The sequence below is a fragment of the Chiloscyllium plagiosum genome, unplaced genomic scaffold (assembly GCF_037043375.1).
Source record: "Chiloscyllium plagiosum isolate Xiang-an unplaced genomic scaffold, Cpla_swu_hap1 HiC_scaffold_3, whole genome shotgun sequence".
Taxonomy (NCBI): domain Eukaryota; kingdom Metazoa; phylum Chordata; class Chondrichthyes; order Orectolobiformes; family Hemiscylliidae; genus Chiloscyllium; species Chiloscyllium plagiosum.
The window spans coordinates 142,604,732-142,748,910 of NW_028270141.1; the positions used below are offsets into that span (position 1 = coordinate 142,604,732).

Here is a 144,179-nt window from a genome sequence, read left to right on the forward strand (position 1 = left end):
TAGTTTTTGAAAGTCACAGGTAGACAGGGTGCATCAGAAAGCATTTAGCATGGACACCTTCATTCATTGTTTTGACCATTGACTACAGGAGTTGGGACATCATGTTGATGTGGTACAGGGTGATGGTGAGGCTACTTCTGGAGTAATGTGGACAGTTCTGGTTGTCCTGCGATAGGAAGGATATTATTAAATTGGAAAAGGTTGAGAAAAGATTTACCATGATGTTGCTGGGAGTGGGAAAAGATCTGCCACCCTGCCTACCCATAATAGGCGCACACAGAACACAGGAAAGCATACTTGGCCAAACTATACCAGAAACACCCAGAATGCCTCAGCAATGTCCAAACAGGTTGACAAGTGAAATCAGACAGCACTTGCAGACAAGGAAATACACTTCCCAAAACACACTAACAATACCCAGTCAACACAGCTGTCCCAAAGCCCCGAGGGCAGTCTCATAACACAGCAATACCAAAGCCACACAAAGAACAGGTCAGACGGAGAAGCGCTACCAAGGGCTTCACTCCCAGGACAGGACAATGGAAGCACCTTACTGTTTCAAAAGAGACATTCTCACCTACCTGCAAAGAGAACTGGAATCTCCTGATCCCATTGATGCTGTCAGGATGTTGCATTGTATCGACAATCAGGACATTCCTCCGATAACTGTTTTTCAATTATCACCATTGTAAATGAATTACTCCATTTCCAAATACATTGTATCTCGCCCCATTTTAATTAACCTTATTATACAAGATTCCTATAAAACCTAGCTTCATCCTCAGCTCGAGGAAGAGAATTCTCGGCTACCTGGACAGACTGTCTGTGCTGTTCCAGCTTAGTCAATTTCTATTCCGCGATATCACTGTAGTAATAACCTGTTTGTCGATTTCACTTTGAACTGTGCTTTGTGATCTCTAATTTATTAGGCTAATTTCTCCGACACTGGATCTGGAGGTTTTGAGCTATAAAGTGAGGCAGGATAGGCTTAGAATGTTTTCACTGGTGTGGAAGAGGTTGAGGGGTGACCATGTGGAGTTTTATTAAAATAATGAGGGGCATAGATAATTTGACTTCAAAACTAGGGGATATATTTTTAAAGTGAGAGGAGAAATATTTAAAAGTAACCTGAGGGACAACTTTTTCACACAGAGGGTGGTTCATATGTGGAATAAGCTGCAGGAGGAAGACACATTGAAGACTGAAGCAAAATATTTTTTCACCTATCCCTTGAAGTTTCCTCACTGCAGAAGTTTCATCAATCGGAAATTATAGGGGTAATGTATATTTTAGCTCATCTTTATATTTCTAGAAAAGTTAATTCACTGTCCTTTTTTTCATTTTTCATCAGAATTGTTTCTGGGGTACCCTCAACTCTCAAGTTGTCAGTTACAACTTTAAAAACCCATTCTTTCATTTTAATTCTATCATTAACATCGGTAACAAATCATTGATGAATCTTTTTTTGCTGAATTTTTATTTCTTGAGTCTGTTTTTAACTATCTTTTTAAATGTTTAACAATTTAGTACTTTTTAGTTTATTTAACAAATTTATTTGAGTCAACTCTCCACTCACACCAATGTAATTGTCTTTGATTTCATTCAAGATTCTTGTTTGAAGTTAATATGGAATTCAATTGCATGATGATGTTTGTTCACTAAAGATTGTGAAATTTTGAATTGAACGTGCCTGATTGCTCAATAGATCTGAAACAGTTTTATCTCTCGGTGCTTCCACAATATAATTCCAGGAAGTTATCATATTGTCTTTTATAGACTTACCTCTCTGTCCACATCGTCAATTTATTTTGTCCAATCTCTGTGAAGACAACAGTTGTCCCTCACAATTATTATATATCTTTGTTGCAAGTCCAATTATTATTGGGGTGGTACGGTGACTCAGTGGTTAGCACTACTGCCTTACAGCGCCCAGGACCCAGGTTTGATTCCAGCCTTGGGAGACTGTCTGTGTGGAGTTTGCACGTTCTCTTCCTGACTGCATGGGTTTCCTTTGAGTGCTCTGGTTTCCTCCCACATCCAAAAATGTGCAGGTCACGTGAATTGGTCATTCTAAATTCCCCTAGGGTTAGGTGCATTAGTCAGAGGGAAATGGGTCTGGGTGGGTTAGTCTTCAGAGGGTTAGTGTGGACCTGTTGGGCCGAAGGGCCTGTTTCCACACTGTAGGGAATCTAGTCTAATCAATTTTGCACCAAACTGTAAGGTTATGATTAAAAGTACATGAGTATACAAAGTAAAGGTATGTAAAGTATTTCCACTAGCATTTGTTCTTCCTAATCTCCATCTATACTGATGGAAATTCTGAACCAGGTTTCTTCCTCATCACTGCTGCTTGTCATCCCTTAATTTCAGGGATGACAAGCCTGCCCCTCCTCCTTTACTATTCTGTTGACCTTTTTGAAACCTTTGAGGAGAAAGTGAGGTCTGCAGATGCTGGAGATCAGAGCTGAAAATGTGTTGCTGGAAAAGCGCAGCAGGTCAGGGAGCATCCAGGAAACAGGAGAATCGACGTTTCGGGCATAATCCCTTCTTTCTGAAGAAGGGCTTATGCCCGAAACGTTGATTCTCCTGTTCCTGGATGCTGCCTGACCTGCTGCGCTTTTCCAGCAACACATTTTCAGCTTTTTGAAACCTTGTAAACCCTAGAATCTTTATTTCCAACATTGGAGACTTTGTGAGAATACCTCTGGATACTAAATCTATTTTCCTTTTCTTTTTTTATGTCATTATTTCATCTAACGTATTACAAATGTTCTGTACATTCAACTAAAGAGTCTTCAATTTATTTACTGATAATCTTTACATTGACCTTACTCTCCGATACACTATTCCCATGAAACTCTCTGTCTCTTCCTATGTCACTTGGCTTACCTTTTCCCGGGTCACCCCTCTGCCCTATTGCCTTGACTTTTGTCCCTGATATTAGAAAACCTTACTTTATACCATGTAGCTCTGGGCTGGATAAGTTCGCCATGTCCAAAGACAAATCAGAGATCATGATTGGAATGAGAAAGTGAGCTTGGTATATGCACTGATAATCATCTGAGTGAAGATGGAGATTCCACAACAGGTTTATCACTGTTTTTCAGTGCTGTCCCTATCTCCCTTGATATTATTTAGAAATCTATTGCTTAATGTCTTCAACATAATCAATGGCCAAGCTCCCAGGGGTAAGGTTTTCCAAACTTCACTGCCCTCTTAGTGAAGAGATTCTCCTCATCTCAGTCCGAAATGGCTGATTCCCTTATTCTGAGACTGTGTTCTCCAATTCCCGAGACTCCAAGCCAACAGAAACACCCTTTCTACATCTACCTTAGCTGGCCCGTTAAGAGTTTTGAAAGTGTCAATGAGATCATCTCAGTCTTATAAATCTCCTGGTCCTGACCAGGTATATCTAGAACATTGCAAGAGACTGGAGAGGAAATTCAGGGGTCCCGGCTGATATTTTGCATCATCATTAGCAACAGATGAGGTCCCGAAAGGCTGGAAGGTTGCTAATCTTGTGCCCTTTTTCAAAAGGAAAAAGCTGCAAAGAAAAACTTGGGAACTATAGACCAGCAAGCCTAACATCTGTGGTAGGTCAATCACTTGAGAAGACTCTGAGAGATTAGATACATATGCATTTTGAAAGACAGGCATCGTTTGTACATGGGTGATCATGCCTCACAAATTTGTTAGAGTTCTTTGATGAAGTGACTAGAAAGGTTGATGAGAACAGGGCAGTAAATGTATGGATTGTAGTAAGGATTTTGATAAGGTTCCACATGGTAGGCTGCTCTGGAAGGTTATATCGCATGGAATCCTGGGACAGCTGGCAAATTGGAGAAACAATTGGCTTGATGGTAGGAAGCAGAGGGTAATATTGGAAAGATGCTTGTCGGGCTGGAGGCCTGTGACTAGTGGAGTGCCTCAGGAGTCGACGCTGGGCCCATTACTGTTTGTTATCTATATCAATGATTTAAATGAGAATGTACAAGGTATGATTAATAAGTTTGCAGATAACACTAAAATAGGCAGTATGGACAATGAGGAAGGTTATCCGAAATACAGCAAGACCGTGATCAACTGGGAAAGTGGGCCGAGAAATGGCAAATGGAGTTTAATATAGATAAGTAAGAGGCCTTGCATTTTGGAACGTCAAAGGAGTTTCTTTGTGAATGGTAGGGCCTTAAGGAGTGTAGTGGAACAGAGGGACCTTGGAATTCAGGTGCAAAGTCACAGGTAGACAGAACAGTGAACAAGGTGAAAGTGAGGACTGCAGATGCTGGAGATCAGAGACAAGATTAGAGCGGTGCTGGAAAAGCACAGCAGGTCAAGCAGCATTGAAACTTTATTGCTGGAACAGCACAGCAGGTCAGGCAGCATCCAGGGAACAGGAGATTCGACGTTTCGGGCACAGGCCCTTCTTCAGGAAACAGGGCCTGTGCCCGAAACGTCGAATCTCCTGTTCCCTGGACGCTGCCTGACCTGCTGTGCTGTTCCAGCAATAAAGTTTCAACTTTGATCTCCAGCATCTGCAGACCTCACTTTCTCCAGGTCAAGCAGCATCCAAGGAACAGGAAAATTGACGTTCGGGCAAAGGTTCTTCATCAGCAATGATGAGAGCAGTGAAGACTGCTTTTGGCACACTGGCCTTCATCAGTAAGGGTACTGAGTATAGAAGCTGGGAAGTGACATTGCAGTTGTACAAGATGTTGGTGAGGCTGCACTTGGAGTATTGTGTTTTGATCACCTCCCAATAGGAAGGATGTCATTAAACTGGAAAGAGTGCAGAAGAAGGTTACAAGGATGTTGCCAGGACTCAACAAAAGTTATAGGCAGAGGTTGGACAAGCTAGGACTTTTTTCTTTAGAGCGTAGGAGACTGAGGGAGGATCTTACAGAAGGATATAAGATCATCAGAGGCATGGATAGGCTGAATGCACTCAGTTTTTTTTCCAAGGGTTAGAGAATCGAGGAGTAGAGGACATTTATTTAAGGTTAGAGGGGAAGAATAAAAGGGAACCTGAGGGGCAAAGTTTTTACACAGAGGGTGGTATGCGTATGAAATGAACTGCCAGCAGAAGCAGTTGAGGTGGGTACATTAACAACATTTAAAAGGCATTTGGACAAATGCATAGGTAGGAAAGGTTTAGAAGGATAATAGCCAAGTGTGGAGAAATGGGGTGAGCATGCCTTTACACTTCCCCCCCCCCCCCCCCCCCCCCCTCATCCTGACGTGAAGACACCCTCATCACATGACCACCACCCCATCATCCAAGCCAACTAGCCCCAACCCTATGATTAACCTCACCCCAACACCACTTCAGTAACTCTTGATCGCCTAACTGCTAATCCTTAATGTCCTTCAAGCGAGCCACCACCTGCCACTTTACCTGTGTTTGTCACATTTGTACTCGTTCTATAGCTTTTTGCAAAGGCTTTGGGATAACTCTTCACCTTATTGGGATGTTGGTGCTTGTGCTGTAAAGGTGGGCACTGCTTCTACAAAGACTCTCTGTGCTGCTTTCTGATTCTTATACTGGGTGAGTTCTGCAGGATCCTCCATCTGAAGACTGGTTGAAAAATTGGGGTGTTCAGTAACTATAGCCAAATTCTTTGGGGGTTTGGAGCAATATGAGCAATGGTAAGATGTGTGGCTGAATCAGGAGAGAAGTCTGGTAAGATTCTTTTCAATGTTGGGATCATCTCATTGCAGCTTTACAGTTTTCACAAGCAGCGTGACAAATTCTCGCTGGGCAATGGTGAGTCCCAGTCGATGGCGATTATTGTTTGGTTATGTCCTGGTTAACGGTTTAATTCATCTCACTAATATTCCAGTTGTGCTCGTATCAAACTTAGCAAACAAATAGCCATTAGGAAAACCATCCGGAATAGTCCTGGACATCTTTGCTAATTTTGAATCTGCTGGAACCATACTAGGATCTAGGGGCATTTGGAAAATTATAGCTTTTTGCAGCATTGTTCAGAAACTAAATGCTAGCCATAGGGTTCGTAGCATTATTTCATTTTGTCTCTTTAAATTCTTCAATGCTTGTCTCTACAGATCTTAATTTCTTGAAGTATTAACACAAATTAATGGGATTTAATGGCAGTTAGATTTAAAGTTCAAAACAACATGTAAATTGCCTTGAAACTTTTCCAGGTGATCACGAATCAGAGAGAATTGCAGATAAATTTAAAATACCATCCGATAAAATCCATAAGTAGTAAAATACCTGGATTTGTTTTCTACAAATGATCAGGGAAAGATGAACTGACTTTACATTTTGTGTAAGAGCACTTGAACAATTTACAGATTTAAAAATGGGAGCTACCTATTTCTCTGCATCTCTCATGAGTTCAACATCAAAAGCTGTAAAATACCATGTAAATATTACTGAGAAGCCGAGAGATGGGTTGTGGGTGTCTCAGTGCAAAGTCGTCAAGTGAACTCCCTCAAATCCAGAATCATGGTCAATGCCCCTGAAATCTGGACCACGAAAAACTCACTGAAGGAAAGCCAGCACCCAGAGGCAAATCTGAAGCCAAATTCTATTTTTCCGTCTTGACATATAAGGGCCTACATTTCAGAGAAATAGGTAGCTCCCATTTTTAAATCTGTAAATTGTTCAAGTGCTCTTCAGTCCCCCAACAAACAATCTTCATTGTGCATTGCGTTCATGTTGTTTATTTCTTCCTGGGACATGAAAATTAGTGACAGACTGACATTTATTAGCCATTTTTTCCTTCCCTTTAGACAATGGTGGCAAGTTGTAATATTGAACCACTGCGGTCTGTGATATGAGTATTTGTAGCGAGACAGGAGGGTGACCTCTTCTGGATAAGACCATTTGTTAGACCGCAGCAAGATGATTGGGTACAGTCAGTGGGTGGCATATTATCAGAGAAGTATTGGACAGGGTGCAGAAGTAATTTACAAGAATGGTTTCAGGAATGAGACACTTCACTTATGAGGTTAGATTGAAGAATTTAGGACTGTTTGCTTTGGAGAGAAGAAGGCTGTGAGGAGATGTGATGGATTTTTCAAAATCATGATCGAGCTGGATAGAGTAGGTCGGATGAAGTTGTTCCTGATGATAAAAGGAACAGAAATAAGAAGGCAGAGATTTAGAGTCAGTGGCAATCACCTGCTGATACATATGATTGTCCACTTTGGACATTCCATGTCACTGGTCAGGTTTGTGTGAGTCCTTGTGAGGCTGATGAGGCTGATCCTAGACACGTATCTCCAACCACTTTGGGCAGATGTTTCTGGGAGGAGGTGGAAGTGGTCCTTGGCCTTGAGATCATTGGCATTCCTTTCTCTGGTACCTTTTCTCTGCTTCCTCTTGCCGACAAGCCTTCTCAAAGAATTGTGTGTTTTCATACAGGAGTCTCCTCCAAGTCAGTTTCTTCTGAACAAAGGTCTCCCATGTATTGATGTTTATGTTATATTTCTTGAGGGAAGTGTCAGGGAGTCTTTGAAATGCTGCCTTTGTCCTTCTCTTCTTCACCCAGCTGAAGGAAGGCACTTGGAAAAGATTTGCTTTGACAGTCGGAACACAGACATCCAAAACACGTGGTTAGCCCAGGAGAGGTGGTTATGGATGGTCATGGCCTCGATGTTGCTGATATTAGCTACTTCAAGGATGCTGATGTTAATATGTCTGTCCTCCCAGATAATGTGGACAATCTGTCTCAAACAGTGTTAATCATATTTCTCAAGGATGTTGAGGTGCCATCTATATGTAGTCCAGGTTTCAGAGCTTGGAAAAGGTGTCAGAAGGATGACTGCCTTGTACTTAAGGGTCTTAGTATCACTGATATCAAAATCATCAACGGCTTTCATCCCAAGGTGACAAAGATGATTCTCTCAGATTGGATGTGATATTGAATCTCTGCATTGATATCAGCCTAAAAGTGGTGGTTTCCCAGGTAAGGGAAATGTTCCAAGTTTGGGAGGATTTCTCTATTGATCTTAACAGAGGGATGAGCAGGAACCTGATCTGGGGATGGCCTGGTAAAAGATTTGAATTTTCTTGAAATTGAACTAATTCTTCAGAATGTTTCTGCAAAGACATCCAGCGGGGCATGGAGATTCTCTTCCAAGAAAGCAGATTGTCATCAGCACACTGTGGGTGCCATTTTCTTCTTGGGATTTCAACCAGTTGAGGTTGAAAGGTTTTCTGTCCATCCTGTGGACAATGTCCACAGCAATGGGAAGCTGTGAAGTATTCACTCCATCAACGGCTGATGTGTTCTCTGTCTCTCTAAAGATTTCCGTCCTTACTGCACATGAGTTTGAGTCCATATGTTGTCTTGGTGGCACTAGATACACCTGAGTTTTCTGTTTGTCAACAATGAGTTATAGTTCTTTAGCTTTCTCAGCCTACCACTGATTTTTGGTCTCTCTCTTTCTTCTTTATAACTCCGCCTTTGCTGTTGATGAGTTCCCCTCCGTGTCTTGCTGGTGGTATTGTTTTGCCAGGTATAGAACATAGAATATTACAGCACAGTACAGGCCCTTCAGCCCTCGATGCTGTACCGAGCTGTCATACCAATCTAAAGCCCATCTAACCTACACTATTCCATGTACGTCCACATTCTTGTCCAATGACGACTTAAATGTACTTAACGTTGGCGAATCTGCTACCGTTGCAGGCAAAGCATTCCATACCCTTACTACTCTCTGAGTAAAGAACCTACCTCTGACATCTGTCCTATATCTATCACCCCTCAATTTAAAGCTATGCCCCCCCTTGCTCACCGTCACCATACTTGGAAAAAGGCTCTCCCTGTCCACCCAATCTAACCCTCTGATTATCTTATATGTCTCTATTAAGTCACCTCTTAACCTTCTTCTCTCCAACGAAAACATCAAGTCCCTCAGCCTTTCCTCATAAGGCCTTCCCTCCACACCAGGCAACATCCTAATAAATCTCCTCTGCACCCTTTCCAAAGCTTTTCAATCCTTCTTATAATCCTCCTATCTGGCTCGTTGGTCTCAGGGTATGATTCTCACTTAGGGTCTTCTACTACGCAGACTTGTGAGAGGGCCCGTGTTCAATTCCTGGCTGAGCCCGGATAGTATAGTGGTTAGTATTCCTGCTTGTCATGCGGGAGACTGGGGTTCAATTCCCTGCTGGGAAAAACTGATGTATTTTGAGAAAAAGGATTCTGTGTAAACCAAGATGGAGGATGGGAAAATTTTCTGGCTGGAAGAGCTGCTCCTTTTTTTTTTGAGATATTTTAGGTGTTGGAGGCGATTTCCTCGAATTCCAGGAGCAGCAATTACTGTTTTATATGCTGTTGCATTGTTTTGGAACTTTGGAAAAAAAAAGTCAAAACAACAGCAGTTTAAAAGGGAGAAGAGCAGACAAAGGAAGCACATGGTGAGGACAGTACAGGAGAGAGAGAGAGAGAGAGAACCTGCACAGTTACTGCCTTTGCTGTTTGAATTTGTGTATTGCTGGACATCGGAGTGCATCTGGGAAAATTAATAAACAGTGAAATTCACAACTAATCTTGGAGGAACTGTTGGGTGAAGTTCACAGCACAGAATCAGATAAGTTAATTGTTGCTTTAAGTTTGTCCAAGAGAAAGGCTGCAGTAGTGAGTATAGTGGATTCTTTCTTGATTATATGTTTTTAGAGATAAGTCTCTTGATGAAACTTAAAATATAAGCCATAGCTATTAATTTAACCTGGGGCAGTGTTTGTAGATGAAGAAGACGGTGTTAATTTCCGGGTCTGTAGATTGTGAAGGAGCAAAAATGGCCTTTGCAGTGATATGTACTTCTTTTAAGATGTGGGAGTTTAAAGAGAGTCTAAGGGTTACTGTGGATTATATCTGCCATAAATGCTGTTGGATGTGAATCTTATCAGATCGAGTGGATTGGTTGGAGAGACAGATAGAAGCGATGAGGAATTTGCAACAGCAATAGTATGTGATGGATGGCAGTTATAGGAAGGGGGTTAAGTCTCAGACACAGTCCCATAGATGGGTTAACTCCAGGAAGGGTAAGAGAGGTAGGCACCTAGGACAGGAATCTTTTGTGGATATACCCATTTCAAACAAGTATGCTGTTTTGGAAAATGTAGGGGGTAATTAATTCTCAGGGGAACATAGCACGAACAGCCAAGTTTCTGGTATTGAGACTGGCTCGAATTTTTAAAGTGTGTACAAGACAATTTTCTGATTTAGTATGTGGATGTACCTACTAGAGAAGGTGCAAAACTTGACCTACTCTTGGGAAATAAGGCAAGGGAGCTGACTGAGGTGTCCGTCGGGGAGCACTTTGGGGCTAGCAACCATAATTCTATTTGTTTTAAAATAGTGATGGAAAAGGATAGACCAGATTTAAAAGTCGAAGTTCTAAATTGGAGAAAGGCAAGAACTTTTGAAAGCTGATTGGAGGCAGATGTTCGCAGGTAAAGGGACGTCTGGAAAATGGTAAGCCTTCAGAAATAACGAGAATCCAGAGAAAGTGTATTCCAGTCAGGGTGAAGGGGAAGGCTGGTAGGTATAGAGAATGCTGGATGACTAAAGAAATTGAGGGTTTGGTTAAGAAAAAGAAGGAAGCATATGTCAAGTATAGACAGGATAGATCGAGTGAATCCTTAGAAGAGTATAAAGAAAGTAGGAATATACTTAAGAGGGAAATCAGGAGGGCAAAACGGGGACATGAGATAGCTTTGGCAAATAGAATTAAGGAGAATCCAAAGGGTTTTTACAAATATATTAAGGTCAAAAGGGTAACTAGGGAGAGAATAGGGCCCTTCAAAGATCAGCAAGGCGGCCTTTGTGTGGAGCCACAGAAAATGGGGGGGATACTAAATGAATATTTTGCATCAGTATTTACTGTGGAAAAGGATATGGAAGATATAGACTGTAGGGAAATCGATGGTGACATCTTGCAAAATGTCCATATTACAGAGGAGGAAATGCTGGATGTCTTGTAAAAGTTAAAGGTGGATAAATCCCCAGGACCTGATCAGGTGTACCTGAGAACTCTGTGGAAAGCTAGACAAGTGATTGCTGGGCCTCTTGCTGAGATATTTGCATCATCGATAGTCACAGGTGAGGTGCCGGAAGACTGGAGATTGGAAAACGTGGTCCAACTGTTTAAGAAGGGTTGTAAGGACAAGCCAGGGAACTATAGACCGGTGAGCCTGACCTCCGTGGTGGGCAAGTTGTTGGAGGGAATCCTGAGGGACAGGATGTACATTTATTTGGAAATTCAAGGACTGATTAGGGATAATCAACATGGTTTTGTGCATAGGAAATCATGTCTCACAAACTTGGTATGCTTTCCTTTATTGGTCAGAGTATTGAGTACAGGAGTTGGGAGGTCATGTTGCGGCTGTACAGGACATTGGTTAGGCCACTGTTGGAATATTGCGTGCAATTCTGGTCTCCTTCCTATCGGAATGATGTTGTGAAACTTGAAAGGGTTCAGAAAAGATTTACAAAGATGTTGCCAGGGTTGGAGGATCTGAGCTACAGGGAGAGGCTGAACAGGCTGGAGTTGTTTTCCCTGGAGTGTCAGAGGCTGAGGGGTGATCTTATAGAGGTTTACAAAATTATGAAGGGCATGGATAGGATAAATAGACAAAGTTTTTTCCCTGGTGTCGGGGAGTCCTGAACTAGAGGGCATAGGTTTAGGGTGAGAGGGGAATGATATAAAAGAGACCTAAGGGGCAACTTTTTCACGCAAAGGGTGGTACATGTATGGAATGAGCTGCCAGAGATGTAGTGGAGGCTGGTACAATTGCAACATTTAAGAGGCATTTGGATGGGTATATGAATAGGAAGGGTTTGGAGGGATATGGGCCGGCTGCTGGCAGGTGGGACTAGATTGGGTTGGGATATCTGGTCGGCATGGACGGGTTGGACCGAAGGATCTGTTTCCATGTTGTACATCTCTATGACTCTATAACTCTATGACTAATGCGGTAACTAGAAATGTACAGAATACTCCAAGTGCAGCCGCACCAGAGTTTTGTACAGCTGTAGCATAACCTCATGGTTCTGGAACTCGATCCCTCTATTAATAAAAGCTAAAACACTGCAACCCTGTCAACCTGGGTATATGTGGACACCGAGATCACTCTGCTCATCTACACTACCAAGAATCTTACCATTAGCCCAGTACTTTGCATTCTGGTTACTCCGACCAAAGTGAATCACCTCACACTTGTCCTCATTAAACTCCATTTGCCACCTCTCAGCTCTGCAGCTTACCTTTTACATTACATTACATTAGATTACATTACATTACATTACAGTGTGGAAACAGGCCCTTCGGCCCAACAAGTCCACACCGACCCGCCGAAGCGCAACCCACCCATACCCCTACATTTACTCCTGACCTAACACTATGGGCAACTTAGCATGGCCAGTTCACCTGAACTGCACATCTTTGGACTGTGGGAGGAAACCGGAGCACCCGGAGGAAACCCACGCAGACACGGGGAGAACGTGCAAACTCCACACAGTCAGTCGCCTGAGGCGGGAATTGAACCCGGGTCTCAGGCGCTGTGAGGCAGCAGTGCTAACCACTGTGCCACCGTGCCGCCCACAATGTCTCTCTGTCTCTCTGTCTATGTCTCTCTGTAACCTACAACATCCTTTGTCACTATCCACAACTCCACCGACCTTCATGTCATCTGCAAATTTACTAACCCACCCTTGTACGCACTCATCCAGGTCATTTATAAAAATGATGAACAGCAATGGACCCAACACCGACCCTTGCGGTACACCACTAGTAACTGGATTCCAGGATGAACATTTCCCATCAACCACCACCCTCTGTCTTCTTTCAGCAAGCCAAACTGCTATATCTCCCACAATCCCATTCCTCCGCATTTTGTACAATAGCCTACTGTGGGGAACCTTATCAAATGCCTTGCTGAAATCCATATACACCACATCAACTGGTTTACTCTCATCTACCTGTTTGGTCACCTTCTCAAAGAACTCAATAAGGTTTTTGTTGTTGAGGGGGTTGTTAGGGCCGACTGCCTGGTGGTAGAAACTGAATAAAGATTCATACACCTTGTGTCTCTCTCCTGCACACACACAACATTGGTGCTGGGGAAAAAATAAGCACTACTGTGGTTAGGCGGTAATGTGGGGGTTGATTTTAAAAAAAAAAGGAAAAAAAAAGGAATGTTGCTTATTTTCCCCACCATCCATGGTGTGGTAATAAGAAAATAAAAATAAAATAAATAAACAGGAGTGTCAGAGGTTCTGTTCACTCTGAGAGCTGCCACTGAGGTGCAAAAAAAAAACAGGTGTGTCATAAACAGGTCCAGGCAGCGGGTTGTGGAGGGGGTCGTTCGGGCCGACTGCCTGTCCCTCTTCCGCGGTTACGTTAGAGCCCGGGTGTCTCTGGAGAAGGAGTACGTGGTGTCCAACACCCTGGGGTTGTTCAGGGGGAGGTGGGCGCCGCAGGGAGTGGAGTGCATTTTTTCCCCCTCCAACTCTATTTTGATTTAATCCCTGCCCACCCCTTCACTGTTTGATCACACAGCATTGCCCTTTGCTGTGAAGGGCACTGCTTGTCACGGGCTACTTGGGTGTTTCTTTGCTTCCTGGTGGTGGAAACCGAGTAAAGATTCGTGCACCTTATGTCTTTCACTGTGTCTCACACCTGCACACACACAACATGGGTGCTGAGGAAAAAATAAGCACTACTGCAGTTAGGCGGTAGTGTGGAGGTAAAGAAAACAAAAAGAAAAAAATATATCAGTTGTCCTGTTTATGCTGAGAGTTGGCTGTGAGGAACCTGGATCAGTGTCAAGGACACTCTATATATAAATAAAGATTGACTAAATGACAGGATATCGGCCTCTGTGGAATTCAGTGGCAATGAGAGAAAAGCTTCTCCTTAAGAAATTTGTTTGCCACAGTTATCTTTCTGTCTCCAATGACAGAGCTGCCCTGTGGTCTAGTAAGACTATGACTATCACCTTTACATCACCAACACACTGTTCCATCAAAAAGACAAGTTCAAGACTTTCTGGAAGTATGTACCTGTCAGCAGGGAGGAAGCTGTAGAGCACGGGAGCGGTGTTTTAAGAAGGAAGTGGAATGTCTGATCAAGAGGAAGAAGAAGGCTTATGTTAGGATGAGATGTGAAGGCTCAGTTAGGGCGTTTGAGGATTACAAGGTAGCCAGGAAAGACCTATAGAGAGTTCAGAAGAGCCAGGAGAAGACATGAGAAGTTGTTGGCAGGTAGGATCAGGGTAAACCCTCAGGCTTTCTTTTTTTTTTTCTTTTTCTTTTTTATTCCCTATTTATATTTTTTTTCCCTTTAACCCCCACACTACCACCTAACTGCGGTAGTGCTTATTATTTTTTTTCCCCAGCACCCATGGTGTGTGTGTGTAGGTGTGAGACACAGTGGAAGACACAAAGTGCACCAATCTTTATTCAATTTCCACCACCAGGAAGATAGGAAAACACCCGGGTGGCCAGTGACCAACACTGCCCTTCACATCAAAGGGCAATGCTGTGTGATCAAAACAGTGAGGGGGAGGGTAGGGACTAAATCAAAATAGAATTGGAGGGAGAAATGATGCACTCCACTCCCTGCGGCGCCCACCTCTCCCTGAACAACTCCAGGGTGTTGGTCGACACCGCGTGCTCCTTCTCCAAGGACACCCGGGCTCTAACATAACCGCGGAAGAGGGGCAGGCAGTCGGCTCTAACGACCCCCTCCACGGCCCACTGCCTGGACCTGTTTATGGCCAGTTTGACCAGGCCTAAGAGCAGACCCACGAGGAGGTCTTCAGACCTGCCCTCCCTCCTCCGTACCGGGTGCCTGAAGATCAGGAGCGTAGGACTGAAGTGCAACCAAAAGCAGACCAATATACACGTGGTCCACGGACTCCACAGCGCCACAGAACAAGCAGTTGGGCTGGGAGTCCATGAACCACCGCAATCTGCAGTTGCAGGGGACTGCTGCTTGCAGCACCCTCCACCACAGATCCCCGAGAGAAAGGGGGAGGACTCCTGCGTAGAGAGCCCTCCATTGGGGATCCCCACCTCCCGGTGGCAAATAGGCACACCAAGGCCTGTCCAAATGGTGGATGAGGGAGAAGAGGTGGACGGTGTGCAGCAGCAGTCGATACAGGGCCCGCCTTTTTACATCCTTAAAAAGGGACAAAATTAAAATTCCGGAGGCTGCTCAGGTTGTGGGGCACAGGCTCCCATGGAAAGTACTGGACCTTGGGGCCAATGTGAAATTCCGTCCGGGCTGGGGTGAGCGCGGACGGGATCCCACCGCATACCTGAGCATCCTCCAGATGGTGCACTACGTCGGGTCCGAGCACCGTCATTTTAAGGCGCGGATGGCGGTGGCCACGTACAGGACGTCTACCGCTGCCCTGCTCGCTATGTCCTGCGGCAGCGTCCAGCCCAGGCCCCCAGCACGTCCCCGACCCTGGGCACCCTCGCTTCCACACCCTCCCCTCCGACAGCAACTTGAACCTGCGAGTATGGAGGTGCGGATTCCTGAGCAACGGCTCCCCGACGACAGCCACTACTCCTGCCGGAAGGTAGGCGCGACGCAATTCGACCATGTTCAAGACAGTGATCAGGTCCTGGTAAAAGACAGGCAGCGTCTTGAGGGTGACCTAAAAACCGTCACGGTTGACGAATAAGAGCGGTGTGTCGTAGTTGAGGTAACACACCTGGCAGAAAAAATACGTCGTCAGGGCACACCACCTAGGAGGAGGCTCGACGTAAAGGTATCGCTGCAAGGTCTGAAAGCGGAACATTGCAATCTGGGTGTGGACGCACACCAGCGACTGACCGCCCTCCTCAATAGGGAGACTCAGAACCTGCGCGGCGACCCAGTGCATCTTTTTGTCCCAGAAGAAGTCGACCAACGTTCTCTGGATGTCAGCAACAAAGCCAGAAGGAGGGACCAAAGTGACCAGCCGCTACCACAGCATGGCGGCTACCAGCTGGTTTATGACCAGCACTCGACTCCTGTAACTTAGCACTCGGAGCAGTACTGTCCAACGGCCGAGGCGAGCCGAGACTTTGGCCTCTAGCTCCTGCCAGTTGGCCGGCCAGGATTCCTCAGCCGGGCTGTCACTCCTGTTTATTTATTTTAAATGTTTAAAATTTTATTAAACAAATTACAGAACAGTTTACAAAAAACATTTATTGCTGTACACAAGAGACAGCAATTTTACAAGGGAGAGGAGCAGCAAAGCTCAGCCCCCAAACCTACCGTTCAACCATTTTACAGGGAGATGAGGACAAACCTCAAATCCCAGTTCCACATATGACAAGACAGTGACAATGACATTGTACATGAGACAATACTATTACATACAAAAGTGCACACAATACAGACCCAGCAAGCCCCCATCCCTCCCACCTTCTGACCACTAAGGCAGCCCCGCCCCTACCCACCTTCCAGTTCTCAGTCCACCCCATGCTCCTTCCAGTTCTCGTCCGCCTTGACACACCTTTCGACCACCTCTACGACAGCCTGCACTGGTGCCTGCCCAGAGTGACAGCGATCAGGATGGCCTACCCACCTTCCGGCTTCACTAACCACCCTCAGCACCCCACCTCTAGAGCAGCCCATCCCGATTACCCCTTCTCAGGACAACACAGTGCTCAGAACAGCCTACCCACCATCTGGCTGTCGGGGCGACTGGCATCAGGGTGGCCTACCCACCCTCCAGCTTTGGGGTGACAGCTTTCAGGACGACCCATGAGCCTCCCGGCTCACAGTAAGGCCTGGCAGACCCAGGGACACGCAAGACAGTGCGGGTGATAGACCCAGGAAACACCACAATACAGTTAGTTACCCAAAAAAACAACTCCTTTCTGGTACACAGACCAAATCTATACAGTCTTCAAGATATGGAATCCATTTCCAGGAAGAGTGTACTCCAGTATACAATGTGCAATGTCAGAATTAGAGGCCGCTCCAAACTGCAGAGTCCGTTGTTAAAAACAGTCCACAACCAAGGGCAGAGTCCACTCCTGGAGGCAGCAAATGCACACCCCATAGCACCCAGATATTCAGTCTCAATGGAGTCCTGGTCCAGCCTTGGAGAGCCAGGCCCACTCACAGGAACACAGTACATAGTACAGTTGCAGTTAACTCACAGGGATTTGGTCCACTCCTGAAGGAAAGGTCTTCACCCAAACTCCAGGATACAGCAACTGCTCACCTCCCAGCACACACACCGGTGTTCAATCTTCAGAGGCCCAGTCCCAGGGCTAGGCGTCCCCACAGGAACAGCTCCTCTGGTAAAATGTATGTCTTCCACAGGGGCTCAGTCCAAACACCAATAAAAAGTGAAGACACATACAAAAAACAAAGAAAACTACAGTCCAAGGGCTAAGCCCTACCATAAAATTAACATTGTCCCTTTCTCAAAAGTAAAAAGGAGAGAAAAGAGTAACACACAGGCTGTAACCAGCCAGTGAAACAACAATCCCCTAATGAGAACTGAGTTACACCTGAAACACATTATGTGTATCAGGAGTTTAACAATCAGTCCTCACGAAAAGGAATGCCAGTTAACAAACTGGCTAAATAATTCAGTCAGTTCAGAAATCATGTTTTTTCCCCCTCCCAAAAAAGAAAGCAGAAACTAACAATAACATACTGACTATAACACCAGCTAGCTAGCTTGCACAGAGTTAGTCCCCTGACACAAATGGAGTGTTCTTGAGACTTATCCAGCTCTCTCAGAGTAAGCAGAACCTCTGGCATACCTGTTTTTTTTCTTTTTTTTTTCTTTCCCCCACACTACCACCTAAGTGTGGTTGTGCTTATTTTTTCCCCAGCACCCATGGTGTGTGTGTGTGTGTGCGTGCAGGTGTGAGACACAGTGAAAGACACAAAGTGCACGAATCTTTATTCAAATTCCACCACCAGGAAGATAGGAAAACACCCGGGTGGCCAGTGACAAACACTGCCCTTCACATCAAAGGGCAGTGCTGTGTGATCAAAACAGTGAAGGGGAGGGTATGGACTAAATCAAAATAGAGTTGGAGGGAGAAATAATGCACTCCACTCCCTGCGGCGCCACACCTGTTTTTTGTCTCTTCCCCTTCACAAAGCCAGGCTGACACTGCCTGATTATATGATGTCATGCTCATAACATGTTTGTTACCTCCTTTCTAACAGATGCTAATATTTTCCCAATAACACATGTTAATCAAGCTGTTCTACAGTTACCAGTTTTATCTCTCCTTCCCTTTATTAATAAAGGCGTTGTACTGGCAATTTTCTAACTGGGACTTATCCAGATTCTAAGGATTCTTGGAAAATTACAACCAGTGTGTTCCTATCTCTATGGTTACATCCTTTAATGTTTGAGGGTTATCCCATCAGGTCCAGGTGACTTATTGGTCTTTTGCACCATTATTTTCTCTTGCACTATTTCTTCATTTGCCCCTTGATTTGAGGTAATTTTGAAATGCTATTCACTTGTATTACTATGAAGACTGATGCAAAGTATTTGTCCATCTCCTCTGCTATTTCCTGGTTTCCCATTATTTCCCTCTGCCTCCTTCTCCAAGGTGCCTGTGTTGACTTTGGGATCTCCCTTTTTAAATATTTTAAGAAGCACATGCTGTTCATCTTGATATTACTTGCAAGATTATCCTCAAAGGTTATCTTTTTCTTTAATATTTTTACTTGTATTTTGTTGGATTTTAATCTTACCCAATCCTCTGGCTCAACAGTCATCATTGCCAAATTGTATGTTTTTCTTTTGATTTGATACTGTCCCAACTTATCTGGTTAACCATGGGCAGTTTATCCCATTCCTAGGATCTTTCTTCCTCACATAACAATGCCCATTATAATTGCAGAATAACCTGCATACTTCTGTCTGTAATTCTCCTCACAATAAACTGTATCACATTCCATTAACTTTCATAGTATTCTTGCTGTATCTGCATTCTAAATCTTTGGCATCCATGCACTAGCACACCTAGTTCTCCCTGGACCTCAGAGCTCTGTAATCTCTCATAATTTAGGCAATATGTTCTTTTTTATTTTTCCTACTAAAATAGACAATGTCACATTTTCTCACATCCCAGGCCTTGTTCAGATTTTGCTCACTCACATAATCAATGGCGGTGGAGTAGGACGCTTCAGCCAGAGCTCGCCATTCCATCCGTCCCAATTATTTTTCTTTCTTTTTTCCTTCTTTTATATTTTTTCTTCCTCTTCTCTCTTCCCCACCTCCCAACTCCCAGCCTCAGAACTTCCAGTCTCCAATATCCCGACCTCAGAACGCATAGCCTCCAACCTCCTGACCTCTGACCTGGCTGCCTCAGAACTCTCGGCCTTGGAACTCCTAGCCTCAGTACAGACCCGATGAAGCGGTCTCTTGGCCCAGGGTGGTGATGTCCCAGCGGTCCAGCATGGTGGTCTTCCGACGGTACTGGCAGTTTCTCAGCCTGGCACAGTCTCAGTGTGGACTTCCGGTCTCGTGGAGATACCAGAGCGATCTCCCGACCTTGTGAGTCCTGAGGTGACGCCAGACACGGTCTGGATCAAGGCCCAGTGCAGACTGGAAGTTAGGTGTCAACACGGACTGGGTCGGAGGACTTTCTCTGTACTTTTTTTTTCTCCATTTTGTAATTTATTCCAAAATCCACAATGTTGATGTTCTTACTTCTCTTGATTAGAGTGGTGCTGGAAAAGCAGGATTTTCCTGCTTCTCGGATGCTGCCTGAACTGCTCTGCTTTTCCAGCACCACTCTAATCTAGACTCTGGTTTCCAGCATCTGCAGTCATTGTTTTTACCTCGTTCTTACTTCTCTGTTTTTCCATGAGCTCTATCTGAAATAGCTGAACCTAGGGACCTTTGTATCTAAGATTGTGCCATAAGTGACAACTTGTTCACTTTTCACTCTATTCATTTGAATACATGGGACATGCTCATTCATTCATTCATGTCCTCTTCACAACTTACTTTTTCACTTGCCTTGGTGTCATCAGCAAATCTAATCACCAGACCTTTGGTTCCTCATTTATGCCATTTGTAAAAGTTGTAAAATGTTAATGCCCTGCATTGATGCCTTTGGCACACAAACGTTTACTTTTCACCAACGTGAGAAAGGACCATTTATGCCTAGTCCATTTCCTGTCACTTAGTCAACCTTTCATACATGCTAGCACATGTCCATGCAAGAATATGGATCCACTCTCCCTTCAGCCACATCTGTTATAATCTTTGAATGAAGCTGAACAGGTCCTGGGAAGTCACTGGCTTTTATTTAATAAGTTAAAAATCACACAACACCAGGTTATAGTCCAACAGGTTTAATTGGAAGCACTAGCTTTCGGAGAGCTGCTCCTTCATCAGTACGCAATTGTCAGACACAGAATTTATCGCAAATGTTTACAGTGTGATGTAACTGAAATTATTGAAAAATACCTTGATTGTTAAGTCTCTCATCTGTTAGAATGACCATGTTGGTTTCACTGCTTTCATATGTAAATTTAATGAGGTTCTCTTGTAATGTTTGTTACTTATGTTAATTATTTGAAGTTCCACACTTTCATGGTCACGCTGTTTGTCCTGTGCCCCATCCCAATGATTTGTCTCAACTGGGCAGTCCTGTGGCATCCCCGAAGTCTTCATACTCTCTGTGCCTTCAAATATGTTGGAAAAACAAAACGGTGAATGTGGTTCCCTATTATTTTCGATCTGCTTTTTGTGCCTTTACTGTGAGGTCTCTCGCGTTCCCCCTTTATAATTCTCCAGTCTTTGCTGCCAAAGGATCAGGAGGTTACTTTTACAGGTTAAATAACATGTGTTAGCCTTGATGTATGTATGTTGTGACTTTGTGTCTACTTTACATTAAGAAGCATCTGAGTCATCACTTGGCCTCTCTTCTGAGTAAAATTTACATGATGCTTTTCATCTTTGCTGAATGTTGTCACAAGATCTAAAGTGACTTCATCGACACCTGGATAAACCAAAATTGGGAGATTTTGTGATATCATACTCAAAACGTACCTACAATTCACTGATACTATTGTCTGCACCAGTTACAAGGGACTGCATTTTACCAGAAATCATTCAAGTCTCAAGTTGCATAGGTTTCTGTCCTTATGCCCCAAAAGAGTTCTCTCACAATATTTTCCACAACTTGCCCTATTAGTTATGCCTTGCAATACCTTCCCTTTTGTCAGAGGTCGAATTTTATGTCAGGACCTCTGAGAATTTCCAGCACTGGGGTCATGTTGCAGGAAAGAATTATGATCTGGAAGTGCTGGTGTTGGACTGGAGTGTACAAAGTTAAAAATCACACAATACCAGGATGTAGTCCAATAGGTTTAATTGGAAGAACTAGCTTTCAGAGCGCTGCTCCTTCATCAGTTGATTGTGGAGAATAAGATCATGAGACAAAGAAAATATAGCAAAACTTTATAGTATGATGTAACTGAAATTATATATTGAAAAAGACCTGGATTGTTTGTTAAGTTTCCCATCTTTTCGAATGATCATGTTGGTTTCAGTTCTTTCATATGTAAATTGCAAAAGTTTTTTTAAAAGTTACATTCTCAAGTGAACTTTAACAATTGGTGCCATGTCGGCCCAGACAAAGCATTGAAGGTGTGAGCTGCCCTGTGTGATACTGTCTGTGCCACAATGGTCAGACTGATTCTCATCTAAAAAACAGTATACAGAATCTTACATGGATTCATGCAGCTTTTGAGCAAAGTAAAATGTAATTCTTCAAGTACAAATTCACCCCACAAACTTATATGTGTGTGGATGCATGTGTTTGTGTGTGTGTGGGGTAGGTTATGAGTGTCTGTGAGAGTGTGAGTGTAAAGGGGTATAAGTCTGTAAAAGAGTATATGTGAGAGTGTATGTGTGAGCGTATGAGAGAGGGTCTGCATGAGTGTGTGTGTGTGTACGTACGCGCGCGTGCACATGTGAGTATAGTGCAATGGGGTCACCAGTAGTGTGACCTGAACCCAAGGTCCCAGTTAAGGCCACCCTCATAGGTACCGAACTTTGCTATCAGCCTCTGCTCGGTTACGCTGCGTTGTTGCCTGTCCCGAAGTCCGCCTTGGAGGACAGTCACCCGAAGGTCCGAGGTGAATGTCCCAGACCAATGAAATGTTCTCCGACTAAGAGGGAACACTCCTGTCTGTTGATTGTTGTGCGGTGTCCATTCATCCGTTGCCGTAGGCTCTGCTTGGTCTCGCCAATGTACCATGCCTAAGAGCATCCTTACCTGCAGCATATGAGATAGACAATGTTGGCTAAGTCACATGAGTACCTGCCACGGACATGGTGGGAGGTGTCCCCACGTGTAATGGTGGTGTCCGTGTCGACATTCTGACACGTCTTGCAGCCCCTACCGTGACAAGGTTATATGGTGTTGTCCTGAAAGCCGGGCACGAACAATGATGTGTTACAGGTTTGGTGGTTGTTTAAAGGTGAGAAATGGAGGTGTGGGGAAGGTCTTGGCGAGCTGCTCATCCTCATTGATAATGCGTTGCAGGCTGCAAAGAACATGGCGTAGTTTTTCGGTTGCTGGGAAGTACTGGACAACGAAGGGTACCCTGTTAGTTGCAGTTCATGTCTGTCTCCTGAGGAGGACATTGCGGTTTATCGCTGTAGCATGTCGTAACTGGCGGTTGATGAGTTGAGCATCAAACCCTGCTCTTATGAGGGGATCCCAAGTGCTTCCAAGTGCCCGTCACGTTCCTTCTCATTTGAACAGATCCTGTGTATGCGTAGGGCTTGTCAATAGGGGATGGCTGTTTTAATGTTTTTCAGGTCGAAGCTGGAGAAATGTAGCATCGTGAGGTTATCTGTGGGTTTGCAGTAGAGTGAGGTGCTGAGGTGTCCATCTTGATGGAGGTGCATGTGTCCAAGAATGAGACAGATACTAAACAGTAGTCCATGGTGAGTTTGACGGTGGGATGATATCACTGTGTAGTTGTTTCAGTGACTCTTCGCCATGAGTCCAGAGGAAGTGAATGTCGTCAATGTACCTGATGTACAGTATTGGTTCGAGGTCCTGCGTAGAGAAGATGTCTTGTTTGAACCTGTGCATGAAAATGTTGGCATAAATTGTGGTGCAGATTTGGTCCCCATGGCTGTTCCGTGTCTGGATGTAGACTGGTTGTCAAAGGCGAAGACGTTGTGATTGAGGATAAAGTGGATAAATTGTAGGATGGTGCTTGGAGATTGGCAGTTGTTGGTGTTGAGTACTGAGGCTGTTGCCACGATGCCGTCAATGTGGGGGATGCTGGTATGGAGTGCGGAAACGTCCATTGTACGAGGAATGTTCCCAGTTTGACTGGTCCGTGGGTGCTGAGCTTCTGTCAGGAATCTGTGGTGTTGTGACAGAAGCTGGGGGTCCCCTGTAGAATAGGTCTTTTTCAATATATAATATCAGTAATGTCACACTGTAAACTTTTGCTATAAATTCTGTGTCTTCTGATCTTACACTCCACAACTACCTGATTAAGGAGCAGTGATCCGAAAGCTAGTGCTTCCAAATAAACCTGTTGGACTATAACCTGGTGTTGTGTGATTTTTAACGAGGAAGGAATTACACAGTGTAAACACAAGACATTCCTGCTTGACACTTGAGCAAATTATTATGAATGCAAATCCTGTGCATGTCCCCAGATGGACAACTGGAGCTTGGCTTCAGATTTGCTTTTGGAGTCTGGCTTTACTTCAGTGAGCTCTCGGTATTCCAGAATACATGGACATTTACAATGACAAAGGAGTTGTCTGAGATACTGACGTAGATTGACTACAGCACAATAAGAAACACGTGCAGTACTAATTTTCTCTCTTCTCAGTAATGTTTACATGACACTTTATATCTTTTCATGTTGTACTCATGAGAGATGAAGAAAAACATTATCACAAGACCTAAAGTGACTTCATTATTCCTTTACATAATCCAAATGCATGCATTTTATTAATTGAAATTTTTATATGTACCCAAATTGTATCCAAAATTCTCACTGACTCTTTATTCCCTGGAATATTAACACAATGAATATCTTGAAAAATAATTACTACCAAATCCTATTAATTTAAAGTTCAGTTAAATAATAGCAGAGAAAATGTACTGGGGAAATGTAAGTGACTGGAAAGGAACAAATGTTCTAGACCTAGTGGTCTTCATCTTCGAGGTTTAACCAAAACAGCTACTGAGGATGTGGAAGGACATGTTATGATTTTCCAAAATTCCTTAAATTCTACATTGGCCCTCGTGAAGTTGAAGTTTGCAGATTTGACACCACTATTCAAGAAAGGAGGGAGGAAGGAAGCAGATCAATTGGCTTGACATCAGCAATCAAGAAAATAATGGTATCATTTCTAAAAGACATATGAATGCAAAAAGAGAAATCCTGGAGTTATAGAGTCGTACAGCATGGTCCAACCCGTCCATGCCGACCATAATCCCAAATTTAACTGGTCCCACCTCCCCACGCTTGGGCCATATCCTTCCAAACCTTTCCTATTCATGTACTTATGCAAATATCTTTTTAGCATTGCAACTGTACGTGCACCCACCACTTTGTCTGGCAGTTCATTGCACACACGGACCACTTTCTGTGTAAAAACATTGTCCATCATTTCCTTTCTGAATCTTTCTCCTCTCACCTTAAAAATATATCCCCTAGTCTTGAAATCCCCCGTCCGAGGGAAAAGACATGGCCTTTCACCACATCTATGTCCCACATGATTTAAAAACTTCTATAAAGTCATTCCTGAACCTCAGCTTCACCCAATAACTCACACCCTCCATTCCCAACAACATCCTGGTAAAGCTCTTCGGAACCCTCTCCAGCTGGATAATATCGTTCCAATAACAGGGTGATCAGAAGTGGACACAATACTCCAGAGGAGGCTTCACCAATGTCCTATACAACTTCAACATGATGTCCCAACTCCTATACTCAAAGGATCTGAATAGTGAAGGCAAGCATACCTTCATAATCACTCTCTACTTAGAACCATAGAGTCATAGAGATGTACAGCACGGAAACAAACCCTTCAGTCGAACCCGTCCATGCCGACCAGATATCCCAATCTAGTCCCACCTGCCAGCACCCGGCCCATATCCCTCCAAACCCTTCCTATTCATATACCCATCCAAATGCCTCATAAATGTTGCAATTGTACCAGCTTCCACCACTTCCTCTGGCAGCTCATTCCATACACGTACCACTCTCTATGTGAAAAAGTTGCCCCATCGGTTTCTTTTATATCTTTCTCCTCTCACCCTAAACCTATGCCCTCTAGTTCTGGACTCACTGACCTCAGGGAAAAGACTTTGCGTATTTACATTATCCATGCCCCTCATAATTTTGTAAACCTCTATAAGGTCACCCTTCAGTCTCCTACGCTCCAGGGAAAACAGCCCCAGCCTGTTCAGCCTCTCCCGATAGCTCAAATCCTCCAACCCTGGCAACATCTTTGTAGATTTTTGCTGAACCCTTTCAAGTTTCACAACATCTTTCCGATAGGAAGGAGACCAGAACTGCACGCAATATTCCAACAGTGGCCTAACCAATGTCCTGTACAGCCGCAACATGACCTCCCGACTCCTGTACTCAATACTCTGGCCAATAAAAGAAAGCATACCAAACACCTTCTTCACTATCCTATCTATCAGCAACTCCACTTTCAAGGAGCTATGAACCTGCACTCCAAGGTCTCTTTGTTCAGCAACACTCCCTAGGACCATTAAGTGTATAAGTCCTGCTAAGATTTGCTTTCCCAAAATGCAACACCTTGCATTTATTTGAATTAAACTCCATCTGCCACTTCTCACCCCATTGGACAATCTGGTCAAGATCTGTAATCTGAGGTAACCCTCTTCGCTGTCCACTGCACCTCCTTACTAACTATACCTCTTATGCTCACATCCAAATCATTTATGTAAATGAAAAAAAGTAGAGGACCAGCACTGATCCTTATGGCACTCCACTGGTCACAGGCCTCCAGTCTGAAAAACAACCCTCCATCACCACCCACTGTCTTCTCCCTTTGAGCCAGTTCTGTATCCAAATGGCTAGTTCTCCCTGTATTCCATGAGATCTAACCTTGCTAATCAGTCTCCCATGGGGATCCTTGTTGAACGCCTTACTGAAGTCCATATAGATCACATTTACCTCTCTGCCCTCATTAATCCTTTTTGTTACTTCTTCAAAAAACTCAATCAGGTTTGTGAGACATGACTTCCCCACACAAAGCCATGTTGACTATCCCTAATCAGTCCTTGCCTTTCTAATACATGCACATCCTGTCCCTCAGGATTCCCTCCAACAACTTGCCCACCACCGACATCAGGCTCGCTGGTCTATAGTTCCCTGACTTGTCCTTACCACCCTTCTTAAACAGTGGCACCACGTTAGCCAACCTCCAGCCTTCCGGCAGCTCACCTGTGACTATTGATGATACAAATATCTCAGCAAGAGGCCCACCAATCACTTCTCTAGCTTCCCACAGAGTTCTCGGATACGCCTGATCAGGTCCTGGGGATTTATGCACCTTTATCTGTTTCAAGACATCCAGCATTGCTTCCTCTGTAATATGGACATTTTGCAAGGTATCATCATCTATTTCCCTACAGTCTATATTTTCCATATCCTTTTCCACAGTAAATACTGATGCAAAATACTCATTTAATATATCCCCCATTTTCTGCGGCTCCACACAAAGGCCACATTGCTGAGGGGTCCTATTCTCTCCCGAGTTACCCTTTTGTTGTTAATATATTTGTAAAAGCTCTTTGGAGCAAATTCAAGGAATTACATAACTGAAACCTCAAATCTCTGTACTATAACACCACCAAAGGTCCTACTTTTAATTGTAGAAGTCCTGCTAGTGTTTTTTAACCAAAATGTAATAACTTGCATTTATCTAAATTAAACTCCATCTGCACTCCTCAGCCCATTGACCCAATCGATCAAGATCTCTTTGTAATCTTACATAACCTTCTTCACTGTCCATTATGCCACCAATTTTGGTGGCATCCACAAACTTACGAACCATACCTGCTATATTTTCATCGAAACCATTCATATAAATGACAAACAAAAGTGGACCTAGCACCAAACCCTGCGGAGCACCACTGGTTACAAGTTTCCAATCTGAAAAACAACCCTCCATCACCACTTTCTATCTCCTGCCATTGAGCCAATTTTGTAACCAATTGGCAAGTTCACCCTGACTCCCATGTGGTCTCACTTTACTGATTAGTTTACCATGCAAAGCCTTGTCAACTGCTTTACTAAAGTCCTAGTAAACAACAAATTCCGTTCTGCCCTCATCAACCTTAGACAGTCATAGAGTCATAGAACCTTAAAGCATGGAGACAGGCCTTCGGCCCAAACTGGTCCATGCTGACCAGAATATCCATCCATTTCCCTGCACTTGGCCCATATCCTTCTCAACCTTTTCTATCCATGTGTTTGTCCAAAAGACTTTTGAATGTCGCCTCAACCACTTCCGCTGACAGCTCATTCCATATGCGTTCCACCCTCTGTGTAAAAACGTTCCTCGGGTTCCATTTATTCTTTCCCCCCCTAACCTTAAACTGATGTCCTCTCGTCCTCAATTCCACAACCTTGGAAAATAAGACTGAATGCATTCCCCCTATCCATGCCTCTCATGATCTTATACATTTCTGTAAGATCCCTCCTCAGTCTCCTAAGCTCCAAAGAAAAAAGTCCTAGCTTGTCCAGCCTCTTCCTACAACTCAGTCCCTTAAGTCTTGGCAACATTCTTGTAAATTTCTTCTACACTCTTTCCAGTTTAATAATATCCTTCCGATAGCAAGGTGACCAAAACTGAACACAATACTCCAAGTGTGGCCTCACCAACGTCCTGTACAACTGCAATATAACTTCCCAACATCTATACTCAATGCCCAGACTGATTAAGGCCAATGTGACTGATGGACCAATATTCTTGGTTACTCCTTCAAAAAAATTCAATCAAGTCCATGAGACACTATTTCCCTTGTACAAAACCATGCTGATTATCCCTCATCATTCTTTGTCTCTCCATGCACATATAAATCCTATCTTTCACAATCACTCCCAACAATTTACCCCCCACCAAAGTCAGAATCACAGGGCGATAGTTTCTCCTTACATCTCTTTTTAAACAGAAACACAACATTAGGCACTCTCTAGTCATCTAACACCTTACATGTCATTATAAATGATACAAATAGTTCTGAAATTTCCACCCTAACTTCCCACAATATCCTGGGATATACTAGATTGGATCCCAGAGATTTATCCACCTTTATATTTTCTCGGACTTCCAGCACTTCCTCTCATGTAATGTGAACTGATTACAAAACAGCAACATTTATTTCCCTGAATTCTCTAGCCACATTTCTTTCTCCACAGTAAAACCTGATGTGACACATTCATTTAATATCTCGCCCATCTCATGGGGTTCAACACAATTTTTATAATAAATGAGACCATTTAAGACACAGCTGAAGTGAAATCATTTTCCACAGAGGACCATGAGGCTTTGTAACCATCTTCTTCAAAAGCTGATGAAAACAGGGTCTGAGAATATTACTAAGGCTAAGGTAGGTCGATTCTTGGTGAGCAAAGGAGGATAAAATGTTATCAGGGATAGGCAGAAATATGCAGTTGAGTTTACAATAAAATCTACCGGGATCTTACAAAATGACGGAGCATGCTCGAGGAAGTGTCTGCTCCCCATGATTTTGTTGAATTCATACTTAATTTTATAAAAACATACAATGTGCCAAAGTTTAGTGGTAAGCCAACGGTTTGGGAGAGTTTGAAAAATCAACAAGAGAAAACCAAAAAAAAGGAGGAAATATACCTTCGGGATAAACTTGCATCTAATATCAAGACGTACAGCAAGAGCTTCTTAACACATTGTAAAAAGGAAGAGAAAATCCAAAATGAATATAAATGTCTCAGAGAATGAAGCTGAGGAAATGATGATGGGGATCCAAGGATTGGCAGAGGAGCTGAAGAAATCATTTGCATTCAACTTTACCACAGAAGAAAATACTGGCATTCCAGAAATATTAAACAGTCAAGGGGAAATGGTTGAAGGAGAATTGGAAATAAATAGAACTACTATGATAAGAGAAAAAGAGCTAATATATTTCAATGACTTGGATGGGAAATGTTCAAGTACGACAGCCAAGTAAATGGATGACATTAAAACAGCTGGGAAGTCAAGTGGTGAAGCTAATCCGAAGGGTCCGCACAGGGATACAGAAAGTCGAATCGAATGTGTAAAATTCTTGTTCGAAGCAATCTTATGTGGAAATGTCTGATTTTGTTTTGTCTTTGCCAACAAGAATAAAGGAGTTGAATATTATTTGAATGGAGAAAAACTGCAGAAAACTACAAAATAGAGGATTGAAGAGTCCTGAACCATGAATCACAAAAACGAAGCATCCAAGCTCAGTAGTTAACAGGGAAGAGAAACATAATGTTAGTCTTTCTGTCAAAGGGAATGGGGTTTAAAAGTGGCGATCATTAGACTGTCACGATTGTAATGATGTCAGCCAGGTGGACCTCATAGAATATGATTTCCCTCATTAGACCAGATTAACAGCCCCAGTCAGGGAATCCTGGCTGACAGATATAAACACGAGTGTCAGGCATCCTGTTCACTCTGAGAACTGGCTCTGAGGGAGCTGAATTAGTGTATGGACTCTCCACACATAAATAAAGGGTGACTTAGAGACAGGATACTGGCATCTATGAAGTTATTTTAGTGGTGAGAATAGAAAAGCACTCCTGAAGATATTCATTAACAATAGTTATCTAGTTTTGAGAAGATTTGTAGCTCAGGTTGAGGTTCTGGGTGTAAGTTTGCTCGCTGAGTTGGAAGGTTCGCTTTCTGACATTGTGTCACCATAGTAGGTAACATCTTCAATGAGTGTCCGAATGAAGCATTTGTGTTATGGCCCACTTTCTATTTGTGTGTTTAGGTTTCCTTGTGTTGGTGTTGTCATTTCCGGTGGTGATGTCATTTCCTGTTTTTTTCTCAGGGGATGTTAAATGAGATCCAAGTGTTTGTTGATAGAGTTCCAGTTGGAATGCCATGTATCTCGGAGTTCTCCTGCGTGTCTCTGTTTGGCTTGTCCTCGGATGGATGTGTTGTCCCAGTCGAAGTGGTATCCTTCCTCATCTGTATGTAAGAATACCAGTGAGAGTAGGTCATGTCTTTTTGTGCCTAGTTGATGTTCATGCACCTGGTGGCTAGTTTTCTGCCTGTTTGTCCATTGTAGTGTTTGTTACAGTTCTTGCAAGGTATTTTGAAAATGACATTAGCTTTGCTTATTATCTGTATAGGGTCTTTCAAATTCATGAGCTGTTGTTTTACTGTGTTGATGGATATGTGGAGTCCCATGATGCCAAGAGGACTGAGTAGTTTGGTAGTCATTTCCGAGATGTCTTTGATCTCGGGGGAGTGGCTCGGGATTCTGGACATGTTTTATCTGCTTGTTTGAGTTTGTTGCTGAGAAACAGCCGATGAACAAAATCCGCCAATTTGATGTTGCAAAATCTCCCAATTTTGGTTTATCCAGGTGCAGATGAAGGCACTTTAGATCTTGTGACAACATTCAGCAAAGATGAAAAGCATCATGTAAATTTTACTCAGAAGAGAGGCCAAGTGATGACTCAGATGCTTCTTAATGTAAAGTAGACACAAAGTCACAATATACATACATCAAGGCTAACACATGTTATTTAACCTGTAAAAGTAACCTGCTGATCCTTTGGCAGCAAAGACTGGAGAATTATAAAAGGGGGAACGCGAGAGACCTCACAGTAAAGGCACAAAAAGCAGATCGAAAATAATAGGGAACCACATTCACTGTTTTGTTTTTCCAACATATTTAAAGGCACAGAGAGTATGAAGACTTTGGGGATGTCACAGGACTGCCCAGTTGAGACAAATCATTAGGATGGGGCACAGAACAAGCAGGGTAACCATGAAAGTGTGGAACTTCAAATAGTGAACATAAGTAACAAACATTATGTGAGAATCTTAGTAAACAAAAAACAATGACTTCCCAGGACCTGTTCAGCTTCATTCAAAGATTATAACAGATGTGGCTGAAGGGATAGTGGAACCGTATTCTTGCATGGACACGTACTAGCATGTATGAAAGGTTGACTAAGTGACAGGAAATGGACTAGGCATAAATGGCCCATTTTAATTTGGTGAAAAGTAAAGGTTTGTGTGCCAAAGACATCAATGCAGGGGCTTTAACATTTTACAACTTTTACAAATAGCATAAATGAGGAACCAAAGGTTTGGTAATTAGATTTGCTGATGACACCAAGGCAAGTGGAAAAGTAAGTTGTGAAGAGGACATGAATGAATGAATGAGCATGTCCCATGTACTCAAATGAATACAGTGAAAAGTGAACAAGTTGCCATTTATGGCACAATCTTAGGTACAAAGGTCCCTCGGTTCAGCTATTTCAGATAGAGCTCATGGAAAAACAGAGAAGTAAGAACATCCAACATTGGGATTTTGGAATAAATTACAAAATGGAGAAAAACATGTCCAGAGAAACAGTCTTCCGACCCAGTCTGTGGTGACACCTAACCTCCAGTCTGCACTGGGCCTTGATCCAGACCGTGCCTGGCGTCACCTCAGGGCTCACAAGGTTGGGAGATCGCTCTGGTATCACCGCGAGACTGGAAGTTCACATCGAGACTGTGTCAGGTTGAAAAAGTGCCACGGACAGCAAGTGCTTCTTTAAATATTTAAAAAGGGAGATGTCAAAGTCAACACAGGCACCTTGGAGAAGGAGGCTGAGGGAAATAATGGGAAACCAGGAAATAGCAGAGGAGAAGAACAAATACTTTGCATCAGTCTTCATAGTAATACAAGTGAATAGCATTTCAAAATTACCTCAAATCAAGGGGCAAAAGGAGGAGAGGAAATACATACAATAACCATCACTGAAGAAATAGTGCAAGAGAAAATAATGGTGCGAAAGACCAATAAGTCACCTGGACCTGATGTGATGAACCCTTGAACATTAAAGGAAGTAACTCCAGAGATAGGAACACACTGGTTGTAATTTTCCAAGAATCCTTAGATTCTGAAGAAGTCCCAGACAGTTAGAAAATTGCCAGTACAACGCTTTTATTTATAAAGGGAAGGAGAGATAAAACTGGTAACTGTAGAAGAGATTGTTTCACATCTGTTATTGGGAAAATATTAGAATGGATGTAACAAACATGTTATGAGCATGACATCATATAATCAGGCAGTGTCAGCCTGACTTTGTGAAGGGGAAGAGACAAAAAAACTGCAGATGCTGGAATAGACAGGCAGGAGGCTGGAAGAACACAGCAGGCCAGGCAGCATCAGGAGGTGGAGAGGTTGACGTTTCGGGTGTAACCCTTCTTCAGGACCATTTGATACAGCCAACAAAGAGGCAGGCAGAGCTGGAGCCCGTCCGGGTGCCCATGGCCACTCGCTTGATTTGGAGGAAATGGGACGAGTTGAAGGAAAAGTTGTTGAGGGTGAGGACCAGTTCAGCCAGGCGGAGGAGGGTATTGGTGGAGTGGGATTGAATGGGTCTGTTCGAGAGGAAGGAGCGGAGGGTCGAGAGACCATCTTTGTGGGGTACGGACATGTATAAGGACTGCACACCCATCATGAAGATAAAGCTCTGGGGGCTGGGGAACTGGAAGTTGCTGAAGAGTAGGAAGTGCCTGAACTAAGGGACAGAGGATGGAGTCAAGGTAGGACGAGATGAGTTCAGTGGGGCAGGAAAATGCTGAGACGATGGGTCAGCCGGGGTAGTTGGGTTTGTGGATCTTGTGGAGCAGGTAGAACCGGGAAGTGTGGGTCTGGGGGACTATGAGTTTGGAGGCAGTGGAGAGGTGATCACCACAGACAATGAGGTCACAGACAGTGTGTTTGATTTTGGCATGATGGGTCGTGGGCAACGGGGAGATAGGAAGTGGTGTCGGAGAGTCGGCGTTTGGTCTCTGTGCCATAGAGGTCCTTTCTCCAGAGGACTACCTTTGTCAGCAGGTTTGATGGTGAACCAGGGGTTGGTGAGAGGCGAATGGAGTGCTGCACATTCGGAGGGGGTGAGGTTGGAGTAGGTGAGGCGAGTGGAGAAATTGAGGCAGTCCTGAAGAAGGGTTACACCCAAAATGTCGACTTCTCCACCTCCTGATGCTGCCTGGCCTGCTGTATTTTTCCAGCCTCCTGCCTGTCTATTTTGTGAAGGGGAAACCATTTTAAAAATTTAATTAGAGTTCGTTGAGAAGGTAACAAACAGATGAGATAAAAGTGAAGCTGTGAATATAACGTATCTGGTGTTACAGAAAATGTCTGATCAATGAACACACATTAGGCTCCCTGATAAGAAAGGAGTCTGTTGTGTTGGAGGAGAGTATATGAACATTCAAAGTTTGCGAGAAGATTTGTAGCTCGGGTGCTCGTTGTTGTGGTTCTGTTCGCCGAGCTGGGAATTTGTGTTGCAGACGTTTCGTCCCCTGTCTAGGTGACATCCTCAGTGCTTAAGAGCCTCCTGTGAAGCACTTCTGTGATCTTTCCTCCGGCATTTGTCGTGGTTTGAATTTGCCGCTTCCGGTTGTCAGTTCCAGCTAGCCACACCAACTAGCCACGAAACAACACAACCAGCTATCCTTAGTAGCCACACACGCAGATGACAAGCAACATGAATTCGACTGGGACAACACTACTATTATAGGACAAGCCAAACAGAGAACAGCCAGGGAATTCCTAGAGGCATGGCACTCATCCACAGATTCAATCAATAAGCACATCGACCTGGACCCAATATACCGACCACTGCAACGGAAAGCTGGAACTGACAACCGGAAGCGGCAGATTCAAACCACTACAAATGCCGGAGGAAAGATCACAGAAGCACTTCACAGGAGGCTCCCAAGCACTGAGGATATCACATAGACAGGGGACAAAACGTCTGCAACACAAATTCCCAGCTCGGCGAACAGAACCACAACAGTATACGAACATGGATAGAGTTATATGTCACCAATTGAAGACAGAGAGAAGGGATAATGGGAACATTTTCAGGATGGCAACCTGTCACTAATTGACTGCCACGGGGATAATCAGTGTTCCGGCCACAATTATTGACAATGTGCATCAATGACTTGGATGAGGAGAATGAATATACTGTAGCCAAGTTTGCGGATCACAGAAAAACAGGTGGGGAAGCAAGTGGTGAGGTAACACAACCAGTCTGCAGAGGGATATAGATAGGTTAAGCGAATGGGCAAAGCCTGGCAGATAAAATATAATTTAATAAAACATTGAGACTATGCACTTTAACAGGAAGAATCGAGGATCTGAATATTATTTAAATGGAGAAGGACAGCAGGATGCAACAGAACAGAGGGATTAAGTATTCATCATCTGTGAATCAGAAAATGCTCGCATCTAAGTTCAACAGGTAATAGGGGAGGCAAAAGGAAATTTGACACCGACATTTTTTATAGACCCATCAACTCCCACAGCTACCTGGATTACACCTCTTCCCACCCTACCTCCTGCAAAAATGCCATCCCGTATTCCCAATTCCTCCACCGTATCTGCTCCCAGGAGGACCAGTTCCACCACAGAACACACCAGATGGCCTCCTTCTTTTGAGACCACAATTTCCCTTCCCACGTGGTTAAAGATGCCCTTCAATGCATCTCGTCCACATCCCACACCTTCGCCTTCAGACCCCACCCCTCCAACCGTAACAAGCACAGAACGCCCCTGGTGCTCACCTTCCACCCTCCCAACCTCCGCATAAACCAAATCATCTGCCGACATTTCCGCCACCTCCAAACGGACCCCACCACCAGGGATATATTTCCCTCCCCACCCCTTTCTGCCTTCCGCAAAGACCGTTCCCTCCGTGACTACCTGGTCAGGTCCACGCCCCCCCTACAACCCACCCTCCCATCCTGGCACTTTCCCCTGCCACCGCAGGAATTGCAAAACCTGCGCCCACACCTCCTCCCTTACCTCCATCCAAGGCCCTAAAGGAGCCTTCCACATCCATCAAAGTTTTACCTGCATATCCACCAATATCATTTATTGTATCTGTTGCTCCCGATGCGGTCTCCTTTACATTGGGGAGACTGGATGCCTCCCCGCAGAGCGCTTTAGGGAACATTTCTGGGACACCAATCAACCACACCGCCATGTGGGCCAACATTTCAACTCCCCCTCCCACTCTGCCGAGGACATGGAGGTCCTGGGCCTCCTTCACTGCCGCTCCCTCACCACCCGACGCCTGGAGGAAGAACACCTCATCTTCCACCTCGGAAGACTTCAACCCCAGGGCATCAATGTGGACTTCACTAGTTTCCTCATTTCCCCTTCCCCCACCTCAGTTCCAAACCTCTAGCTCAGCACCGTCCCCATGACCTGTCCTACCGGCCTATCTTCTTTTCCACCTATCCACTCCACCCTCCTCTCTGACCTATCATCTTCATCCCATCCACATCCATCATTATATTTTTTGTTACCTTCCCCCACCCTCCTCTCTGACCTATCACCTCCATCCCCTCCCCCATTCACCTATTATACTCTATGCTACTTTCTCCCCAACCCCACCCTCCTCTCATTTATCTCTCCACCCGTCAGGCACTCTGCCTGTATTCCTGATGAAGGGCTTTTCCCTGAAACGTCGGATTTTCCTGCTCCTTGGATGCTGCCTGAGCTGCAGTGCTTTTCCAGCGCCTCCCTACTCCAGAATCTGGTTTCCAGCATCTGCAGTCATTGTTTTGACATAGTCTGAGAAGCAAGCCTCTGCCACCAATCTCTGTCTCCTGCCATTAAGCCAATTATGTATCCAATTGGCAAGTTCACCCTGAATCACTTGGGATCTTTTTTATTAATTAGTCTACCATGTGAAACCTTGTTGAAGGCTTTGCTGAAGTCTAAGAAAACAATGTCTACTGCTCTGGATACTTCGTCAAGAAACTCAATCAAGTTTGTGAGATGTGATTCCCCTTACACAAAACCATGCTGATTAACCCTAATGATTCCTTGCCTCTCGAAATGCATATAAATCCTATGTATGAGAATGACCTCCAGCAACTTACCCGCCACTGAAGTCAGACTCACAGCTCTACAGCTGCCAGGCCTCTCCTTACATCTCTTTAAACAAAGGCACCACACAAGCCACTCTCCAGTCATCTGGCACTTCACCTGGACTTATAGATTAAACAAATATTTCTGAAAAGGGTCCAGAATTTCCTCCCTAACTTCCCACAACATCTTGGGATACACTCAAATGAATACCAGTGATTTATCCACCTTTGTATTTTCTAGGACCTCCAGCACAGCCTCTCATGTAATGTGAACTGTTTTCAAACCTCAATATTTATTTCCCTGAATCCTCTCGCCTCATTTCTTCTCCACAGTAAAAGGTGACCTGACATTGTCATTTAATATCTCTCCCATCTCATGAGGTTCAACACAAAGATGACCTCTTTGATGTTTCTTAAATAAGCCCATTTTAGACACAGCTGAAGTGGAATTATTTTCCACTGAGGGTCATGAGGCATTGTAAACGTCTTTGTCAAAAGTTGATAAAAGCAGTGACTTAGAAAATCATTAACGCCGAGGTAGATTGATTCTTGGAGAGCAAGGAAGGATAAGATGTTATCAGGGATAGGCTGAAATGTGCAGTTGAGGTTACAATGAAATCTGCCGAGATCTTACTAAATAATGGAGCACGCCCGAGGGGCTAAGAATCCTAGAGGATAAAATACTTATTGGATGGCCTTGCAGTTCGGATTGGGTGAGGTCAAACCATGAAGCATGCATCAGGGAGTGACTATTCCCCAAGTTTCCGTTTCATTAATAATTAATTATTTTCAAAAATTATAATATCGCAAAGATTAATGGTAAGCCAGAAGATTGTGATAATTTTAAAAACCAACAAGAGGAAATGGAAAAAAAATAAAGAGGGAGGAAAATAAACACTGAGCCCCTCAGATGCTGCCTGCCCTGCTGTGCTTTTCCAGCACCACACTCCCGACTCAGAGGGTAAGTTGCATGTCATATCATGATGGAGTGCAAAAGCTTCTTTAAGTGCATAAGAAATGGCCAGACAGTCCAAAGTGAATATAAATCCCTGAGAGGATGTGGCTGAGGAAACAATAATCGGCAACAAAGAATTGGCCAAGGTGGTTGGATAAACCATTTGCTTGATTCTTTACCATATAAAGCAATCATGGCATTGCAAATATGAAATCATTAAGGCAAAATGGGGGAGGGTGAATTGGAAATAAATACAACTATTACGAGAGAAAAAGAGCTGGTATATTTCATTGACTTTGATGAGGAAGGTGAAAGTGTTATAGCCAAGTAATTGGATGACACAAAGATGGATGGGAAGGCAAGTGGTGAGGCTGACCCAAAGTGTCTGCAGGGGGTTATAGACGAAGCAAGTGGGTAAAACACTTGGTCAGTGGAATCTGATGTGGAAAAATCTGACTTTATGCTCTTTGGCAAAAAGAATACACAAGTTGAATATTAGTTAAATGGAGAAAGACTGCAGAAAGGATGTGGCCAGGGTTGGAGGATCTGAGCTACAGGGAGAGGCTGAACAGGCTGGGCCTTTTTCCCTGGAGCGTCAGAGGCTGAGGGGTGACCTTATAGAGGTTATTAAAATCGTTAGGGGTGTGGATAGGATAAATAGATAGTCTTTTCCCTGGGTGGGGGAGTCCAGAACCAGAGGGCATAGGTTTAGGGTGAGAGGGGAAAGATATAAAAGAGACCTAAGGGGCAGCTTTTTCATGCAGAGGGTGGTACGTGTATGGAATGAGCTGCCAGAGGAAGTGGTGGATGCTGGTACAATTGCAACATTTAAGAGGCATTTGGGTGGGTATATGAATAGGAAGGGTTGGGAGGGATATGGGCCGGGTGCTGGCAGGTGGGACTAGATTGCGTTGGGATATCTGGTCGGCATGGACGGGTCGGATCGAAGGGTCTGTTTTCATGCTGTACATCTCCATGACTATTTCAAAAGTTGCCTTCTCATGAAAATAATGAGAATGATAACAATAAAGTTTGAATGATCATAGATATATTGTGTTGGTTCAAGTTCTGATGAATATTTTCAAACTAGCTTATTGAATATGGATTTGGAAGTTGAAGAATTTTTTAAAATGCTGGCAATTCTACTAAAGACAACATGAGGAAAACGTCCTTATTCAATGAATAATTAGAATTAGAATTTCTCCACTGATAGATAAAAAATACAGATCCAACGCAAAGTTCAGAAGCAAATTAGGTAAGTTATTGAAAGAGAAAAACATTGTGGGGTTAAGAGAATGAGCAGGGAAATAGAACTGTCAAGGCTGGATGTCCTCACTCTGTGTTGAACTGTTTCATTATTCTCATGAGGCTTGTTAAGAAATATGATGTGCATACCTGCAATGAAAGCATTTGTAAAATGTAAAAATGTAAATAATATATTTTTATAAATTGAAAAAGACCTAGTTCAAAGGCTTATCAATACTAAAGACATATAGAGTACAGGAGTTGGGAGGTCATGTTGTGGCTATATAGGACTTTGGTTAGGCCACTGTTGGAATGTTGCACGCAATTCTGGTCTCCTTCCTATCAGAAAGATGTTGTGAAAGTTGAAAGGAATCAGGAAGGATTTACAAGGATGTTACCAGGTTTGGAGGATTTAAGCTATAGGGAGAGGCTGAATAGGCTGAGGCTGTTTTCCCGGGAGTGTTGGAGGCTGAGGGGTGACCTTATAGAGGTTTATAAAATCATGAAGGACATGGATAGGATAAATAGACAAAGTCTTTCCCCTGGGGTCGGGGAATCCAGAACTACAGGGTTTAGCTCTAGGGTGAGAGGGGAAAGGTATAAAAGAGACCTAAGGGGCAACTTTTTCACGCAGAGGGTGGTACGTGTATGGAATGAGCTGCCAGAGGAAGTGGTGGAGGCTAGTACAATTGCGACATTTAAGAGGCATTTGGATGGGTACATGAATAGGAAGGGTTTGGCGGGATATGGGTTGGGTGCTGGCAGGTGGGAGTAGATTGGGTTGGGATATCTGGTCGGCATGGACAGGTTAGACCGAAAAGGCTGTTTCCATGCTGTATATCTCTATGACTCTATTTCAAAACTACTAAAGAAAGGGATTTAAGAGTCCTGAATCATGAAACACAAAAAATTGGCATCCAAGCTCTGTGGGCACGAGGGAAGAGAATTATCCTTGTGACCAAAAGTAATGGAATATAAAAGTAGGGAGCATTAGAATGTTATGATTGTAAAGCTATCAGCCAGGTGGACTTAATTGAATATGAGCTCTCTCTAATTAGGGCTGTTAGCATGGTCCAATCTGGGAGTCCTGGCTGACAGACATAAACGGGTATGCCAGAGGTTCTGCTCACTCTGAGAGAGCTGGATGAGTCTCAAGAACACTCCATTTGTGTCAGGGGACTAACTCTGTGCTAGCTAGCAAGCTGGTGTTATAGTCAGTATGTTACTGTTAGTTTCTGCTTCTCTTTTTTTGGAGGGGGAAACCTGATTCCTAAACTGGCTGAATTATTTAGCCAGTTTGTTAACTGGCATTCCTTTTAGTGAGGACTGATTGTTAAACTCCTGATGCACATAATGTGTTCTCATTAGGGGATTCACTGACTGGTTACAGCCTGTGTGTTACTCTTTTCTCTTTTACTTTTTGAGAAAAGGACAATGTTAATTTTGTGGTAGGGCTTAGCCCTTGGACTCTAGTTTCCTTCGTTTTTTTTGTATGTGTCTTCACTTTTTATTGGTGTTTGGACTGAACCCTTGTGAAAGACATACATTTTACCAGAGGAGCTGTTCCTGTGGGGAGGCCTAGCCCTGGGACTGGGCCTCTGAAGATTGAACATGTGTGTGTGCTGGGAGGTGAGCACTTGCTGTATCCTGGAGTTTGGGTGAAGACCTTTCCTTTAGGAGTGGACCAAACCCCTGTGAGTTAACTGCACCTGTACAATGTACTATGTTCCTGTGAGTGGGCCTGGTTTTCCAAGGCTGGGCCAGGACTCGTGGAGACTGAACACCTGTGTGCTGTGGGGTGTGCATTTGCTGCCTTCAGGAGTGGACTCTGCCCTTGGTTGTGGACTCTGTTTTTTAGCAATGGACTCTGCAGTTTGGAGTGGACTCTATTTCTGACAATGCACATTGTATACTGGAGTGGAGTCTTCCTGGAAATGGATTCTATATCTTGAAGACTGTGTATAGATTTGGACTGTGCACCAGTAAGGACTGTTTTTTAGTAATTATCTGTCTTGCGTGTCCCTGGGTTTGGCAGGCCTTACTGTGAGCTGGGAGGCTCATGGGTCATCTTGAAAGCTGTCACCCCGAGAGCTGGAGGGTGGGTAGGTCATCCTGAAGGTTGGTAGGCTGTCCTGAAAGCCAGAGGTTGGGTAGGCCACCCTGATGCCAGTCGCCCCGAGAGCCAGATGGTGGGGAGGCCGTTCTGAGCACTGTCGTACCGAGAAGGGGTAATCGGGACAGGCTGCCCTAGAGGTGGTCGAAAGGTGTGTCAGAGCAGCTGAGCCACCAAAAGGTGCGTAGGGGTGGGCTGAGATCCGGAAGGCTTGTGGGCTACCCTGCACGCTGTCGTCCCAGGGAAGGGGACGGGCTGTCCTAGAGGTGGCCAGAAGGTGTGCCAGGATAGCCCACTGGCCGGATGGTGCATCGGGGTGGGTGAGAGCCCAGTGGTACGGAGGGGCAGACAGAGAGTCGGAAGGCGGGTACCCGTCCTCAGTGCTGTCACCCCGGGCAGGTAGCGGCAGGCTGCCCCAGAGATGGTGGTTAGTGAAGGTGGTTAGTGAGGGTGGTTAGTGAAGCCGGAAGGTGGGTAGGCCGTCCTGACCGCTGTCACCCCGGGCGGGTACTGGGGCGGGCTGTCCTAGAGGTGGTCGAATGGTGTGTCAGGGCGGACCGAGAACTGGAAGAGGCATGGAATGGACCGAGAGCCAGAAGGTACGTAGGGGCGGGCTGCCTTTAGAGTGGTCGGAAGGTGGGAGGGGCGGGGGCGTGCTGGGTCTGTATTGTATGCACTGTTTATGTAACGGGATTAGCTTTTAATATACAAATGTCATTGTTGCTGTCTTGTCATATGAGAAACTGGGATTTGAGGTTTGTCCATCACATCTCCTCACAGCCGCCTTCTCTCCAAAACAAACCATCCTAACCTCTTTAATCTAGCCTCATAAGTGAAGTGTCTCATTCCTGGAACCATTTTTGTAAATCACTTCTGCACCCTGTTCAGCACTTCTCTGATAATGTGCCGCTCACCAACTAGAACATAGAACATGGAAAATGCTTCCGCACTGCAAATTTGATCACTTTGCTGGGATCACTTCCCAATACCAAGTCCAGGAATTATCATTTTCCCTCTTGAGTGCCTCAACTGAATCAGACGTTGCATTCCAGATCCTAACTACTTGCCATGTGGAAACATTTTTTCTCATATTCCATTTACTTTCTTTGCAAACACTTTCAAATCTGTGCCTCTCATTCGGAATCCTTTCATGAGTGGGAACTACAACCCTACTGTGTCCAGACCCCTCAGGATTCTTGTGGAAGCCATTTTCTTGATCGTGGCTTCCCTGCCGGTTAAGGAACCATTTTGCTGAAGTGTCCCTCATCCCGTAGAGCATTCGTCCTTGGCATGTAGCTGTGAGAGGCTTTCTCGCCATCGCTTCATTCCTCCCTCACCAGGAGGTAATACTAAAGTGTAGCTTCTCTGTACAAAGTATCACAGTTTGCCTGCTCAGTGTTTCCCTACTGTGATGTATTGCTAGAGCATGTAGCTTAGTTGCTCAAGCGTGCTGAGCCCCATCAATTGGTTTATGATATATTGCCAACATGTGTTGTTCCTCTGAATAAGGACACCTGTCCTACATTTGTTCTGCATTTCTGTAAACAGTACGTTGGGTAATGACTTTCAATCCTGTCCACTTGCGGAATGAGTAGCATCAATTGGGGTTGACCCCGAGAGCTGACCCCTGCTTCAGTATCTCCTCGAACCATCCTGACACCTTGTAATTAAAGGTTAGCCTGTGTCTCAGCCCTGTATAACCTTGTACCTTTCTGCCATACTTCGGAGTTCTACCGAGCCACTGTCAGGACAATCTTCTCCACATGATGCACCGTGTCATAAACTAGTCAATGCTCAAGGTCTGCCGCCAGAGATTTTTCTTCAGCAATTCTAAAACCTCCTGTCAAATCATACAGAAATACGAAATAGGAACAAAAGTCGATCGTTTGGCCCCTTGATCCTCCTCTAGTAAGATCATGGCTAAACTATCTGTATTTCAAATTCCATATTCTCATCATTCCTGATAATCTTTCATTCCTTTGACTAAATGTATAAATATTCAATGACCCGCACCTCCACCTTCTCAGGCAGTGAGTTCCAAAGTCATACAACCCTCTGACAGGAAAATATTCCAATCGGGTGACCCAATTTTACAGTAATGACGTCCTACTTCTGGACTGAACCACAAAAAGAAACATGTTTTCCATGTTCACCTTGTCAAGACCCTTCAGGAGTCTTGTACACTTAATCCAATTACCCCTCACTCTTCTAAACTCTAGTGGAGACAAGCCTATTTCAGGGACATTGACCATGATCCTGGATTTGAGGGAGCTACAGAGTTGAGTTGTGTACTTTGCAGTCAGACACCCACAACCCAGCTCTCGGCCTCTCAGTAATATTTACATAGTATTTTACATCTTTTGATGTTGAACTCATGAGAGATGCAGAAAAACAGTCACAAAATGCAAAGTCAGTTCATCTGACCGATTTGTATAAAACATGTCCATGTATTTTACTACTTGAAGATTTTATCAAATGATATTTAAAATTTACCTGCAATTCTTTCTGATTGGTTATCACCTGGAAAATTTTCAAAGCAATTTACATCTTGTTTTCAACTTTAAATCTAACTGCCACTAAATCCCAATAACTTGTGTTAATACTTTAAAAAATTAAGATCTGTAGAGACAAGCATTGAAGAATTTAAGGAGACAAAATGAAACAATGCTACAAACCCTATGGCTAGTGTTGCAAAGTGCTGTAATTTTCCAATTGCCCCTAGATCCTGGTATGGTACCAGCAGGTTCAAAATTAGCAAAGATGTCCTGATGGCTATTTGTTTGTCAAGTTTGGTAAGAGCACAGCTGGAATATTAGTGAGATGTGTTAAACCGTCAACCAGGACATTACCAAACAATAATCGCCATCAATTGGGACTCACCATTGCCCAGTGAGAATTTGCCACGCTGCTTGTGAAATGTGTAAATGGTGAAATGAGATGATCAAAACATTGAAGTAAATCTCACCAGACTTCTCTCCCGATTCAGCCACACATCTTACCATTGCCCACATTGCTCCAACCCCCCAAAGAATCTGGCTATAGTTACTGAACACTCCAATAATTCAACCAGTCTTCAGATGGAGGATCCTGCAGAACTCACCCAGTATAAGACTCCCCACAGAAAGCAGCACTGAGAATCTTTGTAGAAGCAGTACCCACCTTTTACAGCACAAGCACCAACATCGCAATAAGGTGAAGAGTTATCCCAAAGCCTTTGTGAAAAGCTAGAGAGAGAGTAAAAATGTAACAAACATGGGTAAAGTGGCAGGTGGTGGAGGTGTCAGTGTGGCAGATGGGTAAGGGAGTAGAGTGGCAGGTGGGGGAGTGAGCAGGGTGGTAGATAGGTCTGGGGGTAGAGTGGCAGACGGGTGGCTTAAAGGATAGTAAAGATTAGCAGATGAGGAGTTACTGGAATGGTGTGAGGGTGAGGTTGATCTTAGGTTTGGGACTAGTTGGTTTGGGTGATGGTGTCGTGGTCGTGTGATGAGGGTGTCTTCACATCAGGATAGGTCGGTGGGGGGTAAAGGCAGTTGCATAAGGTCACGGAGGGCCGAGGTGGGAGAGAGGTTAGGTCAGACCATTGGTGGTGGGGTCAGTGATTAGATTTGGTTGCATGAGCCGGTGAGGGAGGTGAATCATAGAGTCATAGAGTTCGAACAATCCAGAGACAGGTCTTTTGGTCCAAATTGGTTGATGCCATACAAAATGTCTAACCACGCTAATCCCATTTCCCTACACTTGGCCCATATATTTCCAAATTTTTCCTCTCCATGTATTTGTCCAAATGCCTTTTAAATATTGTTATTGTACCCACAGCAACCATTTCTGCTGGCAGCTCATGCCATATGCATACCACCCTCTGTGTAAAAAGGTTGCCCCTCAGGTTCCTTTTTATTCTTTCCCCTCTAACCTTAAACTGATGCCCTCGAGTGCTCGATTCCCCAACCCTTGGGACAAAAAACTGAGTGCATTCACCTTATCCATGCCTCCGATGATCTTATACCCTTCTGTGAGATCCTCCCTCAGTCTCCTATGTTCGAAATAAAAAAGTCCTAGCTTGTCCAACCTCTGCCTATAACTTTTGTTGTGTCCTGGTAACATTCTTGGATATTTCTTCTGCACTCTTTCCCGTTTAATAACATCCTTCCTATTGCAAGGTGACCAAAACTGAACACAGTGCTCCAAGTGTGGCCTCACCAACATCCTGTACAACTGCAACATCATTTCCCAATTTCTATACTCAGTGCCCTGACTAATTAAGGCCAACGAGGTAAAAACAATGACTGCAGATGCTGGAAACCAGATTCTGGATCAGTGGTGCTGGAAGAGCACAGCAATTCAGGCAGCAACAGAGGACAGGCAAAATCGACGTTTTGGGCAAAAGCCCTTCATCAGGAATAAAGGCAGAGAGCCTGAAGCATGGAGAGATAAGCTAGAGGAGGGTGGGGGTGGGAGAGAGTGGCATAGAGTACAATAGGTCAGTGGGGAAGGAGATGAAGGTGATAGGTCAGGGAGGAGAGGGTGGAGTGGATAGGTGGAAAAGGAGCTGGGCAGGTCGGACAAGTCCGGACAGGTCAGGGGATCGGGTTTCTGGAGGTTAGAAGCGAGGATGAGGTGGGGGAAGGGGAAATGAGGAAACTGTTAAAATCCACATTGATGCCCTGGGGTTGAAGTGTTCCGAGGCGGAAGATGAGGCGTTCTTCCTCCAGGCGTCTGGTGGTGAGGGAGCGGCGGTGGAGGAGGCCCAGCACCCTCATATCCTCGGCAGAGTGGGAGGGGGAGTTGAAATGTTGAGCCACTGGGCGATGTGGTTGATTGGTGCGGGTGTCTCGGAGATGTTCCCTAAAGCGCTCTGCTAGGAGGCGTCCAGTCTCCCCAATGTAGAGGAGACCGCATCGGGAGCAACGGATACAATAGATGATATTAGTGGATGTGCAGGTAAAACTTTGATGGATGTGGAAAGCTCCTTTGGGGCCTTGGATGGAGGTGAGGGAGGAGGTGTGGGCGCAGGTTTTACAGTTCCTGCGGTGGCAGGGGAAAGTGCCAGGATGGGAGGGTGGGTCGTAGGGGGGCGTGGACCTGACCAGGTAGTCACGGAGGGAACGGTCTTTGCGGAAGGCGGAGAGGGGTGGGGAGGGAAATATATCCCTGGTGGTGGGGTCTGTTTGGAGGTGGCGGAAATGTCGGCGGATGATTTGGTTTATGCGAAGGTTGGTAGGGTGGAAGGTGAGCACCAGGGGCGTTCTGTCCTTGTTGCGGTTGGAGGGGTTGGGTCTGAGGGCGGAGGTGCGGGATGTGGATGAGATGCGTTGGAGGGCATCTTTAACCACGTGGGAAGGGAAATTGCGGTCTCTAAAGAAGGAGGCCATCTGGTGTGTTCTATGGTGGAACCGCTCCTCCTGGGAGCAGATACGGCGGAGGCGGAGGAATTGGGAATACGGGATGGCATTTTTGCAAGAGGTAGGGTGGGAAGAGGTGTAATCCAGGTAGCTGTGGGAGTCGGTGGGTTTGTAGAAGATGTCAGTGTCAAGTCGGTCGTCACTGATGGAGATGGAGAGGTCCAGGAAGGGGAGGGAGGTGTCAGAGATGGTCCAGGTAAATTTAAGGTCAGGGTGGAATGTGTTGGTGAAGTTGATGAATTGCTCAACCTCCTCGCGGGAGCACGAGGTGGCGCCAATGCAGTCATCAATGTAGCGGAGGAAGAGGTGGGGAGTGGTGCCGGTGTAATTACGGAAGATCAACTGCTCTACGTAGCCAACAAAGAGACAGGCATAGCTGGGGCCCATACGTGTGCCCATGGCTACCCCTTTGGTCTGGAGGAAGTGGGAGGATTCAAAGGAGAAATTGTTAAGGGTGAGGACCAGTTCGGCCAAACGAATGAGAGTGTCGGTGGAGGGGTACTGTTGGGAACGTCTGGAGAGGAAAAAACGCAGGAACTGTAAAACCTGCGCCCACACCTCCTCCCTCACCTCCATCCAAGGCCCCAAAGGAGCTTTCCACATCCATCAAAGTTTTACCTGCACATCCACTAATATCATCTATTGTATCCGTTGCTCCCGATGCGGTCTCCTCTACATTGGGGAGACTGGACGCCTCCTAGCAGAGCGCTTTAGGGAACATCTCCGAGACACCCGCACCAATCAACCACATCGCCCAGTGGCTCAACATTTCAACTCCCCCTCCCACTCTGCCGAGGATATGGAGGTGCTGGGCCTCCTCCACCGCCGCTCCCTCACCACCAGACGCCTGGAGGAAGAACGCCTCATCTTCCGCCTCGGAACACTTCAACCCCAGGGCATCAATGTGGATTTTAACAGTTTCCTCATTTCCCCTTCCCCCACCTCATCCTAGCTTCTAACCTCCAGAAACTCGATCCCCTGACCTGTCCGGACTTGTCCGACCTGCCCAGCTCCTTTTCCACCTATCCACTCCACCCTCTCCTCCCTGACCTATCACCTTCATCTCCTTCCCCACTGACCTATTGTACTCTATGCCACTCTCTCCCACCCCCACCCTAATTAAGGCCAGTGTGCCAAAAGCCTTCTTCACTCCCCCATCTACTTGGGGTGTAGGTCTCCACGTTCAGGGAACTGTGCACCAGAACTCCAAGGTCTCTCTGTTCCACTACACTCCTTAAGGCCCTACCATTCACCAAGAAACTCCTGCTTTGATTTGTCGTTCCAAAATGCAAGACCTCACGCTTGTTATATTAAACTCCATTTGCTATTTCTCGGCCCACTTCCCCAGCTGATCAAAGTCCTGCTGCATTTTCTGAAAGCCTTCCTCTCTGTCCATAATACCACCTACTTCAATGTTATCTGCAAACTTACTAATCATGCCTTGCCCATTCTCATCCAAATCATCGCTCTCAATAACAAACAGTAATGGGCCCAACACCGACCCCTGAGGGACTCCACCAGTCACAGGCCTCCTGCATAACAAGCATCCTTCCACTCTTACCCTCTGCTTCCTACCATCAAGCCAATTGAGTATCCAATTTGCCAGCTCTCTCTGGATTCCATGCGATCTAACCTTCTAGAGCAGCCTACCATGTGGAACCGTATCAAAGGCCTTATTGAAGTCCATGTGGACTACATTTACCACTCTGTCCTTGTCAACTCTCCTGGTCACTTCATCAAAGAACTCTAACAAGAACTGAAACATGATCTCCCATGCACAAAGCCATGCTGACTACACTTAATCAAACTCTGTCTTTCCAAAAGCATGTATAACTTCTCTCTTAGAATTTTTTCAAGTAACTTACCTCCCACAGAGGTTAGGCTTACTGGTCAATAGTTTCCATGTTTTTCTTTGCTGTCTTTTTTGAATAAGGGCACACCATTTGCTACCTTCCAGCCTTCCCGAACCTCACCCGTGGCTAACGATGATGTAAAAATATGAGCCGGGGTCCCTGCAATTTCTTCTCTCCTCTGTGGTAGCGTTCTTGGGTATATCTGGCCAGGACCAGAGATTTATCCACCTTCATATATTCTAATACATCCAGCAATCCTCGACTCTGATATGGATTGTCTTCAAGGTATCACTATTAACTTCCCCAAGTTCTCACGTCACCATGTCTTTCTCCACAGTAAACACTGAGGAGAAATATTCATTGAGGACCTCGCCTATCTCCTGCAGTTCTACACATATGTGAGTGGTTGGTTCAGTCTGGGGAAAGTCAGATCAGGATGGGGTGTAGTCACATGGTGGGTTGTTCATTGGATCAGAAGGGCTAGTCTGGTGATGACAGGGTTAATCACCTGGTCAATGGTATAATTGGGTGATGCTGGACAACCAGATCCACACAGAATGGTTGAATAGTGGGTTGTAGTACTGTTGTGTAGCCAGGGAATTTGGTGACATCGAAGGTGGGGGCACTGTGGGAATCAAGTGGGTGAACTGTATAGTTAACCTGGAATTAGAAATGTTTTTATTATCCATGAATTATTTCTTGGGCAAACTCAGTGAGTCGGCACAGTGGTTAGCACTGCAGCCTCACAGAGTCAGGGATGCGGGTTTGATTCCTGCCTCGGGCAACTGTCTGTGTGGAGTTTGCACATTCACACCGTGTCTGCGTGGGTTTCCTCTAGGTGCTCTGGTTTCCTCTCACAATCCAAAGGCGTGCAGGTTCAGTAAATTGGCCATGCTCAATTGCCCATAGTGTTAGGTGCATTTGTCAGGGGTAAATATAGTCAAGGTTAGAGTGGTGCTGGAAAAGCACAACAGGTCAGGCAGCATCTGAGGAACAGGAAAATCAATGTTTCAGATAAAAGCCCTTCATCTGGAATCATTCCTGAAGGGCTTTTGCCCAAAACGTTGATTTTCCTGCTCCTCAGATGCTGCCTGACCTGTTGTGCTTTTCCAGCACCACTCTAATCTTGACTCTGATCTCCAGCATCTACAGTCTTCTCTTTTGCTGAGGGGTAAATATAGAGTGGGGGAATGGATTTGGGTGAGTTAATCTTCTGAGGGTCAATGTGGACTTGTGGGGCTGAAGGGCCTGTTTTCATACTGTAGGAATCTAATCAGATCTCTCCAATTCTCCACATCGAATTCAGGGTGAGAGACCCACCCGAAGACTTTAGGACACAAGATTGGATCAGGATTTCTGAGGGACACTGATTCATATCTTTTGGTGTATCCAGCCTCTGACTATCCACAGAAAGGACGAACTGGACCCATGATCCATCACAAGGTTGTAATAAAATAATATTTCCATATTTAGTCAGCTGTAGTGTTTCTGTATCTGTTTCCTTATCATGTGACATTCATGCCTGCAGCCAAGCCATATTCAAAACCATCACCCCAAAACAGTATAAAGCGATCCATAGTCTCTACTCAAACATCAGATCGACCTGAAGGTGCTGAGAGTCAGTCAGTGCGTTCAAGACCGATTTGAGCAGACACCAAGATGCTGAGACTCTTCTTAACTGTGTCTGTCCTCTTCGGGTATCTGGTTGCTGCGCAGGACGACGTACAAGAAGTGGACAATTTCTGTGAAGCATTGGACTGTCCTGAACCACAGGCTGCCATCTTGGAGAATGTAAGTACGATTCAAAGTTTATTGCATTCTGTCATTTTTGTACCAGTATAAATTATTTAATGACTGTTTTCAGATCGAAAGCCTGTAACCAATCGCCCACAACCACTCTACCCCTCAACTCTGAAAATTGACTGCACTGATATTCATCCTTAGGACAACAGATTGGGCACATAATCTCCAGAGTTTTCAAGACTGCGAGGTCTACTCATTGACATTTTAAAAACACTTAAATGACCAGCTAAGGTAGATGTAGAAAGGGTGTTTCTGTTGGCTTGGAGTCTCGGGAATTGGAGAACACAGTCTCAGAATAAGGGATCCAGCCATTTCGGACTGAGATGAGAATCGCTTGACGAAGAGGGCAGTGAAGTTTGGAAACCTTTACCCCTGGGAGCTTGGCCATTGATTATGTTTAAGACATCAATCAATAGATTTCTAAATAATATCAAGGGAGATAGGGATAGCATTGGAAAGCAGCGATGAGCCTGTTGTGGAATCTCCAGCTTCACTCAGATGATCATCAATCTTTAGACTATTTAGTTGTCGATGATCAACTGGTGAGAATATTCAAGGCTGGGGTAGATAAATCTTTGGGCTCAAAACACATCAGGAGGTATCATAACAAGGTGAGAAACTGGAAGATCAAGTGTAGTCAAAGATCAGCCAAAATCTTACTGCCTTGTTCCTGTTTCTAATATCAGACATTCTTTTGAAATTGGTTATTTTTTGTCTAAATTTCTCAACCAGAAACGAGGACCAAATTCAAGGCCATTGACATTTTCTTGATCTTGTGTACATCTGCAGTAACTGAGTGTGGAAGATTTTCAATAACATTCCATACATTTTATACCAAAGACCCAAGGGAGAAAATGGCCCATTGTGCAAAAAATGACCAAGATGAAAGAGTTGCATGGAAAACAAAATGAATTAAGAAGTGTTGAGACCAAGATCCCAACAACATCTCCCAATTCCCTTTAAAACTCAAAGCTTAAATGACACCTTAATGCTCCATCCAGACACCTGGGACAGTCCTCTGAACAAAGTTCTTTTTCAGAGACACTTTACACTCATAGAGATGTACAGCACGGAAACAGACCCTTTGGTCAAACTCATCCATGTCAACCAGTTATCCTAAACTAATCTAGTCCCATTTGCCAGTCCTTGGCCCATATCCCTCTAAACTTGTAGGTGGCTCAGTGGCTAGCATGGCTGCCTCACAGCACCAGGGACCCGGGTTCAATTCCAGCCTCGAGCGACTGTCTGTGTGGAGTTTGCACATTCTCCCTGTGTCTGTGTGGGTTTCCTCTGGGTGCTCTGGTTTCCTCCCACAATCCAAAGATGTGCAAGTCAGGTGAATTGGCCAAGCTGAATTGCCCATCGGGTTAGGTGCATTAGATAGAGTAGGGGAATGGGTCCGGGTGGGTTAGTCTTTGGAGGATCGGTGTGGACTTGTTGGGCCGAAGGGCCTATTTCCATACTGTAGAGATTCTAATTCTAAACCTTCCCTATTTCCATTCCCATCCAGATGCCTTTTAAAAGCTATAATTGTGCCGGCCTCCTCCATTCCTGTGGCAGCTCATTTTATACACCTACCACCTTCTGTGTGGAAAGGTTGCCCGTTAGGTCCCTTTACATCTTTCTCCTCTCACACTAAACCTATGCCCTCTATTTCTGGACTCCCCTACCCCAGGGAAAAGAGTTTGTCTACTTATCATATCCATGCCCCTCATGATTTTACAAACATCTATAAGGTCACCCCTAAGCCTCTGGTGCTCCAGGGACAACAGCCCCAGCAGAGTCAGCCTCTCCCTATTGCTCAAATCCTCCACCCCTGGCAACATCTTTGTAAATCTTTTTGGAACACGTTCAAATTTCACAACATTCTTCCGTTAGGAAAGAGACCAGAATTGCACGCAATATTCCAAATGTGTCTGAGCCAATGTCCTCTATAGCCTCAACATGACCTCCCAACTCCTATACTCAATGTTCTGACCAATAAACGAAAGCATAGCAAACTCCTTTTTCACTATTCTATCTACCCGCGACTTTACTTTCAAGGAGCTATGAACCTACACTCCAAGGTTTTTTTTCAGCAACACTCACTAGGACCGTACTATTAAGTATATAAATCCTGCTGTGATTTGTTTAATCAAAAGGTAGTGCCTCACATTTATCTAAATTAACTCCATCTGCCATGCCTCAGCCCATTGGCTCATTTGGTCAGGATCATGTTGTACTCCAAGGTAACTTCACTGCCCACTACACCTCCAATTTTGTTGTCATCTGCAAACTTACCAAGTACACCTACTTGTTCACATCCAAATCATTTATGTAAGTGACAAAAAGTAGAGGACCCAGCACCGATCCTTGTGGCACTCCACTGGTCACAGGCCTCCAGTCTGAAAGGCAACCCTCCACCACCACCCTCTGTCTTCTACCTTTGAGCCAGTTCTGTATCCAAATGGCTAGTTCTCCCTGAATTCCGTGAGATCTAACCTTGCTAACCAGTCTTCCATGAGGAACCTTGTCAAATGCCTTACTGAAGTTCATATAGATCATGGCCACCACTCTGCCCTCATCAATCTTGTTACTTCTTCAAAAAACTCAATCAAGTTCGTGAGACACGATTTCCCACACATCATATGTTAATAAATGTTATTTTCTTGTTTTAGGGTTATGAAGAAGCAGAATTTAAGCCTGTCCCCTGGGTTGAAACAGAAATAGACGGAATGGATATCAGTAATGCGGTGGAGGCCGGCCTCAAAAGATTTTTTGAATATTCACAGTTCCACAATGATGCAGGTAATTTTCCTGTTCCTTCACTGTAACACTGGAATTGAAAACAACCCTTTAATATTTGACCTGGCTTATTTGAAACTTTCTGTCTGTAGATACACACTGACCAAAGGATTCCAGCTTGCTGATCTTAGTGGTCGTTCCAGGATTCTGTCCATTGTGCCCTCCATTACTAACCTATTGGAATCTGTGGAAGCTGTCCATATATGGGTACAGTGGGAAACCAAGCACACTTTCTCATTCCAATCATGATCTCTGATTTGTCTTTGGACATGGCGACCTTATCCAGCCCAGAGCTAGGTGGGGTAAAGTAAGGTTTTCTAATCTCAGGGACAAAAGTCAAGGCAATAGGGCAGAGGGGTGACCTGGAAAAAGGTAAGCCAAGTGACATAGGAAGAGACAGAGAGTTTCGTGGGAATAGTGTATCGGTGAGTAAGGTCAATGGAAAGATTATCAGTAAATAAATTGAATGTACAAAGCATTTGTAATACTTCAAGTAAACTGGTTACATAAATAGATAAAAGGAAAATAGATCCAGTACCCAGAGATATTCTTACAAAGTCACCAATGTTTGGAAATAAATATTCCAGGATAGAAACATTTCAAGAAGACCAACAGAATAGAAAAGGTTCTGAAAAATGGAACTGTGAGGTCTAATTTTCCAAATCTCTCCAGACGCGAAAATACAGTAATGGAGTTATTGCCATATAGCACAGAAACATTCCCTTTAGTCCAACTCATCCATGCTGATCGTGTTTCCCAAAGTAAACTAGTTCCAGTTGCCCGTGTTTGGACCATATTCCTTGAAATCTTTCCTATTCATCAACTTGCCCAAATGTCTTTTAAATGTTGTAACTGTACCTGCATCTACCACTGCCTCTGGCAGTTTATTCCACATAAGAAACATCATTGACCTTCAGGTTCCTTTTAAATGTTTCTCCTCTCACATTATAACTGATGCCCTCAATTTTTGAACTCACACACCCCAGAGTTATTTGTTATTTGTCTTATCTATGCCCCTCATGATCTTGTAAGACTCTATAAAGTTACCACACAACCCCAGCCACACCAGTGAAAAAGGTCCCAGCCTATCCTGCCTCTCCTGATAACTCAAAGCCTCCAGACCCAGTAACATCCTGGCAAACCTTTTCTCAACCTTCTCCAATGTAATAGTATCTCTCCTTGTGCAGTGCAACAAAGACTGTATACATTATTCCAAAACTGACTTCACCAGTATCCTGTACAGTCACAACATGACGTCCCAATTCCTTTCCTCAATGATCTAGGTAATGAAAGCAAGAGGTTTTTGAGGGTAAAAGGGAATCAGTACCAATAGAATGCTTAAAGTTCTAAAATGTTTTGATAAGGTTGTTCATAAAATACTAATTTGACAGTAAGTATTGGAGGTAAAATATCGGCAAGAAAGAGTATTGGTTAATGAAGGAAAAAAGGAAGTAGAAATGAAAGTAGCATTTTCATGATGGCAAGCATAATTAATGGATGCTCTGGATATAAGTGCTGAGGCCCCAGATGTTAGAAGAAGGTGATCCCATTACAAGATCCAAGTTGCTGATGACACTTGAGAGGGTGAATTCTGAGAAACTGTCTGTCTTGGCTGGAGAATCTGGAGATGCAGGCCTGGATTTTTATCTGAAAATGGACAGTGAGAGTTGTCTCCCCTGCGCTTGGAGGAAATGACAAGGAAGACACTCAGAAGTCAGCTGTGGGCTGCTGCCAGGCCATGAACCTGGGAAAAAGTTTGGAGGCAGCCTTTTCATCCCAGTTCCAATAAAAACAGAAAAACCCTACAGTCTTTGTCCCAAACCCATTCCGTCATCCCCACACCAACCTTCCATCCTTCCACAAACAAACCTTACAGTTTCTTGTATGCCCAGGTCAATGTATGCCCCTCAAACTCCATAGACCCTCAAGTCCCCAATGCTAGGGAGCACCACTGCCTATTTACCCACGGTACACTGTACAGAAGCAATGAACCGCATATTGACAGCAGGATTTATGAAAATTTTTTTAGAAGTTTATTCTTTCATAACTTTCCACTACGTTAAAATAAATCTCTTTTTATGGCGGGATATAAATGTTGGCAATCATCAAAACCCATTGCAGCTTTAACTGCAGAAACCACAAACACTTAAACTCTTAAGCTCGATTAAATAAATATTGTGAAGGTGACAATACTACTCACAGTCACAGCTGTCAATCAGGTGGAGAAGTCAATGTTTCAGGTGTAACCCTTCTTCAGTCCTGATGCTGTCTGGCTTGCTGTGCTCTTTCAGCCTCCTGCTTGTTCATCTTGGATTCCTGCATTTGCTGTTTTTTTTGTCTCTAACTAGAGCTGTCAATCAAGCAGGGCTACAGGTATTTCAAGAGAATGATGGATGTGTAGGGTGTTAACCAGTCCATCATGCCTCCCCCATTTGTAACTTTTAAATCACGACAGGCAATGCCCCTAATTATCACCTTGTCAAACACTGCAACTGTGTTCCCTTTGTCTGCAGAAACAATTGTTCCTCTCGAGGCCCCTTGGGGAATCATTGGATACATAAAAGATGGCAAAATACAAGATAACTTCAAAGTGTTTGTTATATTAACTCCTCAAGTCACAAGTGCACCTCAGCCAAAAGATCCATTGGTTCAAATCGGAGCAAAAATTCATGATTGGTTCTATATCAGGTGAGTATGATGTGTAACAAAATGACTTAAAATGCTTTTTTTGTGTCTCCTGAAGCAAAGGGTTGATATTGTGACAGTGTCTCTACTGGTAGTCCATGTTCAGTGAACATTTTAAGTAATTCTTCTACAACCCTTCTCGTTGTGATATTGTGTAATGGGACTGCCTCAGGAAATCTAGTCAATATATCCATTATTGTTAATAAGTACTTATTCTCACTTTTTGTTTGAGGTAGGTGACTTACATAATCAATCAAGACTCTTGTGAAAGATTCCTCATATGCTGGAATAGGTATTAAAGGTACAGGTTTTATTACTGCCTGCGGTTTCCTATTAGCTGACATGTATGACATGCCTGGCAAAATTCAACTCCATCTTTGTGTAGTCCAGGCTAGTAAAAATCTTTGTATTTTAGCCTGTGTTTTCCTCATTCCGATATGACCTCCAAGTGCTAGCTCATGTGCCACTCCAACACCTCCTAAATTCTACTGGCAAAACAATCTGATGAACATCTGCCCATTTCTCATCTGCTTGAATGTGTGATCGTCTCCATTTCCTCATTAAGGCATCATTTTTCAGGTAATATTGCACAGGGATACATTCACTCTCCTTCCATGTATATGCCTTTTGATACAACTGCTTTAAATTCTCACCTTTCTGCTGTAACTCAATAAGCTTCGCAGATCGAAAGATACTTGCATTTTTAACAATTGGCTCCTGCTCTGTCCCACTTATCTGATCAAAAACAGTCTTGGATAATGCCTCCTTATCTGTGCCTTTTGATCTCTCCTGCTTCAGCTTGTGACTCTGTGATCTCATTAAGACACAATCTGGGAAGATTCCTGGATAAACATCCTGCATTGCTTCAGTTGCCTGCACCTCCACTGGCTTTTCAACTAGAGTAGAGCTGATATCGATGTATCAGCTCTATCATTTGCAATGATAAGTTGTATTCCTGGAGCTGAGAGTTTGACCTGTACTCCTACCACAAATTCTCCACTCTTCTCCAGACACTCAAGCCTCACTTTACATAGCTGAACACTTTTTGTCTCACCATCATTAGGCATCTGGATGGGTATATTAATAGGAAGGGTTCAGAGGGATATGGGCCAACTCCTGACAAATGGGATCAGATTAAGTTAGGATATCTGGTTGGCATGGACAAGTTGGACCAAAGGCTGTTTTCATGCTGTCCATCTCTATGACTGTGTAGTTTTCTTGATTTATATAATCTGTTTGCAAAAGCTAAACTTTTGCCATCAGTTTTTTTTGCCTGGATTATTTGAGAAGTTTAATTTTCTCACTGTGTTGATCTCTATGAGTATTGTACCAAAGTCTTTTACATTAAGTGCGTCACTTCTTTTACCCACGTGACTCAAAATCTGGTCAGACTGTGATTAATGGGCTGCTCACATCAGGTGCAGATGCTGATTAACACAAACCTTTTACTGAGTCGACACACGTCACAAAACCTTCACTTCCTACTTCGGAGAACATGGCAATACCTCCCCATTCAACTGAGCCCGTTTATCTGAAGGTGGGCTTCTCTTCTTTCTGTCATTCTCACAAATATCTCACTTGGTGGTGTTTGGAAGAATACTTTCACTCTCTTTGATCAGAGCCCCACCCAAACTACATCATTTCCCTGTGATATCTGATGTTCTATTCTATTACAGTTATTTCAAGTGGGAGCTGAATAGCCTGCTGTTGTTCTTCTTTTCAATGGCCTTATGCTCCAAAGTAAACTTACATTTACTTCACTCTGTTGCAGGGCTTTTGATGAAAAAGATGGCAGTAATCTTAGCAGCCAAACATACGGAGATCGTGTGCTTCAATTGAAGAAGGACTTGGAAGCTGACAGCAAATCCTTTGAGAGCAGTTTCTTTTACATCGGTTGGTTTAACAAACGTGGGCTAATGGAAGTTGCCTTTCAAAAGAAAAGTTAAAACTTTTCTAAACATTTCAGACATCAAACAGTGAGCTGTGCTTAATACTATTCTATGTTTCTAAGCTTTTTTGATCTCCCATCTGGTACACATTGGATTTCACTCTGTGCATGGGCCAGTATTTGCAGTATCGAACAGTTCCCCCAATCTCCTCTCCTCAGAGCCCTATGGTCCTCTTCATAAACACTGCCCTTCACCAGCAGTGAGAAAGTTTTGTCTCCAACTCACAGTGCCTCATTTTGGCATGAGCTTACTTCAGCTCTGTTCACTTCAACAGTCAGGTTTTTTTTGCCTTTTCTGATTCTGTTGGACATTCAGTTTTCAAATGTTTTTGGTCAATTACTTTCTGAAGCTCCTCTTGTATGTATTCAATTCAAAGTGTCAACACATAATCCTGGGTAGGTAGTTCTTTAGTTCTTCGCTCTCACTAGGAACTGCAGTCCTGTCATTTCCCAGTTAAAATAAATTGCAGAGAGCACAAAGGGAAGGAAGTGATGGTAAATATTTATAAAACAATGGCTTGGCTTCAAATGGAGGACTGGATTCATTTCTGATACCTGGATCTTAGGGAGAGGGGAAAGACTTTAGTGACTCCTCTGGTGATTTGATCTTAAAGTCTCACACACACATCGGATTAATCCCAATTGTTCACAGGTAGTAGACTCTGCGCTAACAGGGATTCATCTATTTACTAATTTCCCTTTTCTATAAAGTTGCTTTAAATAAATTAGTTACAAACTGAGGTCAAGAAGTTTCTGGTGATAGGATAAGTTCCAAAATGTTCTCTCTTCACACAGCAATGGATTATATTTGCTTACTCCAGTCATGCTCATCAGAATGTTTAAAGTTGATAACAGAACAGTGTATTGTTGCAGAGCACAAAGTACTGAAGTAATTACGTGTGAAATCATGACACTTTTCAGATGTGAGATTGGAGTTGGGTTCTCTACCTCTCTATTAGTTTCAGATCGAAATATTTACTTACAAGGGAATGCTTAAATTGTAACGATGCAGAGGATTTTTTAGCCCAGCTTGCAAATTTCAATCTATGTGTGCCTTCTGTACAGTGAAATTACAATTGGACAAATATGACTGGATCAACCATAGATGGTGCCCAGTCAGAGGGCAACATATTCACTGGAGGCACCTGCCAATGGGGCATTGAATCTGTTTGAGACTCCAATATGAAGCACTTTAAAATTGGTCCAAATCATTATCCAGAGACTGGAGATGAAATACAATTCTGACTTCCTCAAAAGTATCTTCGCATATTGAGCACAGACAAACTGAATCTGTGATTCTGAAAAGGTTTTATTCCTGTTTAAAATGACACATTCACAGGTTTCTTTTATGGAGTAAATAAGCCTTTATTTTCTCGCCTTTGCTTATCTGATATTTTTCTAACTGCTGGGAATGTATACTCACTGTGAAATAAAGGGTGATGCATGACAACACTTTGTTTGTGGGTGTGGACGTTGACTATAAGGCTGGCCACAGTGTTAATTTGGGGAAGGCCCATGCATACATACTCACAAGGTAGGAGTAGTGCAGGCCAATCAGATCCTTGAGTCGGATCCATCAGTTAATCAAATCATGCAGCGGATGGATCGTCACCATCTGGTGGAAGATCCAGTTACTGTCTTTGCTGTATAACAAAACAGTGAAGCAATAAGGAAAACAAGGCAATAAGGAAAACAAAACAATACCAACTTTGCCATACCATAGATGCCCAATCCCTCAATACCTCCAGTCCCCACCAGGATGGTTTGACAGCTCTTGGCTTTGTCCTAGACTAGAGGCCTGCACACTCCCTATCCACCACCACACTCCTCTGCCTGGCTGAATCTGTTCTCTCACTGAACAATTTCTCCTTTAATTCACCTCACTTCGGCCAAGTCAAAGGAGTGGCAATGGACACCTGCATGAGCCCCAGTTCTGCCTGTCTCTTTATGGAGTATGTGGAACAATCCTTGTTCCAGTCCTACACAGATACCCTCCCACAATTCTTTACTTCGACAACTGTTTGGGCGCTGCCTTTTGCTCCCATCCGGACCTTGAAGAAAATTGTGTATTTTGTCTCCAACTTCCACCCTTCTATAACTTTCACACTGTCCATTTCCAACACTTCCATTCCTTACCTTGACCTCTCCATCCCCATTTTGGTGAATAAACTGTCCACTGCCATCCACTGCAAAGCCACTGACTCCCATAGCTACCTTCACTGTAATTTGTCACATCCCACATCCTGCAAGAACTCCCATCATCACTCTCCCAGTTCCTTCACCGATATCGTATCTGTTGGATGATGCCACCTTCCAAAGCAGCGCTGCTGACATGGCTTCCTTCTTCCATAACTATGGTTTCCTGCCACTGTGGTTGACAGGGCCCTCAGCCACATCTGACCATGACCTGTGGTTCTGCCCTTTCCCCTCCCATCGCTCATAACAGCATGATCTCGTCTCCCTTGCCCTCACTTTTCATCTCACCAGCCACACTGCATTCAAAGGGCCATTCTACAACATTTCAGACAATACCAGCAGAAAGGCACCACCAAACACATCTTCCCCTCACTCCCACTGTCTGCATTTCACAGGGATCATTCCCTCCAGGACATCCTAGCCCATTCCTCAATCACCAACACCCCTCTCCTTTCCAGGGAACCTTCCCAGGTAACTGTAGAAGGTGCAATACCTGCCCCTTCCCCTCCTCCCTGCTCACCATCCAAGGGCCTAAATACTCTTTCCAGCTGAAGCGGCATTTCAGTACTCCAGAAAAGGCCTCACCAAGTCTCATACAACTTCAAAATGACTTCCCAATTCCGAGACTCAAAGGTCTGAGCAATGAAGGCAAGTGTGCCAAACACCTTCTTAACCATCCTATCCATAAATCATGCAAAGTTCAAAGAATATGCACCTGAACCCTTAGGTCTCTGTTCTACAAAGTTACCTTAGGCCCGACTTTTAATTGTTTCAGTCCTGCCCTTGTTTGTTTTACTAAAAGTGTAATACATCGCATTAAACCAAACTAAACTGCAACTGCTACTCTTCAGCCCATTGACCCAATTGATCAAGATCTGTGACAATAATACATCAAAGTCGAGCAGTGTGGTGCTGGAAAAGCACAGCAGGTCAGGCAGCATCCAAGGAGCAGGAGAATTGACGTTTCAGACATAAGCTCTTCATCAGGAATGAGGGAGGTGAGGTCATGGTTGAGGGGGCAGTAGGAGGACGTGTCCATGAGTTGGCACTTGGCTTCAGCGATGTGCCAAACTACCACTGCGCCCCCACCTTGTCTGCTGGTTTGATGGTGAGGTTGGGATTGGAGCGGAGGAAGTGGAGGGCTGCGTGTTGCGAGTGTGAGAGGTTGGAATGGGTGAGGGGGGTGGACAGTTTGCGGCAGTCAATGTCCTGGCAGCAGTTGGAAATGCAGAGTTCAAGGGCGGGTAACAGACCAGCATGGGGTGTCCAGGTGAATGGGGTCCTCGGAGGGTGGGCAGGAGTCTTGGTGGAAAAACTGAGCCCGGAGGCGGAGGAAGAAATCTTTGATGTCACATCGCGTGTCAAACCCATTGATCCGGGAGTGTGGGGGAATGAAGTTGAGGCCTTTGCTGAGGCCTGAATGTTCATCCTCAGGGAGGGGGAAATCGGGGGAATGGTAAATACATGGCAGGGCTGGGAGCTACAACCTGGTGTGGGGCTGGAGCTGGGAGTGGGGGGCGGAGACATTAACTGGAGTGGGTGTGGTTATGGGATCGTGGGTGACATCATCAACAGAAGTGACCCTCATCCTTGGGGTCAGGGGGAAGTGATGCCCTTAGTGTCATCCACGGGGACAGAAATGATGTAATGTATGACATAGGCAATGTCATTGTTGGTGTTCTGGTGAGTGACATCGGTGGGGGCAGAAGTGGCTGCTATGGAGGCAACTACGAGGCAGAAGTGACGTGCCAGGTGGGCCGTGCATTGGTTTCGGAGGCAGTGGATCTTGCAACGGTCGAATAAAGCTCCTCCCGGGGTGGCTCGAATTCACAGCCCCAGCATTGCTTGCGACACTATACTAACATATAAGTTCCCTGCACTCACCTATTGTGCCAGCAGAACCTTCATCAAGCTCATTGCTAATGAAGCGCTTATGCCTGAAACCTCGACTCTCCTGCTCCTCGGATGCTGCCTGACCCGCTGTGCTTTTCCAGCGCCCACACTCTCCGACTCTGATCTCCAGCATCTGCAGTCCTCACTTTCTCCAATTATAAATCAAACCAAGCTCACCAAGTCAGCTAAAAACCTAAAAACTGAGGATGCTGGAAATCAAGAACAAAACCAAACATTGCTGGAAAACCTCTGGCACCATCTGTTAGGAGAAAGTAGAGTTAACATTTTGGAACCAGCGACTATTCTTCAGAACTGACGGCAGCCTGGAAAAGGTTGGTATTCATGTTAAAGAAAGGATGGCAATTCCATTGGAGAGTAGTGTGGGGATGTGGGAAGGTGTTGGGAGTGGAGGAGGAGTAGACCAAAGTGTCTCAAAGTGAACAGTGCCAGTGGAACGCTGGGAAGGGAAGGGAAGGGAGGGGAGGGGAGGGGAGGGGAAGGGAAGGGAAGGGGAGGGGAGGGGAGGTGGGGCCACATGTATGGCGGTGGCATCCCGCTGAGGGAGAGAAAATGGCGGCTAATGATTCTATGGATATGGATCCTGGTTGGATTGTGGTGAGGACAAGAGGGACCCTATCACTGTTGTGGGAGGGAAGAGAGAGTGTGAGGGCCAAAATGTGGCAGGTTGGTCGGACACGGCTGAGGGCTCTGTCAACCGTGATGGTGGAGAATCGTCGGTTGAGGAAGATGGTGCAGGTTCTGAGCACCCATTTGTCAAAATTGACATAATCAGAACAGATACGACAGAGATGGAGGAACTGGGAGAATGAAATTGAGTCTTTACAGGAAGCAAGGTGTGAGGATGGTTAGTCATGGTAACTGTGGGCATTGGTGGGTTTGTGGTGGATATTGGTGGCCAAAACTGGAAACAGAGATATCGAGGAGGGGAAGGGGGGAGTCAGGAATAGACCAGGGAAGATGAGAGCAGGGTAAAAGTTGAAATTGCAACAAATAAACTTTTCCAATTCAAACTGAGAGAGGGAAGCAGCGCTGATGATGTCATCAATGAACACGAGAAAGAGTTGTGTGTGGGTGTCAGAGCAGGACTGGAACAAAGAATTTCCCATGTACACCACAAAGAGACAGACCTAACTAAGACTAATGTGGGTGCTCACGGACCCCCTGTTTGACCTGAATAAAGTGAGACGAGTTAAAGGGATGAGTTGTTCAGGGTGAGAACAGGCTTGGCCAGGCAGAGGAGGTTAGTGGTGGATGGGGATGATTCAGGCCATTTTCTCAGGAGGTGGAGAGCCTTGAGACCATCCTGATCGGGGATGGACGTGTAAAGGGATCACAGGTCCACGCTGAAGACGAGGTGGCTGGTGCCCACAAACTGGAAATTCTGAAACTGATGCAAGGCATCAGAAGAATCGGGGATGTAATTGGGAAGGGACCGGACAAGGTGGGAAGAAATCAGATCGAGGTTGGAAGAGATGTGTCAGAGGAGCAGGAGCAGGCAGTAAAATAGGTCTGCCTGGATGGTTGTGTTTGTGGATTTTGGGAAGGAGGAAGAAGCAGGGTCGAGGGATGATGAGCTTGGAGACACAGGGTGGAGATCACCAGGTGAAATGAGATCAGTGACCGTGATGGACACAATGGCCTGGCATTCAATGGTTAGATCATGGTCCTGGAAGAGGTAGGAGGAGGCATCTGAGAGTTGGCGCTCAGTCTCTGAGATGCAGAGATCAGTACGCCAGGCAACAACAGTACCACCCTTGTTGGCAGGCTTGATCAGAAAGTCAGGGTTAGAACTGGGAACCACAGAGGGCAGTCATTTCAGAGGGAGATAAGTTGAAATGGGAAGGGACACAGAGAAATTGAGGTCACCAATGTCACATTGACAGTTCTCAATGAACAGGGCTGGCACAGTGACTCAGGGGTGAGCTGCGTTCCAGTGCCAGGGACCTGGGTTCAATTCCACTCTTGTGTTCCTTAATGCCTGAAAGGAAAAGAAAAGGTTTCTTGTTAGAATGTCCGGTGAGCCGGAGGAGGAAGAGGAAAATGGGGGCTGTACAACTCTGAGCCAGCTTGAGGCACTGCTGATGGAGACAGAGTTCAGAGGGTGCAAAAGATGACGCTTTACCGCAGTTTCAGAATTTCCAGCTTGCAGGCTCCAGCCGCCTCCTCCTCAAACAAAAACAGAAATTGCTGGGAAAACTCGGCAGGTCTGGCAGCATCTGTGGAGAGAAAGCAGAATTAATGTTTCAGAGCTAGTGACCTTTCTTCAGAACTGATTGATGCTGGGAGAAGGTTGGAATACGTGCTGATGATGTCGTGGGAGGTGGGAGGAGGAGTAAATGAGAGGTGGAGATGGAGCCCAGAGAGAGAGAGAGCACAACAGTTGGACAGACACAGGAATGGGTAAAGGTCTGCCTGGCACAATGAATAGCAACCAATGGGAATTATTAAAACTAGAAATATCACAATCAATGCACATCAGACACAATCACCCCAGCCCTATACTCACACTGCAACATCCTCTGGCAAGTTCGCAAATGTGCAGTTTAGGTGGATAACAGCCATGTTATATAGCCCATGGTCTCCAGAGATGTGTGGGTTAGGTGAATTAGCCATGGGATATGTAGGATTACTGGGACAGGGTGTTGGGAACAGGCGGGTCTGGGTGGGATGCTGTTTGAATGGCCAGTATGGATTCGATGGGCCAAATGGCCTGCTTCCACACTCGGGATTCTGTGGCTATACGATTCTACGAACTGGATAACAAGGGCACCGATGTCAGACTCTTACTTATTGAGTTAAATATTGATTTAAATTAAGATAGGGTCTCCCTTGTCCTACCTGGACTACACCTCCTCCCATCCTGCCCCCTGTAAAAACGCCATCCCATTCTCCCAATTCCTTCGCCTCCGCCGCATCTGCTCCCAGGAGGACCAGTTCAAAATACGTACAACACAGATGGCCTCCTTCTTCAAGGACCGCAATTTCCCCCCCGACGTGGTCGACGGTGCCCTCCACCGCATCTCCTCCACTTCCCGCTCCTCCTCCCTTGAGCCCCGCCCCTCCAACCGCCACCAGGTCAGAACCCCTCTGGTCCTCACCTACCACCCCACCAATCTCCATGTACAGCGCATCATCCGCCGTCATTTCCGCCACCTCCAAACAGACCCCAGCACCAAGGATATATTTCCCTCCCCTCCCCTATCAGCATTCCGTAGAGACCACTCCCTCCACGACTCCCTTGTCAGATCCACACCCCCCACCGACCCAACCCCCACCCCCGGCACCTTCCCTTGCAACCGCAGGAGGTGCAACACTTGCGCCGACACCTCCCCCCTCACTTCTCTCCAAGGCCCCAAAGGAAACTTCCATATCCACCACAGATTCACCTGCACCTCCACCCACATCATCTACTGCATCCGCTGCAGCCGGTGTGGCCTCCTCTATATTGGGGAGACAGGCCGCCTACTTGCGGAGCGATTCAGAGAGCACCTCTGGGCCACCCGGACGAACCAACCCAACCACCCTGTAGCACAGCATTTCAACTCCCCCTCCCACTCCACCGAGGATATGCAGGTCATTGGACTCATCCACCGCCAAACCACAACAACGCGACGGTCGGAGGAGGAGCGTCTTATCTTCCGACTGGGAACCCTCCAACCACAGGGGATGAACTTGGACTTCACCAGTTTCTTCATCCCCCCTCCCCCCACCTTGTCTCAGCCGAATCCCTCCAGCCCGGCACCGCCTTCCTGACCTGCAGTCTTCTTCTTGACCTCTCCGCCTCCATCCTACTCTGACCTATCACCCTCACCTTGACCTCTTTCCACCTATCACATTTCCAAAGCCCTTCCTCCAAGTCCCTCCTCCCTACCTTTTATCTTCTCCTGCTGAACACTCTCTGCTCATTCCTGAAGAAGGGCCTGTGCCCGAAACGTCGAATCTCCTGTTCCCTGGATGCTGCCTGACCTGCTGTGCTGTTCCAGCAATAAAGTTTCTCCCTTGTCCTCACCTACCATTCCATTGGCATTGTCAACTCCCAGAGAAAATCCCTCATCTAGTTCACTAATGGTGAAGGAAACTGCCATCCTGACCTGGTCTGGAATATATGTGCCTCCAGATTCACATCAATGTAGGTGACACTTACCTGCTCTCTGGGCAATGAGAGATGGGTGACACGGTGGGTGGCACGGTGGCACAGTGGTTAGCACTGCTGCCTCACAGCGCCAGAGACCCGGGTTCAATTCCCGCCTCAGGCGACTGACTGTGTGGAGTTTGCACATTCTCCCCGTGTCTGCGTGGGTTTCCTCCGGGTGCTCCGGTTTCCTCCCACAGTCCAAAGATGTGCAGGTCAGGTGAATTGGCCATGCTAAATTGCCTGTAGTGTTAGGTAAGGGGTAAATGTAGGGGTATTGGTAGGTTGCGCTTCGGCGGGTCAGTGTGGACTTGTTGGGCTGAAGGGCCTGTTTCCACACTGTAAGTAATCTAAAAACAAATATTGGCCTAGCCAGTAACACCACACCCTGCGAAGGAAATTAAAAATAAATTTATATAATTCCACCAGAATACCTTTAATCAGAACATACTTCTGTTGCACAAAGAATATCAAGAGCTCTACATATACATGACAACTTGGAAGGATTTTATTGTAAACAGCAAAAGAAAGACTCAATTCTTTTTATCAGCAATATCCTGCGCAGACACTCAACCTCAGTGAGGTACCATCCTCACCCTCATTCTATCATTTTGAATCTGATGAGGTACTCATGAGGACACCTTTTTTTTTTCTTTTAGTCTATTTCCATGCACTCATCAGAAGGGATTCACCGTGACTCTCTCAGAGACACTCAGATCTGTTTGTGCACTGACATTCCTCTGACTTTGAATACTTTGAGCCTGTTAAAATAGACTTCCCTCCCCCACCAAAAATCTAAGCAACAGTGTTGCTGGCATGGGTCTTTTCGACTGAACTGAACCCCATTGTGGCCTCAGTTTACTTTAGAAATGCTCATAAAAACTCAACACCACCTGACTAAGCTAACCCATATAGAATAGGCCAAAAGGCAGCCAGCAGATAATAGTGGTCATAAGGTGTTTCTCACTCTGGGAGCAAGTACACAGTGCAGTGTCCCTACCCCTGAGCCATGTTCAAGTCTCACTTGCTCCAGAGGTATGTAATACTTTCTCTGAACAGGTTGAATTAGAAAATATATGCAGTGCTATTGCCGAGAGATCACAGTTACCCAATTGCACTTTTATGAAATGTTACAGTATACAGTAAAAGGCAGGACTCTTCAGAACATTAACGTACAGCGGGACCTTCAAGTAGAAATGCACAGCCCCCTGGAAGTGGCAATGCCAATGGATAAGGTGGTAAAGAAGGCGTATTACGTGCCTTCATCTTATCCGGCATTGGGCAAAAAGTTAGCAAGTCACGTTGCTAACGTGTTAATTGGGCCACATTTGGAGCATTGTGTGCAGTTCTGATCGCCAAACTATAGGAAGGATTGTGGAGACATTGTAGACAGTGTGAAAGGGGTTCAACAGGATGTTACCTGGATTGGAGTTTCTAAGTTATAGGGAGTGGTTGGGGAAATGTGGACTGTTTTCGCCAAAGCATCAGAGACTGATAGAAATACAGATAATGATGTGAGTCATAGATAGAGTGGATAAACAGATCCTTCTTCCCAGAGTGAAAATCTCAAATACTAGAGGGCACATATTTAAGGTGAGAGGGGAAAAGGAGATGTGTGAGGCGATGCCTGGAATGTGCTGCCAAGGGAGGTGGTAGAAGCAGATATGAGAGCGCGATGATAACACTAGGATGCAGGCCATCATATCCAGGCAAACTCATCAGTTTGTCAAATACTTTGCCCCATGTGGTAGATTGTCACAAGTTCTTTCCTCCCATTAGCTCCTTCCGTATCTGTTGTCCTATACTGTTACAGTGTCCTCTACTGTGAAGAGCAATGTGATGTAAATGATATGCAATTTCCACTGACCCATCCCAGTTCCCCAGTTGTGTCCTCCAAGGCTCCCACACTCAGGAGAAATATTTTCTCACCAACGGTCAAACCGAACTCTGATACTAAAATTGTCGAAGAGACAGTGGTAATGTTACTGGATGCCATCCAGAACCCCAGGCTTATGCTGAAGGGACATCAGTTTCAGTCACACCACAGCACATGGTGCCATTTGAATTCAGTAAAATCTGGAATAAAAAGCTGTTCCAATGCAACCAACAGGTCACTGTAGATTATTGTAAGAACATATCCAGTTCACAAATGTCCTTGAGGGAAGGAAATCTGTCACCCTTACCGACATGCGACTCCAGACCCACAGCAATGTCGCTGATTTTTAATCTCCCTCTGGGCAATGAAGGATGGGCAGTAAATGCTGGACCAGCAACGCCTCTTCCCCAGAACAAAAAAATCCCTCCAAATATTCCAGTATCTGCACCCTCACAAGGACCCACACACCTTTCCCAAAGTGTGGGTGATTATCACTTCACACAATACTTAACCTGTGACATCACCAGTGGTTTACAAAGCTTCAGCATGGCGACCCCCATTTGTACTCAATACCCCTAGTATTGAAGCTCAAAGTCCCCCATGCTTTCTTAATAGGTGCTGCCTCCTTCAGCGATCAATCTACCTCAGATCTCCCTGTTCCTGCATGGTCTTCAGAACTGTCCCATTCAGTCTACGATGATTCCCAACATCCCTTTTCCCAGAGTGCCTCACCTCACACTTCCCTGTCCTAAATTCCATCTGCCACATGTCTGCCCATTCTGTGAGGTTATTGATGACATTCCCGTAGCTGGGATTGCACTGAATGGTGGAGGGTTCTCAATGGCCTGAGTGACTGTCACCTGTTCATATTGTCCTGTTAGTCTACTCAGATCCAGATTGGCTTTGTCACGAGGAATGAGAATTAATGTTTGCATTCATAGTCTTGTTAAAGAACGTTTCATAATATATTTGATGAGTAACAATATAATGAACAAGTGCTTGCATTCTAGATTAGATTAGATTAGATTACATTACATTACAGTGTGGAAACAGGCCCTTCGGCCCAACAAGTCCACACCGACCCACCGAAGCGTAACCCACCCATACCCCTACATTTACCCCTTACCTAACACTACGGGCAATTTAGCACAGCCAATTCACCTGACCTGCACATCTTTGGACTGTGGGAGGAAACCGGAGCACCCAGAGGAAACCGGAGCACCCAGAGGAAACTGGAGCATCCAGAGGAAACCAGAGCACCCAGAGGAAACCGGAGCACCCAGAGGAAACCATGAAGGACTTGAAACAGGAAAACAAACAGTTTGAACAGAGATTTAAAATCTTGGCTTTTATCAAATGCTTTTTAGAAAGATGTGGAATAATTCTTTTTCTGGCAATGTTCTGTTACATTTCCCACATTTCTGAATAGTGAGATGTGCTTAATCAAAACCCATTTCCTCTGCCCCACATTGTACTAACCTGGGGTTCTGTGGATAATTCTGGTCTCTGTACTGAGAGAATAACATACCCTTATCCTTACCTTACACTGGGGTCATTGAAACTGAGTGGCAGGAAAGGCAACCAGGACTCCCAGAAACTGCAGTCAGGCAAGGAAACCTCATGCAGGAGGCCCTGAACTGTGCAATACTGTCTGTTGTTTCGGGTTAGAATGTAGAATCTGAGTGAGAAGAGAATAAAGAATTGCTTTTTTTGTGTTTTTATTGTATCACGACCTCCATGTTCAAAGGTGGCGGCAGAGAGGGCTTCCGAGTGCAGGGCTTGTACTCTCCATCAGTGTTCCTTTTCGAGTTTTTTTTCTCTTTTCCCTCTTCCTTCCTTCATGTTTTTTTCTCTTTTATTTTATTTTGCTGACCTCTTGGTGAGGAGCTCAGTCGTGGTGATGGCATCGTCGGTGATGAGTAGGCCCAAGCGGCACAGACTCGTGGTAGCGTCATTGGGGGTGAGTTCCAGTTTCTGGCATCTTCTGTCGGGGTGGTCCTCGCGCTGGCTCAACACCAAACTCAACTTATGCTCCTTTGGCGGCTCAGAAGGAGGAAGGAATTTCTGGGAGGCTGCTGCAGTGGAGTGGATCCAGTCATTCCCCGTGGCTGCTCCCTGTGGGGTGGGGGGAGTCCTTCGACTCGGCTGCTTTGGCAGTGGCTGAAGTTGAGGTGGGTACGGGTTTGCGATTCCAATGGCCTGGGTTTTCATTCAGCCTTGTGCAGCGACAGCATGGTTGGCCTGGTCCGGCCTGGGGCTCCTTCTGACGGCTGTTTCTATCGGTGTTGGCCTGGGTCTCCTTGTGGCTGCTTCACTCAGTTTGTGACTCTGTGTGACATTTTCTTTGACATCGTGGTGGGTCTGGACCGGGATTCCGAGGAACGGGATTCCTCAAACCCAGAGCCATGAAATGGATAAAGTGGACTATGACTTAAATTTGCTTTTCTGTAAATTTCTTTGTTATATTATGTTGGGAGGACTGCTTTTCTGAGCTTTATATCTGCTTATTGTTCTCATATTTTTATCCCTTAGACTTTGTACACAAGCATCTGTACCGAGGTACCTATGTACCTCAGATGGCACCATAAGTGGCGACCTGTAAATCTTTCACTGTTCTCAAGTGAGTATGTGACAATGAAACTAATTCAAAACTAATTAATTTACAGTGAACGTTATGACTGGTCATAAGACAGTTTATGTTCATGTGCCCACATTGAGAATTTGACTAATTCCACTAACATCCGATCTCAGAAATCCTGGGATCCTATTTATAAACACTGCCCTCCACTGTCAGTCAATCATTTTATCTCCAACCAACAAAACAGCATTTACAGTGGAATCTCAATTATCCGAAGGGCACGGGTAGGGAGTATTTCACTCCGTTAATCAAAGGCCAAACAATCGAATGCTGGATAATCAAGGTTCCTCTGAATTCTTCATGTAAAATTATTCAGCGATGTTAGCCCCAAAATTCTGATCGGGAGTCAGTCGTTGTCACCAACACAATTTCCCCCACTGCCCCAAACCTGACAATACCTCCTGACATGACATTGTCAGACCGGACAAACCCCCTCAACCTGACACCCACGACTCAGCTGGACCTGAAATTCCCCATCGCTGACATCTATCTCCAGCCGACCCTGGCTGACCTGATACCCCCTCCCCCTCAGACACTAAGCTCAGATTTTGTGTCCTTACCTGATGGATAACCACCTCACCTTACTCCCCCTCCCTCACCTACCTGCCACCTTCAGCCCAAACCATCAACCTCTTCCTCATAAGACAAATCCTCCACAGTTGGGGGAAACTCGGTGAAATATTTCTGAGTGGCTAGTCTATCCTTCCTTAGATAAGGGAAGCAAAACTGTTCACAGGCTTCTCATGTGGAGTAAAGACGCCTTTCTAACTGCTGGGAATATATTCTCACTGTGAAATAAAGAGGGTTATGCATCATAACACTTGGTCTCCTATTCAATTCTTACTCTGAGGGAGGTCCAGGACACTGATCACATTATGAGGTTAATATGCCATAAAAAACTTCCACCTTTCAGTGAAATAGCTATGTTGAAATAATGAAGAGTGTAACAACCCATGAGATCAAAGAGACAGAGAGCAAAACCTGCCAGGCCCAGAGGTGGGGACATCATGGGAGGGAAGGGTCACACTGTTCCAGAGTTCTGGGCCATGAAGCCCCATGCTCAATTCCTACCCTGCCACAATCAGAAACCCTCAAATGCTCAACCGAGAGCCATCGTTATCTCATCTTCGTGTGGAATGAGGAAGTTCAGTCTCCTGACTGATAAAGCAGCGGACCTTGCCCTTGTTTCTGATTCCCCAACCCCACCACTATCTCGCGCCCCCCCCCCATAGGATCCTGCAGAATACTTGAATGTCGAACAATTCAGGGTCTCCCTCGGACCCTGTAGACTCAAACTGTACCCTGTTTATTTCCGTTGCTGTGCTTGTATTTCTGGGTTTATGGTTGTTATAGCTGGGTCCTGTTTGATGATATTTTACTTCAGCAGGTTCAGGCTGCTCCAGGCAGGTCTTCCTGCTGCTGCTCCCCATAATACTCGGAAACTCAGGGGCTGAGTCTGACTGTCTTTTCAGCAAGTGACTGGGATACACAACAGAAAGAGGAGATTCCAGCTGGAGAGTAATTCAAGAAGAGATGCAACACTCAGAATGAACTCCGTGATGGTGAGGTGACAGCTCATATCCCCCTGACAGTGAAACCAGACAAAGTTCGCTCTGTTGGGAATCGTATGTTTAACAAGTTGTTTTAGTTTAGTCATGTTCAAATAAGCGAAATGTATTCATCAGTCAGTTAGATATGACAGTGTTCTGGTTAATTACAGTCAATGTAGCACATTTACTCCATGACTACCTGGTCAGGTCCACGCCCCCCTACAACCCACCCTCCCATCCTGGCACTTTCCCCTGCCACTGCAGGAACTGTAAAACCTGCGCCCACCCTTCCTCCCTCACCTCCATCCAAGACCCTAAAGGAGCCTTCCACACCCATCAAAGTTTTACCTGCACATCCACTAATATCATTTATTGTATCCGTTGCTCCCGATGCGGTCTCCTCTACATTGGGGAGACTGGATGCCTCCTAGCAGAGCGCTTTAGGGAACATCTCCGGGACACCCGCACCAGTCAACCACACTGCCCTGTGGCCCAACATTTCAACTCCCCCTCCCACTCTGCCGAGGACCTGGAGGTCCTGGGCCTCCTTCACCACCGCCCCCTCACCACAAGACACCTGGAGGAAGAACGCCTCATCTTCCACCTCGGAACACTTCAACCCCAGGGCATCAATGTGGACTTCAACAGTTTCCTCATTTCGCCTTCCCCAACCTCACCCCAGCTCCAAACTTCCAGCTCAGCACTGTCCCCATGACTTCTCCTACCTGCCTATCTCCTTTTCCACCTATCCACTCCACCCTCTCTCCCCCCCCGACCTATCATCTTCATCCCCTCCCCCACTCACCTATTGTACTCTATGCTACTTTCTCCGCACCCCCACCCTCCTCTCACTTATCTCTCCACCCTTCAGGCTCTCTGCCTGTATTCCTGATGAAGGGCTTTTTCCCGAAACGTCGATTTTACTGCTCCTCGGATGCTGCCTGAACTGCTGTGCTCTTCCAGCACCACTAATCCAGAATGTGACTGACTCAGCCCATTCACTAAGTTGTGAGAAAGGTGTATTGTTGGACCTGGTCCTTGGAAATGAGCCAATTGGATGAAGTGGCAGTGAGAGACAGGAGACAATGATTATTGTGGCACCAGGTCCAGGATGGTGGTGGAGAATGACATGCAACAATCCAGGGTGAGAAAAACGAATTGACAGAGAGCTGACTTCAAAGGGGCAAGAGCAGAGCTGGTCAGATTGACTGGGACAAGAGGTTGGTGGGAAAACCAGGAACTGAACCTTCCAAGAGGAGATGGTTTGGCTCCAACCAAGGTATGTTCCCTCAAATGGGAAAGGGTAGGACAAATAAATCCAGAGTCCCTTGTTATGGACTAGCCCAGACCATAACTTTGCAATGGTCTGTGGAAGTGAACAGATAAGTGTGCAGTGAACATTACCCAGAGTAAGTTAGCTCAGTTGACTACTAGATTTTAAAACAAACAAAGGTTTATTCACAAAGTTACACAATGAAACACAAAGAACAGAATAAGGAACCCCTACAGAACTCAGTCTGTCCAAATTAGACTTAATTATGCTGTTCCACATATACACAACAGTCCCAATAAGCAAACTCCCCTTAAACCCAGTATACATGGAACACATGTTTACAGGTTGAAGTTGAAGTACAGAGAGAGAGAGTGTTTCCGCACAGCTCACTGTTGAACTCCTCACAGTTCCAGACTGAAGCAAACTATTCAGCTCAGCTGGAGAGCTGACCACTCCCCTTTCTTCAGACAGGTCACTTCTAAGACATGACCATTTTGGCCTGAAGTCTCATCTGTTTACCTATAAACAAATGACCTCTCAAAATCCTTTTTGTCTCTGTTCCAAACCAGATTGATCGGAGCCCGGCCTGGTTTGTTACCCCTCCGAAAAAAATCAAGGACAGAGTCTCCTTGAGCCAGGCTTTTAGGGAAAAAAAGAGGCTAGCTTTGTGACAGCTTCGATCAGAAAGGAGGTAGAAATTGATAATGTAAAGAGATAAAAAAGTGTGCTTATGACAAGATGCAAAATAGACAGGCAGTAGGCTGGAAGAACACAGCAACCCAGGCAGCATCAGGAGGTGAAGTCAACATGTTGGGTGTAACCCTTCAGGACTGGGGGTGGATGTGGGGGGAGCTGCAGATAAAGGGAGTGGTGGGGGCAGAGTGGTAAAATGGGGATACATGAAAACAGGAAGAGAGTATGATCTGGCTGGTCAATGTGAGGAATTAATCCGGTAGGTAGCAGGGGGCAGTGGAAGGGATGGGGAAGGCCTGGGAAGGGAGTTGGGGAATGGCAAGTGGGGTTATTTGAAATTGGAGAACTCAGTGTTGAGTCCTCTGGGCTGTAGGTTGCCCAGGCGGAAGATGAGGTGTTGTTCCTCCAATTTGTGGTGTGGTTCATTGTGACAATGGAGGAGGCCAAGGATGGTCATGTCGGAAAGGGAGTGATTAAGGCGAAGTGAAATAGGAGGTTACTGGGAAGTCCAGCCAGCCCCTGCAGGCCCAGCTGCGATGCTCGGTGAATGTACCCTCAGTTTACATTCGGTCTCCACGATATGGAGAAGACCACACCGGGAGCACCTGATGTAGTAAACTAGGCTGGAGGAGAGGCAGGTGAACCTCTGTCTCACCTGGAAGGACTGTTTGGGGCCTTGGATGGACGTGAGGGGGATGGTGTACCGACAGTTTTGCATCTTTTCCGGTTGGAGGGGAAGGTATTAGGGGTGTGGGTGGGGGTGGGGAAGGGAGTTGTTGGGGAAAGTGGCGTAAAACAAGAATCTGCTCTCCCAGTCTTTCCAGTACAATGGCACACTCTGGTGTTGCACTGCTTCAGATAAAAATAACCACAGCTTGTATCTCAAGACCTTGACCTTATTAACATTGCACCCTTTTGTCAAAGGGAACAGTCCTTGCGGAAGGCAGAGAGGACCGGGGAGGGGAAGATGTTCTTGGTGATGGGGTCTAGTTGAAGCTGGCAGAAGTGTTTCAGGATGATGCGTGGATGCAGGGATTGGGTAGGTGATTTAGAGCAGTGTCGTGGGGAATGGGGGTGGTGTGGTGGAGGGCTGTCTGGTTGACAGAGGGAGGAAAGGCACCTGGTTTGGAATAGGATGACATCTGTAGGAATACTGAAAGTTCAGAGGGGATGGGAAAAAGCAACTAACTGAAGAGGAATTATAAGAAAAGACCAGCGACTAACATGAAGGGGAATCCCAAAGTAATCTGTAGACATATAAATAATAACTGAGTGATTCAAGGAGGAGCAGGACTGATTAGGGACCAACAAGGGGATTTACACGGAAGCATCTGTCTTTACAAACGAGGAGGATGCTGCCCAGGCCCTGGTGACAGAGGAGGGAACACGCTCATGAAAGGGTTCAATGTTAATAAGGTCATGGTCTTGAGATACAAGCTGTGGTTAATGTCTGGTTCTTGTGATTGGATTTTTTATCTGAAGCAGTACAACCACCAGGGGGTGCCGTTGTACTGGAAAGACTGGGAGAGCAGATTGAACCATCGAGAAGTGCTGCATTAAAGTGAGATTGACAGGGACAGAGTTTGCTTTACAGAAACAGTGAGAATCCTGTGGTTACATCAGGAGTTATTTTTAATTCACTCCCAGGATGTGGGTGTGGCTGTCTGGGAGAGTATTTATTGCACATTCCTTGTTGCTGTTGAGAAGATGAACTTCCTTCTTCAATGATTTGGAGATGCCGGTGTTGGACTGGGTCGTATAAAGCTAAAAATCACACAACACCAGGTTATAGTCCAACAGCTTTAATTGGAAGCACACTAGCTTTTGAAGCAACACTCCGATGATGAAGGAGCGTCGCTCCGAAAGCTAGTGTGCTCCCAATTAAAGCTGTTGGACTATAACCTGGTGTTGTGTGATTTTTAGCTTTCTGCTTGAAATGATTGTAACCTAAAATGGCTGGTCAGGGCAGTTTCTGATGCATGCTGGGAAGAGGAATGGAGTTGAAAAGTATGGTGCTGGAAAAGCGCAGCAGGCCAGGCAGCATCTGAGGAGCAGGAGAATCAGCGTTTCGGGCATAAGCCCTTCTTCAGGATTCAAGGAGGGCTTAGCCCGAAACGTTGATTCTCCTGCTCCTCGGATGCTGCCTGGCCGGCTGCGCTTTTCTAGCACCACACTTTTCAACTCTGGTCTCCAGCATCTGCAGTCCTCACTTTCTCCTGGGAAGGAGAATGGTCAAGTGAAGCAAACTCAAAACAACTGAAAGAAATCTGAACTGGTTCCATTGTAAACAGTTCACAATAACAGAACTCTGTAAAGAGATCAGCCATTCAAGGCAGTCAACTGGTTTGAAGGCAATGGACGTGATAAACAGTTTATCCTGCTTCACACAGAACTCATATCTTGTGAAAACACAGCATTAAACTGCTCAAAGACAGTCAGATCAGTGTCAAAAATACTCGTGAGCCCCATGGATGACTTCACAGCTGGAGGGGACACTATTACAGTCACAGAGCTGTACAGTATGGAAATAGACTCTTCTGTCCAACTCTTCCATGCCAACCAGATATTCTAAACTAATCTCGTCCCATTTGCCAACGTTTGGCCCATTTCCCTTGCCACAAAACTGGTTCCTTTTAACTAAAAGCTATTCCTTTTCCAAGGTTTCTCCTTGTTTTTTAAAGAGGGGCCGTAAACGCTCCCAGTGCTGATTAGACTGGTTTGATACAGAGATTAAACGGTATTGCAAGGCCTTTTTGTTTATATACAAACAGATGAGACTTCAGGCCAAAGTGGTAATGTTTCAGAAATGACCTGTATAATGGAAGGAGAGTGGTCTGCTCTCTAACTGAGCAGAGTCAAGAGTGTGGTGCTGGAAAAGCACAGCAGGGCCTCAGGCCAGCATCTGAGGAGCAGGAAAATCGATGTTTTGGGCAAACGCTCTTAATCAGGAATGGGCTTCCTCGAGCTGAGCAGTCGAGATCAGTCCAGAACTAGTTGGGAGTTCAGCAGGGGACTGTGTGAACAGGCTCTCTCTCTTTTTCTGCCCTCCTAACTTCAACCTGTAAGCATCTGTTCCATTTTTTTAACTGTGTTTTAAAGGGGTTTGTTTATTGGGACTGTTGTGTATATTGGGAGCTGCATAATTAAGTCTAATTTGGATAGACTGCGTTCTGTAGGGGTTCTTTATTCTGTTCTTTGTGAATCTTGTGAATAAATTTTTGTCTGTTTTAAAACTTGGTAGTCAACCTAGCTACCTCACTCTGGGTAACTTTCACTGTACACCGACCAAAACAAATTGCAAAGTGATGGTCTGGGCTGCCTGCTTTAGAATGTTTTGAGTGGTCTGGTGCAGTCGATAACGGATTAGGGGCTCTTTGTGGGATTTTAAACAGCGAGTGTAGTGTCTTTATTCCTGATGTTGGTTTGGTTGGGGAGACACAACTTGGAATAGTAATGGCTCTTTCAGTCGCCAAACATTTTCTGAATGTGGATGTGGGGACTTTGGAAGTTTTGCAAAAGGTGAATAAGACTAAGCTGCAGGAATTTGCAGACAAGCTGGAATTGGAACTGCCTGCTTCTGTGAGGAAAGGAGAGAGAATTACAGCAGTAGCTCAGAATTGAAACTTGCTGGAGAAATTATCAGAATCTACAGAGATGGCCAGAATTCAATTGCAAATGAAGCAGATTGAGCGAGAGGCAAGAGATAAGGAAAGGGCAGCAGGAATGGGACAGTTTGAGTTACGATTAAAAGCAGAAGAGAGGGAAAAAGAGAGAGCAGAGACAGAAGAGAGAGCTTTTAAACTTCAAAAACTGATACTTAAAAAGGGAAGTCAGCTTTAAAGGCTGGAGATAAAGGCTGAGGGTAGGCTCAGTGAGGAAGAGAGTGAGGAGGAGCAAGCCCCTGGTGGTCAGAGGCCTAGTGAGAAAATGTTTAAGTATGTTCAAGCATTGCCTAAATTTGATGGGAAGGATGTGGAAGCCTTTTTCATCTCATTTGAAAAAGTGGCTAAACAAATGCAGTGGCCAGTGGCAATGTGGGTTTTGTTGATCCAAATGAAACATGTAAGTAGAGCATGTGAGGTATTCACATCACGATCAGAGGAGGGATCTGGGGAGTATGAGGAGGTGAAAAAAGCCATTTTAAGTGCATCTGAGCTTGTACCAGAAGCCGATAGACAACGTTTCAGGAATGTAAAGAGGGACCCTGGTCAAACCTATATTGAATTTGAAAGGATCAAACTGAGTAATTTTAGTCGATGGATAAGTCCTTTAAATATCTAGCAAACCTACGGATGCCCTTAGAGAGGTAATTATTTTGGAGGAATTCAAAAATTCATTACCTGAAGTAGTGCGAACTCATGAGAAAGAGCAGAGAGTTAAAATGGTAAGGTTAGCAGCTGAAGTGGCTGATGATTATGAGCTGCTTCAGTTGCCACTCAGGTGGATAGAGCTTGTAAGAAGGCCTATGGTGTATTAGCGTTCATTAGCAGAGGGATTGAATTCAAGAGTCGTGAGGTGATGTTGCAGCTGTACAGGACATTGGTAAGGCCACATTTGGAGTACTGTGTGCAGTTCTGGTCGCTTCACTTTAGGAAAGATGTGGAAGCTTTGGAGAGGGTGCAGAGGAGATTTACCAGGATGTTGCCTGGAATGGAGAATAGGTCGTACGAGAATAGGTTGAGAATGCTAGGCCTTTTCTCATTGGAATGGAGAAGGATGAGGGGTGACTTGATAGAGGTTTATAAGATGATCAGAGGAATAGATAGAGTAGACAGTCAGAAACTTTTTCCCCGGGTACAACAGAGTGTTACAAGGGGACATAAATGTAAGGTGAAGGGTGGAAGGTATAGGGGAGATGTCAGGGGTAGGTTCTTTACCCAGAGAGTGGTGGGGACATGGAATGCACTGCCTGTGGGAGTGGCAGAGTCAGAATCATTGGTGTCCTTTAGGCGGCAATTGGATAGGTACATGGATGGGTGCTTAAGCTCGGACAAATGTTCAGCATAACATCGTGGGCCGAAGGGCCTGTTCTGTGCTGTATTGTTCTATGTTCTATGTTCTATGTTCATAAAACTCAGTTTGGCCAGGGAGGAGATTGCTGAGCCTTTGGCTTTGATCTTTATGTCATAATTATCGACAGGAGTAGTGCCAGAGATTGGAGGATAGCAGATGTTGTTCCCTTGTTTAAGAAGGGGAGTCGGAACAACCCTGGTAATTATAGGCCAGTGAGCCTTACTTCAGTTGTGGGTAATATGTTGGAAAAGAGATAGGATTAATAATCATTTGGAAAGGAATAATTTGATTAGGGAAAGTCAACACAGTTTAGTGAAGGGTAGATCGTGCCTCACTAACTCTATTGAGTTCTTCGAGAAGGTGAGAAAACAGACAGGTGAAGGTAAGGCAGTTGATGTGGTGTATATGGACTTCAGTGAGCCATTTGATAAGGTTCCAAATGGTAGACTAATGTACAAAATATAGAGTTTTGGGGTTGAAGGTGATTTAGCGGTTTGGATCAGAAATTGACGAGCTGAAAGAAAACAGAGGGTGGTGGTTGATGGGAAATGATCATTCCGGAGCTCAGTTACCAGTGGTATGGCGTAAGGATCTGTTTTGGGGCCACTGCTGTTTGTCACTTTTATAAATTATTTGGAGGTGGGTGTAGAAGGATGGGTTAGTAAATTTGCAGACAACACGAAGTTAGGCAGGTTATGGATTGTGCCGAAGGATGTTGTGAGTTACAGAGGGACATGGATAAGGTGCAGAGTTGGGCTGAGAAGTGACAAATAGAGTTTAATGCAGAAAAGTGTGAGGTAGTTCACTTTGGAAGAAGTAACAGGAATACAGTGCTGGGCTTATGGTAAAAGTCTTGGCAGTGCAGATGAACAGAGATATCTCGGTGTCCGGGTGCATAAATCCCTGGAAGTTGCCATCCAGGTTGATAGGGTTGTTAAGAAGGCATATGGTGTGTGGCCATTTATTTGGAACGTGGTTTGAGTTTCAGAGCCACGAGGTCATGCTTCACCTGGTAAGGTGGCACCTGGAGTATTGCGTGTTGTCTGGTCATCGCATTATAGGAAGGATATGGAAGCTTTGGAAAGGGTTCAGAGGAGATTTATTAAGATGTTGCCTGGTATGGAAGGAAGGTCTTATGAGGAAAGGCTGAGGGAATTGAGGCAGTTTTCATTGGAGGGTTGAGAGGTGACTCAATCGAGACGTATAAGATAATCAGAGGGTTAGATAGGGTGGACAGTGAGAGCCTTTTTCCTTGGATGGTGAAGCCTAACAGGAGGGGACATAGCTTTAATTTGAGGGGTGATAGATTTAGGACAGATATTTGGGGTATTTAAATGGGCATTGGACATCCATAGGTATAGGTTGGATGGGCATCAGATTATTTTCACAGGTCGGTGCAACATCAAGGACTGAAGGGCCTGTACTGCGCTGTCACGTCCTGTGATCTATGTTCATCGCACAGACCAACCATTGCACAAGAACTACGGACTTTGAGTCGAGTGATCAAAGGTGGGTCGCCTGTCGCATCTCGTGCTGGGTCAGCCATTTCCAGTTATGGGTAATATTTCTCCATTTTGTATGAACTGCTTCAGTGATGAGTCAGGGACTTGTATCAGCTACACCGAGAGGCAGCATTCAGAGTACTCCAGTGAAGTGTGTTTAATGGGGATTGAAAGTGAACTAAATCAATTTAACTTAAACAAATCTGAACGGTGAGTAGATTAGAGGGCAACGTGCAGGTGGGGGTGATTCCATGTATTTGTTATTCTTGTCCTTCGAGGCGGAAATGTTTCAGTGTTTGGAAAATTCTGTCTGAGGAGCTTTGGCGAGATTCTGAAGCACATCTTGGGGAATATTCCATCACAGTCCTGACTTGTGCCTTGGAGAGGCTTTGGGAAGTCAGGAGGTGAGTTTCTCACCTGATTACTTCATCTTCCAATTCTAAATCACTTCTTACTATTCTATCACCCACCAACAATGCTATCCCATCATATTCCCCCTCACCCCTTGCTTGAGGACTGCTGACCCTCCGGTATAACTCTGCACCAGCAGCCACCTCTGTCTAATGGGAGAGAACAGCCTCTTGGACGATGGTGACTTTCACTGTAACTACAATACCATGGGAAGTAGGAACAGGAGTGGGCCATTCAGCCCATCAAGCCTGCTCTCCATTCCAAAGGATCAGGGATTTGCAAATGATGCCACAATTGTTGGGAAAGTAGGTTGTGATGAAGAAATTAGAAATACATCAATCTTTGAGCCACACATGTAACTGACTTTAAATCCCCAGTGTCAGTTTGCCCATTGGCACTGGTACACAGTGGACCAAATGCCCTACAGTAATGCAGGATAATTCTCTGAGATGGGAGATTTATTACTTTTGATCTTCAATACATCGACAGATTCATTTCACTGAAATGTGGAAGATTTTATCTCATATTAAACTTGTGATGTGATCAGTGACCCGGATTTCCCTCAGAGTAAGAATTGAACAGGAGACTGAGTGTTGTGATGCATCACCCTCTTTATTTCACAGTGAGAATACATTCCCAGGAGTTAGAAAAACACAGACAAACACTGACTCGAAGACAATGGCTTCTTCACTCCACACGAGAAGCCTGTGAATGAACAGCCTGATAACAGGAATCATATTGGAATAGATCATTTCTTCAATCACACATTCAGTCAGTCTGTATGTGAGTGGGAGCTCCCAGTGTGGGTGGGAGCAGACCTGAAGCTGAATTTTATTCTAACGTCAGACTCTGGACTCTGATTTCACTTTGGGATTCTTTCTCCGTTTCAGGGACCAGTTTGAAGCTGCTTCATTCCTGATTCCCAAAATCTTCCACTTGTTGTTCCTCACCTGGATCCAGCTGTTTTCTGAACCTGCACTGACCTGAGTAAAACTGAACTGGATTGAAAAACAACCTTTCTCCTCATTCCCAGCACAATGACTGACCATCATTGATGGGCGGCACGGTGGCACAGTGGTTAGCACTGCTGCCTCACAGCGCCTGAGACCCGGGTTCAATTCCCGCCTCAGGCGACTGACTGTGTGGAGTTTGCACGTTCTCCCCGTGTCTGCGTGGGTTTCCTCCGGGTGCTCCGGTTTCCTCCCACAGTCCAAAAAGATGTGCAGGGTCAGGTGAATTGGCCATGCTAAATTGCCCGTAGTGTTAGGTAAGGGGTAAATGTAGGGGTATGGGTGGGTTTCGCTTCGGCGGGTCGGCGTGGACTTGTTGGGCCGAAGGGCCTGTTTCCACACTGTAATGTAATCTAATCTAATCAGGAATGGCAGGAAAAGGGAATATTCTACTGGCCACACAGAAGGCAGAATTTTCATCCTGGCCTGGTGTTCCTGATGGCAGTAACCACAGTGTCCCCCACTTCCACTCTCTTCATTCTTGATGGTTTCAGTTCAAATGTAAATTCCTCCAGTGAGACTGGGAACACATTCCTCACGAATATAAAATTCTCCGTGTGTCTGGATGTTTCTGGTTTCAATTGCAAGACCCACACCCTCCTCCAGGCTCCACTCCACATCCCTCTTCCTCCTCTCACTGACCCCTCCTGGTCCTGAGCCTCAATGAAAGCTCCAACTCTCCTGCCTCCTCCCCTTGTGCTGCAGAGTTCAACAAGAGCGACCTCTGACCTCAGATACCACAACACAAAGCTGACTGATTCTCATGTGTCACTAACTTTCAGATGAAGGTGGGACATCATTCCAAAAGGGTCACAACAATGAGTATTGATGGAATACAAATCCATTCCATGTAGGAATACTCCACAGGGCAGTTCCAGCACCAACCAACCTCAAACAACCAGGCTCTGTAATCCCTCCCACTGTCAATGAGCTCTGACCACATCAACGTGAAACATTCTGACCCAGCATGACTGAGATTAAACAGAAGTATAATCCATCACCAGGACCATCCTGTCTCAGGCTGTGCGCAATTCATTCTTTTCAAACAAGATTAGAGAAAAGAACATTTAATCCCTGCTTCCCAGTGAAGGACCCAGCTCCCCATCTACAATTGAATTTAACCCTCTGTACATGCTGGAAGAAGTCTTTGAACTGATGTCACCAATGCCCAACAGAGATGGTTGGTCAGAAATGAATCTGAAACACTGAGCAATAATTTAGTTTTGAAGAGAAATCCTCACTATAAAGGATATTAAAAGGAACACAAGCATCCAGGACAGCTCTGTCCAGGACAGTCAGAGCGACCAGAGCTGGAACCTGATGTCTGGTTAATGTGTAGTTGAGGAGTGGACAGGAACTGGGCAGATGGGATAGAATTTGGAAAAATGTGATGGGAACCAAATGTGGAAAAAATATCCCAAGGGAATGTTTAGTATTGGTGAGTGACTGGAAAATGGTGGCATCAGAGTGACCTGGATGTCCTTCGACATCAAACACAGAGCGTTAATGGACAGGTTCAGCAAGCTACTGGAGAAACAAACAGTCTCTTATCCTTTATTACAAAGGGAGTGAAGAGTACAAAAATCTCACTTCAGTTGTAGCAGTGGATGACATCAGTAGTTTTACTCTCCGTACCCAAGAGTGAATTACAGTGAGTGAAATGACATCATTGGACAGATTACCCAATCAAGGGACAGTGTGGGAAAGTGGATTGGAAGGAGAAGATCAGCAATGATCTCATTAAATGGTGGACCTTCTTTTTTATGACCCAGGGGAAAGACAAGACGGTACAGCCCCCAGGACAGCTGAAAACCATCGTGTGAAGATGAGAGTGGAGGGAAGTGTGGAGGGAGGATGATGGGCAGGAAGGGGAGGAGCTTCAGTTGGTGGGAGGGTGGGAAGGAGGATGGACAGAGTGGCAGGTGGGTGAGGGGTTTCAATGGAATGTGTGTGAGGGCGTAGCATGGAGGTGGGTGAGGAAGGTAGAAGACCAGGGAGGTGGGAGAGAATGGGGCTCGGGGTGGAGAGGTATATTGTCAGGTACATGAATGGAAGCTTGGGGTGTGTAAGGGCTGGGATGGAGTGAAGGACCATTTCAGTTCTGCTGGCACTACATTGGAGAGGAATGTGACTGATGGATCTGCTGGGGTTGTGAGGTGGATGAGGTGAAGGGGCGGTGTCAGGTCCAGAAGGTTGAGGGATGGAGTTCGGTGCTACCAGGTCGGGACGGAGGGTCAGTACCACCTGGGTCGCTTTGGGTTGGGTTTCAGGTTAGTGAGGCAGGGGCTGTGTGGGTGTTGGGTGGTGATGGGGGAATGCAAATTGCTGTCAGTTCCAAACCCATTGGCAGGAGCAGGGAGTGTCTGTTCAGGGGCTAGTGGGGTTGGGCCGAGTAGGGTGTGAAGGCTGGTGAAGTGGAGGGGCTGTTGTTTTGCTGGTAATGGGGTGGGCGGAAGGTGTCCCATTCCAATGTGGCTGTGGTCGGGGTGAAGGGGAGTCGTGTGTCAGTGATGAGGGATCTGTAGAATCCTGGGGTTGGTGAGGAGGTGATGGAGGTTTGGGACCAGCTGGGTCATGAGTGTCAGGTGGAGGGGGTTTGTCCAATCTGACATGGTCATGTCGGGGGTGTTGTCGGGTCAGGGGGAATGGGGGAAGTGTGTCGGTGACAACGACTGAACCTGATCAGAATTCCGGGGCCAATGCAGTGTAACTTGGATAATTCTATTGATTGGAATCATTAGATTAAACAACCAGTGGGAACAGTGAATGTAAATGGGGAACTAAATACTCCCTGTTGATGCTATTGTATCTGAATAATTTTGATTGAAGAATAAGTGCTTGTAAAATTACTGACTGCCAGTAAAGGGCAGTGTTTATAAACAGGATACAGGGATTTTGGAGATAGGATATTGGGAATTTGACCAATTCCACCAATGTGGGCACATGTCCGTAATATGTCTAAGGAACAGTCACTGCATTCACTGGAAGTGATGGAAAAGGGTATATCTTTCTCGAGGTACGGGGACCAGAGTTATGCACAATAGTCTGGGTTAATGCTTTGTGTAGTTTGGGGAAGACAAAACAATTTCAGAATTAAGCAGATCTCACTGTTCAAAATGTATAAAGGTAACAGAACCTTCTAGAAAAGTTTCAATCCAAATCTTTTTCCAAAGCTATTTGTGTTAGTCCATGTTTCTTATACCAAACAATAAGAAATTTCCCATCAAGTATTCTTTTGTCTTCTTCTAAGTCTTTCAGGAAATCAAGGACCAGTTCTTCATATTGTTTCCCATCAGTTACATTGGGAATAGTCCTGCAACAGAATTAAGAATATAGACATTTAATTCTCATTCCTCGCGACAAAACCTGTCTGAATCAGAGTAGGTTACAGGCCAACAGCAACAGGAGTCAGGCTTTCAGCCCATTGGGAACCCTCCATCTTTCTTCTCCATCATGATTACAGGAACAGAATCGAAAAGCAATCAGAATGGACAGTCCCGTGCCCAATAAGGGGATACAGGTTTAGTGAGGTATTCCATAAAAAACAGAGAAATGTCCTGCAAAAGTTCCCACTGGTACGGTAAATGTTTGGATAAAATGGATGTGGGTTCATTCCAGACAGAGTCGGATGGATATATTTTCAGGAAAAGAGAAGTGGTTGAGGAGCTGAATGAATAAGTTGTGTCTGTTTTCACTGAAGTGGTGGATCCAGTGACTGTGATGCCATTGAATGTCAGTGGGTGATGTTTACCTTCTCTCTTGTTGGAGATGGTCAGTGCCTGACAGTTATGTGGTGCAAACCAAATTGATGCAGTTATGGACAGTGAGGAAGGTTGTTAACGGATCCAGCAACAAATGGAGATCACTTGGAAAGATGGGCAATGAAATGGCATGTGGAGTTTAATCCAGGCAATTGTGAGATAATGCACGTCAGAAGGTAATGCAAGAGTTCAAAATTATATCATAAATGTCAAGAATTGATCTGCAGAGGGATCTTGTGTCAAGTATATTAAATAATGAGATGTATGGAGAGGGTAGACAGTCAGAGTCTTTATCCCAGGGTGGAAATCTCAAACACTAGTGGGCACAGGTTTATGGTGAGAGGAGAATGTGCAAGGGGAGGTTTTATACACAATGTGGTCAGTGCCTGGAATGTGCTGCCCAGGGCGCTGGAAGATGTAGATATGGGAGTAAAGTTTAAGAGACATTTAAGGGAACAGAGGGATATAGACCTTGTGCAGGTAGTTAGGAATGGTGTAGAGTTGCATCATGGTCAGCACAGATATGTTGGGCTGAAGGGCCTGTTTCTGTGCTGCACTCTTGTATGTTCTATGTTCTCCATTCTAAATGTCACCTACCACCTGTCAGCCCAATCCCAGATATTGTCCAGGTCTTGCTGAATCTCTGGAGACAGAAGCAGAGTCAGTGATTCATGTTCAGTGTGACTCTTCTTCAGAGATTTATTTGGGCTGGTGTTCCTTAACACCCGAAAGGGACAGAAAAGATTTCTCAGGAGGGATCAATTGAGATGAAGAATGAAATGAAACTGGTAACAGAGACAGCTTCGAGACGGCTTCAGTCAGTCCCATTGAAGAGGGAGGTGGTTAGTGAGCATGTGCAGGTATGACTCCAACCAGTGGAAATTCTTCCCAGTTCCCATTGATTCCAGTTTTGCTGGAACTCCTTAATATCACATTTGTTCAGACACAGCCTGGATGACAAGGGCGGTCTCTCTCACCTCAGCCCCGGAAATACGCTCCTTTGGAAATGTCTCCTCCCACCATCAACACACAAAGTTAACAACGTGTACCATCTACAAGATACACTGCAGTATCTCACTGAACCCTGTCCACCATCGACAAGGTACAGGTCAGGAGTGGGATAGACTACACACCACTTGCCTGTACAGGGAAGGCTGGAAAATCACTCAGATTGTATTGCAACCAATCAGCTTGCTTCTTTGGCATCAACGTCTAAATCTGTGCTCTGTACTGTCTAGAAGGACTAAGGGCAGTAATTACATGAGAACACCACCTCCTGCAAGATCCCCTCCAAACCACACACAACCCTGACTTGAAAATATATCACCGTTCCTTCAGTGTCACTGGATCAAATACCTGGAACTCCCTTTCTGACAGCATTGTGGATGCCCAAGTCCCCAAAGAATGGCAGCAGTTCGTGAACTCAGCTCACCGTCGCCATCTCCAGGGCTGTTTAATTTGGATAAGTGCAAAGTATTGCATTTTGCTTAAACAAGCAAGAGCAAGACTTATGCAATTAAAAGTAGGATCTTTCATGATTTTGGAGAACAGGGAGACCCAATGGTTCAGATACATAATTCTTTGAAGTTTGCATCAAATGTAGACAGAGTGGTTAAGAAGGCATTGAGCTGTTTGAGTATCAGAGTTGGGACACTGTGTTGAGGTTGTACAGGAGATTGGTGAGGCCTCTTCTGGAGTAATGTGTCCAGTTCTGGTCATTCTGTTATAGGATGGGCATTATTAAAGCTGGAGAGAGGTTTCAGAAGAGATTTCTGAGGATGTTTCTGGGAATGAAGGGTTTTAGTCATCCAGCATTCCCTATACCTACCAGTCTTTCCTTTCACCCAATCAGGAATATACATAAAGAAACATTAATCACAATATTGCAACATCAAAATTCACCTCACAAAGAACCGACCCGAAAAGAACGATCTTTGTTTAATTGTTTGATCTGTAGGTGTGGGCGGACTGTTAACTTCAGGAACGATGGTCACACCTACATTGAATCTCTGTGGAAATGTTCCATTTACCAAGTATCCAGTGAGTACCCAAGGTGCAGAGATAGGAACTATTGTTTCTGTAGAAAGGGAAAAACTCTGTTATAACATTTTACTCGGTGATCATTTGTGGTGTCACTGACAGTGAGTCAGAGGTTACAGGTGAGGGGTCAGGCTGACATTGCTGAAGTGGGGCAGACACTGATGTGACAGATTGAATTATAGCCTCACAGAGTGACACAGCGCTGGGGGAGGGGTCTCCTGTGCTGGCTGTTTGGTTGATGTAACCAGCTCATTACACAGACCTACTCTCTTTCCAAACATCCACATCTTTTCTCTCATTATTTAGATGTTCATCTTCGAATGCTGTGATTGAAGCTGCTTCCTGCACTATTCCAGGCAGTGAATTCCACATCATACAGGAACACACGTGGACACAAACATACAAACGGAGAACAGGAGAAGGCCATTCAAGCCCTCACACCTGAACCACTGATCCCATAGTAATTCTTTCTCTTTTGTAAATTTGACAATTTTTAATTAGATTTCTTCCTTGCGATCCTAATTGTTAATTGAGAAGCTTCAGGCACAATCTCCTAAATATTGAGCACTGTGTCTTTGATTGTGTTGTACTCTGCAGTTCTACTCCACTTGTCCCTCTGACAATCTGACACACACAGTCAGAGCTGTACCTGCCAAAACACACTGTCCTGTTCAGGTCCAGACCTCTCGAAGCCACATCCTCTGTTCAACAACCTTTTCAGATCTGACACAAGACCTTTTGACTCCAATGTCAGTAAATGTAAGGATTCTGTGCAGATTCTTGGTTTAGGGAAATCCCTGATTGGAACCAGAATCATCCTCCAAGCTCCTCCCTCCTTCTTTCTTCATTTTCCCACTGAAGTTTTTCTTTCACTCCTCCAGTTCTCAGAGTTCCTGGCTCTTTAGAATTCAAGTTATCTTTCTTTCAGATTCCTTGGTTTCACCTTGCCTCCATTTTAAGTTTTCTTACCTTTTCCTCCCATTCTATTTCAACTTTCTCTGAACTCTCTTTCCCTTATTTCTGTTCTTCTCCAAACTGAAGGCCTGTCATTTCTATCTCTAGCTGTGTTACTTTCACCTGTGACATCATACTTTCATTTTCCTTTCTTCAACTGGGGGACGTCATGGTCTCATGGTATTATTGCTCATGTATTAATCCAGAGAGCTCGGTAATGTCCTGGGGACGCTGGTTCAGGTCCTGTCAGGGTACATTACATTACATTACAATGTGGAAACAGGCCCTTCGGCCCAACAAGTCCTCACCGACCCGCCGAAGCGCAACCCACCCATACCCCTACATTTACCCCTTAACTAACACCACGGGCAATTTAGCATGGCCAATTCACCTTACCTGCACATCTTTGGACTGTGGGAGGAAACCGGAGCACCCGGAGGAAACCCACGCAGACACGGGGAGAACGTGCAAACTTCACACAGTCAGTCGCCTGAGGCGGGAATTGAACCCAGGTCTCTGGCGCTGTGAGGCAACAGTGCTAACCACTGTGCCACCGTGCCACCCACGGTAGAATTTGAGTTCAAAGGTGAACAAAAATCTGGAATTAAGTATCCACTGATCACCATGTCACCATTATTGGGGATAAAATACCATTCTGGTTCAGTAATGTAACACTCCTTTGGAAACAAAAACTTGCCTGCACTGGTCTATATGTGACACCAAACCTGCAGAAAAAGGGTTGACTTTTAACAGCCGTCTAGACAGGGAGGGATGGGTAATAAAGGCTGGTGTAGCCAGCAATGCCAACACCCCAGGAATGAATGAAACACATTCTCATTGTTGGATCATTATTGAACAATCTCATCTGCATGAGATCCTACTTTGCATTATACCTTACATTTATCTGATAATTCTCCAGTTTTAATTTTGATCAAATAACCCACTGTTATTACTTTAACTCCCACAAAGCTGTCAGCAACATTAAACTGTGCAACAAACATCACCACAATGCTGCTGTTTTAGGTCCCGAACCACCGCCAAGTTGTGACTTCAAAAAGAAAGACATAGATCTTTCTTAAACGCAGTAATTTAAAAAATTCTGCCACAAATCAAAATATGATGATCCCAGCTGATGGTATTACAGCCCAAATCAGATCCCAGATGGGCCTGTGGCTGGATCGATCATATTGTGAATTGTTCTTAGTTCAGAGAGAGACCAGTCACAAAAACCACAAGCACTCAAACTTGCAGATTGCTTTGAACAGTGAAGAGGCAATGTTTATAAGGAGTGAAAATAAAACAGATTGAAGTGGATTATTTTCATAGAGCGTACATTTAAACATTTCAAAACACACCCCAAACCTATTTCTATTCCAAAAGCACCTTTGACAACAGTCACACGAGCGACAATTCCATTCTCTATCTTCCCCTACAGAGCTTCAGCAAACTTTAGTTTCTCTTTCTGTCTTGAGCAACTGTTTTACACATCTGCCATCAGTGAAGAACACGACAGAAAATCCCCAAATAGAAGCTAAATCATAAACCAAAAACCAATCCCATTTTTTCCCAAATGACAGGGGTTTTGGCCCATCAACAAAATCCATCCTTGATCTTCTAAACGAGACCACAATACACATCTGTTTCCCCTGTTCACACATAAAAGTTTCCCAATGTGACCAAAAACCCATTTGAGCAGAAATTGAATTTGATGCTGAAAGGGGAGAATGTGCTGATCTATGAGGAGAAGGTGGAGAAGTGGCCTTTTGTGAATGGCTCTTCAGAGAGCTGGCACAGGCATGATGGGCTGAATGGCCTCTTACAATACAGGAAACAGGTTTTCCCTCTGCTCGATTTCCCCAGCGTGAAATAGATCACATCGTGAGAGGCAGAACAAAGAAATTATGTTTTAAACTTTGGTTTACAACAACTGTTCCAAGAAAGAATTAGACCTTCCCTAAATGGCGAAATAATCGATTTGCAGTGTTTACAATGCTGAGAGTACTTTTGTCATCTTTAGAAGGAGAGTCCAGAGACCACAAGGAGACAAGACAAATACTGTACCAACAGGACAGCAGTATAGTTTTGGACAGTGTCCAAGCCATCAGAGCTATTTTAATTGTATTACAACATTCAATGTTAAAGAGATGTCAGTGAGTGAGACTGTTTGTGGGTCTTTGGGAGAGATGGAGGGAATCACAGATGGTGAATGGGCGGTGTGTCACCTTCCACAAGGACTCCAACATTGGGCTTCATGCCTGGCAGGGAGCCTTTATTTGTGTGAGGACAATTCAGCGATCATGGCTGAAGTCAGACAGTGAGATTGAAATCCCACTCCCACCACAAGAGGGAAACCTTCCCAGATTCTGGGACCATAAAGCCAAGTATCAAAAGAGGGTAACACTTTGACTAAATAGCAGCATGTGACCAAGGGATCCCCAGGGATTGACAATTGTGGAATCTTTTGTCAATGTGTTTGTCAATGTAGAAAGTATTAAGCAAGAAGTGTGAAAGAGTGAACAGTCACTATATTCTGTTGTTACTTTGATGGGATATCTGATATACCTTCAGCATTGCCAAAGCGTGAATACTTGAACAGTTTGTCCAGACCAAGCTCCACTACTTGCTCCAAATCCGTTCCATGAACCTCTGTCTCAACATATTGTAAGTTTACGTATGTGACCTTATCATAATTCTGAAATGAGAGTAAAAAATGTCACTGTATGGTATAAACTGTACTCCCACCAAAGTGCATCTATGCTGAGAGAACTGTCCCAAGTGTCCAGGTGTGGAAGAGCCTTCATGTTCTGGAGGGACTGAGTCTGAAACAAAGGTTGGAGTTTTTAATGGGATTCCTGACAGCAGCACTTCCTGATTCATTCCCTTTCTCTCTCACTCGCTCATCTTTCGTGTTGTCCTGTTTGACTTGCCTTGCTCCATCCCTTTGGGTTCTCAATAACAACATTGAGATAATGTTATTGAAATTCTTCTACACTGAGCCAATGTTAATGCCCACATGTCCCGGTGTTGTGCATCTCTCTGTCTGTTTTAACACATTATTTAAACAGAGAAATTCTTTGAGGGATGAGGAATGATCACCAAATGGGATTTATCACAAGGCTATTAATCCAGAGACCCAGATCATGTTCTGGGGACCTGGACTGAACCCCACTAGGGCAGATGATAGAATTTGAATTCATTGAAACAAATATGTGGAATTAAGGGGCTTTCCAGGGTTGGGGTTGAGGGGATTCCACTCACAACCAGACTTGGCCTCTTCCACATTGAACACAGAGACCTTCAGCCTATGATCAGCTGCCTTTCAGAAACAGGGTTAGATTGAGTGAAGACAGGAGCAGTAGGAGAGCTCCCTGACTCTACAGTCCTTGTGTGGACCCCCACCATCCCCCTCTCTGTGAGCACACTGACCCCTCCCTTCACCTGCTGCTGGAGATGGAAGCCCTGATATTCTTCTTACTACACAAGCTGGCAGTGGGAGCCAGGCAGGCGATGGCAGCTCATGTAGAAAGTGTTAATGAGGCCCGAGGAGTAATTTCAGTCCAGCCTCATGGTTCAGGGTTGGGATGTGCACTGTCGCTGCACTGCAGGTTAGGGACTAAAAACAACATGGAATAATTTCCACTGGTACAAACACAACAGAACAGAGGAAACTCTCAGCTGTACTGACCGTGTCCTGGATGACTTGATCTGGCCTGACACAGTCAACACCCTTACAGAGGTCGATCACCTCCTGCTCTGGGTCCTGTGCAGCAATTTGATGCCCAAAGAGGACAGACACAGTGAAGAAGATTCTCAGCATCTTGGTGTTCTCTCAGATCCCTGGTGAACGCACTGACTGACTCTCAGCACCTTCAGGTGGATCTGCAGTTTGAGCACAGAGTTACACTCGTTATATACTCTTTGATGAAGATGGTTTTGAATACAGCTTATCCTTAGGTAGGAACGTCATGATGGAGAAACATTCCAGCTGATTTTTTATGGAAATTTCTCTTCGCTCTGACATTACAATGGATTCACAAATAATTAACTGTCTGTGTGCTGGCTCCTGGGAACACTGTTTTTGTAATTGCTACCCACTCACATGGTCAGGGTTGTCACTCTTCCCGGTTTGGGAATGCACTGGATTGAAAGATTGATCTCCCAGTCACTGGTGATGAGGAGAAAACAATTTCACCTTTGGGGTTCAGTTTTTACATCTTCATTTCCTGGGTTTCCTGCAGCTTTCCCTGCAGTCAGTTTGAACACGGGGGCTATTCTGCTCCCTGACCATGGACAGACCACTGTTTACTCACAGTAGCAGGGTAAGGCTGGTGGGGTGTTCACTGCCCTATGATTGCAGCATCTCATAAAGATCCTGTTTGTATCTTTCCTTCCTTCCCTGAGATATACTGAGACTGGCTGAATGATTTCCCCCCCAACTTCAAAACCACTCCCACTGATATCCAGCTCCTGACACAGCCTGTCACTGGGGTACACTTCCCCTGACACTGCTTATCACTGCATTAGTGTTCACATGGCATTGACTCTGATGGGGTCACTCTTTCTCTGACTCTGTCTCTCACTGAATCAGTTTCCTGGCACTGACTCGCACTGGATCACCATTTCCCTGACACTGACTCACACTGGATCATCACTTCCCTGGCATGGAATGTCACTGGATCACTGTCGTCCTGGCACTGACTGTGATTGGACCAATGCTTCCCAGGTACTGACCGTCACTGGGTCACCACTGCCTTGACATTTACTCTCCACTGTTTCCTGATTCTGGCAATTGGTCTAATTATGATCTTAATTCATATGTTTGTACAACACTGTTTACAAATAATCAAGGGCTACAGGGAAAAAGCAAGAGGATGGTGTTGAGAAACCTATCAGCCATGATGGAATAGCAGAGTAGACTCAATGGGCTGAATGGACAAATTCTGCTCCAATGCATTATGGACTTACAATTTAATTCCTTGGAAGAAGGGGTAGAATGTGTTGTATCTGTACTGGTTGATGGCCCGAAAGATAGTTGGAAAAGCAAATGAGGTGGAAGTCAGAGCCACGTGAATGCAGCTGTAAAATGCAGTGATGGAGAAACAGAATTTGCTCAATTTCTTCCAATATCTCACTTTTCAAATATCAATAAAACCAGCTGCTTTCAGCAACCTGAGGTTATGCAGTAAAGCCCTCTGTATTTCTGAACAGCTCCCGAGGTGATCAGAATACTGCTCACAGACTAGATCACTGAACTGCTTCTTAAACGTCATCTAATTTCACCATTGAGTGCTTAAAATAGCACTGTTTATCAATGCATTCATCAATTTATTCCAGAAGAGGTTTACCAGGATGTTCCCAGGAATGGAGGATTCGGGTTATAATGAAATGCTAGACAGGCTGAGAATGTTTTCACTGGGGTGTCGGAGGGTGAGGGATGACCTTATAGAAGTTTATAAAATCATGAAGGGTATAGACAAGGTGAATGGCAGGTGCCTGTTCCTTCGGGTGGGTGATTTCAAGACAAGAGGCCATATTTTGAGGATGAGAGGAGAAAGATTTAATAACGACACGAGATGTAAGTTTTTTACACAGAGTGGTTCATGTGTGGAATGAGCTTCCAAAGGAAGTGGTGGATGCAGCTACAGTTACAACATTTAAAAGACGTTGCGATAACCACATGAATAAGTATTCTTTGGAGGGATATGGGCCAAGCGCAGTCAGGTGGGATGAGTTTAGTTTGGGATTATGGTCAATATGAACTGAACATAGAACATAGATCAATACAGCACAGAACAGGCCCTTCGGCCCACGATGTTGTGCCGAACATTTGTCCTCTCTTTAGCACCTATCCATGTACCTATCCAATTGCCGCCTAAAGGACACCAATGATTCTGACCATGCCCCTCCCACAGGCAGCGCATTCCATGCCCCTATCACTCTCTGGGTAAAGAACCTACCCCTGACATTCCCCCCCATACCTTCCACCCTTCACCTTAAATTTATGTCCCCTTGTAACACTCTGTTGTACCCGGGGAAAAAGTCTCTGACTGTCTACTCTATCTATTCCCCTGATCATCTTATAAACCTCTATCAAGTCACCCCTCATCCTTCGCCATTCCAATGAGAAAAAGTCTAGCACTCTCTACCTATCTTCGTACGACCTATTCTCCATTCCAGGCAACATCCTGGTAAATCTTCTCTGCACCCTCTCCAAAGCTTCCACATCTTTCCTAAAGTGAGGCGACCAAAACTGCACACAGTATTCCAAATGTGGCCTAACCAAGGTTCTGTACAGCTGTAACATCACCTCACGACTCTTGAATGCAATCCCTCTGCTCATGAACGCTAATACACCATAGGCATTCTTACAAGCTCCATCCACCTGAGTGGCAACATTCAAAGTGCTATGAACATAGACCCCAAGATTCCTCTGCTCCTCCACCTTACTAAGGACCCTACCACTAACCCTGTATTCCGCATTCTTATTTGTCCTTCCAAAATGGACACCCTCACACTTGACAGGGTTGAACTCCATCTGCCACTCCTCCGCCCAGCTCTGCATCATATCTAAGTCCCTTTGCAGCCGACAACAACCCTCCTCACTATCCACAACTCCACCAATCTTCGTATCGTCTGCAAATTTACAGACCCACCCTTCGACCCCCTCATCCAAGTCATTAATAAAAATTACAAACAGCAGAGGACCCAGAACTGATCCCTGCGGAACTCCACTTGTAACTGGGCTCCAGTCTGAATATTTACCATCTACCACCACTCTCTGACTTCGTCCGGTTAGCCAGTTCTCTATCCAACTGGCCAAATTTCCCACTATCCCATGCCTCCTGATTTTCCGCATTAGCCTACCATGGGGAACCTTATCAAATGCCTTACTAAAATCCATGTACACTACATCCACTGCTCTACCCTCATCCACATGCTTGGTCACCTCCTTAAAGAATTCAATAAGACTTGTATGTCAAGACCTACCCCTCACAAATCTGTGCTGGCTGTCCCTAATCAAGCAGTGTCTTTCCAGATACTCATAAATCCTATCCCTCAGTACCCTTTCCATTACTTTGCCTACCACCAAAGTAAGACTAACTGGCCTGTAATTTCCGGGGTTATCCCTATTCCCTTTTTTGAACAGGGGCACCACATTCGCCACTTTCCAGTCCCCTGGTGCCACCCCCGTTGACAGTGAAGACGAAAAGATCATTGCCAACGGCTCTGCAATTTCCTCTCTTGCTTCCCACATAATCCTAGGATTGACCAAAGGGTCCCACATATTCCTAGGTTTAACCAAAGGGTCTGTTTCCATGCTGCATGACTTGGTGACTCTCATCCCAGTTTCAGAAACAACTCTCCAGGTTTGGTGGTGTGAAACAGTTTTCTTCAAGATCAGACACCCAAGAGATTGGAGTCAGTTTCAGGTTCTCCCATTCACAAACACTTTGTCTCAGAAGATAACACATGTCTTGGCTGGTCAAGGCCAAGTCTCTAACAGGCAAATCCCAATGGGATGTCTGTAAATTTCCATTAATACACATTTAGAGATATGGAAGATGTCTGGGGGAATTGAAAGGAAGCTGCCAGCAGAAAGAGTTAACTCACTGTGGGTCTGAGACAGGGGGGTGGGGCCAACTCACTGAGTGATGTTGTTGTAATTATACTTTGTTCAGGAAAACTGCTGCAATCTGCTGTTCATTAACTTTTTCAAAAACTGAGTTCAGTTTGATATTTGCCAAACGATAGTTTATCGAGATTGTGAGAACAACCTGAGGGTGTAAAGCACAAAATCTTGTTTTTAATTAGAATCAAAAACACACAGTTTACTCTATTCCCAAAGATTTGAAATTCATTATTAATCCAATATTGAATCTTTGATGTTGTGTATGAATAACAGCCTAATTTTCAGTGAGCCCTCTTTAACTATGGGGTGAGTTCCCACCTCCGTGCAGTGTAGTGAGGTACACAGCTGTGATTCAGTATACGGGGTGTCCCTGTCTACTGCCCATTTTTCAGCTGTTTCTACCTTATCCTCATCGACACCTGCTGCAGCCACTGACTCACCGTTTCTTCTTGTATTAGTATTAACTCATCGACACAACTGTAAATATAAAGTGGTGATGATCACTCCCCCTTTCTGATCTTTATCATTCTTCAGAACCATCCATGAACAATTTCCCCTGGGGTGGGGATGGCCCGATGGGTTGAACCCATCTCTCAGCATTCCCTTCATCAATTTTGACTGTTGTTCTGCTGTAAACCCGGTGATGGAGCCCTCTGACATTCAATCAAAGTTTACAGCCTTTCCCTCATTCCCCTCCCTGACTGCATTTTTCAATCTCCTCCAACGAAATGTTTTTCCTCCCTCCAGATGTGATTATAACCACTGACACAGGCAGTGAGACTGTGACTCCTCTTGTGAGATCTGTCAACTCAAACCTGATGTATTTTCACATTTTGGTTGGTGAATCCCAGATAAATGTCAGGATTTAATGTTTTGAAAGTTCTTTCCTGAATAAAGATGGCAGAATAGGATATTCAACCCTTGAGACTGCCCCTCCATTCCCACCCTCTGGTCTGCCCATTTCACTTTGCAGACACACAGTATTTCCTGTTGCCTCTCGGTGTGCAGGAGATTCTGATAAGGTGGGTTTTTATTGCTCATTCCTTCTTGCCCGAAGATGGTGCTGAGCCCTATTCTTGAGCTGCTACAGTCCATGCCTTTTACCTAGTAATGAGTGTTTCTAAGAGCCTGCAGACTCCTCGACCAGTGTACACAATATTTGTAAACCAAGCTCCTTAGCGTGTATCAGGTAAGGACAACACAGCATGAGACTGCAGTCAGTCAGCCAAGTCCCAACTTTATTGGAGACAACAAAGGGAAAAACTACACTCGACAATTTTACCAACTCTATTTCTAATGATTCGATTCTTTTGAATATTAAAACACTTCCCAGACCTTTTGCTGCTCTGTTGAATTGTTCCGTCTGTACCTCTCTTCATGAGTTGATTCTGTCTCTGGTCGGAGGGTGAGCTGCTCTGCTCACTGCTGTATCCTGACCTGCCTGTAGGTCGGCTGGAGAGTGAGGTCTGGTCAAGTTCTGCCAGGCCCGGGCTCTTATACACTCCTGACTACATTCTGGAACCTTCCAAGGACTTGGCTAATCAGGGGAATCAAACTAATTGGTTTTATCACCTTGAAAAGCTGCTAATGGTTCTTGATGGCTTGCTAACAGTGACCCGTTCGATGTGTCTGCCTTGGGCCTGGAAGTCTGGTTTCATCCCAGAATCCACACCTGGTCTTGTGCCTGACTGAGGCATGTCCCATGCATCTTGTGATGTTTGTTTAACACACTTTGTAATGTGCTCTGGTGCCTCTCCAGTTTTCAATTTATCCTGAGGTAAAGATTCCATCTGTGCATTCTCTCCATGCCTCTCATAATTTTGAAAATTTCTATCAGGTAGCCACTCAGCCTCTGACGTTAGTTGAAAATAGAACCTAGAAGAATACAGCACAGGAAAGGGGACTTCGGCCCAGGATGTTGTGGTGAAAATGAAGCCTATTTAAACTAGTCCCTTCTGCCTGCCCCTTGTCCATATCCCTCCATCCATTACATATCCATGTGCTTATCTAAAAATCTCTTACACACCCCGATTGTATCTGCCTCCTCCACCATCCTTGGCAGTGCATTCCAGACCCCTACCACTCTCTGTGTAAAATACTTACACCTCACATCTCCTTTGAACTTTGCCCCTTTCACCTTAAATGCATCCTCCCTAACTTTAGATATTTCATCTCTGGGTAAAACCTTATCTATGCATCTCACAATTTTATAAACCTTTATCAAAAATCCCTTCATCCTCTCCCGCCCCTAGAGAAAACAACCCTAATTTTTCTTCACTCTTCTTATTGCTCATACCCTCTAATCCAGGCAACATCCTGGGAAACCACTTCTGCAACCTCTGCAAAGCCTCCGCATCCTTCCTGTGAAGTGGTGACCAGAACTGAACGCAATACCCTCAGTGTGGCCAGACCAGAGTCTTATAAAGCTGCAACATGAAATCCTGACTCTTGTACTTAATTCCTCAAACAATAAAGGCAAGCATGCCATACACCTTCTTTACCATCCTATCGACTGGTGTGGCCACTTCAAGGAAGTTATCAAATTGAAACCCAAAATCCCCTTGGACAGCAATACTGTTCAGGGTCCTGCTATTAACCGTATACATTTCCTTAACATTTGAATTCCCAAATGCAGCACCTCACACTTACCCAGATTAACTCCATCTATCATTTCTCCACCCATATCTGCACTGATCTATATCCTGCCGAATCCTTTGACAACCTTCTACACTATGCCCAACTCCACAGATCCTTGTATCATCTGCAGACTTACTAAACCACACATCTACATTTTCATCCAAGTCGTTTTTTATAAATATCACAACCAGCAGAGATCCCAGTACAGATCCCTGTGGAACACCATTAAGTCACGGAACTCCAGCTTGAAAACACCCTTCTACCACTACCCTCTGCCTTCTATGGGCAAGACAATTCTGAATCCATGTGGCCAAGTCACTGAGGATCCCATCCTACTGAGAATTAATCTTCTGGATGAGCCTACCATGAGGAACATTACTGAAAGCCTTACTGAAATCCATGCAGCCAACATCCGCTGCTCTACCCTCATCAGTCACCATTGTCACCTTCTTAAAAAATGCAATCACTTTAGTCAGGCATGATCCGTGCTTCACAAAGCCATGCTGACCGTCCCTAATTCGGCCTGGCTTTTCCAAATGTGTGTAAATCCTATCCTATTCCCTATCCCATTAATGTGAGACACACCCGTCTATAGTTTCCTGGATTATCCCTATTTCCCTTCTTGAACAGAGGAACAACATTAGCTACTCGCCAGTCCTCCAGGACCTCTCTGGTGGCTAATGAGGACACAAACATCTTGGTCAAGACCCAAACAATCTCTTCCCCTGCCTCTCTCAATAACCTGGGGTGGATAGCATCATGCCCTGGGGACTTATCCACCTTTATGCTCTTTAAGAGACCCAACACCACTTCTTTCCTGATCTCAAAATACCGCAGCATGTTAGCATGCTCCACCCAAATCTCACTATCCTCCATATCCTTCTCCTGGGGGAATACTGATACAAAGTACTCATTTAGGATCTCACCCACATCCTCAGTCTCCAAGCACAAGTTCCCTCCTTCCTTGAGTGGTCCAACTTTCTCCCTAGTTAGCCTCTTGTTTGTAATGTATGTATAGAATGCCTTCGGATTCACTTTAACCCGACTTGCCAACGTCATTTCATGTCCTCTTCTTGCTGTCCTCATTCCCTGCTTGAGTTCTTTCCTGCTTTTTTGACATTCCTCACAGGCCCTGTCCGATTTTAGCTTCCTCAACCTTACATATGCTTCTTTTTCTCTTTTGCCTAAATTCATAACCTCCATTGTTATTCAAGGGTCCCTGACCTTGCCATCCTTGTCCTTCCTCCTTACTGGAACATGCAGGTCCTGAACTCTCGTCAGCAGGTCTTTAAACAATTCCCACATGTCAAATGTGGACCTGCCTGATAACAGCTCCTTCCAATTAATACTTTCTCACTCCTGCCTATTACTGATATAATTTGCCCATCTCCAGTTTATCAGCTTGCCACAAGGTCCTGACTAATCCTTACTCATTGCTATCTTAAAACTGAAGGAGTTGTGATCACTGTTTCCAAACTGCTCTCCCACTGAAAGGTCAGTCACTTGGCCAGGGTCATTTGCCCGTACAAGGTCCAGTATGTCCCCGCCACCTCTAATTGGACTATCCACAAACTATTTCAAGAAGCCTTCTCTGATACACTTAACAAATTCTGCCCGACCTAAACCTTTTGCTGCAAGGGAGTCCCTGTTGATATTGGGGAAGTTAAAGTCACCCAATGTGAAAACACTTTTTATTGCATATTTCCATAATCTGCCTACATATTTGTTTCTCGGTGTCTCGGTGGCTGTTAGGGGGCCTACAGTATAATCCTATCAGCGTGATTACACCCATCTTTTGTTTGAGCTTTACCCATATTTCCCTCATAGATAAGCCTCCAGTATGTCCTTTCTGAGTACGGATGTAACACAACTCCTCCACCTCTTTTACCTTCCTGTCCATCTCGTCTAAAACAATGAAACCCTGGAATGTTAAGCAGCCAGTCCTGTCCCTCTCTCAATCAACTCTGTAATAGCTGCAACATCACAGTTCCATGTAGGGCCAGGCTCTAAGCTCATCTGCCTTACCTTTAATACCTCTTGCATTGAAATAAACACACTTCAGCCCATTAGTACCATCGTATATATTTACCTGTCTCTGCCTTTCTTTTCTTTCTGATTTACTGGTCCTAACATGTATCTTCCCCTTAATCCTTCCACTTGGTGACCTGCTGCTCTGGTTTCCATCCTCCTGCCACCCTAGCTTAACCTAACCGAGTAGCACCAGCAAACCTTCCTATGAGGATATCAGTTCCCCTCCAATTTAGGTGCAAACTGTCCCTCTTGTACAGGTCACCCCTTCTCCAGAAGAGATTCCATTGATCCAAGAACCTGAAACCCTGCCACACATTCATCTCTCCGACCTTTCTATTCCTTGCCTCACTAGCACGTGGCATTGGTAATAACCCAGAGGTTACTATCCTTGAGGGTGGTAAATAAACCAAGTTTGTCCAATCTCTCCTCATAGCTAATACCCTCCAAACCAAGTGACATCCTGGTAAACCATTTCTGTTCATTGTCCAAAGTCTTCACATCCTTCTCGTTTTGTGGTGACCAGAACTAAATTCAATATTCCAAATGTAGCCAAACTAAAATTCAATACAACTGCAACATAAATTGTCATGTTTTATAGTCTATGTCCCGCTCGATGAAGGCAGAGACCACCTTAACTATTTGTGCTGCCACTTTCAGGGAACTGTGGGCCTGTGTACCTTGACCCTCTGTTTGTCAACGCTTCCAAATGTTCTGCCATTTACTGGATACTTCCTTCCAACATGACAATGTCAATAATGCATCATCTCACATTTAGAGTCATTGAGTCATAGAGATGTACAGCATGGAAACAGACCCTTCGATCCAACCTATCGATTCTGACCAGATCTCCCAACCTAATCTAATCCCACCTGCCAGCACCCGGCCCATATCCCTCCAAACCCTTCCTATTCATATAGCCATCCAAATGCCTCTTAAATGTTACAATTGTACCAGCCTCCACCACATCCTCTGGCAGCTCGTTCCATACACGTACACCCTCTGCGTGAAAAAGTTGCCCCTTAGGTCACATTTATATCTTTCCCCTCTCACGCTAAACCTATGCCCTCTAGTTATTTCTGCACCCATGTCACCACTGTATCTATATACCGCTGCATCCTCTGGCAATCCCACTTACTATCCACAACTCCCCCGATCTTTGTGTCATCCACAAACTTACAAATCAGACCACATTTTATAAGATGCCATCAGGTAATAGCCTGGAAATTATATGGAAATCAAGTTTGAACAAATGTGTGAAGGAGGGCTTCAGATACGTGGATCATTGGGATACCTTGTGGGGAAGGTGGGACCTGTACAAGGAGGACGGGTTTCACCTGAACTGGAGGGGTACCAATATCCTGGGTGGGAGGTTTACAAGAGCTCTTCCAGAGGGTTAAGACTAGCTTGGCAGAGGGATGGAAACCAGAGCTACTGATCAGAGAATGGGGTAGCTAGTGAACAAGTGCATACAGTATGCAGAGAGTGTGTGAGGAAAGATAGACAGTTGATAGGACAAAGTTGCAGTCAGGGTGATGGGTTGAAGTTTGTCTATTTTAACTTAAGAAGTGTCAGGAATTATGGTGATGAACTTAGAGCATGGATCAGTGCCTGGAACTACGATGTTGTGGCCATTACAGAGACTTGGATATCACAGGGATAGGAATGGTTATTGGATGTTCCAGGGTTGAGATGTTTCAAACGGAATAGGGAGGGAGGTAAAAGAGGTGGGGGAGTGGTATTACTAATAAGGGGTAGTATCACAGCTGCAGAAAGGGAGGTCATTGAGGAAGATTTGTCTACTGAGTTAGTATGGATGGAAACAGTAAAAGGGAACATCAAGAGATTCTTCATCTTCAAAGGTGTTCAGGAGGCGAGAGAGAGGCAGGGAAAACTGTCCAAGCTCCAGAACCTGCTCCTGCTGCAGACGATGGGGGTCGATGTCACGGAGGACCTCAAGGAGGTGAAGGGTCAGCAAACCTCGCTCTTTGCCTCGGAGGCCTCCAAGATAATCTTCCGGACCAGGGTCCGCTCAGTTTCTTCTTCCAGAAGGTGCACAAAAAGAGCTCTGTGCTCAGCAGCCTGAAGGAAGAAGATGGCTCGATAACATCATCTCAGGGGGACGAGACTGTCACACACCTCCTTCTGGAATGTGCCTACGCAGAGGAAGTCTGGAGAGGAATGCAGTGGTGTTTGTCAAGGTTCGTGGGCTCCGTGCTCTACGGTCTGTTCCCCGGGATGCACACCGAGACAACCATCAACTGTGCCTGGAGGATCATCAACTCGGTGAAAGACGCTCTCTGGGTGGTCCGAAACCTGTTGATCTTCCAGCTGAAGGAGTTGACCCCGACTGAGTGTTGCAGACTGGCATATTCCAAGGTCCAGGACTATGTATTGAGGGACACGCTGAAGTTTGCAGCAGCTGCTGCCAAGGCGCGGTGGGGAAAGACCACCGTGTAACATCTGCCTGCCTAAGAAGAACAGGGGGCCCACGCAGTCATTTGGCATCTGCTGATGCCTCAGCTAAATATATGGACATATAATTGATAAACGTACAGACCTGTATATACAAATGATAAATTCTGATCTCTGTATGTAAATATTTACGTATGTATGGCATGACCAACTGTACAGACCATCAAATTATTTTATTTCTAAAGTATATTTTTGAAACATAAAAAAAAAGAGTTAGTATGGATGGAAATCAGAAACAGGAAGGGAGCAGTCACTTTATTGGGAGTTTTCTCCAGACCTCACAATTGCAACAGAGACATGAAGCAGCAGATTGGGTGACAGATTTTGGAAAGGTGCAGAAGTAACAGGGTTGTTGCCATGGGTGACTTCCCTCATATTTATTGAAACCTCCATAATGCAAATAGTTTGGTTGGAGCAGATTTTGTCAGCTGTGTCCTGGAAGAATGCCTAATTCAATATGTAGATCGGCTGAATGCGAGGAGGCCATATTGGGTTTCGTGCTTGGCAACGAACTAAGTCAGGAGTCAGGTCTCTTAGTGGGAGATGTGATCACAATTCCCTGACCTTTACTAGAGTCATCGAGAAGGATAGGAGCAGACAGTATGGGAATGTATTTAATTGGGGAGGGGGTATTACAATGCTGTTAGGCAGGAACTATGAAAAATACATTGGGAACAGCTGTTCTCAGGGAAATGCAGGACAGAATGTGGAGGTTGTTTAGGGAGCACTTGTTGCAAGTACTGGATAGGTTTGTCCCACTGAAGCAAGGAAGGGATGGTAGGGTGAGGGAACCTTAGATGACAAGAGATGTGGAACATCTAGTCAAGAGGAAGAAGGAAACTTACTTAAGGTTGAAGAAGCAAGAATCAGAGAGGGCCCTAGAATATAACAAGGTAGCCAGGAAGGAACTGAGGAATGGACTTAGGAGAGCTAGAAGGAGACATGAAAAAGCCTTGGTGGGTAGGATTAAAGAAAACCCCAAGATGTTCAACACTTATGTGAGGAACAAGAGGATGGCCAGAGTGAGGGTAGGGCTGATCAGGGATAGCGGAGGGAACTTGTGCCTGGAGTTGGAGGAGGTAGGGGAGGCCCTCAAGGAATACTTTGCTTCAGTATTCACCTGTGAGAGGGATTTTGTCGTTTGTGAGGACAGCATGGCTGATATGCTCAAACAGATTGATGTTGAGAAGGAGGATGTGCTGGACACTTTGAAAAACATGAGGATAGATAAGTCCCCTGGGCCCCAGACAAGATATATGCAAGGTTGCTACGGGAAACGAGGGAAGAGATTGCTGCAACTTTGGTGATGATCTTTGCGTCCTCACAGTCCATTGGAGTACTACCAGATGATTGGAGGGTGGCAAAAGTTGTTCCCTTGTGCAAGAAAGGGAATAAGGATAACCCTGGGAATTACAGGGCAGTCAGTCTTGTGTCAGTGGTGGGCAAATTATTGGAGAGGATTCTGAGAGACAGGATTTTTGATTATTTGGAAACGCTTAATTTGATGAGAGATAGTCAGCATGGGTTTGTGAGGGGCAGATTATGCCACATAAGCCTTATTGAATTATTTGAGGATGTAGGGAATGCTGGATGGCTAGAAAAATTGAGGGTTTGGTAAAGAACAAGGGGAAAGCATGTCAGGTATACACAGGATGGATGGAGTGGATTCTTAGAAGAGAATAAAGGCAATAGGAATATACTTAAGAGGGAAATCAGGAGGGCAAAAAGGGGACATGAGATAGCTTTGGCAAATAGACTTAAAGAGAATCCAAAGGGATTTTACACATACGTTAAGGACAAAAGGGTGACTAGGGAGAGAATAGGGCCCCTCAAAGGTCAGCAAGGTGGCCTTTGTGTGGAGCCACAGGAGATGGAGGGGTGAGATACTAAACGAGTAATTTGCAACAGTATTTACTGTGGAGAAGGACATGGAAGATATAGAATGTAGGGAAATAGATGGTGACATCTTGAAAAACATTAATATTTCAGAGGAGCAAGTGCTGGACATCTTGAAACGCGAAAAGGTGGATAAATCCTCAGGACCTGATCAGGTGTACCCTAGAACACTGTGGGAAGCTGAGAAGTGATTGTTGGGTCCCTTACTGAGATATTTGTATCATCGATAGTCACAGGTGAGGTGCTGGAAAACTGGAGGTTGGCTAACGTGGTGCCACTATATTAGAAAGGTGATAAGGACAGTCCAGGGAACTATGGACTGGTGAGCCTGATGTCGGTTGTGGGCATGTTATTGGAGGGAATCCTGAGGGATAGGATATACATCTATTTGGAAAGGCAAGGACTGATTAGGAATAGTGAACATGGCTCTGTGGGTGGGAAATCATGTCTCACAAACTTCGTTGAGTTTTTGAAGAATTAACAAAGAGAATTGATGAGGGCAGAGTGGTGGACTTGATCTATATAGACTTCAGTAAGGCATTCGACAAGGTTGCCCATGGAAGACTGGTGAGCAAGGTTAGATCTCATGCAATACAGTGGGAACTAGCTATTCGGATAAAGAACTGGCTTGTAGGTAGAAGACAGAGGGTGGTGATGGAGGGTTGTTTTTCAGACTGGGGCCTGTGACCATTGGAGTGCCACAAGGATCATTGCTGGGTCCACACTTTTTGTCATTTATATAAATGATTTGGATGTGAGCATAAGAGGTATAGTTAGTAAGTTTGCAGATGACACCAAAATTGGAGGTGTAGTGGAAAGCGAAGAAGGTTACCTCAGATTACAACAGGATTTTGATCAGATGAACCAATGGGCTGAGGAGTGGCAGATGGAGTTTAATTTAGATAAACCTCACATTTTGGGAAAGAAAATTGAAGCAGGACTTATATACTTAATGATAAGGTCCTAGAGAGTGTTGCTGAACAAAGAGACCTTAGAGTGCAGGTTCATAGCTCCTTGAAAGTAGATTCACAGGTAGATAGGATAATGAAGAAGGTGTTTGGTATGCTTTCCTTTATTGGTCAGAGTATTGAGTACAGGTGTTTGGAGGTCATGTTACGATTGTACAGGCTGTTGGTTAGGTCACATTTAGAATATTGCGTGCAATTCTGGTCTCTTTCCTCTCAGAAATATGTTGCAAAACTTGAACGGGTTCAGAAAAGATTTACAAGGATGTTGCCAAGGTTGGAGGATTTGAGGTATAGGGAGAGGTTGAATAGGGTGAGGCTATTTTCCCTGGAGCGTTGGAGGCTGAGGGGTGACATTAATGAGGTTTATAAAATCATGAGGGTTGTGGATTGGATAAATAGACAAAGTCTTTTCCCTGGGGTGGGGGAGTCCAGAACTGGAGAGCATCGGTTTAGGTTGAGAGGGCAAAGATATAAAAGAGACCTGAGGGGCAACATTTTCACACAATGGGTGGTGCATGTATGGAATGAGCTGCCAGAGGAAGTGGTGGAGGCAAGTACAATTGCAACATTTAGAAGGCATCTGGATGGGTATATGAATAGGAAGGGTTCAGAGGGATATGCGCCCGCTGCTGGCAAATGGGACTAGATCTGGTTGGCATGGACGAGTTGGACTGAAGGGTCTAGTTCTGAGCTGTACACCTCGCTGACTCTGTGTGACAAAACACGTTGATGAGGACAGAGCAGTGAATCATAGAATCCCTACAGTGCGGAAACAGGCCCTTCAGCTCAACAAGTCCACACTGACCCTTTGAAGACTAACCCATCCATACCCATTCCCATACCTATTATGCTATATTTTCCTCTGACTAATGCATCTAACCTACACATCCCTGAATGGGCTATGGGTAATTTCCCATGGCCAAATCATCTAACCTGCACGTCGCTGTATTGTGCGAGGAAACCACAGAACCTGGAGGAAACCCACGCAAACAAGGAGAGATTGTTCAAACTCCACACAGACAGTTGCTTGAGGCTGGAATCAAGCCCCAGTCCCTGGCACTGTGAAGCAACAGTGCTAATCACTTGAGCTGCCCCGTGGATGTGTATATAAGGATTTTAGCAAGGCTTTTGATAAGGTTCTGCATGGTAGGTTCGTTCAGAAAGAAAGGATTCATAGGATTCAGGGAAGTTTGGCTGCCTGGATACAGAATTGGCTGGCCCATAGAAGGCAGAGGGTGGTAATAGATGGAAAGTATTCAGTCTGGAACTCGGTGACCAGTGTGTTACGCAGAGTTCTGTTCTGGGGTCTCTGCTCTTTGTGATTCTTATAAATGTCTTGGATGAGGAAATGGAAGGGAGAGTTAGTGCATTTGTCGATGTCACAAAAGTTGGTAGATCTATGGATAGTGTGGAGGGCTGTTGTTGGTTGCAACAGAACATTGACAGGATGTAGAGTTGGGCTGAGAAGTGGCAAATGGAGTTTAACCTGGAGAAGTGTGAAATTCATTTTGGAAGGTGAAATTTGAATGCAGATTACAGGGATAAAGGCAGGAATCTTGGTAGTGTGGAGAAATAGAGGGATTTTTGGGGTCATGTCCATATATCCCTCAAAGTTGCCAAGCAAGTTGATAGGATTGTTAAGAAGGCGTATGGTATGTTGACTTTCATTAACAGGGAGATTCAGTTGAAGAGCCGCAGGGTTATATTGTAGCTCTGTAATGCCCTGGTTAGACCACACTTGGAATATTATGTTCAGTTCTGGTTGCATCATCATAGGAAGGATGTGGAAGCTTTAGAGAGGGTGCAGAGGAGATTTACGAGGATGCTGCCTGGAGTCAAGGGCATGTCTTTTCAAAAATGGATCAGGGAACTTGGCCATTTCACATTGAAATGAAGAAGGATGAGAGGTAACTTGATACAAGATGATGCGAGTCAGAGGTAGAATGAATAGCCAGAGACTTTTTTCCAGGGCAGAAATGGCTATCACAAGGGGGCATAATTTTAAGGTGATTGGAGGAAGGTTTAGGGGAGATGTCAGAGGTAGGTTCTTTACACAGAGAGTGCTGGGTGTGTGGAATACACTGCCAGCAGTGGGAGGAGAGTCAGATACATTACGGACATTTAGTGAGTATTGGATCAGCACTTGGATGGCAGCAAAATGAGGGGTATGTAAATTAGTGTGATCTCAGAGTAGGATAAAAGGTTGGCACAACATCAAGGGCTGAAGGATCTGTAGTGTACTATACTGTTCTATGTTCTATTGGGCTTGGTGTATTCCCACTCCAGAAACTAGACACAACAGACCTCAATATATCAATCCCCTTGACCAGAATCCCATCCATTATCTTCAGACTCCATTTTCTCCTCTGTTGGTCTGCTGCATGTCAGTCTGTTCTTGCTACAGGATGGACTGCAGTGCGGTACTGCAGGTTCTTCAGCTGCTCATTCTCATTCCATAACGTTCACACTCAAAGGACAAATGCAGCAGGTAGATGGGAACACCATCACCTCCAAGTTCCCCTCTGAGACATTACTCTCCATTGTGTCACCATCACTGGCTTCATAGCCTGGAACTGCCACCTTAACAATGCTGGTGTACAGACCCCAGATAGAATCATGGAGATGTACAGCATGGAAACGGTCCCTTCGGTTCACCTTGTCCATGCCCACCAGATATCCCAAACTAGTCTAGTCCCACCTGCTAGCACCCATCCGCAGTCCTCCAAACCCTTCCTATTCAGGTACCCTTCCATGCCCTTCGTGATTTTATAAACGTTTATAAAGCCACCTCTCAGCCTCTGACACTCCAGAGAAAAACAGCCCCAGCCTGTTCAACCTCTCCCTAACCCTCAAGAGCCTCCAACCCTGGCAATATCCTTGTAAATCTTTTCTGAACCCTTTCAAGTTTTGCAACATCTTTCCGATAGGAAGGAGACCAAAATTGCACCCAATATTCCAAAAGTGGCCTAACCAACATCCTGTACAGCTACAACATGACCTCCAAACACCTGTACTCAATACTCTAACCAATAAAGGAAAGCATACCGTATGCCTTCTTCACTATCCTATCTACCTGCGAATCTACCTTCAAGGAGAACATGCACTCCAAGGTCTCTTTGTTCAGCAACACTCCCTAAGACCTTACTGTTAAGAGTATAATTCCAGCCAAGATTTGCTTTCCCAAAATGCAGCACCTCGCATTTAACTAAATTAAACTCTATCTGCCACTCCTCAGCGCATTAGCCCATCTGGTCAAGATCCCATTGTAATCTGAGGTAACCTTCTTCGCTGTCCGCTACGCCTCCAATTTTGGTGTCATCTGCAAACTTATTAACTATATCACTTATGCTCCAAATCATTTATATAAATGATGAAAAATAGTGGACCCATCACCGATCCTTGTGGCACTCCAATGGTCACAGGCTTCCAGTCTGAAAAACAACTCTCCACCACCACCCTCTGTCTTCTACCTATGTGCCAGTTCTGTATCCAAATGGTTAGGTCTCCCTGTATTCCATGAGATCTAACCTTGCTCACCAATCTCCCATGGGGAACCTTATCAAATGCCCTACTGAAGTCCATATAGATCACGTCTACAGCTCTGCCCTCATCAATCCTCTTTGTTACTTCTTCAAAACACTCAATAAAGTTTGTGAGGCATGATTTCCCACATGCAGTGCCATGTTGACTATCCCTAATCAGAGCTGAAAATGTGTTGCTGGAACAGCGCAGCAGGTCAGGCAGCATCCAGGGAACAGGAGAATCGACGTTTCGGGCATAAGCCCTTCTTCAGGAATGAGGAAAGTGTGTCCAGCAGGCTAAGATAAAAGGTAGGGAGGAGGGACTTGGGGGAGGGGCGTTGGAAATACGATAGGTGGAAAGAGGTCAAGGTGAGGGTGATAGGTCAGACTGGGGTGGGAGCGGAGAGGTCAGGAAGAATATTGCAGGTTAGGAAGGCGGTGCTGAGTTCGAGGGATTTGACTGAGACAAGGTGGGGGGAGGGGAAATGAGGAAACTGGTGAAATCCGAGTTCATCCCTTGTGGTTGGAGGGTTCCTAGGCGGAAGATGAGGTGCTCTTCCTCCAACCATCGTGTTGTTGTGTTCTGGCGATGGAGGAGTCCAAAGACCTGCATATCCTTGGTGGAGTGGGAGGGGGAAGTTGAAGTGTTGAGCCACAGGGTGGTTGGGTTGGTTGGTCCGGGTGTCCCAGAGGTGTTCTCTGAAACGCTCCGCAAGTAGGCGGCCTATCCCTAATCAGTCCTTACCATTCCAAATACATGTACATCCTGTCCCTCAGAATTCCATCCAACAACTTTCCCACCACCAACGTCAGGCTCACGGGTCTATAGTTCCCTGGCTTGTCCTTTCCACCTTCCTTAAATAGTGGCACCAAATTAGCCAACCTCCAGTCTTCCAGCACCTCACCTGTGACTATCGATGACACAAATATCTCAGTAAGCCGCCCAGCAAATCACTTCCCTAGCTTCCCACAAAGTTCAAGGGTACACCTGATCAAGTCCCGGGCTTTATCCAGTTTTATTCATTTCAAGACATCCAGCACTTCCTCCTCTGTAATATGGACATTTTTCAAGATGTCACCATCTATTTCCCCACATTCTATATCTTGCAGGTCCTTCTCCACAATAAACACTGATGCAAAATACTCATTTAGTATCTCCCCCATCTCATGCAGCTCCACACAAAGGCCACCTTGCTGATCTTTGAGGGGCCCTATTCGCTCTCCAGTTACCCTTTTATCCTTAATGTATTTGTAAAGACCCTTTGGATTCTCTTTAACCCTATTTTCCAAAGCTATCTCATGTCCCTTTTTTGCCCTCCTGATTTCCCTATTAAGTATACTCCTACTTCCTTTATACTCTTCTAATGATTCTCTCAATCTCTGCTGTCGCTACCTGACATATGCTTCTTTCTTTTTCTTAACCGAAACCTCAATTTTTCCAGTCGTCCAGCATTCCCTTCGTCTACCAGGCTTTCCTCTCACCCTTATAGGAATACACTGTTTCTGGATTCTCGTTATCTCATTTCTGAAGGCTTCCCATCTTCCAGCCGTCCCATTACGTGTGAACATCTGCCCCCAATCAGCTTTCGAAAGTTCTAGCCTGATACCATCAAAATTAGTCTTCCTCCAATTTAGAACTTCAACTGTGAGACCTGGTCTCTCCTTTTCCATCACGATTTTAAAACTAATGGAATTATGGTCATTGGCCCCAAAGTATTCCCCCACTGACAACTCAGTCACCTGCCCTGCCCTTATTTCCCAAGAGTAGGTCAAGCTCTGCACCTTCTGTAGTTGGTACGTTCACACACTGACTCAGAACATTTTCTTGGACACTCTTAACAAAGTCCTCTCCATCTAAACCCTTAACACTATGGCAGTCCCAGACTATGTTTGGAAAGTTAAAATCCTCTTCCATAACCACCTTATTATTCTTACAGATAATTGAAATCCCCTTACAAATTTGTTTCTCAATTTCCCGCTGACTATTATGGGTTTATAATACAATCCCAACAAGGTAACCATCCCTTTCTTATTTCTCAGTTCCACCCAAGGAACTTCCCTGAATGTATTTCCAGGAATATCCTCCCTCAGCACAGCTGTAATGCTATCGCTTATCAAAACCTTCACTCCCCCTCCTCTCTTGCCTCCCTTTCTATCCTTCCTATAGTGTTTGTATTCTGGAACATTAAGCTGCCAGTCCTGTCCATCCCTGAGCCATGTTTCTGCAATTGTTATGATATCCCAGTCCCATGTTGCTAACCATGCCCTGAGTTCATCTGCCTTCCCTGTTAGGCCTCTTGCATTGAAATAAATGCAGTTTAATTTATCAGTCCTACCTTGTTCTCTGCTTTGTCCCTGCCTGCCCTGACTGTTTGACTTGCTTCTTTTCTCCACTGTACCAGTCTCAGATTGATCTCTTCCCTCGCTATCTCCCTGAGCCCCCCCCCCCCTTCCCCCTTTACTGGTTTAAATCTTCCTGAGGAGCTCTAGCAAATCTCCCTGCCAGTATATTAGTCCCCTTCCAATTCAGGCACAATCCATCCTTGTTGTACAAGTCACTTCTGCCCCAGAAGAGATTCTAATGATCCAAAACAGTGAATTATTTTCTCCTACACCAGCTCCTCAGCCATGCATTCACCTGCTCTATCCTCCTATTCATACCCTCATTAGCTCATAGTACCGAGAGTATTCCCGATAGTACTACCCTCGAGGATCAATATGAACATAAGCCAGTACCAGTGAAAAATATTGCCGACTTCATTAGAAACAAAATTACAACAACCTTTAATACTAAACACACAATCTCAAATCCTGTTTGACTCCTAAGGTTACAATAAGTCCTGAGTTTCTTGGAGATTTACACAATTGCTCTCCCTCTCTGGGTGTGTGAAGCTGCTTTCATCCTCTCTCTCTCTCTGGATGGCCAGTTGGTCTTTGCCTCTTGCCATGTTGGTCTCCTCAGGAGGCCTCCAGAAGATTCCAAGAGCAACGTCTGCAGGTGAAGCCTGCTTTTATATCTTTTAGATGGTTTTCTGGAACTTTCTATTGTTCTGGCCAATCAGGGAGATACGCTTGGTAGTTGGAAACAGAGTCAATCATTTGGATGGATTGCTGATGTTAGTTTATTTTTGTGTAGAAAGACCCGGCACTGTACCTTGCTGTCCAGGCCCTCCTTTGTTCAGTAAATAAGTTGTTGGGAGTATGTCTGTTTTGCATAAATGTTGCCTTTTACATTAGCAAATGTCATTCGCACCCGACTTCTGTGTTTGCTCTGTGTCTGGTGTGTGGACTTTGTGATTTGAGAACTTTATTTTGCCAATGTACCCAGCATCCCGTGCTGTTTGACCAAGTTAGCAACCTATCTACATTTTAGTAGCCAGGAGGGTGCTGAAGCCATAAACAAATGCATAGATCTGGATGTCATCTATCAACCCCTCAGAAAACAAACAGGAAATTACATCACCACAAACCTCAGGAACCCCATCCAGGAGAAAGTTATAAATAGAAAGCAGGAGACAACAGCTTCGCATCACTTGGAGGTCGCCACTGATGATGTTACCTAGACAGGTAATGAAACGTCTGGATATCAAACCTACAGCTCAGCGAGCAAACCTACACCCTACACCCTACACCCGTACACAATGTATTAATCTGGAGTACTGTGCATATTTCTAATCTCTTTAAGAGAAAGGTATACACTTATAGAACCTTCCAGTAATACAATGACTGTTCATGAGGCAAGTTATGTATATTTACCCATATTTGACCAATTCCATCAAAGTCCCATTTTAGGAATTCTGGGATCCTGTTTATAAATGCTGCCCTCTACTGGCAGTCAATAATTTTAGCTCCAACCAAGAATACTGAACAGCATTTATTCTCAGTTGAAAATTATTCAGCTGAATTAACGTCAGCAGGAAGCATTTCATTCCCATTTACACTCACTGTTCCCACTGGTTCATTAGTTCAATGATTCTAATCAATGGCTTTATCCAAGTTTCTCACTTCATTGGCCTTGGAATTCTGATCAGGAGTCAGTCATTGTCACTGACACACTTCCCCCGCTCCCCCTGACCTGACACCAACCCCGTAATGACCATGTCAGACCGGACAGGCCTCCTCAACCTGACACCCATGAATTGGATTGACCCAAAACTCTCTCACTTTCCCACCAACCCCAGGATCCTACAGATCCCTCATCACTGACCCACTACTCCCCTTCTCCCCAAACATAACCCCATTGGAACTGTCACCTCCCCCACCCCATTACCAGCAAAACAACAACCTCTCCCTTTCATTAGACTTGATATCCCATTTGACCCAAACGTGGCCCCTATTCCTGTCAACGGGATTGGAACTACAACCACCCGCATCACCCATCGCCACCCAACACCCACCCAGCCCCTCCCTCACTGACCTGAAACCCCACCCAAAGTGACCCAGGTGGTACTGACCCCACCTTCCAGACCTGGTAGCACCACTCCCCATCCCTAAAGCCTCTGGAGCTGACACTGCCCCTTCAACACAGAGAATCACAGAGTCATACAGCATAGAAACAGACCCTTCGTTCCAACTATAATCCCAAACTAACCCGTCCCACCTGCCGGCTCCTGACCCATATCCCTCCCAACCTTTCCTATTCATGTACTTATCCAAATGTCTTTTAGACACTGTAATTGTACCCGCATCCACCACTTCCTCTGGAAGTTCATTCTACAAACACAAACCACCCTCTATGTAAAAAAGGTTTTGAAACTCTCTCTTCTAACTTTAAAAATGTGTCCCCTCATCATGATATTCTCCATCCAAGGGAAAAGACAACTATCATTGGCTCTAGTTATTCCTCTCATTATTTTCTAAACTTCTTTCAGATCACTGCTCAACCTTCTACATTTCAGTTAAAAAAGTCCCAGTTTATCTCATTTTCTTTATAACTCAAACCGTCCAGACTCAGCAACATCCTGGTCAATCTCTTCTGAGTCCTCTCCAGCTTGATAATACCCTTCCTATAACAGGGCAACCAGAACTGCTCACAGTTTCCCAGAAGAGGTCGCACCAATGTCCTGCACAACCTCAACATGAGGTTCCCAACTCCTATACTCAAAGCACTGAGCAATGAAGGCAAGCTTTGCTAAACGTCTTTTTAACCACCCTCTCGATATGTGATGCAAACTTCAAAGAATTGTGTTCCTGCAGCTGTAGTCCCTCTGCTCTACAACACTACCTAAGGCCCTTCCAATTGAATTGAATAAGCCCTACCCTTGTTTGTTGGACCAAAATGCGATGCCTCACATTTATCCAAATTGAACTCCATCTGCTATTTTTCAGCACATTGGCCCATCTGATCAAGATCTCTTTGTGATCTTAGAAAATCTTCTTCACTGTCTGCTATGTCACCAATTTTGTCCGCAAACCTCCAAACCACGCCTTCTATATTCTCATCCAACTCATTTATATCAATGACAAACAAAAGAGGACCCATAAACAATCCTGTGGCAACACCGCTGGTCACAGGCCTCCAGTCTGAAAAGCATTACTCACACACCATGCCAACTATCTTTAATCAATTTGTCCCTCTCTAAATGTCCATAAATCCTATCTTTTATAATCACTTCCAACAATTTACCCACAACCACAGTCAGACTCACAGGTCTATCATTACCCAGTTTCTCTTTAAACCCTTTGTTAACCCAAGGTACAACATCAGCCACTCTCCAGTCATCAGGCACCTCGCCCATTGTTACAGATGTTGCAAATATTTCTGCAAGGGGTCTTGTAATTTCCTCTCTTACTCTCCACAACAGTCCAAGATTCATTAGATCAGTCCCCAGAGATTTATCCACCTTTATGTTCTCTGAGACCTCCCAAACGTCCTCTTCGAACATGGAACATAGAACGTTACAGCGCAGTACGGGCCCTTCGGCCCTCAATGTTGCACCAACCTGTGAAATTAATCTGATGTCCATCTAACCTACACCATTCCATTATTATCCATCTGTATGTCCAATACCCATCTAAATGCCCTTAACGTCGACGAGTCTCCTACTGATGTAGGCAGGAAGTTCCACACCCCTACCACTCTCTGAGTGAAGAATCTACCCCGATAGCTGTTCTGAATCTATCACTCCTCAATTTAAAGCTATGTCCCCTCGTGTTAGCCTTCACCATCAAAAGAAACAAACTCTCACTCTTCACGGTGGTAAAAACAATGACTGCAGATGCTGGAAACCAGATTCTGGATTAGTCGTGCTGGAAGAACACAGCAGTTCAGGCAGTATCCAATGAGCTTCGAAATCAACGTTTTGGGCAAAAGCCCTTCATCAGGAATAAAGGCAGAGAGCCTGAAGCGTGGAGAGATAAGCTAGGGGAGGGTGGGGGTGGGGAGAAAGTAGCAGAGTACAATGGGTGAGTGGGGTAGGGGATGAAGGTGATAGGTCAGGGAGGAGAGGGTGGAGTGATAGGTGGAAAAGGAGATAGACAGGTAGGACAAGTCATGGGGACAGTGCTGAGCTGGAAGTTTGGAACTAGGGTGAGGTGGGGGAAGGGGAAATGAGGAAACTGTTGAAGTCCACATTGATGCCCTGGGGTTGAAGTGTTCCGAGGCGGGAAGATGAGGCGTTCTTCCTCCAGGCGTCTGGTGGTGAGGGAGCGGCGGTGAAGGAGGCCCAGGACCTCCATGTCCTCGGCAGAGTGGGAGGGGGAGTTGAAATGTTGGGGCACAGGGCAGTGTGGTTGATTGGTGCGGGTGTCCCGGAGATGTTCCCTAAAACGCTCTGCTAGGAGGTGCCCAGACTCCCCATTGTAGAGGAGACCACATCGGGAGCAACGGATACAATAAATGATATTAGTGGATGTGCAAGTAAAACTTTGATGGATGTGGAAGGCTCCTTTAGAGCCTTGGATAGAGGTGAGGGAGGAAGTGTGGGCGCAGGTTTTACAGTTCCTGCGGTGGCAGGGGAAAGTGCCAGGATGGGAGGGTGGGTTGTATGGGGGCATGGACCTGACCAGGTAGTCACGGAGGGAATGGTCTTTGCAGGAGGTGGAAAGGTGTGGAGATGGAAATATATTCCTGGTGGTGGGGTCTGTTTGGAGGTGGCGGAAATGTCGGCAGATGATTTGGTTTATGAGAAGGTTGGTAGGGTGGAAGGTGAGCACCAGAGGCGTTCTGTCCTTGTTGCAGTTGGAGGGGTGGGGTCTGAGGGCAGAGGTGTGGGATGTGGACGAGATGCGTTGGAGGGCATCTTTAACCACGTGGGAAGGGAAATTGCGGTCTCTAAAGAAAGAGGCCATCTGGTGTGTTCTCTTGTGGAACTGATCCTCCTGGGAGCAGATACGGGCGGAGGTGGAGGAATTGGGAATACGGGATGGCATTTTTGCAAGAGATAGGGTGGGAAGAGGCGTAATCCAGGTAGCTGTGGGAGTCGGTGGGTTTGTAAAAAACGTCAGTGTCAAGTTGGTCGTCATTAATGGAGGTGAAGAGGTCCAGGAAGGGGAGGGAGGTGTCAGGGATGGTCCAGGTAAATTTAAGGTCAGAGTGGAATGTGTTGGTGAAGTTGATGAATTGCTCAACCTCCTTGCGGGAGCATGAGGTGGCGCCAATGCAGTCATCAATGTAGCGGAGGAAGAGGTGAGGAGTGGTGCCGGTGTAATGACGGAAGATCCACTGCTCTACGTAGCCAACAAAGAGACAGGCATAGCTAGGGCCCATACATGTGCCCATGGCTACCCCTTTGGTCTGGAGGAAGTGGGATGATTCAAAGGAGAAATTGTTAAGGGTGAGGATCAGTTCTGCCAAACGAATGAGAGTGTCGGTGGAAGGGTACTGTTGGGGACATCTGGAGAGGACAAAATGGAGGGCTTGGAGGCCCTGGTCATGGCAGATGGAGGTGTAGAGGGATTGGATATCCATGGTGAAGATGAGGTGTTGGGGGCCGGGGAAACGGAAGTCTTGGAGGAGGTGGAGGGCGTGGGTGGTGCCTCGAATGAATGTGGGGAGTTCCTGGACTAGGGGGGAATAGGACAGTGTCGAGGTAGGTAGAAATGAGTTCAGTGGGGCAGGAGCATGCTGAAACAATGGGTCGGCCAGGGTGGTCAGGCTTGTGGATCTTGGGAAGGAGGTAGAACCGGACAGTGCGGGGTTCCCGGACTATAAGGTTGGAAGCTGTGGGTGGGAGATCTCCTGAGGTGATGAGGTTCTGTATGGTCTGGGAGATGATGGTTTGGTGATGGGGGGTGGGGTCATGGTCAAGGGGGCAGTAGGAAGAGGTGTCTTCAAGTTGGTGTTTGGCTTCAGCAGTGTAGAGGTCAGTGCGCCGGCTACCACTGCGCCCTCTTTATCCCCTGGCTTGATGGTGAGGTTGGGATTGGAGCAGAGGGATTGGAGGGCTGCGCGTTGTGAGGGTGAGAGGTTGGAGTCGGGGAGGGGGGGTGGTGTAGACAGGTTAAGGCGGTTAATATCCCAGCGGCAGTTGGAAATGAAGAGGTCGAGGGCAGGTAATAGGCCAGCGCAGGGTGTCCAGGTGGATGCAGTGTGTTGGAGGTGGGCGAAGGGGTCCTCGGAAGGTGGGCAGGGGTCCTGATTGTGAAAGTAAGCTTGGAGGCGGAGGCGACGGAAGAATTGTTCGACGTCACGGCGTTTATTAAATTCATTGATGCGTGGACGGAGGGGGATGAAGGTGAGTCCTTTGCTGAGGACTGATCGTTCGTCCTCAGTGAGGGGGTGGTCTGGGGGGATAGTGAAAACTTGGCAGGGCTGGGAGCCGGGATCTGGTGTGGGTGTAGAGCTGGGAGTGGGGGCGAAACCTGTAACTGGAGTGGGTGTGATGGTGGGGGGAATGGGGGTGGAGTCATGAGCAGGGGTAGTGTGATGGTCGGGGTTCTGGGGGGTAGGGATAGTGACAGAGGGGTCTGTGGGGGGCATGTCAGCAGAATGCAGGTGAGGGGCGCTGGTGGGGACGGCAGTGATGGTGACCACGGCAGTAGGGGTGGCGGAAGTCACTGAGCATGTGGCATCAGCGATGATGTGAAGGGCGGAAGTGATGTCACGTGTGATGCATGAGGAATTGTGAGGGGTGGAAGTGGTTATGGGAGTGGCCATGATGGGGGCGGAAGTGACATCATCAATCAGCGTGGGGGTGGCAGCTGCATCAGCCACATGGCTAATGGTGTCTGAGTAAATTCTGAGGCCAGGGGAATCTTCTGGAATATTTGAGGAGCGCTGGTTATGGAGATGGGTAGATAAAAGTTTGTTGTACTTACAGTTTTTGATGTTTGAGATGGAGTCACCCTATCTAACCCTCTGATTATCTTATATGTCTTGATTAAGTCACTTTCAACCTTCTTCTCTCCAAGGAAAACAACCTCAGTTTCCTCAGACTTTCCTCGTAAGATCTTCTATCCATACCAGACAACATCCCAGTAAATCTCCTCTGAACCCTTTCCAAAGCTTTCACATCTTTCCTATAATGCAGTGACCAGAACTACCCGCAATACTCCAGGTGTTGCCTTACCAGTGTCTTGTACAGCTGAAGCATAACCGACAGGTTTAGGCAGTACATTTGGATCGGCTCAGGCTTGTCGGGCTGAAGGGCCTGTTCCTGGGCTGTAAACTTTCTTTGTTCTTTGTTCTTTGTTCAAGAAAATTTTCTGAATCAGTACGTGAATGTACCCACTTAGAGAAGGAGCAAAACATGACCTACTCTTGGGAAATAAGGCAGGACAGGTGACTGAGGTGTCAGTAGGGGAGAATTTTGATTTGATTTGACTGATTTATTATCACATGTACCTAAGTTCAGTGAAACGCTTTGTTTACGAGCCATACAGACAGATCATAGTAAGCAAGGACATACAGATCATAGCGTTAAAAATATACTTGGATAGAAACATACAGGTTACATGGCACAGGGCGTACACCAGGCAAGATTAACATTAGCAAGCTCAGCGGTATTTGAAGTTAGAGAGTCCATTCATCAGTCTAATAACAGCAGTGCAGATGCTGTTCCTGATCCGGTTGGTGCCTGTGTTTAAGCTTCTGTATCTTCTGCCTGATGGAAGAGGTTGGAGGAGAGCATTGCTGGGGTGTGATGGGTGTTTGATGATGTTGGAAGCCTTTCCGTGGCAACAAGCCGTGTAAATGGATGGAAGATTGGCTTCTGTTTTTGGGCCAGTGACCATAATCCTATCAGTTTTAATACACTAATAGAAAAGAATAAAGTGGATCTAAAAGAATTGGAGGAAGGCCAATTTTGATGACATTGAGCAAGTACTTTTAAAAGTTGATTGGAAGCGGATGTTTGCAGGTAAAGTGGCTGGAAAATAGAAATCCTTCAAAGATGAGAAAACAAGGGTCCAGAGACAGTATGTTCCTGTTCGGGTGAAGGGCAAGGCTGGTATGTGCAGGGAATGCTGGATCACTAGAGAAATTGAGGCTCTGGTCAAGAAAAGAAGGAAGCATATATCAGGTAAAGGCAGCAGGGATTGAGTGAATCCCTAAGGGAGTAAAAAGGCAGTAGAACTATACACAAGGGGTCAATCGGGAGGGCAAAAAGAGGGTTTGAGATCGCAAATAGGGTTAAGGAGAATCCAAAGGGATTCTACAAACACAGTTAATGGTAAGGTACTGGGGAGTGTTGCAGAACAAAGAGACCTTGGAGTGTAGGTTCATAATTCTTTGAAAATGAAGTCACAGGTAGATAGGATAGTGAAGAAGGTGTTTTCTTGGTCAGTGCATTGAGAACAGGAGTTGGGAAGTCATGTTGTGGCTGTACAGGACATTGGTTCGGCCACTATTGGAATATTGCATGCAATTCTGGTCTCCTTGCGACAGGAAGGATGGTGTGAAACTTGAACAGGTTCAGAAAAGATTTACAAGGATGTTGCCAGGGTTTGAGGGTTTGAGCTATAAGGAGAGGCTGACTAGGCTGGGGCTGTTTTCCCTAGAGCATCAGAGGCTGAGGGGTGACCTTATAGAGGTTTATAAAATCATGAAGGGCATAGATGGGTGAATAGCCATGGTCTTTTACTGGAGTAGGGGAGTCAAAAACAGAGGGCATAGATTTAAGGTGAGAGGAGGAAGATTTAAAAGGGCCCCAAGGGGCAACTTTTTCACACAGAGTGGTGCATGTGTGGAATGAGCTGCCAAAGGATGTGGTGGAGGCTGGTACAATTACATCATTTGAAAGGCATCTGGATGGGTATATGAATAGGAAGAGTTTAGAGTGTCTGGATGTAGGTTTACTCGTTGAGCTGGAAGGTTTATTTCCAGACTGTTCATCACCCCACTAGGTAAACCCTTTAGTGGGCCTCTGGGTGAAGCACTGCTGATACTTCCTGCTTTCTATTTACATGCTTGAGTTTCTTTTTGTTGGTGATGTCATTTCCTGTGGTGATGTCATTTCCTGTTGGGGGTTTTTTTCAGGATTTGGTAGATGGAGTCTAACTTGATGTGTTTGTTGATAGAGTTCCGGTTGGAATGCCATGCTTCTAGGAATTCTCGTGTGTGTCTCTGTTTGGCTTATCCTCGGATGCATGTGTTGTCCCAGTTGAAGTGGTGTCCTTCCTTATCTGTGTGTAAGTATAATAGTGAGAGAGGGTCATGTTGTTTTGTGACTAGTTGATGTTCATGTATCCTGGTGACTAGTTTTCTGCCTGTTTGTCCAATGTCGTGTTTGTAACAGTTCTTGCACGATATTTTTAAAATGACATTAGTTTTGCTTGTTGTCAAACAAACAATCAAGACTCTTGTGAAAGGTTCCTCAAATGTTGGATTGGTATTAAAGGTGCAGGTTATATTACTGTCTATGGTTTTCTAATAAGCTGACATGTGTGACATATCTGGCAAAATTCAACTACATCCTTGTGTAGTCCAGGCCAGAAAAATACCTTAGCCCATGTTTTCCTCACCCTGAAATGGCCTCCAAGTGGTAGCTCATGCGTCACTCGCAGCAATTCCTTCCTATACCCTGTTTGATGAATTTGATGAATCTCTGCCCATTTCTCATCTGCTTGAATGTGTGATCATCTGCATTTCCTCATTAAGACATCATTTGTTAAGTAATAACACACAGTGATACATTCACTCTCCTCTGTAAATGCCTTTTGACATAACTGTTTTAAGTTCTTATCTTTCTGCTGTAACTCGATCAGCCTAGCAGGGCTAAAGTTACTTGCATGTTTACCTATTTACTCCTGCTCTATCCCATTCATCTGATCAGAAAAAGTTTCAGGTAAAGCTATGTCAGCTTCCTTAGCTGTGCCTTTTGATCGCTCCTGTTTCCAAAACATGTGCCTCCGTGACCTCGTTAAGACACAATCTGGGAAATGTTCCAAATAAGATTCCTGCAGGGCTTCAGTTGCTTGAGTATCCACTGGTTTTTCAACGAGAGTATGCAGCACACCTACCGGTGAATCAGTTATGTCAGTTGCAAGGACAAATTGTATTCCTGGAGCTGAGAGTTTGTCCAGTACTCCCACCACAAATTCTCCACTCTTCTCTGGACTCTCTAGCCTCACTTTACATAACTGAGCACTTTTTCTCTCAGCATGAATTCCTGTAACCAGTACCTTTCCTGACAATAGTCTCTCAGGAGTACATTTCTCCTCATCCTTCAGCATTACAGACTGAAAGCATCCTGTGTCCCTTAATATTGTAACCTCCTGACCGAGTACTCCTGTCCAATGTGAATAAACTTTACCCTTGCATGTATATTTTTTAAGCAGATCTGGCACTTCCTCCTTAATCAATCTCTGATCATCTTGTCCACTCTGAGGCAGTTGTCTAACTTCACTTGTGCTTTTTGTTACTAGTCCAACAAAACTCCCAGGCTTGTCTGGTTTTCCTACATCTGGCTTTCTCCTCGCACACCAACTCTGTGATTTTGTGTGGCCCACTTTATTACAATGAAAACACCAGAGCTTTTATACTTCTTTGTCCCCCTCAAGGGTTTCTTTTTTACCCTGTGGTAGGTTATCCTTTAACCTTCACGGAGATCTACCTTTCCCTTTCCACGTGTGTATTTCTTTTTGTCCCAGTTTCTATTCCTCATGGACTGAAATTGATTCTGGAAGCCAAACTGAGTTTTATGAAGCAGCTCATAATCATCAGCCACTTCAGCTGCTCACCTTACCATATTAACTCTCTGCTCTTCCACATGAGTTTGCACGACTTCAAAATGATTACCTCTCTCAGGGCACCATAGGTTTGCTTGATTTTTAAAGCTCTTATCCATCTATTAAAATTACTCAGTTTGATCCTTTCAAACTCAATATAGGTTTGACCAGGGTCCCTCCTTAGATTCCTGAAACGTTGTCTATCGGCTTCTGGTACAAACTCAGATGCACTTAAAATGGCTTTTTTCACCTCCTCATACTCCCCAGATCCCTCCTCTGATCGTGATGTGAATACCTCACATGCTCTACTTACATGTTTCATTTGGATCAACAAAACCCACATTGCCACTGGCCACTGCATTTGTTTAGCCACTTTCTCAAATGAGATGAAAAAGGCTTCCACATCCTTCTCATCAAATTTAGGCAATGCTTGAACATACTTAAACATTTTCTCACTAGGCCTCTGACCACCAGGGGCTTGCTCCTCCTCACTCTCTTCCTCACTGAGCCTACCCTCAGCCTTTATCTCCAGCCTTTTAAGCTGACTTCCCTTTTTAAGTGGTAAAAACAATGACTGCAGATGCTGGAAACCAGATTCTGGATTAGTGGTGCTGGAAGAGCACAGCAGTTCAGGCAGCACCCAAGGAGTAGTGAAATCGACGTTTCTGGCAAAAGCCCTTCAGGTTTTGAAGTTCAAAAGCTCTCTCCTTTTCTGTCTCTGCTCTACCTTTTCCCCTCTCTTCTGCTGGTCTTTCTTTTTCCCTCTCTTCTGCTGCTCTCTCTTTTTCTCTCTCTTCTGCTGCTGTCTCTTCTTCCCTCTCTTCTGCTTTTAATCGTAAGTCAAACTGTCCCATTCCTGCTGCCCTTTCCTTATCTCTCGCCTCTCACTCAAGCTGCTTCATTTGCAATTGAATTCTTGCCATCTCTATAGATTCTGATGGTTTCTCCAGCAAGTTTAAACACTGAGCTACTGCTGTAATTCTCTCTCCTTTCCTCACAGAAGCAGGCAGTTCCAATTCCAGCTTGTCTGCAAATTCCTGCAGCTTTGTCTTATTCATCTTTTGCAAACCTTCCAAAGTCACCACATCCACATCCAGAAAACCTTTGGTGACTGAACGAGCCATTACTATCCCAAGCTGTGTCTCCCCAACCAAACCACCACCAGGAATAAAGACACTAGCGCCTACCACTCACTGTTTAAAATCCCACAAAGTGCTGCTAATCTGTTATGGACTACACCAGACCACTCAAAACATTCTGAAGCAGGCAGCCCAGACCATAACTTTACAATTTGTTTTGGTCGGTGTACAGTGAAAGTTACCCAGAGTGAGGTAGCTAGGTTGACGAACAGGTTTTAAAACAGACAAAAATTTATTTACAAGATTCACAAAGAACAGAATAAAGAACCCCTACAGAACACAGTCTATCCAAATTAGACTTAATTATGTGGCTCCCAATATACACAACAGTCCCAATAAACAACCCCCCTTAAAACACAGTTAAAAAAATGGAACAGATGCTTACAGGTTGAAGTTAGAAGGGCAGAAAACGAGAGAGCCTGTTCACACAGTCCCCTGATGAGGTCCCAACTAGTTCTGGACTGATCTCAACTGCTCAGCTGAAGGAAGCTCATTCCTGATAAAGGGATTTTGCCCGAAACATCAATTTTCCTGCTGCTCAGATGCTGCCTGAGAACTTGCTGTACATGTCCAGCACCACAATCTTGACTCTGCTCAGTTAGAGAGCTGACCACTCCCCTTCCATTATACAGGTCACTTCTGAAACATGACCACTTTGGCCTGAAGTCTCACCTGTTTGTATATAAACAAAAAGACCTCTCTATACCGTTTAATCTCTGTACCAAACCAGTCTAATCAGCACCGGGAGTGTTTACGGCCCCTCTTTAAAAAACTAAGGGACACAGTATCCTTGAGAAAAGGAACAGCTTTTAGAAAAAAGGAACCAGTTTTGTGACAAGGGAAATGGGCCAAATGTTGGCAAATGGGACGAGATTAGTTTAGGATATCTGGTTGGCATGGAAGAGTTGGACGGAAGGGTCTATTTCCATACTGGACAGCTCTGTGACTGTAATAGTGTCCCCTCCAGCTGTGAAGTCATCTATGGGGCTCACTAGTATTTTTGTCACTGATCTGACTGTCTTTGAGCAACTTAATGCTGTGTTTTCGCAAGAAATGAGTTCTGTGTGAAGCAGGATAAACTGTTTAGCACACCCATTGCCTTCAAACCTGTTGACTGCCTTGAATGGCTGATCTTTTTACAGAGTTCTGTTGTTGTGAACTGATCAGATTTCTTTCAGTGGTTTTGAGTTAGCTTCACTTGGCCATTCGCTTTCCCAGCATGCATCAGAAACTTCCCTGACCAGCCATTTTAGGTTACAAACACTTTAAGAAAGAAGTTCAACTTCTCAACAGCAACAAGGAATGAATATTCTCCCAGCCAGCCACACCCACATCCTGGGAGTGAATTAAAAATAACTCCTGATGTATCCACAGGATTCTCACTGTTTGTGTAAAGCAAACTCTGTCCCTGTCAATCTCACTTTAATACAGCACTTCTTGATGGTTTAATCTGCTCTGCCAGTCTTTCCAGTACAACGGCACCCCCTGGCGTTTGTACTGCTTCAGATAAAAATTCTAATCACAAGAACCAGACATTAACCACAGCTTGTATCTCAAGACCATGACCTTATTAACATTGAAACCTTTTGTGACTGTGTTCCCTCCTCTGTCACCAGGGCTTGGGCAGCATCCTCCTCGTTTGTAAAGATAGATGCAAAGTGTTTATTTCACACCTCAGCCACACCCTCCTGCTTCTGTGTAAATCCCCTTGTCAGTCCCTAATCAGTCCTGCTCCTCTGTTAATCACTCAGTTATTATTTATATGTCGACAGAAGACTTTGGGATTCCCCTTCATGTTAATTGCTGGTCTTTTCTCATAATTCCTCTTTGCTTCAGTTTTCCCTCCCACTGAACCTTCAATATTCATATAGGTTCGCAATTGTATTTTCTGCCTTGCACCTTGTCAATGTGCAGTCCTTATACACATCCATTCCCCACAAGAACGGCCTGAGGCCCTCTGCTTCTTCCTCTCCCACAGACCAATCCAGTCTCCCTCCACCAACACCCTCCTCCGCCTCACTGAACCAGTCCTCACCCTCAACAACTTTTCTGTCAACTCTCCCATTTCCTCTAAACCCCAGGGGGTGACCATGAGCACCCAGATGGGCCCCAGCTATGCCTGCCTCTTTGTTGGCAATGTCAAACAGTCCCTCTTCAGTACGTACTCGGGCACTGTGCACCAACTCTTTCGCTGATACATCGATGACTGAATTGGTGCAGCATCCTGCTCCCAGGATGAACTGGAGCAGTTCATCGACTTCACCCACAACTTCCACCCCACCCTCAAATTCACTTGGTCCATCTCGGACACCTCCCTCTCCTTTCTTGACCCAACCATTTCCATCTCCGGTGACAGTCTCCAGACAGACGTTTACTACAAACTCTCACACACCCATAACTACCTGGACTACACCTCCTCCCACCCAGTATCCTGCAAGAACTCCATCCCATTCTCCCAATTCCTCCGCCTCCACTGCATTTGCTCAGACGAGGAGACATTCCGCTCGCGAGCATCCCAGATGTCCACCTCTTCCAAACCCGGTGCCTTTCCTCCTGACATCCAGACAGCCCACCACCACACCACCCCCATTCCCCACTTCACTGCTCTAAACCACCCCCTCAACACAATAAAGACAGAGGCCCCCTTGTCTTCACCTAACACCCCATCAGTCTCTGCATCCAATGCATAATCCTTAAATATTTCTGCCTTAAATATTTCTGCCAATATTTCTGCCAATATTTCGGCGGCACGGTGGCACAGTGGTTAGCACTGTTGCCTCACAGCGCCAGAGACCCAAGTTCAATTCCCGCCTCGGGCGACTGTCTGTGTGGAGTTTGCACATTCTCCCCGTGTCTGTGTGGGTTTCCTCCGGGTGCTCCGGTTTCCTTCCACAGTCCAAAGATGTGCAGGTCAGGTGAATTAGCCATGCTAAATTGACCATCGTGTTCGGTGAAGGGGTAAATGTAGGGGAATGGGTCTGGATGGATTGCGCTTCGGCAGGTCGGTGTGGACTTGTTGGGCCGAAGGGCCTGTTTCTACACTGTAAGTAATCTAATCATTTGTGTGAATTTCCTCCCATTAACCCAGTTTCCTCCCACAGTCCAAAGGTGAATAGTTTAAATTGCCCAGAGTGACCAGGGATGTGCAGGTGAGGTGGGTGAGCCATGTTAAATGGAGGGTTACAGGGATAGGTAGGGGGTGTGTCTGGGTGGGATACTGTTCAGGGGGTTGTTGTGGTCTCAGTGGGCTAAAAGGCCTGCTTCCACACTGTAGGGATTCTGTGGTACTTCTGATAGACAACTTGTCACAGTATCCTCTCACCTGTTTCATTTATTACCTCCACCTTTATGGATTCTACATCTTCTGATTCCAGATCATTTCTAACTATCCTTACTATTCTATCCCACACCAATAATGCTACCCCATCATATTCCCCCTCACCCCTTGCCTGAGGCCTGCTGACCCTCAGGTATAACTCTACACCAGCAGCCACCTCTGTCTAATGGGAGAGAACAGCCTCTGGGACGATGGTGACTTTCCCTGTAACTACAATACCATGGGAAATAGGAACAGGAGTGGGTCATTCAGCCCCTCGAGCCTGCTCTCCCATTCCAAAGGACCAGGGATTTGTCGATGACATGACAATTGATGGGAAAGTAGGTTGTAATAAAAAAAAATTAGAATTTTAAAAATGAATGGTTAAATTTGGCAGATTAGACTTTAACTTGGATTAGTGAGAGGTTACTCACCGTGGTTGGATGAATAGAAAGGCAAGTCATCGACTAAATGGGAAGAAAGATCAGTGAGCTTCATTGCAGAGGGATCTGGGTGTCCTAATGCATGGATTATAGGAACTAGTGTGTAATACAGGAAAAGGAATTTTGGCATTAATTCCAGGAGAAAGGCAGGATGAAAGGAGGTGATGAAACTGAACAAGGCATCAGGGAGACTGCACCTGGAATGTTGTGAAACTGAAAGCCATTCCACACACATTAATCATTGAACCATACATGTAACTCCATGATTTTATATCCCCAATCTCACCTTGCCCATGGCTCATGCACACAGTGGGCTAAATGCCCTCCATTAGTTTGGGATCATTTTCTGAAATAGAATTATTACTTTTAATCTTCAATACTTTGACACATGTATTTCACTGAAATGTGGAAGGCTGTATATAATGTTAAAATTGTGATGTGAGCAGTGACCCGGAATTCCCTCAGAGTGAGAATTGAACAGGAGACTGAGTGTTGTGATGCATCACCCTCTTTATTTCACAGTGAGAATACATTCCCAGCAGTTAGAAAAACACAGACAAACACTGACTCGAAGACAATGGCTTCTTCACTCCACACGAGAAGCCTGTGAATGAACGGCCTGTTAACAGGAATCATATTGGAATAGATCATTTCTTCAATCATACATTCAGTCAGTCTGTATGTGAGTGGGAGCTACCAGTGTGGGGCGAGGAGATCTGAAGCTGAATTTTATTCTATCATTTGACTCTGGATTCTGATTTCACATTGGGATTCTTTCCCCATTATAGGGACCAGTTTGAAGCTGCTTTATTCCCTCCTCCAGGCTCCACGCCACATCCCTCTTCCTCCTCTCACTGACCCCTCCTGGTTCTGACCCTCAATGAAAGCTCCCACTCTCCTGCCCCCTCCCCTCGTGCTGCAGAGTTCAACACGTGAAACCTCTGACCTCAGACACCATAGCACAAAGCTGACTGATTCTCATGTGTCACTAACTTTCAGATGAAGATGGACATCATTCCAAAAGGGTCACAACAATGAGTATTGATGGAATACAAATCCATTCCATGTAGGAATACTCCACAGGGCAGTTCCAGCACCAACCAACCTCAAACAACCAGGCTCTGTAATCCCTCCCACTGTCAATGAGCTCTGACCACATCAACGTGAAGCATTCTGACCCAGCATGACTGAGATTAAACAGAAGTATAATCCATCACCAGGACCATCCTGTCTCAGGCTGTACACAATTCATTCTTTTCAAACAAGATTAGAGAAAAGAACATTTAATCCCTGCTTCCCAGTGAAGGACCCAGCTCCCCATCTACAATTGAATTTAACCCTCTGTACGTGCTGGAAGAAGTCTTTAAACTGATGTCACCAATGACCAAATGAATCTGAAACACTGAGCAATAATTTAGTTTTGAAGAGAAATCCTCACTATAAAGGATATTAAAGGGACAGTCAAGGCAACCAGAGCTGGAACCTGATGTCTGGTTAATGTGTGGCTGGAAGACCACATGGTTCCTCCATATGGGTTTGAGGGTGGGGGCAGAAACTGGGCAGATGGGATAGAATTTGGGGAAATGTAATGGTAGCCAAATGTGGAAAAAATATCCCAATGGAATGTTTAGAATTGGTGAGTGACTGGAAAATGGTAGCATTCAGAATGACCTGGATGTCCTTCTACGACAAGCACAGAGCGTTAATGTACAGGTTCAGCAAGCTACTGGAGAAACAAACAGTATCTTATCCTTTATTACGAAGGGAGTGAAGAGTACAAAAATCTCACTTCAGTTGTAGCAGTGGATGACATCAGTAGTTTCACTCTCCGTACCCAAGAGTGAACTACAGTGAGTGCAATGACATCATTGGACAGATTACCCAATCGAGGGACAGTGTGGGAAAGTGGATTTGAAGGAGAAGATCAGCAATGATCTCATTGAATGGTGGATCTTCTTTTTTATGACCCGGGGGAAAGACAAGACAGTACAGCCCCCAGGACAGCTGAAAACCATTGTGCGGAGGTGAGAGTGGAGGGAAGTGTGGAGGGAGGGTGAATGATAGGTAGGAGGGGGAGGGGCTGCAGTTGGTGAGAGGTTGGGAAGGAGGATGGACAGAGTGGCAGGTGGGTGAGGGGTTTCAATGGAATGTGTGTGAGGGGTTAGCATGGAGGTGGGTGAGGAAGGTAGAGGACCAGGGGAGTGGGAGAGAATGGTACTGGGGTGGAAGGGTATATTGTCAGGTAAGTGAGAGAACCTATGGGGTCTGACAAGAGATTGGTGGAGAGGAGGCATGTTGGTTTTGCTGGGATCAAAATGGAGTGGAATGGGATTAATGGATTTGCTGGGATTGTATGGAGGGTGGGGATATGCCAGGTCCAGATGGTTTCAGGATGGGGTGCGGGGCTACCTTGTCTGGACAGAGTCACTTCCACCTGGGTCACTTTGGGTGGGGTTTCAGGTTAGTGAGGCAGGGGCTGGGTGGGTGTTGGGTGGTGATGGGTGAATGTAGTTGGCTGGAGCAGGGGGTGCCTGTTCATGGGCAGCGTTACGGTTAGTGGGGTTGGGCTGAATGGGGTGTGAAGGCTGGTGAAAGGGAGGGGCTGTTGTTTTGCTGGTAATGGGGTGGGGGGGAGGTGTCCCATTCCAATGGGGCTGCGGTCGGGGCGAAGGGGAGGAGTGGTCAGTGATGAGGGATCTGTAGAATCCTGGGGTTGGTGAGGAGGTGATGGAGTTTTGGGACCAGTTGGGTCATGGGTGTCAGGTGGAGGGGGTTTGTCCAGTCTGACACGGTCATGTCGGGGCTGTTGTCGGGTTGGGGGAATGGGGGAAGTGTGTCGGTGACAACGACTGTCTCCCGATCAGAATTCCGGGGCCAATGCAGAAAAACTTGGATAATTCCATTGATTGGAATCATTGGACTAAACAACCAATGGGAACAGTGACTGTAAATGGGGAACTAAGTACTCCCTTTTGATGTTAATGCAACTGAATAATTTTGAATGAAGAATAAATGCTTGTATTCTTGATTGGAAATACAATAACTGACTGCCAGTAGAGGGCAGTGTTTATAAACAGGACACCGGGATTTCTGAGATAGGACATTGGTGGAATTGATCAAATTCCCAAAGTGGGCACATGTCCATAATATGTCTAAGGAACAGTCACTACATTCTCTGGAAGTGAGGGAGAAGGGTATATCTTTCTATAGGTACGGAGACCAGAGTTATGCACAGTAGTCTAGGTTAATGCAATGTGTAGTTTGGGGAAGACAAAACAGTTTTAGAATTAAGCACATCTCACTGTTCAAAATGTACAAAGGTAACATAACCTTCTAGAAAAAAATCATTTCAATTCCTTTTCTAAAGCTATTTGTGTTAGTCCATTTTTCTTATACCAAAAGAAAAGAAATTTCCCATTAAATATTCTCTTGTCTTTTTCCAATTCTTTCAGGAAATCAAGGATCAGTTCTTCACATTGTTTCCCATCAGTCATGTTGGGAATAGTCCTGCAACGGAATTAAGAATATAGACATTTAATTCTCATTCCTCGTGACAAAACCTGTCTGAATCAGAGTAGGTTACAGGGCAACAGCAACAGGAGTCAGGCTTTCAGCCCATTGGGAACCCTCCATCATTCCGTTCCATCATGGCGACAGGAACAGAATTGAAAAGCAATCAGAATGGACAGTCCCGTGGTCGATAAGGGGATACAGTTTTGGTGAGGAATTCTGAGAGTCGACATAAACTTCACGGCACTGTTCGAAACATTGCATGGCAGAGGGACAGGGAAATCTTGGTGCACCGATCTTTATTGAGAGAGTGAATAGCAAAGCAAACAGGGCCTTGACTTTGTAACGAGATGATTGATTCCTCAATCGAGGAAGTTTTGCTGAACCCCTATGAAATTCTGTTATGACCATTGTGGCCATTGATGATCACATTTTAGGGAATACATGAGTCTCCTTAAGAGGTTGCAGAGAGTCCTCACTAGAATGGTTCCGCAAAGGAGGATGAAGAAACTTGTAAGGAACAGGAGAATTGAATATGAATGTAATCCTTAAAAATCAAAAATGGACTGCAAAAGCTTCCACTGGTGATGATTTGGCTAAAACGGATGTGGGTCCATTCCAGACAGAGTTGGATGGATTTATTTTCAGGAATAGAGAAGTGGTCGAGGAGCTGAATCAATATGTTGTGTCTGTTTTCACTGAAGTGGTGGATCCAGTGACTGTGATGCCATTGAATGTCAGTGGGTGATGTTTACCTTCTCTCTTGTTGGAGATGGTCAGTGCCTGACAGTTATGTGGTGCAAACCAAATTGGTGCAGTTATGGACAGTGAGGAAGGTTGTCAACGGATACAGCAACAAATAGAGATCACTTGGAAAGATGGGCAATGAAATGGCATGTGGAGTTTAATCCAGACGATGATGTACTTTGGAAGGTCAAATGGAAGAATTCCAAATTATACAATAAATGGCAAGGATTGATCTGCAGAGGGATCTTGGGTCAAGTCCATAGCTCCCTGAAAGTGATAATGAAAGCATAACAGCATGTTAGCCTTCATCAGTCTGGGGCTTAAGAATAAATGTTGCAAAGTCGAGCTGCAGATTACAGGAAGGAAGTGAGGGCCTCGGACATGGTGCAAGAGAGATTTATCAAGATAAGGAGAGTTTGGGCACACTCGGATTGTTTTCACTAGAACATCAGAGGCTGAGGGATGAATTGATGGAAGTATATTAAATAATGAGAGGCATGGAGAGGGTGGATAGTCAGAGTCTTTATCCCAGGGTGGAAATCTCAAACACTAGTGGGCACAGGTTTGTGGTGAGAGGAGAATGTGCGAGGGGAGGTTTTATACACAGTGTGGTCAGTGCCTGGAATGTGCTACCCAGGGTGCTGGAAGATGTAGATATGGGAGTAAAGTTTAAGAGACATTTAAGGGAACAGATGGATATAGACCTTGTGCAGGTAGTTAGGAATGGTCAGCACAGATATGTTGGGCTGAAGGGCCTGTTTCTGTGCTGCACTCTTGTATGTTTTATGTTCTCCATTCTAAATGTCACCTACCACCTGTTAGCCCAATCCCAGATATTGTCCAGGTCTTGCTGAATCTCTGGAGACAGAAGCAGAGTCAGTGATTCATGTTCAGTGGGACTCTTCTTCAGAGATTTATTTGGGCTGGTGTTCCTTAACACCTGAAAGGGACAGAAAAGATTTCTCAGGAGGGGTCAATTGAGATGAAGGATGAAATGAAACTGGTAACAGAGACAGCTTTGAGACGGCTTCAGTCAGTCCCATTGAAGAGGGAGGTGGTTAATGAGCATGTGCAGGTATGACTCCAACCAGTGGAAATTCTTCCCAGTTCCCATTGATTCCAGTTTTGCTGGAACTCCTTAATATTACATTTGTTCAGACACAGCCTGGATGACAAGGGCAGCCTCTCCCACCTCAGCCCCGGAAATCAGCTCCTTTGGAAATGTCTCCTCCCACCATCAACACACAAAGTTAACAACGTGTACCATCTACAAGATACACTGCAGTATCTCACTGAACCCTGTCCACCATCGACAAGGCACGGGTCAGGAGTGGAATAGACTACACACCACTTGCCTGTATAGGGAAGGCTGGAAAATCACTCAGATTGTATTTCAACCAATCAGCTTGCTCCTTTGGCATCAACGTCCAAATCTGTGCTCTCTACTCCCTAGAAGGACTAAGGGCAGTGATTACATGAGTTGAAACTTTATTGCTGGAACAGCACAGCAGGTCAGGCAGCATCCAGGGAACAGGAGATTCGACGTTTCGGGCACAGGCCCTTCTTCAGGAATGAGCAGAGAGTGTTCAGCAGGAGAAGATAAAAGGTAGGGAGGAGGGACTTGGAGGAGGGGCGTTGGAAATGTCATAGGTGGAAAGAGGTCAAGGTGAGGGTGATAGGTCGGAGTAGGATGGAGGCGGAGAGGTCAAGAAGAAGACTGCAGGTCAGGAAGGCGGTGCCGGGCTGGAGGGATCCGGCTGAGACAAGGTGGGGGGAGGGGGGATGAAGAAACTGGTGAAGTCCAAGTTCATCCCCTGCGGTTGGAGGGTTCCCAGTCGGAAGATAAGACGCTCCTCCTCCAACCGTCGGGTTGTTGTGGTTTGGCGGTGGATGAGTCCAATGACCTGCATATCCTCGGTGGAGTGGGAGGGGAAGTTGAAATGCTGTGCTACAGGTTGGTTGGGTTGCTTCGTCCGGGTGGCCCAGAGGTGCTCTCTGAATCGCTCCGCAAGTAGGCGGCCTGTCTCCCCAATATAGAGGAGGCCACACTGGCTGCAGCGGATGCAGTAGATGATGTGGGTGGAGGTGCAGGTGAATCTGTGGCGGATATGGAAGTTTCCTTTGGGGCCTTGGAGAGAAGTGAGGGGGGAGGTGTGGGCGCAAGTGTTGCACCTCCTGCGGTTGCAAGGGAAGGTGCCGGGAGTGGAGGTTGGGTCGGTGGGGGGTGTGGATCTGACAAGGGAGTGGCGGAGGGAGTGGTCTCTACGGAAAGCTGATAGGGGAGGGGAGGGAAATATATCCTTGGTGCTGGGGTCTGTTTGGAGGTGGCGGAAATGACGGCGGATGATGCGCTGTACATGGAGATTGGTGGGGTGGTAGGTGAGGACCAGTGGGGTTCTGTCCTGGTGGCGGTTGGAGGGGCGGGGCTCAACGGCGGAGGAGCGGGAAGTGGAGGAGATGCGGGACTCCGCGGGACTCCCTCCGCGACTCCCTTGTCAGATCCACACCCCCCACCGACCCAACCTCCACTCCCGGCACCTTCCCTTGCAACCGCAGGAGGTGCAACACTTGCGCCCACACCTCCCCCCTCACTTCTCTCCAAGGCCCCAAAGGAAACTTCCATATCCGCCACAGATTCACCTGCACCTCCACCCACATCATCTACTGCATCCGCTGCAGCCGGTGTGGCCTCCTCTATATTGGGGAAACAGGCCGCCTACTTGCGGAGCGATTCAGAGAGCACCTCTGGGCCACCCGGACGAACCAACCCAACCACCCTGTAGCACAGCATTTCAACTCCCCCTCCCACTCCACCGAGGATATGCAGGTCATTGGACTCATCCACCGCCAAACCACAACAACCCGACGGTCGGAGGAGGAGCGTCTTATCTTCCGACTGGGAACCCTCCAACCGCAGGGGATGAACTTGGACTTCACCAGTTTCTTCATCCCCCCTCCCCCCACCTTGTCTCAGCCGGATCCCTCCAGCCCGGCACCGCCTTCCTGACCTGCAGTCTTCTTCTTGACCTCTCCGCCTCCATCCTACTCCGACCTATCACCCTCACCTTGACCTCTTTCCACCTATGACATTTCCAACGCCCCTCCTCCAAGTCCCTCCTCCCTACCTTTTATCTTCTCCTGCTGAACACTCTCTGCTCATTCCTGAAGAAGGGCCTGTGCCCGAAACGTCGAATCTCCTGTTCCCTGGATGCTGCCTGACCTGCTGTGCTGTTCCAGCAAGAAAGTTTCAACTTTGATCTCCAGCATCTGCAGACCTCACTTTCTCCAGTGATTACATGAGAACACCACCTCCTGCAAGATCCCCTACAAACCACACACAACCCTGACTTGAAAATATATCACCGTTCCTTCAGTGTCACTGGATCAAATACCTGGAACTCCCTTTCTGACAGCATTGTGGATGCCCAAGGACCCAAAGGATGGCAGCAGTTCGTGAACTCAGCTCACTGTCGCCATCTCCAGGGCAATTGGGGATAGGTCAAACCCAAATCGCATGAACGAGGAAGAAAATAAACCAACATCAGGATTGAGCCATTAGAGAGACCCACACTCCTGCCCTTTCTACTGACCCACCTCACCCACACCACAACCCCATGACAGTGTCCTGTGATCCTCTCCCTGGTATCACACACCTATCAGCCTGGGAGTCAGTGCTGATGCTAGGTCTCTCAGGTACAGTGCCTCAGCAGCCAGGAGCCAGCAGTGCTTGAGGGTCATTGAATGCAGCAAGCTTTCCCTGAGAGAGCTGATGTGGGTCTGTTATCAGCTCTCCAGTCAGTGGGCGAGACACTGATCACCTCCATTCAATTACCAGCCTGTGAGCTACTGACTCCAGTCGCATCTATTATAACTACACCCTTTGGGATAAAGAATCCCTCAGCTGTATCCTTTCTGTTACAAAATCTGATTTACAAAGGGACATTTATTTGAAATCAAACAAAATTCCCACAGGACTCATTGTTTTCTTCCCGGGTTATAGAGAGTTTTCTGGGAACTCAGAGGGTGTTCCTCATGGGACTGACATCTCAAACTCTGACATCACCCTCTGTCCTTATAACGGGTACATTTTCACTTCCTCAGATATCAGACATCTCAAAGAAGTAAGATGTTTGGGGTTCTCCACTGAAGCTAAATAACAATTATGCTGTGTCTGCATTCAGAAAGGGAGATAAAATAATCTCTCGAAAATAACAGAAACCCAAGGGACTGGTGAGAATAGGGAGTTGGAGAAGATTAGTCTTAGTGAACAAATAGTATTGCACAAATTGATCGGATGAAATCTGACACAACTCTGGACCTGACTATCCATATCCCATCATATTGATAGAGTTGGCTAGTGAGATGTGGATGTATTGGGTTTTACTCTGAAATCTTCACAGTTTTATTGATTCTGGAAGACTGCCTGCTGAACTGTGGAAGCTCAGTCACTGAGTCTGATCAGACAGATATTGATACAGTTTGAAATAATATAGAGGGCATGGTTAGTAAGATTGTGGATGGCAGTAAAATTGGTGGTGTAATGGACAGTGAAGAGGTTTATGTAAGATTGCAAAGAGTTATTGATCGATTGGGTCAATAGGCTGAGGAGTGGCGTATCGAGTTTAATCTGGATAAATTATGCTGTTGCATTTTGGTAAAACAAGCAAACGCAGGACTTAGATCATAGAACATAGAACATAGGACATTGCAGCGCAGTACAGGCCCTTCAGCCCTCGATGTTGCATCAGCCTGTGGAACCAATCTGAAACCCATCTAACCCACACTATTCCATTCTCGTCCATATGCCTATCCAATTACCATTAAATACCCTTAAAGTTGGCGAGTCTACTACTGTTGCAGGCAGTGCGTTCCATGCCCCTACTACCCCCTGAGTCAAGAAACAACCTCTGACATCTGTCCTATGTCTGTCTCCCCTCAATTTAAAGCTATGTACCCTCATGCTAGCCATCATCATCTGAGGAAAAAGGCTCTCACTTTCTCTCTGTCGAAACCTCTGATTATCTTGTCCGTCTCAATTAAGTCACCTCTCAATCTTCTTCTCTCATGGAAAACAGCCTCAAGTCCCTCAGTCTTTCCTCGTAAGACCTCCCCTCCATACCAGGCAAAATCCTAGTATATCCCCTCTGAACTCTTTCCAAAGCTTCCACATCCTTCCTATAACGCGGTAACCAGTGCTGTACGCAATACTCCAAATGGGGCCACAACAGCTTTGTACAGCTGCAGTATGATCTCATGGTTCTGAAATTCAAATTGATGAACAGATGAATAGGCAGAGAACAAAGGAATACTGACAGTGGAGAAGCAAAATGGTTTTAGTTTAGAAAGGCATCTCGTGGCAGCACAGTCTGGTGGGCTAAAGGGCATGTTCCTGTGCTGTACTTTTCTTGGTTCACTCCAAACTTGCCTCATTAACTGGGTAATATTCCCCTCTCGTCTGATGCTAGCCCAATTCTCTCTGTAGACAGAAGTACTCTCCACTGTGGAGATATCCTGGGATCCCGAGCACAGGCACCATATTTAAAGGCCATCATGATCTGGACAAGCGCAGTCAGTCCCTGACTGCCCACTTCCATATATTTGGCATGGAATCAGACAGGGAGATATCAGCACCTCACTTCATGGACAGCGACCTTGAGATCCTTGTGGATCGGGCAGAGCAGAGGAGGGACATCCTGTTCTCCTGGCACTGCCAGAGGAAGGCACAACACCTGACCTTGCCAGCCTGGTCAGTGGCAGCCACTGGGTTAGTGTAGAGGAAGGTCAATGACCTTTGCTGCTCCACCAGGTTAAATGCCACCCTCTTCTCACTGATCCTTCACACAGGGTGGTCAGGATCAGAGGTTCTGTATCTCTTCAATCTGAGGTGTGGACCATATGCTGCGCTGTGGATTCAGTCCTCACAAGACTGGAGAGATCATGTCATCAACACCCCTCCAGAATGTGTTCAGGTCGGGAATTCTGAGATGGTTCGGTGATCAGTGACAAATGGCCAAGTCAGAATGATGCATGAGTAGGAGAGAAATTTGGAGGTGAAAGTGAAGTGAATGGGTTCTGTTTATAAAATCATGAGAGGCATAGATATGGAAAATAGCCAAGGTTTTCTCCCCACAGTGGGGAGTCCAAAACTAGAGGGCATAGGTTGAAAGGTGAGAGGGGAAAGATTTAAAAGGGACCTGAGGGGCAACGTTTTCTTAGATGATGGTGTGTGCATGGAATGACCTGCCAGAGGAAGTGGTAGAATTGACTACAATTACAATATTTAAAAACATTTCTATGGGGACATGGATAGGAAAGGTTTAGCGGGACACGCAGGCAGATTGGACTAATTCAGTTTAGGACACCTGGTTGGCGCGGACGAGTTGGACTGAAAGGCCTGTCTCCATGCTGTACAATTCTATTATGATATCACTGCTCATGTGACTCTCAGTAGTAAAGGTCATTGGGATTGTTGGTATCAGGCACAAAATCAATTTGGCGAACAATATCCTTATAAGTTGTACATTAATGCAGTCTTGATGTGCCAGTGACCGAGAGGATGGATTTCACTGGTGGTAACAGCGACACTGTTCCAATGCAGTGCTGAGTCCTGGCTAGCACTGAGCTTCATGAATCTTGTTGCACCTGTCCAGCTGGGTAGGAGACCACATTTCTGACTGGCCATGTAAATAACGGTGAGGTTTGAAGGATTTACCAAAGTGGTGAACTGATCATTAAAGAGTACCTGACCTCTGCATTGGCCCCAAGCATTTCTGAACCTCCTACAAACTGAATCAGGAGTTTGCATATTGAAGAGAAAGGCACAAGATACCTATGAATGTACAGTAAAAGAAATTGGTAAAGTGAGGGAATCAACCCAAGTTCAGAGCTCCTGAAACAAATTGCTTACACTGATTGTTTTTCTTTACCAGTGAATTCAGTGGAACCCTGACTTGTTCTGCTCAAAACACACCTTAATGAATGACCACATGCTATATTTGTGTACTCGTAACCAGCTGCACATTTTAGAATTTACTCTCTCAGAATCTTTATCAGGCAACTACCTTTAGCAAGGAAGCCCATTTACTGGCTGCTGTGCTGGGGAAGGAGTGCAGAGGGGAGGATATCTATCAGGATTGTAACAAGGTCAGCCAGATAGAGTTCAGAGAATAGGAGTTCCTTGATTGGACCAGATTAACATCCTCCAATTAGGGAGCCCTGGCTGACAGACAAGGACAAGAGTATCAGACATTCTCACACTCTGGGATGGTTCTGAGGAAGCTGGATCAGTATCAAAGGACTTTCCATGATTAAATAAAGGGTGACTTGGTGACGGGATACTGGCCTGTATGGAGTTGAGTGGTGACGAGAGCAAAGTGTGCTCCTGAAGAATTTTGCTTACAACAGGTGCCTTTGAGCTGTGGTAAGCATTTCTGGCATCATGCTGTTATTTGGCAAGTTTGATTTGTTCGATCTTGCCAATGACTGGACCCAGTATTGGAGAGAATGTGTCCTTGTTTTATTTTTAAATGGGCATATGACATTGGGACTGAGTTTTGGGAACACCACTTGAGTGAAGGCAATTGCAAAGCCTCACTCAGGACATACACTGAACAGACAGCCACCAGGTCAGATCACATCAAAACCCCAAGACATAGACAAGTCTTGACCAAAGGGTTAAAATTTTCTTTATGATCCGGGCCAGCAAGCAATTGTAGTTGCTTCCGGTATTAGGACTTGTGACAGCAAAAGTATCCCACTCGACCTAAATTGAATAAGGAAAATTATAGGTCAGTATCCAGGCGAGTGCACACCCTGGGAAGTCCACTCACATCTGGTTTAGAACAGTTACATTTTTTAACAACTTCCAAATTCGAAGGAATTAAAATAAACATGTAGTTAAATGGGCACCTGCTTCTAATGGAGGTTGAAACCAGCCTGGCCATTTCAGTGATCACAGATCGCAAAATTGACTCAGAACTTCAACACTTGTTTACTCAAGACCTCGGCTAGATTGAGGACCCACAGCACAGAACATTTACAGATTACCGATCCAACTTTGGTTGTGTCTCTTATAGGAGACATTCCTGAAGAAGGGCTTGTGCCCGAAACGTCGATTCTCCTGTTCCCTGGATGCTGCCTGACCTGCTGCGTTTTTCCAGCAACACATTTTCAGCTCTGTGTCTCTTATAAGCTGGTTCAGGTACCGCTGATAGTGCTAAAAGGCTTGGGCCCAAGCTTGATGGGGCAAACCTTTTTGATTAGAAAATGGCTGCCTGAGTGAAGTTCTAATTAAATACCTAGAAGTTTTTCAGGAAGGTCTAGGGATTATCAAGGGATAGTTGGCCAGGAAGCAATTCCACGATCTTGGAAAGCTCGCCCACAGCCAACTGCCTTACGGGCAAAAGTCGAGGCAGAAATCAGGAGGCTGGAATGTGATGGAATCATCAGAGCGGTCCAGTTTGGGACATTGGCAGCACCAATCGGACTGATTGTGAAACTAGATTGTGAAACTAGATGGGTTGGTTCACCTTTGTGGGGATTTTAAACAAATGGTCAACCACTTCTTGCGGCTGGATAAATACCCAATCCCTCACCCAGGTGGTTTATATGCAAAGCTGGCAGGAGCCAGTCCTTCACAAAGCTGGACATGAGCCACCTATACTTGCAATTGGAGTTAGATGAGCATTCCCAGAAGTATACTACAGTCAATACCCATTTGGGATTGTACCAGTATATGGGACAGCCATTTGGGTATTGTCAGCCTGTGTAACTTTTCAGCGGATGATGGAGAACATTTTCCACCATGGCACGCTAATAGCAGGGAAGACCAATACAGAACTCTTGGAGAACTTTAACATATTCTTTCGACATTTCTCCCAGGTGGGTATACAGCTTAGAGTGGAGAGAAATGTGTGTTCAGGCACCCCCAAGTGACCTACTTGGGACACAGCATTGACAAGACCAGGTGAAACCCATTGGAATGAGGGCGATCAAAGGTGCCCCGGCTCCCATGTCTGTATGGGAGCTTAGGTCCTTGCTTGGGCTGGTGAATTATTACGGAATGCTCGTGTATAACCGAGCCTCCTTCCCAGCACTTTGCATCAATTCTTAGAAAAGGGTTAGCTTGGAAATGAGCATGTAGCCAAGGCACAGTTTTCAGGGAAGTGAAGAAACAGCTATCATCCCAAGTGAGATCTGCTATTAACATGTGATGCCTCCCCATATAGCAATCAGGCTCCCATTGGCTGGTAGGTGGCACAATGGAGAGCAACGCCCAATAGCGTACACATCCAGGACACTGGCTAATGTAAGGCGTAAACATGCCCAGATTGAGAAGGGAGGTTTGATGGTCATACTTTGGAGTCAGGAAGTTCCACCAATACCTTTCTGGATGTAAATGTGTAATAAGAATAGACCCCCAAACCCTTTCTGGTCTCCTTAAAGAGGACAAGGCAGTGCCGGCCCTAGCTTCAGGCTGACTCCCATGTTGGGCTATGATACTAAGTGTGTATAATTACAAGTTGGAACACCATCAGGAAGGCCAAGTAACAAATGCAGATGCATTGAGCCACCTCCTAATGGCAGATACACCACTGGTGGTAGTACCACAGGAAGAGTCCGTCGTGGTTTGAAATGTTATGGACACACTTCACAGCTGATCATATCAGACTTTAGATGCAGAAAAATCTGGTCCTGGCAGAACTAAAACAGCTGGTGGTGATGGGTGAAACCAAAGGACCATCACAACCAGATCTGAAACCTTTTTGGACCTGGAGGGACCAGATCACAGTAGACAATGGCGATTTGTTATGGGGAGCAAAGGTCACCACCAGATACTGGCTGAACTCCATCAGGGTCATCCAGGGGTTTTCAAAATGAAGATTTTGGCAAGAACTTACATCGGTTGGCCGGGATTAGATGCAGACATAACCACATTTGTGGGGCAGTGCCCAGAGTGCCAAAAAGGGCAACAATTACAACCAGCAGCTCCCCACATTCTTGGGAATGGCCGGTAAATCCTGGACTCAGTTACACATTGATTCTGCAGGCTCCTTTCACAGGCTCAATGTTCTTACTCATTGTAGGCGCCTACAAAAAGTGGATGGATGTGCATAGAGTACATTCATCAAACATGGGGACGACAATAGAAAAGCTGCATCTTTTGCACTACACGCCCTCCCAGTACTGTTGGTCACAGATAAAGGGCCATCAGTTACCAGCAGAGAATTGGAGAATTGCTTAAAGTCAAATGGCATTTTACATAATGACAGCTCCACACCATCCACCATCCAATAGTGTGGCAGAAAGAACAGTACAAGCTTTGAAGACATGCTTAACGAACAGCCAATGGCTTCATTAGATATCAAACTGTATTGGCTCCTATTTGAGTACAGGACCACCCCGCTTACAACTCTAGGGATATATCCAACAGAGTTGCTAATGGGGAGAAGATGCCACACCAGGTTAAACCTGATCTTCCCAGACCTGCTTGGGGTGGGGTGGGGTTGGGGGGTTGGTGGGGGTGGGGGTATGTCAGTGGCATTGAGAATGTCACTGCCGGACACAAGACTCTGGTGAACGAAAGACACTTTACTTCAGGGGACAATGTTTAGTGTAGGAACCACAGGATGAGCCCTGAATGGGTAAGAGGCATGGTCAGTGCAAGGTCAGGTCCAGTGATGTATAATGTTCATGTTGGTCCGACATTCCTGAACAAGCACATGGTCCACATGAAAGCTGCAAACGCGCAAACAGTGCGGAATCCAAACTGACCCGAGAAGCCAGACACATCAGAAGAGCTGACAGAAGCCGTGGGTTCTCCCTGTCCATCAAGCGATGAAGAGACCTCGGAATCTGAGATGGACATGGCGGGTGTCACCACCTTGATGCCATTGTCACCTGAAGATCCGAATGAACGTCTTCAGAGATGCTCCAGAGGTAAGAGGCAAGTTACTGCCAATCACAAGCTGCCTCTCTCAGGGGCAGTGTTAAAGGAACCTGACCCGATGCTCAAACACCCCAGGAGCAGCTACAAAAGAAAAAGGCCAGGCCTCTGTTCTCGGATTCAGAGAGGGCAGGATGCAGTGATTGTAATGAGGTCAGCCAGGTAGACTTCATATGAGTTATGCAATATACGTGCGGCATGGTGGCTCAGTGGTTAGCACTGCAGCCTCACAGCACCAGGGATCTGGGTTCGATTCCAGCCTCGGGTGACTGTCTGTATGAGTTTGCACATTCTCCCCGTGTCTGCGTGGGTTTCCCCCCACAATCCAAAGATATGCAGGTCAGGTGAATTGACCATGCTAAATTACACCATAGTGTTAGGTGCTTTAGTCAGAGGGAAATGGGTCTGGGTGGGTTACTCTTCGGAGGGGCAGTGTGGACTGGTTGGGCCGAAGGGCCTGTTTTCACTCTGTAGGGAATCTAATCAATTAAAAGTAGGGTCTTTTGTGATGTTGTACAACAGGGTCACACAACGGTTCAGATACATAATTCAGATACATAATGGCATCAAATGTAGACAGAGTGGTTAAGAAGGCGTTGAGCACACTTGCCTTCATTGCTCAGATGTTTGAGTATCAGAGTTGGGACACTGTGTTGAGGTTGTACAGGAGATTGGTGAGGCCTCTTCTGGAGTAATGTGTCCAGTTCTGGTCACTCTGTTATAGGCTGGGCATTATTAAAGCTGGAGAGAAGTTTCAGAAGAGATTACCGAGGATGTTTCCGGGAATGAAGGATTTGAGCGAAAAGGAGAGGTTGGATAGGCTGGGATGTCTTTCACTGGAGCAGAGGAGGTTGAAGGGTGACCTTACAGAGGTTTATAAAATCGTGAGGGATATAAATATGGTGAATGGCAGGTGTCTCTTCCCTCAATTGGGGAATTAAGACAAGGGGGAATATGTTGAAGGCAAAAGGAGAAAGATTTAAAAAAGACATGAGGTGCAACTTTTCCACACAGACTGATTTGTGTGTGGAATGAACATCCAAAGAAAGTGGTGAGTATGGGTACAGGTACAATGTTTAAGGGACATTTGGATAAGAACATGAATAAGAAATGTTTGGAGGGATATGGGCCAAGCCCAAGCAGGTGGAACGAGTTTAGTGTGGGATTATGGTCAGCATGGACTGGTTGGACCGAACAGTCTGTTCCCGTGCTGTGTGACTCTATGACTTGACCATAACAGCATCAATAGGAATGGGAATATTGTGGGAATATTTCATTAAAGTGGATGAGCTGCCATTACCGAGAAGGGTGAAGCTGACTAAAGGGACTGCTTCAAAGACCCTTTGTTCAAATGAAGTGAAAGTGTTCTGTGAAAAATGTGAACCATGCTGCAGATGAGAATTTCAGAATCCAGGAGCCAGCTCTGTGTGAACTGGAGTAATGTGAATGTGGAGGACTGCCTGTGTTCTCAGGAGGTGGAGCTGCAGATTGTGAGATATGAACCACTCCACAACACCATTCATATTGACCAATGTCCCAGTGTAACTGGATGGACCTGTTAATCTCAGTCTTACCCTGACAAGAATGATTTGGAGATGCCGGTGTTGGACTGGGGTGTACAAAGTTACAAATCACACAACACCAGGGTATAGTCCCACTGGTTTAATTGGAAGCACTAGCTTTCGGAGCACCGCTCCTTCATCAGGTGGTTGTGGAGTACTCAATTGTCAGACACAGAATTTACAGCAAAAGTTAACAGTGTGATGTAACTGAAATTATATATGGAAAAATACCGTGATTGTTTGTTAAGTCTCTCATCTGTTAGAATGACCATGATAGTTTCACTTCTTTCATATGTAAATCACAATTTTTTTTTAAATAGTTACATTCTCAGGTTAAAAGTAACAATTGGTGTCAGCCCAGATAAGATGTTGAG

General features: G+C 45.3%; 2 protein-coding genes across 2 annotated transcripts in view; one reads left to right on the forward strand and one right to left on the reverse strand.

The window, feature by feature from the left end:
- The first annotated feature begins 1,152 nt into the window (after nucleotides 1–1,152).
- On the forward strand, nucleotides 1,153–58,370 carry LOC148151754 (heme-binding protein 2-like). The gene is made up of 6 exons (XM_087976498.1): nucleotides 1,153–1,277; nucleotides 49,005–49,141; nucleotides 49,227–49,489; nucleotides 52,159–52,288; nucleotides 54,799–54,973; nucleotides 56,742–58,370. The coding sequence occupies exons 3-6, from the start codon at nucleotides 49,358–49,360 to the stop codon at nucleotides 56,914–56,916; spliced, it is 612 nt and encodes a 203-aa protein (XP_087832624.1). The 5' UTR covers nucleotides 1,153–1,277; nucleotides 49,005–49,141; nucleotides 49,227–49,357; the 3' UTR covers nucleotides 56,917–58,370.
- A 69,169-nt stretch (nucleotides 58,371–127,539) lies between these two features.
- LOC148151755 (uncharacterized) overlaps nucleotides 127,540–144,179 on the reverse strand; it is a 23,986-nt gene continuing 7,346 nt past the window's right edge. Inside the window, exon 4 of the mRNA XM_087976507.1 lies at nucleotides 127,540–130,548. Within this exon, the coding sequence (XP_087832633.1) occupies nucleotides 130,386–130,548 (163 nt within the window). The 3' untranslated portion in view covers nucleotides 127,540–130,385. The remainder of the gene's footprint in view (nucleotides 130,549–144,179) is intronic.

Bases quoted from the DNA above. Each gene is read 5' to 3' on its own strand.
- LOC148151754 (XM_087976498.1), top strand. From the start codon at position 49,358: ATGCTGAGACTCTTCTTAACTGTGTCTGTCCTCTTCGGGTATCTGGTT. The intron at 49,490-52,158 runs GTAAGTACGATT...TTCTTGTTTTAG, and splicing joins AGGCTGCCATCTTGGAGAAT to GGTTATGAAGAAGCAGAATT. The intron at 52,289-54,798 runs GTAATTTTCCTG...CTTTGTCTGCAG, and splicing joins ACAGTTCCACAATGATGCAG to AAACAATTGTTCCTCTCGAG.